The 144,179-nt window shown below is 39.0% G+C and overlaps 1 protein-coding gene across 2 annotated transcripts; it reads right to left on the bottom strand.

Moving 5' to 3' along the window:
- Positions 1-13,896: 13,896 nt before the first annotated feature.
- On the bottom strand, positions 13,897-96,039 carry spon1b (spondin 1b). 2 transcript variants are annotated; one of them, XM_026311897.2, is made up of 16 exons: positions 95,478-96,039; positions 94,317-94,423; positions 81,918-82,051; positions 66,454-66,527; positions 65,335-65,457; positions 64,299-64,447; positions 34,882-34,946; positions 32,168-32,369; positions 27,583-27,723; positions 26,814-26,889; positions 24,597-24,779; positions 18,609-18,779; positions 17,996-18,163; positions 17,716-17,874; positions 16,130-16,363; positions 13,897-16,015 (listed from the first exon to the last, which is right to left on the bottom strand). In XM_026311897.2, exons 1-16 carry the CDS (start codon positions 95,695-95,697, stop codon positions 15,852-15,854), a joined length of 2,370 nt encoding a protein of 789 aa, XP_026167682.1. In that variant the 5' UTR covers positions 95,698-96,039; the 3' UTR covers positions 13,897-15,851. The 2 variants fall into 2 exon arrangements, with proteins under 2 accessions (XP_026167682.1, XP_026167681.1); XM_026311896.2 differs by having other exon boundaries at positions 16,091-16,363.
- Between the last annotated feature and the right edge of the window lie 48,140 nt (positions 96,040-144,179).

Consider the following 144,179-nt stretch of genomic DNA (forward strand, 5'->3'; position numbering starts at 1 on the left):
CGTGTATGGAGCGGGCTTGGATACTGGTTACACCCAATAAAGCAGTTTCATTCTTTCTTCTTTTCCCGGCTGTTTCTTCTGGGCAATGCCTCCTTCTCTAGCTTCCCTGTACAAAGCAATGTTTCCATTTATGAGTATAGCTTGAAGAGAGAATGATTTGTGTTCTGTGCTTTGGTTAAGTACAGAGGATTACGTCTACTGTTTACCTGCTGGTTAACCAACAGGTGAGCTATTGGGTGAAGCTTCCAGGTGGAAGCTGCCCCGAATGATGGGAGTTTGTTGTGGAAGGTTGAGTTCATATGGACTAGAAGCCCAGCAGCTGTTGTATAATTATCACAATAGAACATATAAGAAAAAGTAATGACATTTAACTAAAGCAGGAAATCTTATTTACAGGAGTTTACACATATACCACTGCCTGAACAGAGGGGATTAAGCCATTTGGCATGAACCACTATCCTTTGGTTGGTAATGTTGTCTTAACAGGAAGACACTATCTTTCTGTTGTTGTTTAATGTGATCTCGACATGTTCATTGCCTGACAGTGTTTTTGAAATTACAGATGTCAATGCAACAAAGTTAAATTGGAGAGGTACTAAATCTAAGGTATTTGCCAGTTTAAGGTCAGATGTTTTCAGAGGCAATGGAAGCTTTGGCCATGTTTTTGCTTTAATTTAATTTAATTTAATTATGTCCTTAAGTGTAAAAACTGCATGATACAATAGCCAAGAATCATCTGTTGTGATGGTGACTTTATTAAAGTGCCCTTGACTTGACTTCAGATAAGTAGGAAAAGGAGGAGGCGGCAACTTCATGAATGATCTTGCTGCCATTTCCAAAATCTCTAGTCACCTTCAGAAGACCCATTGCCACAGTTTGTGCACTGACTGGTTAGTGTATGGCAGCTCATCTGTGCTTCTACTCTTGAGAGTCGATACTGGTATCAATAAAATCTTATCAATTCCCATTTCTAACCATTAGAGACATAGGCTTACCCATAAAGCCCTTTGCTACATAGGTATGCATTAACACCATTTCCTGATGTGAACAGTTTAGCTTTTGCAATATTATCATGGCCATGTAAGCTTCCAGTGCCTCATGGAGTTCTGGTGAGAAGAAGTTTGATTTCCTAATCCTTTTGCAGGGCACTTACAGTTTTACATCCAGAGAAGACATGCAGACATGACATTTTTCCTCGCCAAGATGGGTATGTAGATGGTTAACATCAGTAATCATCAGTAGTGTTTGTGGAAGTACAAATGACCATCAGTGTGGCTGCAGAATGCAAGTGCAGCACAAACACATGGGTGTCTGGGCTTTTGATTACCAAGTGACAGCTGCATGCCTGCATGTATTTGGCTGCATGAGATACATGCCACACTAGTTGATTTGACAAGCTCATTCTGCTTGTCTGCCTCACTCAGATTTTCTGATCCTTTCTTTTCTGTAAGTGTTGTGTACAAAATGAAGCTCTGTTGATTTGGTTGGCTTAGCCAAGATAATTAATATCCTCAGTACATGGTCAGCATGTAGTCCAAATGTTTGCTGTGACTTTTTAAGTCTTGCCTTTAGTGAGTGAGTCTTGTATGTTGCAATGTTAACACCCTTCCTTTCGTGTACAGTGTCTTTAAAAAGCATAGTCACCTTTGACAGCTGAAGCATCTCCCTTCTCTTCAATCACTTTTCACTGAAACATTGGACCCATTTTCATATAAGTTGTGTCCTGGTTCTGGGTTTCTAGGTTGCTTTAATTATCATAAAAGCTGGTTTGATTTTTGTTTATGGACAGTCTTTATGGACATTCTCTGAAACTGGTGAAATGGTATTGTGCTTCATTGGCCACCAAGGCACTATCTCGAATATGTAGAAGCAGACATTTATCTTTTCTCCGTTCACCTACAAGGAGAAATGTCCCTGCAGTGAATGTTCAGTGTGAGTGTCTGTCACATTTGTGTCCATCCGTCTTTCAACACTTCATTTTCAGTGCTTCAAAGTTTGTTTCTCTTACTTGCCGTAGACCTGCTTGGTTGTCTATCAGACTGTTCTCACCCCTAATGGATACTCCTGAATACATTCATGCTCTCACCTGATCGTAACAATTGGATAAGATGCAGGAACAAACAGACCCACAAAGCTCTGCTGTGCTGGCAATGGTGTGTAAAAAATCAGGAATAATTTGCTTCAGACAGATACAGCAGAGAACAGTCAGGGTTACCCTGTAGGTGAGCTTTAACCTTCAGCTTGTGATAAAAAAAACAAAGACTTGGCCCCTCATTTACTGAGCCAGGTGCAAACCAGGTAGATTTTAAAAATATAAATATATGTTTGAACATCCAGTTTTTGAGTCATCTATGTGCATACTTGGTTGAAAGTAAAGGAAGCAAAAAAGAACTTCTCAGGTCTTGCAATAAAAACTCTTTATACGTGTGATCAGATACTTCTAAAAAAAACCTACTGACATATTCACGTCAGTTATTTGTATCTTTACCACAAAAACTTTTTCTTATACTGAACAAGTTGTTTAGTTGCTAAGATATCTGCAGTATAACAAAGTAAGCCACGATGCAAGTTTAATAAAGACAGGTGGCAGATACACTGCTGCTCAGCAAACCACAGATTCCAGAAAAGGTTATGCTAATGTTGCAGACAGAGGAGTGCAGGAACATAGTGTATACAGGCAGGTCTTAATTGTGCTATGAAGTAAATTATTATGACACAATCCCAAATGTGTTTGTTATGTGTCTTCACAATTTTGTTAGTGTAAAATAAAGTTCAGAGAGGAAAAAAAAGGATTTTCTCTTCACACCCAGAAAAAGCCGTGTTTAAAAGGCACTTTGCTGACTTGTAAATACCCTTCTTATTTTGCCTCTATGGAAAACCATTGTAAAATCGTTGAACCAAAATAAGAGGTAAATGCTCTAAAAATATATGAAGCCATTCAACAAGGTTTCCCATATTGTCTTCTGGTTGAAAGTATGACATTGTAGCGAGGACAGGGACAAGACTATCTGGGCGGGAGATAGCAGGGCCAACAGTGAGCAGTGATGTGGAGCCTGAGTGATGTTTAGGATAATATTCTGTCTGAAGCTTTTTGTGTTACAAATACAATTGCATGACACTTCAATTTCACAGTGTACAAAGGCACCATGGAGACTGAAAAGCACTTCCATGATGAGATTGCTACAGATAAAGCCATTAACATTATCAGTCATCACAGTTCGAAGCCACAGATCACTGAGAATTCCGGGTCCTATTTAAAGAATTAAGGGCCGTTAGTGAAGATAAAGTGCATCTTGGATGTAATTCAACTTATCAGCTGGCACTAGAAATGATCCAACATAGAGGCATCTTCAAGCTGTGTATGGTGCAAATTTCTCCACTTCTTTTTCAGAGGAGCCACAGTATTAAGTGTTTCATGCAGAGAAGTTACAGCACTGTTAACCAGATAATCAACTTGGTAGGGAGTGAGGTTGAGGCAGCTGCCCTCCACTGTGTTGGCACATGGCATTATTTTGGAATTATGGAATTATTTTCTTAAATTTAGTAACAGCATTGTCAGACAAACATCTGCTGTAGTGGAATGTTATCCTGCATGAGCCATTATCTTAAATTCAAAAGTTATTAAAAAACTGGTCAGACAAAAGAGGATTTTGGGGAAATACTGCTAAATGTTCAATTTCAATGCCATATGTCAGATTCATTTAGACTGACATATTCATCCTGCTGCAACCAGATTTCAGTGAGATAGGAAGTCAATTTGGTGATCAGTTATCATTTACTAACAGAGATTTAGACCAATATTGATATTTAATAATGCACATCTGACTGTTCTGCTTTTCTGTTCAGTAAGAGAAGTAGTTTTATTTTTTAAGAGGTTTCTATGAGGTTTCTTGAATTAACTTCTGATTTATATGATTAAGATGTTCCAGGAGCAGCAGACACAGCCCCTATGGGGTTTGGGGGGTAACAGCTCTAGGAAACTGCAGAGACATGTTTAAAACTGAGTCCCTGTATCTTGGTCCCCACTCTGAATTGTCAAACCTTAGGCTGGCTAATGAACTCCACCAAATTACTCAAATCATCCAAAGCAGGATGGATGCCATCCCTCGCTATCAGACCAGGTTTTCCCTAGAAAGTTGTCCAGTTGTCTATGAAGCCCACATCGTTTGCTGGACACCACCTAGACAGTGAGCAACGGAATAATGACGTCATCGCTGGTCGGACTGGGGAAGGGTCCAGAGAGAACGATGGAGTCCGACATTGGCATCTCCTTTGTTTTAGAGGCGTTGAGTTGGAGGGAGTTTTTGTGAATCCAGCCACTGAAGGCTTTTTATCAGGCCTCTGTACTCCTCTTCCTGTCCATTCCTGAAACATGCAATAATAGCAGTACCATCAGAATACCTCTGAATGTGGAAACACTCAGATGTGTACATGAAGTCTGCTGTATTAATAATGCAAAATATCTCCAAAACTGTTTGAACACTTTTTCTTCCACATGGTGAGAAGAAGTACAGAAGAAGTAAATATTACGGTGTGCCTACAACACTATCAGTGGGGGTAAATTTTAATGTGTGAACAATCTGTAGTGAAAATAACAGGAGGTTTGCCTTTCCTCACCGTTCTGCTAACTGCACTAATGCAGCATTACTCTATTCAGCATGGTTGAACCAAGATAGCCAACCTGGTAAACATTACCACTGCACATGCTGCTGTTAGCATTTAACCAGCATTTATGTCTTCTCTCGCTTGGTTGCTTGCTCTGCAAAACAATCAACCTTTTCTCTATACGGTGATATTCGAAACTCCAAGAAGAACTATATTTAAAACATAAATTCCAAAATGTATTTAGTCTGATTTAAGTAGGGGGGCTGCAGAGAAGTATTGCCCATTTAAACGTTGTCATTTACGGTTAGGCTTGTTGTTAATTCTGTTTATGCAGACATGTAGGTGTTCAGCTACAGCTTCATTTGAATACACTCCCACACACTGTTGCTTTGTGCTGTTTATCTCCTCATTCCCATTTTAACCGATCACTAAGGATACCACATTCACCCAGCAAGAGGCCTCTTTCATTCATTTGGTAAAACATTTTCTGTTGGGTCAAAGCAACATGTGATGAAACCCTTTAATTGCCCATGCAGGAGACTCTTTAACTCCTTTCTTTGAATAGACATACCAATTGACAGAATGCAATTACTGATTTTCAATGGGTTCTTGAATTTTTCTAGTCCGTGTCTATTGTAGTCATAATCTATGTTTATGTGTATATGTGTGTGGAATTCTTTTTCAATTGTTCCCCAGTTTACTGCTCACTCAGTGTTCTGGTTCATTGGCCATGAGGTGCTGTTTCTAGAACCTTGGTGATTTTAGGTCACTGAGTGAAAATATGCTTCTGTCCATCATTTGAAGGCAGTGCTGGTTCTGCTGGAGTGTCTGCTGTGAAATTTAAGTGGACTTTCCATGTGTACTTTTCAAGAGCGCATGAATGAATGACTGGATCAATGAATGAATAAAAAAAAAGAACACCATATGTTCTTTACAGAACTCATCACAGGGGAGGAGAAGTGCTGTCCCATTTTCACCATCTCATCTAAATGGAGACACTACTCCCTCTGTGTTTGTGGGTGTGTTTGATCTCAAAAGAACAAGGAGAATAGAGAGAAATGGGGTTGGGGAGGTAGTACTGAGATCATCCCACTAGTAAGAAGCACTTTGTTGAAAGAGTAGCAAATGAGGTCATTTAGTCTGCAACCACACCACCGATGGGATTCCAGCGAACATCAACTAACATTCATACACACACACACACACACACACACACACACATATGCACCCACACACACACTCACAGACACATTGCAATTATCCAGGCATGCTAATGGTGGTTTTATGCTCGTCTTCCTGACACTTAGTGGTGACTTAGTGAGCTGTTTGTGATCTGCGTGTGAAAAAAATGCATAAACATGAGTTGACTGCACTAAAATAATATGCCAATAAAATTGTTGTTACTGAACATAAACTCGTGGAATCTTGAACATTGGGCATATGTGAATGGTATGTTGACAGCAGTGTTCATCTAAATATTTCATTATTAGATCTAATTTTTTCAAGCAGTTTTTAGCACATAAAAGCCACACAGATGCATGTATGTGTATTTTTAGAACATGGCAGGAGAAGTGTTGAGAGTAGACTGACTTATGTAAATGAGATCATGAATATTTCACACCTACTGGCAAATTCAAGTGCTCCCAGTCAGCTTTCAGCTGTCCACCAGAGTTTAACTTAACTAGATAAAGATGAACTTATAGGAGTCTGACTGATGATAGATAGCATGCTGGAAAAAAAAAACCTGACTAAAACAGGAACTTCAAGAAATCCCACTTTATAAACTTTCTCATTTTATAAATTGTGTGATTTTCATGTTACAGTACACAAAAATGTAGACATGAGCTACAAGGTTTGATAGCAGTCTACTGATACAAATAGTCTGAAACAACTCTGGAAACCTCAGTGCACTGAATTCATTTTTATTAGATGTACTAGCAGCATGGTTCTAGTGATGGCTGATCCAAACTTCCATGGTCCCCAAAGACTGATTTCTACTGGCTTTAGCACCACTTGACTTTTGTGATGTTTAGTGAAATGTCTCAACAGCTATTATATGGATTGATTAAGGTCATGCTGATAATCAATCCATGCTGCTAATCAACCAACCAGAGTCATTTTGGTCAATCCATTAAAAAAACAGTATTGGTGTTGATACAGATGTGGCCTCTTTGATTTATGCATCTCTACTAAAATCTAATTTCACTGTTAAGGCCAGTGTTTGATATGCCAACAGTAAAATTTGACCAACTCACCTCATGAGTAATATAGACTCATAAACAGCGACACCCATCAGTAAAATATGAATTATTCTTTGCACAAAACAACCATAATTTCTGAGTGGGTGTGTTAAAAGAGCTTCATCAGCTTGCATATCCTCAAATGTTTACATTCTATTTTTAAGCTTGTGTTTTATTTTTTATTGCTGCATCATCTTTTGATGTTGTGATGTCCCAATTTCCCCACAGGGACTACACAAGTCTAAAGCACACTAACACAGAAGACAATTAAAGCAGGGGATGAGTAAGGTTGTGAGGTGTTCCATTTGTCCATTGATCTTTCATCTCTTACCTCTTGCCATTCCCTTTGGTCATGCCCAGTGCAACAGGAATGAAGCAGAAGTGGGAGGAGAAGGTAAAGGAAACAAAAAGCAAATGGAAATGTAGTAGTTGACAATGAGGTGAGGGTATTTTGGTGAAAACTGGCTCTTTGATGCTCCTACAATCTGTATGAACTGTGACTCTTCTATACTACATCCACTCTATACTCTTATCTCAGTGTGACCTGTTCAGTATTGTGTGTGTTTCTATATGAATGGGCTGCTACAGCACCTTTTATCCTCACACAATGGAGGATGGGGGTAATTTTGACACCAATCTCTGTCGCACACCTGTGCAGAAACAAGGCTCTGCATGCTGATTGCACACCTACATAGTTTTTTTTCACTTATTTTGTCTGATTAGAGGCCTTACTAGGACTGAACACCAGTGGAAAGTCTGCATCTGTCATTTCAAACCTAAATTCAGTGATTTGTGCAGCACCACATTCTACCTTACACTCTCCACATAAGAAAGCAATTTTGCATTATAAGTGCAGTATAAGAAAATAATTTTAATTGTGTAAATAATTTGCATAAAATATTTATAATTTAATGATCATCAGTGTCAGGCCACGAAAATGACTGGGCTACATGTAGCCAACCGGCACAGCTTTCTGTGCACAATGCACAGATGATCATATTTAGTACATATGATTATATATTGCCTCTGATGAAGGCGGAAGCTGAAACATTGGGCTTTTAATTCAATATGCTGTTTGAATAAAGAAGAATAAGTTGGAAGTGATCAGTCGGTCTCCTTTTTGCATTGGTTTATATTCAAATATAATACATGAATTTAGATGGTGCTATGGATAAATAAAGATCTCTTGCCTGCTGACTGCACAGTTAGTATGTTCTATACAGTGGAACATGATAAGGCACTATTGTAGTAAAGTTAAATTGGTGAAGACAGATTTAAAGGAAAATCTGAATTTTTTTTCTGCCTGTGTCTAAAGCTCCATTCAGACTAGATTTACATTAGCTTGAGAAAGTATTCACTTTTTCCACACCGTATTGTGTTGAAGATTTAATTTTAAATGGATAAAGTCATATTTGCCATAACTAACTCTTAAAATGTTTTTAGAAATATACTGAAAATCAAAAACTGAGGTTTCTCTGTGTTCAGATTCTTAACACAGCATGTTGGTGAAGCCCCTTTGGGCTAAGAGATGCTTTTAAGGTCCATCAAACTAAATGGGAAGTGTCTGAACTGCCATCTCCAGGTCTCTCCACAGCTGTCTTCTGAACTTTAAAAGACAAAGCCAATTACTTTTTTTTTCATATTTCTGTTGTAGCCTATGTTTGTTCCCATACAGAGACTAAAAGCCTTTAAGGCTTTTACACACCAAGTGATTATAAATATAATTTTGTCTTGAACCAATAACTTGTCAATAGACCATTTCACAGTTATGTTGTGGTGGTGTGTGCTGAAGAGATGAGTGAAGGAGAGGCATAGGACCCAAGTGCAGGACAAGAAAGTATATTTTATTCCACCTGGGGATACCAGGGCACAGGAAAAATACAAACTAAAATACTCTAGCATCCACAACAACTGTTAACTAGTATCATCAGTTACTAGTATCGATGCACCTATAGGCCTAAACATAAAAGAAAGAGGGAAGTATTTATAGGGAGCAAACAAAAGGCAAAGTAAGAACAGGTGAAAATAATTAAGGTAAATTAACGTAAAGCTGCTGAGAACCAGTACAGGGAAAACAAGAACTTATAACAAAATAAAGGTCCCTAAAAGGGAATCATGACATTCACATAATGGAATTATGTGAATTATGTTATCGATTTGTTTTTTTTGCCCCCGGTCGATTTTACCAACTTTTCACCAGTGACAGAAGAAGTGACCTTTTGACCAATCACAGTGCTGCTTGTTGGAACGTCACTGGCGGACTGTCTTATTAGTTTTGTTTCAGCTAATAGAGTTCTTAATGATAAAAAGGACAAAAATTACAAAGAGAACAAGTACAAGGGAAATGTATGGACAAAGATAGTTGAAGGGCTTTGTTATGACAGCAGTCATAAATAGCATATAATAATGAGCAACGTAAAACATAATGTTACAGTTTACCATTTATCTGTGAAACATGACAGAATATGGACAGTGTGTGTGTGTGTGTGTGTGTGTGTGGGTGGGAGTGTGTTCAGGGTGTGGTTACAGGAGCTGTCCAATGTCCTGTGCAGAGTGTTACAAGACGTCCCTGCCTCCTCATCAAGAGCAGCTGGATGTTTGCAGTCATGTCTCATTGTGCTATAAAACCCTCCTCTGTGTTGGATTTGGTGGGGCTGTGAATTAACCTGTGCAATCCGCCGTGACATTTGTTGTGCCTTACAGGCCCAATTGTTTGGTGGATGAGCTGTTTTGTGAACCATTGTAATTGTTTAGATGGGGGTTACTCTGCTAGTTTTATGGGCTTGCTTCTGATGGTATTTTGCCCACTTCTCTGAGTATAGCTGTTCTCCTTACTTGTTTTTTTTATGATGACTTGTAGTTTTGTTGTTATCGGAGGTGCTGATTAGACCTGTGATTGGAGTTTTTCGTCATGTCTGGATTGTCTTTAGTTGTACTCTTGGTTAGATGACTTTGTTTATTGTGTGCATTATTTTGTTTCATAGTTGGCCTTGTTTGGCCCTGTCATCATTAAAATTGGTTTTGTAAATTTCCCCAGGCTTTCTCCACTATCTCTTCTGTTCCTAACCTGACAAGCACATGTTTGTCTGCGCTTCAGCCTCCCATAGCTGTACAAAAATGATTAAAACCACAGCAGTGAGCCACACACCGTGTGACTTTGACTGGGCCACTGAAGCACAGTCAGAGACCTGTCCTGAAGACAGTCCAGTGTTGTCTTGCTGTTTGGTTCAGGTCATGTAGATGTAGATTAACTGTCCAGTCTCAGGTTATTTCAGTCTAAAACAGGTTTTCTTCCAGGACCTCCCTGTATTTGGCTGCATTCAGTTCTGACCAGTGTCCCTGTCCCTGCTGCTGAGAAGCACCTTCATAGCTGACACCACCACACTTCACTGCTGGGATGGTGTTAGTCAGACATAGTGTTTTAAGTTCTGCCTCTACAGTTCAGTAATGCTTTCATATGCCTTTCACTCAAAGTGGCTTCTGTTTTATGAATCTCTACAACAGAGGTGGCAAATGCCAAGTTAGCATGACCCAAGATGGAAAGAGCCAGTTTGACCTTAAAAATTGTGTGCGGCACGTTTATGCATGTCTTATACCTCCCTCTCCTGGTCTCTTCACACATACCAATAGGTTTCTGCCATCTCGTACACCTTCTCAGCTCATCGGCCAGGACTGGTGATCCTAGGGGTTATGTTGCTTCATACTACCCTTTGTAAATCCAGGAAAAGTACTGGAAACGCAGTTTAGTATGCACAGGAAGCACTGCATTAGCTTCAGGGAATAATGGTAATAAAGGACACAGAGACAAATTCTGAAGAACACTGAAAGAAATATACCAAGAGGGACCCAAGTATAGTGAATCTTCTTGTTCGTAGATATTGGATTGGACTGCAACAAACAGGCCAGGGATTCATGTTCTAGGTGATGCCCTTGTCTTTAGTCTAGCGCCACCAGGACAGAAGTCGACAAGCACAACATTTTGTGCTTACACATGATGATCCAACACTAAAAATATAGTTCCTTCACATTATTCTATGAATAATGGTAGTCCCAGGTGGATTATCTATTTCACACTGATTTTTAAGTTGTTTGATTTTTAAAAAAAACAGCTGCGTTTATATGGCTGAACTCAGTAACTTGGTTGGCTGGTTTTGTGACTTTTGGTCAGAGCCAGGTTATCAGCTTTTGGACCTGGATTCCCCACCCTTTAGGATGTCCCAGCAGTCTTCCACCACCTGAGCGCTGAACAGGATCAATCATTTCAAACAACTGGATATGTGGCAATAAAAAACATTAAAAATCATCTATTAAAATGTCCTTTGTGCATCTCTGCATGCTGCCTCAGAGACCAACATCTGTTACTGAAAAGTACTTCTTTTTCGTTGCATTAAAGGAAAACTATGTAAATGGTCCTCAAGAGAGCATATCAACCATTCAGATTTGAAGTTGTGATTTGTTTCTGAGCTGCAGACTTGGATGAGTAATTGAAATGAAAAAATCCCTTTTTAATGGATTATTAACATTTTAACTGCAAATTGGCTCATTATAAACACACAAGGCTTTATTAATGAGTTGCTCATATTCTAATAAGCTTTCAGTTGGATTGTTTGTGTAGTTTGGTTGAGAAACACACACACAACCTGGCAACCCAAAATCTGTCCTTATTAATGTCTTATTACTAATGTAAAAAGCTCTAATAGATGATTGAACCATGAAGATGCAACAAAGTGAAAAAAGGCCAGGGTAGTTATTTACCTGTTTAGTTTCTTGCTGAGTGTTACAGTAGACAAGAAGCTGGATGCCATTCTTACGTCTGTATTGTGAATAATGCTACAATCAGCAGCCACTTCACTTAGCCTAATGACTGGAAACACTGGGGGAGAAGTAGTTTGGCTTTGTAACAAAATCTCTCTTCTATACCAGGCAAAAGCTAGAGAGATTGATTTTTTTTAACCTTTGGACACAACCAAGCTGTCTCCTTCAGTTTCCAATCTATCCTGAGTCAAGCTAACTGTCACCTGCCAGTATCATATTAATGAAGGCATTATTCAGCACTCTTTCCTTTCCTTGATCACTTATGTAATCTGCTTTAGAGTACATTGTCTGCAATTGCATAGTGCATGTACTCTCGATCTTAAAATAAGGTTTATGCATGAGTCTTGGGGGTTAAAGAGCTTCAATCACTGCTGTTTTAGTTCTAAATCCTGCACTACATATCATCTTAAACATGTCAGACTGCAGTTGTTCTCCTGGGAACTGTGCTTGAGCCTATTTGGAGCTAAAAGCATGTCTAATTGTTGCCCACACCCAACTGCTGCAAAACATCATTCAGTATTGATCATAGATAAATTCATGTGCATCCATTACTCATAATATGTGGGCTGACTTCTTATTGCACAGTTCACTTAAACAGGCAGCATCAGAATCAAGTTCACTTTTACAAAATATAATCATGATGGAACTGTAAATGCAGTTTTGTCATAATCATTTTTAGATTATTAAAGAGGCACTCCACTTCACAATTTAAAGAGTCTTTACTGGTGGGGAAAACTAAAACTAAACTCGTAAAAAAGAATTGTAAAATGTCTCCTGTGGCTCTCTCAAGTCTGAGAAAGTAAGATCAGGTTTGTACCATTCAGTAAGAGCCAGTGATCCCAAATGGCTAGCTGCTGCTGTTTACTGTTTTTAAGTTCATCCTATCTTATTTTAATTCCAACTACTGTTTAGTTGTTTAGTTTTTATTGATGGTTTGCCCCACACCTGTCAAAGTACTTTGTAAATCCCTGTTTTTAAAGGTGCTATATAAATCAAGTTATTGTTATGATGATGTTGAAGTTAAACAGAAACTGTGGGTTAGAGGTTAAAAGACATTCACTAGGCAATTCCAGTGTGCTTGAGCTTCACACTTCTTGGTTTTGCACATAAGAACCAATGGATCAGAAAGGTCTCTCACTCAGGTTCTTCTGAGACCTGCTAGTATGAGTCTTTAGTTGTTTTAAAGTGCAGGACAAAAACATTTCTTGAGGCGATATTTTCTTTGTTTTATGCACCGACCCACTGGCGTATCCTTCCCAACAACCTGAGAGCACCTGCAACTGCTGTGATCCATAAACATACTTTCTAAACCTGCCACTTTAACCTGGCTTTTTTATTACACTGTGGTTGGAACTCTGAATATTTAGTTGTTTCTTAATTGTATTCCTACGTTTTTATGTTTGTTGTCTTTTAAAAAAAAATGTATTAGTTTCTTTAAATTTTATTTTCAATTTTATGTGCCTCAGAACATCTAAAGCACTTTGAATTGTAATGACCCATTAGAAAGGCACTATAAAAATCAACTTTCATTGAACATTGCCTGACACATATTAATGTTGCCGCTTTGCTGATACTGACTGTTCATTTTAAATTTGGCTTTCACAGTTGTTAGTTTACTAAACTGCAACACTAATGCAAATGACCCTTCAAAATCACCTTATGTTGTACTTTATCCTTTATGTTGTTTTTTCTGTGTGTTTATGTTGGAAAAAATATTAATTCAGAGCAACATATCATAGGAAATAATGGTCTGTACATCCAGTGTAAAACCTGATGGAAAACTATACTTTCCTTACAATAATATGTGACTCCAAATTAAAACTGTAACTTATTTGCATTGTTAAAATACAAGAACACAGCATTTATGCCTTTTCTTGATCACAAGACCCATCTGAGTTAGTGATTTTACATTCCTCTATCGCCATCTAGTGGAGTGAAATTATCAGACATGAGCCCTTAGAACTACAGGGCTGAATGTAAATGAATTGTGGGTAGACTGTTTTTCTCCAAACAGTGCAGTTTTCCCCTGTGTTATTAGTATTAACACCTGTCTCTCTCTGTCCTAACCTTCAGCACTGTGTTTTGTTGCCATTGGTTTTAATATCTCATTGTTTGGAATTCACAGGCTTTTACATCAAAACCTAATATGTAAGAGTTGTGAACTCGTAACCCATCCAGGAGCTCCAGGACCCCAAACAAAACATTAGGTCAAATCAAATTCAGTTCAGGGACATCATGAATTTCACATTTACATTTTTTATTGTAAAGGTGGTTTCTTAGAAAATTGTTACATGATATAGAGGCAAAGAAATAAAATAACCAGAAAACAAAACAAAATGAAGCCAAGAAAATCAGTGTCAAGCTCTACAGAAAGCAAACCTTTGGTACTGACATTAAAACTGCAACATAAGCTGCGAAATTGTAATAATGAAAAAGGTTTTATAGATCATTCACAGATGAAAAGCACAACTAAACAATACATAGAAATAAAGTGTGTTTTTAACCAAGGCCCCTGTAACAGTCTACTGTATGCTGAGCTGTCCTACAGATTTTAAAGCTGTAGAAACCACTGTATCACTTTTCACACAATTCCTTTTGCAAGCAGATCCCTTGCAGCACGGCACGTGTTTGTGTTTTCATTAACCAGCAAAGGCAACTACATTCATATAGCTATCTGTTTAAAGACAACATCTACAGCTGACGAAGCATAACATCCAACCAAAATCATCATTTTTACACATGCTAAAATAAGATCTTCTGACAGTGAGAGCTATCGCAGGTTTAATGCTACATCAGATAAACAGATAAACAGCAGTACAGTTTATAAAGACTAATTTTAACAGTATAAAACATCTCCATGTAAATGTGTCTATTAGGGAAAGTGTTTTTCTTAGTAATTATATAGTAGTGTCCTTTATAAGAGATGGTTAGATAGTAGATACAGTACATCCATAAGTGTTTAGAGACTTCCTGCATGAGCTTCTATGTCTTGCAAAAAAAAGCTTGTCTAGGAAGGATTTCTTGGCCATTAATTAGGTTTGATTTTAAAAACAGAACTGCTAAGAATCAAATGAATCATGTTTAAAAACTTTTACATGTAATAATGTAACTTTATGTTGCAGTACTGCCTCATGTCTTTCTGGATGTTATCGGTTTCCTCATTGCTACAGTTTTTCACTTTTAAAAACATGCCTTGGTGTGTTTGCACTTTGTTTCTTAGTGGTGTTTTAAATAAGATTAAGAGATTTCTTATAGTCCCAGGTTATGGAGCAATAGTAAGGGACATTTGTTCCCTACAGGTTGACCTTAAGACCTTGTGTCTCCCTCTATGCTATTTTTACGTGGATTTGTGGTAAATCTTGCTGCACAGAGACGGGTATATGATGTATACTACTGCACCTCTAAAAGCCTCCATCCTACACATCTCATTAAGATCTGCATAGTTTTCATTTACACACTACTCTGCTTCTTTTGCATTTAATCTACAATTATTTAACCACATGGCTATCCTTTTAGAACACATCAGAATTAGAAGAAAATGCTAAAACTAATACATTGATACAGTTACATTACTGTAATAATAGCATTTCAATGGCAGACTATAACTATGACACTAGCATGGTATCATTAAAGGTGTTTATTTTGTATTAGGTGCTATAAACAAAGAAACAGAGACATGCTAAAAATCATTAAAGCTCCCATGGGAATTTGCCCCCAGAAAACAAGTGAGTATTCCCATGGAAAAATAAGGATTCAACACTATTTCCTGCCCCAGAGTAAAAAACTAAATGTTTGTGTAAATAAGAAAGCTACCAGTTATTTTTCTCAAATTACGGAAAAGCTTTTTTTGCATGACACAGAGACTAATACTTCCATTGCAGTCTAAAAAACAAAAACAAAACAAAACAAAACAAAAAAAAATCAGCCCTGTTAACTAAATCTCTACAATGGCTTCACTAAACAGCACATCATCATCTTATCTGTTGTTTTTCCCATTCTTTCGTTTTCCACCCACTTACTCAGGCCATTCTCCTTCCTTAATATCAAACCCATCATCTCACCTACACCCAACCTCCCTGCACAAAAAAATTTAATCTCCCTCATCATCTTTACCAAATGAACCCATGTTCTCATACCTCTTCCATTTAACCCTCAGCTCCCTCCCCCTCCCCTGTAGCTCAGTAGTGCCCCCTAACAGGGATAAATATTACAGGCACGGACCTCCCTCTGGTTGTTACAGTTGGCCACAGTAGAACTCTTTGCTCCTTTCTTTACCATCCTAGACCGCTCCTGGATCCCTCCTGCACACGGTTTGGTACAGTCTGTCCAGTTGCTCCATGGCTGCAACTTGCAACCTGTTAGAATGAAAGACAATAACACCTCATAAAGCAGCTTTAATAATGGCAATCTAACCAATTATGACCACCAACCTGACTGCTGCTCTAGAGCTGACTCTCTACTGTGTTTACCCCGCTTCTTCCTCCTTCCTCCACCTCCTCCGCCTCCTCCTCTTCCTCTCTCCTCAGTCTGTCTCGTCCGGCACTTCCTGATTTTGCACTTTTTCCTCTGGATAGTCTCAGGACAAGCACTGCCTCCAAACTGCGGCTCAAGTTTGACCATACGGGTCCGAATGGTGTGTCCTTTGCCACAGGTCTTGTTGCACTCAGACCACACTGACCACTCGGAGACCATGCAGTCAACAGCTGGATGAAGGAAGGGAAGGAAGGTAGAACAGAGGAAAAAGAGAAGAACAGGTTGACTTGTCAGAAACGGATGAACCAATGAAAGACCTGGTGCTTTTTGTACTGGCTGATAAACTTGCAGTGTATTACACACATCAGTCTGGGTGAAGTAATGTGTTCTAGAAGTCATTTGACAAGTCCATGCTGACGTTTCCTTTCATTCTAAGTGGTTTTCCATTTAAACTTCTGGGCAATTGACCATTCAAGGACAAAGGGAAAATGTGCAAAATGATATAGACACATCAAATATAAAACTCAATGTAATATTTTGTTTTTTCTGCTGCACAAAGTGCAGTGGAAGTTCAGGTAAGCGTGACAAACCAAAATATTGTATGGTTTTAAAAATATTTTTAACATAACTGCTGCAATTTATTCTTTTCTCTTCATATTTACAGTTCTCAGTAATGAGACTTGCTCAAAGGTTAGTGTTTACTACCTTCAATCCATAGCTCCTTTCAGATCTCTCTCAGACCTCTGGAAGTTACCAGTACCATGCCATGATATATGACTCTATATATTAGCAAAGTCTGAGGAGAAGCGAAGAGGGCATGTTAAATATTTACTGAAATGCACTGCAGATATGCAGACTAAATCTTGTCCTTTGGCAGAAAAAATGGGAAAGACTTAGGCCCTCATGACTTATGGGGATAAATGTGACATGACTGTTTTTAGTCCTAGCAGATGTTTTTTTTTTTTTAATTTTGGCCATCATTACAGCATTGTTTTCAGAATAGCTGTAGAGATCAGAGATTCTATTAGATTAGATTAGATAGCCTATTAGCCTATTAATAGCCATACAGTATGTTGGCCACTCATGCCCATTCACAAAAGAGAAAAAAGAACTAGTCATGAAGTAAAAAAATAGTACTTAATATATCAATGAATGAATTTTAAAACAATCTGACCAGTGTTGCACCTGAAAATCAAAGCAATGAAAGAGAGACAATAAATATTAAATGGGACCCTAAAACAATACGAATAAAACATTCCCCTACAAATCGTGTCAAAAACTTGCCATGTCTCAGACAACAACCATGACAGACAGTGTTAGTCAACTTAGTCCACTTTCATTTCAAAAGGTAAAATGGGGAACTAAACTGTCTGTCTGACCTCCTACTTACCACATACTGATCTTTACATGCCTACTTGAATCCACCACATACTCAATCAACAAGTTTCAACAAGTTGGTGAGAAAAATGTTACTGAAAGGGTTACGGATGACTACCGGATGACTAGAAAACTACTAACTGTCTTCAACAAAGGAGACAGACAGTTAAGAAATAAAAAACAGTTTTGTTCTTCAGTCACTTACGGCACTCAGGCAGCATGCACTTCTCCGTCTGCTCCAGCTCCTCGGTGCACTCTGCAGGATCAGACTTCAACATCCTCTGACGTGTTCGTACACCTCGGCCACATGTCACACTACACTCACTCCACTCCGACCATGGAGACAGCATGCATGGGATGGTATCTGCAGATATACACAAGCACAAGTTTCAAATGAGTCAAATATCAATAACTATTTAGCTAACCTAATATGAATATGTAATAATACAATACCTGAGAAATTAAATCAATCAAATTAAACTCACGACATTCTGGCATCATGCATTTCTCAACTTCCGCCACCTCAGTTTTACACATGGATCCATCTATGGGAGGCATCTTCACCATGCGCTCACGTCTTTTCATGCCCATCCCACAGGTGACGCTACAGGGGTCCCACTCCCCCCACTCAGTTACTACACAGCTGCTGGGTGCTACGAGAAGGACAAAATAAGATTGTAAAAGTCTCTGTGGACCACTGTGGAATGTAAAAGTAAAATACATTTCTTATGTTTTTTTACTGTGTCACATTTAGTAAAATTTCTATCCACTATATTACTATATATAATAAAACAGTAGACTGTGCCATTGGGTTTGTATATCTTGGACTTTCTAACTCAATCCCGTTTGGAATTGTTTATTGTCATCTTGTCTTCTTGTCATTATGTAATTGTTTATTTTGTGTCTGTATTTTAGCTTGGGTGTAGTAGTTTAGAAAAAACTAAAATCCCCTCAGTGCATACACCTGTAGAGGTATAGTACAGAAGTAAAACTCACGACACTGTTCTGTATGTGTTAAGATGTTACACACTAAATTTATGTTCTTAACAAGAAAACAAACATGATGCACGTAACACAACAGAATTAAGAAGGACTCACAGCATTCATCATTGACAACACACTTCTCTGTCTCCTCAGTGTTGAGCTGGCAGAGTGAACCGTCCTCAGGATACTGTTTGACATATCGCTCTCTAGATCTCATCCCCATCCCACAGGACACGCTGCAGGCCGACCAGCTGATCCACTCCGACATCATGCATGTGGATGGCTCTGTCAGCCAGGAGAGGGGAAAAAAAGAACAAGGTCTACACACCAGTACACGCTATTTAGTAGGACATCTTGACATTTTAAATCTTGTTTTTGCATTTCCCTTTACCTGGTTATTATTGGGAAATTCTCTGCATTTGTACTTGTGCTTTTAAAAAATAGCTCATTTGTCATAATTTGCGGGCACAGTAACCTTGTTGCAATTTCTCATTACAACCAATAAAAAATATGTCTTGACCATTTACGTCAATGAGTAGAACCAACGGGCTAGTTTGGGTCAAATATTTTTGTTTGCCACTGCAAAAAAATCTCTTTCAGGTTCTGTGTAATAAAACAACAAATATACCAGGACTCATTATGTTCTCAGCAGGTGTATTTTAGGACAAATCTTTCAGAAGGTTCTGTGTAATTTAGACATTTCCAGTCACACTAACTGATAAACAAGCTGTTGAACAGTGGACAGCAGGTAGTACATAATATTTTGGATTTAGTTTGGTTATAGTTGGGCCCAACTAGATTGAAGCTAACCCTAACCCCCCTGCCCCCAATTACTTATATTTTGTCACATGTTGGGTCAAACTTTCTTATCTAATAAAATATACTCCATTTTAACCTGTGACCAATACAAATAAAACATTTGTTTAGCATTTTATCCAAATATCACCAAAACACAGCTACAATGGTTTGCTATGTGAAATTACACAGAGCTGTAGTTACTGGACTAAGCTTATTTTAATTATGGCAAAGCAAAGCACTTTGTTCAGATTGTCACAAAGCAATGCTGGGAAGACCACAATGAAACTCTCTGAGGCGAGTTAAATAGTTTTGTCTGGTAGCTGTGTGTATTTAAATCTGAAAACTAGCTGTAAGCTGCAGTGTTGCTGTTAAGCCATTTTATAGATATGTGTATGTGGGGGAGCTACACGTTTATGGTCAGGAGCAGTGCATGGTTGAGATGGTGTGGGATCTTTTTTTCATGGTTGTTTCTTACAGTGCCAGCAATACTGTGGCTTGTAATAAATGAGGAAAATTATAAGTATGATCGTAATGGTGTTGGTTTGGCTCCTTTCACATGATGGAAGAGACCTACCTTATTTTTTGTAGGCGCAGCCACACTATAATTTCTGGCTCCGCTAGTGGTTGGCCATATTATTTGACAAACATTGGGCATGTTCCATCCATCCATCCATCCATCCATTATCTATACCCACTTATTCCCTAACCAGGGTCACAGGGATCTGCTGGAGCCTATCCCAGCTCTCTTTGGGTGAAAGGCAGGGGTACACCCTGGACAGGTCCCCAGTCCATCACAGGGCCACATAGAGACAAACAACCTCACACACTCACACTCACTCCTATGGGCAATTTAGAGTCACCAATCAACCTGACATACATGTTTTTGGACTGTGGGAGGAAACCAGAGTACCTGGAGAAAACCCACACAAGCACAGGGAGAACATGCAAACTCCACACAGAAAGGCCCCTGCTGGGTTGTGAACCCAGGACATTTTTGCTGTGAGGCAACGGTGCTAACTATCTGACCACTTTCTTCATAATGAAACATATTTTTAAAAGGGCTCAGATTGTCCCAGTGTTATGTAAATTTATGAGCAAAACTACACAACATGCGTTGCCTCGGCAGTCTTTTCAGAAATATATCATAACATAGCTTTTTCAAACATAACCTCAGAAGTGGTATACATATACACTATGTATATATACATTATGTTCATTGTGAGTGTTGTTTCCAAAGTTTATCCAAAGATTTTCTTCCCTTTAGGACTAAGCATTGATGGAGCTTTGCAGGGTGCTTGTGCCATTAGTCCTGTGTTCCTAACACATGAAGACAAACTAGTGAGTTCAATTTTAATTTGTTGAGCTGCTGTTTATCTGTTTAACTTTAGGGAGAAGTTTTGAGTAGTCCAGGCAGCGGCTGTCGTTTTAACATTCTTACTGTGGTCGACTGTGAGTGCACAGGTTTATGAATTGTGTTTATGAGAGTGTGTGAACATCCTGAGAATTTAGATGTCTGATGTTTTGCTGAGGAAGACTTCAACATGACAGGAGCCACTAAACAATCCATTATTGTCTGGTTCACACTACCATTTTCACAACAGTATGGAAAACAAGAATGACTATTTTATCAAAGAATGAATGAATGTATACATAAAAACTAAAATAATGAAATATTTCATTCAGTAGATTAAAGAAATTTTGCACAAACACATGCTGGTTTAAATTCCCAAATAATTTCTAATCAAATAGATGAATCTTCAAAGGTTCATAATTCACTGGGACATAAATCACATCTTTAATTTACTGTATTTGTGCATTTGTATTCATCTGCAGGTAATTATTTCTGTTACCTAATTCCTTCATTTATTTAGTTTAATTTTATAAGGCCGATGGGACTGACTTCATTCTAAAGGATTGTTTCACAGGAGTTGATAGACTATCACCTTTGCATTGCTTTAGTCCAGTGGATCTCTGCAGGTCCACTTCATTAATATACAGACACGAAAATAGAGAAATGAATAAGAACAGAAACGTGGAACTAGAAAAAGACATGTAGATGTATAACAAACTTATAGATGTATTTGGTTATATTGCAATGAATTGCTAATGCATTTAATTATGTATATGGCAGCTTACTTACAGTACATCAGTTTTTCAATTGTTTGTGAAAGTGTATTAGTATTTTCCTAACATGAGGCGCTTTCAGACTGGGGGAACCTTTTCATATTTCTTAAGACCTTTGAAGGAACAGAAAAAAGACCCTGAAGGTCTGTAGTTCTTGAGTCTGTTCCTCGGTGGGGTAGTTCCTAGAACTGAGTCCCTAGAACTGTTTGATCGAAAAGCACCTATGCATACACTGTATACTTAGTAGGGGAGGAATTCCACGTAAAGATTGGAAGGAAAACATTTCAATTCACATAGGAATACGCTAATTAGCCTCAACGGCTATAGCTTCAACATTAAAGAGCTAACTGGTTCAGGATGCATGCTGCCAAACCGGTAGCCATTAGATTTACACACTAAAACTCTCCAAACTAAGCTATTTCAGTTTGAGTGTCTTGGTCAAAAGCAATTCAGCACATGCAGGACACTTGAAAGTAACATCTGAACCTAAGTCCTGCAGTTATAGGACACTCTCTACACACTAAACTAGAATTCTCTCTAACAGCTGTTTTGTATTTCAGTCTGCTCAGACATCTGAAAGTTGAAGGTGTCATTTCTCTGCTTCAGCTGTCTTAATGAGGCACATTGCCTTAGGGACAGTCCTATTGACAGCACAGGCTTAAGGGAATGAAAGTCAATATGTGTGACCCCTGCTTATATCGGCTGAAAAGTGAGCTGCAGCATCTCAGGCTTAACAAGGCTCCACACTGTTGTATTTCATCACTATTAGCCAGCACAGTGCTTTGAGATCTCCCTATTCTTCACTAACAGAGTCACTGTTCGGGTCTAACTGCCTGTTACTGCCATCTTCTTTAAACACGTCTTCTGAGCACAGTGCCCTGCTGCAAAATGTATATTAAAAGTTAGAAAAACAGATTCTGTCAAGAAGACATGATTATGGTAAAACAGACCTTAGAAATTGTATTTTTTTTTTCTGGATGAACTTTAAACAAGGATATTTTTTCTTTGATTCTTGATCTCTTATAAACGCCACCTTCCAACAAATGGGAGAAGAGCATTGCTTACTAGCTGTGACATAATAAAGTAAAACTAAGTGAATCATTAATAAAAGATACAGGTATCTCCAGGTTGGATGAAGCCTCCAGAGAACCACAGCATTTCTCAGGAATATTAATCACCCTCAGTGTTGGCCTGCAACCAACAACAGCATGAAACCCACAGTTATCAATCTCCTACCACATGCCGCATGTTGCACTAAATGAAAACAAAGGAGAGGTGCTCTGGAACGAAAAGCTATCCATGTTACTGTCTCATAATCGATAAGGAACATAGAAGGGTGGAGGGTGGTGTGTGTCTGAAAAGCTCTTTCAGCCTTGAACAGCCTGAGCGTCACTCGTCGGATGACTGGTAGGCATCCTGGGAGTGTGGGAAGGCGAGAAAGGGGGGAAGACAGATGCTCACTGTGCTGCCTCTCAACATTTGTTACAAACTGACAACTTCACTGGAAATTGGACAAAAGCTAACTCCTGGGGTGTACTTAGTGTGTTTGTTGCAGGACCAGGGGGTTGTTACTTGTAATAAAAGAGCATCAAACTGACGACTTTGACAGAAATCAGAGAGAAAACTTTCTCCTTTGACAACATCCGAGAGAAACCGGGAAAAGCTGATATTAATTTTCTTACAACACATCTATCATTAGGTTTCATACTTGTGTTACTGTGAATCACCAAGAACCACTTTGTTAAATATGTTTGTGACTTCTTTATTAAATCCCCCTATTATCTTTAACATAAAAATGAAAGCATAGAGCATTTAGTCAAAGATAACTGCAAACAAATCCTGGTTTAAGCATCGTGGATGCAGGACTCTGCTAAGCATTAATAGCTAATCCACATAAGCTTTTAAGTTTCAGTAATTAGGGTATCCAATCATCAATCTTTATTCAGTATACTTTGAGATTTTGAGTATTTTGTGACATATTATCACATAACAACTCTAGACCCCACATATTTGGGCATTACTGTCTTTTACAGCCAACATCTGCTTTCACCTCCTGGCTATACATTCTTTTCTTTGCCACCTGTTTCCATCTGTTTTACCTAAACACACACACACACACACACACACACACACACACACACACACAAAGTATTGTTCTTCACAAGAATAACCCCAATTGTCATCTAATGGCTGCACAATTACCTTTCTGGATAAAATAACATCACTAGGCTGTGAAATACGAATGAGCCAGCAGCTTGTCGTTTTCACCACAAATTCTATGAGATTAGGTTAAAACAAACAATCCACAGTCACCGAACCTGTGTTAGGATAAGATGAATATCTAAGCTTTAATCTGCTTATTTTTTTAGGGTTTTCAGTATCCACTTTTGTTGATAGGAAATGAATGCCCCAAACTCTGAAAGGATTAGAGCACAAGAAATGAAATCTTTGTTTTTTTTTAAGCTTCTTTGTGTAATGAACTACTGCTGTAGATCATGTTATCAGTGGGGTTATATTTCTGCAATAAAAGTACATTTGTGACTACTTTGAGGGGTTAAAAGAATCAGTTTGAACACTATAAACAAATAGCATAACATGTAATTAAAGAGGGAACTGGTATGTTTAGAAATGTGCACACTAACACGAATACCTGCACAAGATGCTGTGTGTGTGTGTATCCCAAACCTATTAAGAAATGGAAGGACATTTAGGGAGCCCTCTGCAAATTACTGTCAAGGGTGAACCATTTAGCAGCACTGATATTCTTTAATGCAGCCACGTATCTACTAAGAAACTGATTTGATTGAGTCCAGTTTTAGTTCATCTGATTTGCATAAGGTGTAATTGAATATTTGATAACCAGTCTGATGCATGCAGATCTAAAATGCAAGGAGTGCTTTCTGCTGCTGAACCCTGCATAAAGGTTGAGGAATAATCGCTTTTATAAATGCAACCACTGAGATGTGTTTGTTACCCTGTCTGTGACCCAACACTTACCTATAAACACCTTTGCTACATAGGTATGCATTGATGCCTATGTATAATTACAGAGAATACAAAGGAACCTAATAATGTTGTCCTGCAAAAAAGGTGAGAATGTTTAATTTCTGTTCATTTCTCTAGTTCACATACTTTCAGGAGACCATTGTACTTTATATCTATGTCTTTACATGTGTTTACCCTCCATACTGCATCCTGGACCCATGCAGGGCTGGAAGTCTTGAGTGTGGGGACATGGCACACTGAGGTCCAGCTGTGCTTTCAGCATCCTCTGCCTCATCCTTCGGCCTTTTTCACACGTAGCACTGCTGCAAGCTGACCAGGGAGACCAGCCTGAGTAGATACAAGTTTCTGGTGTGTCGTCTAAGAGACAAACACAGGGGGATAGGGAGTGGTTAAAGGAGAAGACTAATTTCAATACACTTTTCTGCAAATTCAGTGCCTGATTTGGATCACACAGTCAGCGTTAGTTAGTTAAATTTGCTTTTACAATACATAACTAACTTTTCTGCATCATCCCTGTAAAGCACTTGAACTCAGACAGAGGAGGGGCGAGGGACATGGGACAGAGTTGATTATTTAACATTGTATCAGAAGATGATTACCAGAGGTAGTGGACCATAAAAGCCACAGAGTGACATCTGGGGGAGAAAGGAGGGAGCAGAGAGACAAGTTCTAGAAAATAAGAAGAGTGTGATTTGTGAATGTCTTGTCCAATTATCAGTGGTAGCAGAACTACAAGAAGTAACAGGGCTACTGGCTTCAATTAATAATGCTCTCTTGGGGCTTTAGAGAGGCAGAGAAAATGAGACGCAAGGAGAGAGAGAATATACTGTCAGGCCTCAGGGACAAACCTGAGTGGGTCCAATTCTCAGGGACAACACGTAATGACAGAGGAGGGGAATGAAGGAAGAAAGAAGCTGGAGAAAGAGAAGAAAGTTAAGAGGAGAGAGGCTGATGTGTAAGTGAGAGCGCTGATGCTCTGGGTGGGCCAGGGGGACCAGCTTGAACACAGAGAAGAGAAAAAAAGCAGAAAGTAACAGAGAAGAAAAGAAGGAGGCAAAAAAAAAGGTTCATGACTGACTGAGGAAGACATTTATTAGATAACAAGAGATCCTTGTTAGAATCCTACTCTGTGGGTATATCCTGCACACTACTGAAGGCCACTTACATTAAAAATAGGTACAAAGCACCTGTGTACAACACAACCTCTATCATGCACTTTAGCTTGCCTGTGAGTTAACAAGGATGTAAACAACGTATGTTTATGCTAGAAAAGAAGCAGTTTGTGTGACATGTTGTCTTACCACATGGGAAACCAAAATTGTTTATACCTGATCAACCATCCTCAAACACCAACATAGAGAAACCTGAACATCAACATATACAGGAGCCCCTCATAGACAGATCTGTTTTGATTCTCAACACCTGTCATCAATACCACAGGTATATCTGACAAAAGTACAAAAGTACAAGAAGTGACACACCACTTGCTCTATACATCGCTCACCAGCCACTTACAATGCACTTATAAGCAAGTCCAGCTGCCAACTTTTAGAACTGCTTAGCTGTCCATCATTGAGAGGGGGAGACATGACAATTGCACACGTTTTTAGAGAGTGTCTCCAGGACTGAAGAATGGAAAATCGATAGCTTTGATAAGATGTTCAAACCCTGTCTCCTTCCTCACCTCCCTTCACAGCTGGCCAACAAACATATTCATACTCATTCCAAATGTGGCACCCTTTATCTGTGCATAAGTTATAAAAACAAGGTTTAGGTGAAGTTTGGGGCGGTCGGCTCACTCTGTCTCATGTCATATATATTAAGCACACAGTCTTTCTTTAACCTAAAAGTTATTTTCTACATTACAGAAAGAGCTGGCAGTAACACACAAGGTAGTGGCCACATTTCATGTGCAGCTCTGCTGAAACTTCATTGTCCAGACAGACAGGATCTGTGATGCATCACAGAATATAAAGTCTGTCTGATGAGGACAGAACTTTACTCTGGACAAAGTTGTGTTGCTCTGCAGCAGTGAGGCACCCACAGCACAGAGATAAGACCCTGCCAGATGTGTATCCTAACCTCCCAGCTGACATTTAACTTAAAACAGTTGCGTCTATAATGAGCTATGTGTGTGTCCTTGAGAACCACACTGAATCCCTACAGCATCTGCTCAGTCTGCCAGCTACATGACTTGCTAGTTAACAAACACAATGAATTGAGAAACTGATTTAAGCTCAAAGCACAAAGGAATGCAATATCATTTAATGACAGGGTTTAAAAAAAATCGAATAAACACTCCATCAAGCTCTATTGAAGGGACCATAATTAGGGAAGTGTGTGTTTGTGTGTGTGTGTCTCTGTATGATAGTACATGTACATGTACAGTACCTTCCTCCTTCTCCTCCTGTCCAATATCAGCTACGATGTCATCAATGGTATCTGGAACCACATTGCATTGTTCTCCCTACACACACACACACACACACACACACATGGTTCTTACAAGGCAAAGCAATCTTTAAGCATGAAGCTTAAAAGATCATTTCAAGCTCCTTCTTTTCCTGGAACTTCTAAACAAATCTCAAAAATAAAGTTTTCTCATTTGTCATGAAGATGGCTCAGTTGTCACCATATAATGTATGGAACGAATGGTATAACGGAAAGACTCTCGAGACGACGGTCACAGGCTTGTAGAGGCAGCCCTGACTCCAGAAAGATAATTTGCAAATATTGTAGTGTTATCTTACATTAATCACCACTGGCTGTGTTTTTGATGAGTTTTCAGAAAATGTGTGAACCTAAATATACTAAACTAAGGCTGAACAATTTGAGAAAAATATAAGTACAATTTTTCTCACCAATATTTTTATTGCACATTAAATTGCAATTATTTTCAAAAATTAACCACCAGCTTTAACAAGTTATGTAATTATAAGAAAAGAGAATTTTCCTGAACTGCTACTTGATTAAAAAGTCTTTCATATGAGCACTGCTTTGCAGGTATAAATGGTTGTGCTGTATTTGTTTGAAAGCTCCAGAAAATGTTTAAGCAAACCTTGAGTTAAAAAATATTTTGTGGTTTTAAAAAAATGTTCTGACCACAGTTAATAACCACACAAATGCTCGCACACAAACACTTTTTCAAACTGCATTGTACCTTTCTAGCGATACGTTCCACCACCACCCTAGCCACAGGTGTAATTGCCCCTCCCTCGGGGTCATAGAATGGGCTCTGGGGGTGGTCCAAACTGGTCAGGGGTCGGATCTTTTCCTGAGGGATGGTGGGCTTGTTTGGTGACTGAAAGACAGGACAATTGAAGGATATCTGAGCAAGACAAGATCAAATGATGATTTGTATTGTGAAAGGACTGATCTGTAGTGATGAACTCACAGAAAATTATCACCAGACTGCAGGAAAACTTATAGGATCTTTCAGCTGGTTGTTTTTGGTTTTACAGGCTTGGAGTGTTACTATTTTGGTTTAACCTTGCTGCTCTGAGCAGTGTCAGTTTCCAATTGCACACATTTAAACAAACTTTACACTACTGTTCCTGCCCAGCACCACACAGGACTTGGTGAAGGAACTGGTGGAGCCCAAAACAAGGCTAAAGTGAAGTAAACAGAGTGAATATTGGATTTATATTCATCAAGTGGAGACAAATTTAATGAATGCTTTGGTGAGTAGAGTTACTGCTACCGCTAACATATTAGACGGATGAATTTAAATATGTCAGTGTTGTGTATAAAGTTATTTTCATTGCCCTAAAAAAGACCACTAATGCATCTTTAAATATTTTATATACAGAAACCTTCCTGGAAATAAATAAAAATTCATTAAGTAATATGCCCACTAGAAGGAACCCCTACTAATCATCACATCAGGAATACTTTAGCACTACAAAGGCCTTTCAGTTTTTTCTAACTTTTCAATGTGACTCTAAAGGTGAATTAGCTCTGATGGATCTTTAATGACCAGGGGAAAATGGACGTGCGCAAATAAGATGCTATGGGTGAAGATCAGGTCATGATTTCAAGGGGAACTATTCCCAGCCTACTACATTAGCATTGTGCAAATCATGAACTGTGTGGTGAATTGCCTAGTCCTAGAGGAAAACATCTGCTCTTGTGTATGGGGTATTGAATATGCCTGAGGGGAGAGAGTCTTCCACTGTGGAATAGTTAGAGTAATCAAAGTTAAACAGCCAAAATTCAGGGCATGGGAATTATTTGTGAGACAAGAATACTAATCCATATAGTGCATGCATGTCTGTGAAACAGGCTTTTAAAAAGAGAACAACATAATTTTTCCTGAGGGAACAGTTCAAAGTAGAATTAATAAAAAATTAATAATATGACAATAGTTGAATTCATTTTATAATCCTTTCTGAACAGAAATGGACAGAAGTGTAGCTGTCAAGGCCCTAAAATAATCACCTACAGTGGCTGTTTCTCCATCAGTCATCTGGTCCAGAGACTCTTTTGTGTTTGATCTCAGTATACATCATTTATACCCATTTAAACACCCCTTTAATAAGAGATTCATGCATTGTATTGTTAGAGCTTAAAAACTCCAGAGAGAGGAAATCCAAAAACGTGACGAAATGAATCATTCTCTTTGTTCTTTCAGGTTGACTCAACTTTGCTGTTTCAAGTTTCAGCACCAACCTTTGATTTAATATATGCAGCAGTTCTGAATAAGTCAAAAGGAAGACATCCTCAGCACAGAGGGAGTATTAGAGGGGATATGCAGTTACATCCTCAGCGACAGCGCTGTAACAAGAACGTCAACATTTTTCTTTCTAGTTTGCAAGTTTTGTTCTCTGACCTTTTGGTTGAAATAATGTCACATGAGATTAAATACAAGACATGTTTCACTTAAAGGAGACTATTACCAACTACAACTTTGTCTGAAAACAGAAAGAATCACTTAACTTTTTTTTTCAAGTAAGCGTCTGGAAGACATGTAATTTCAGGTCTCTGCCTGTAGGTGGCACTCATTTAATGTCTGCTATTTAGTACAATTAATGCATTATTTGAGGGAAAACTATACATTGTGTTTTAGGTGAACTCTTCCTAGAGTAATAGTAGTGGATTAATATAATGAGCTTGGAAAGAGTAATTTCCAGGACCAATGTCACTGCAGTGCAGGGCTACACTGCGTTACTGTCCAAACTGATTCAATATAGTACAATACACATCTCTCACAGTCAAACACAGCAGTCTGGAGGAAAAATAAATACCACTATCTAATCTGTGTTTAATTCGAACGGGCTGAATACAATACTAACTGCCTTAACTATCCTCCCATAAATATAATTTATAACACACACACCCAGACTTCACAAAATGTAAATAAAATGAATGCAAGTGTGGGTCAAAGAATTAAAGAAACCAAATAAAGAATCTGTTTGATCTAAGGTTAAAAACAGGCCGAGAACAGCCACTTCCACATTAAAAAAAGATAAAGAGATGCTGAATCGAAAGAGGTTTGGGTAGATTTTACATCTCCTCCTCAGAAGGATAAGCTCCTTGCTATTCAGCCGCATGTAAACAATAATTAAATCGCTTCAGTATCCAAACAGTGTGTGAATATAAATGAGCATCTTTCATTCAAAGCCAGCAGCTAGTGCGCTATAAACTATATAATAATATACAATTAGCTTTAACTGTCAGCTGTCACTAAAGGAACAGATCTATTTCATTTCCACTATATCACTGCAGCTTTAAATGAGGCATGGTTCCAAGTGTCTCTTACACATTCTTTTCTCTACAAACACATAACCTTATCTACTGTACCATTAACTAAAGCTGCTGCATTTGATAAACGTATTTATTTTATTTGTTGTTTGGAAACACCAAATGAATAACTGCTTGTGTGCACCAGGTGTATTTTGTATATCTCAAGAATTCTGAGTAATACCTAATTGGGTGTTACACACTTCAGTCTGCAAGAGTGCTGGGCACACTAGCATGATTTGCCTCTGTCAAGTGGAAGTAAAATAATTTTGTTGTCATTATCCTCCTAAAATACATGCTGCATTGAGCTGTAACTATCACACAAAGCTGTGTTTGTTGCACCAAAAAGTGTTTTCACCTAACCTACTGTGATAAGTAACTAGGTGTGCATTTCTCCTGCACAAAACTCCTACAATACATCTGTTGTACAAGGTACTGAGTCAGAACTCATTAAAATCTTAAAACACAAACATGAAACACTTATTTTGTTATCTTTCAATATGACTTACACATCAACGTTATTATTTCAAATAAATCTGCTCGACATTAAAAAACTCACTTTGAAATTTGCATGAAAACTATCAGCCTTTTAAATTAACCTAGTGAAAGGTGATTATAAACTGACATATATCTATATATCTATAAAACTACCTATATCTATATCTATCTATCTATCTATCTATCTATCTATCTATCTATCTATCTATCTATCTATCTATCTATCTATCTATATATTTATCTCTATATATATATATCTTCCCCAGCAGCTGAGTTGGGTCAAGTAAATGCTTTTATATGGGTTTGTTTTACTGAACACTCTCAGCAGCAAGCACACACAGCTACAGTAAGCCCAGCGGGTAAAATATTCTTTATTCTTCAGTCACCACCTGCACTGCTTAAGGCAAGCTCAGCTTTGTCATCAAATATTTAAGTGGGTTTGTAACACAATTTAAGGTTGTAATGCTTTCATTTATACTGTATGTCTGGTAGCTGATAAAAGGTGAGGCTGTGTGAGAAGATGAAAGCTTTCGTCAGTGTTGAAATGCAGCTAATTCCTGGTGGTTGTACAAACCTGTGTGGAATCAAATAATAAAAAATAAAAAAAACAACCAAAAATGATTCAGCACTTCATTTTCTGGCCAAATCTAGTCTGCAGCCAACCCCAGCCTAAACTGGATAAGAGAAAGGGTAAATCTTGAAAAGATTTCCCAGAAAGTTTTTATATTTACATTTTCCAATATTTCTTGACTCCTTCTGACTGGATAAAAGATGTAACAACAATGTTACTCCATTGCCAAGTGCAATTAGCAGTACAGGAAGATCATTTTTAACAGCACATTAACACGCTAATGTTTAATGTTATGATTTTTAATCTTTACTAAAGACTGTGGATAAAGTTACAGTATATCTACTTCATAATACGTCAACATGTCACTTGACTTTCACCCACTATGATTTTTTGCTTTTAATTATACAAGTTTTTTTTACACAGAAGACACTATTACTCTCTCTCAGAGTGTGAAGGAGTCATATTAACCATAAATGCAATGGCCTAATTGTTTATATATCTTGGTGGCAGAAAAAGAAATGTCACAGCTGACATGCAGGGTCAATACTCTCACTGGTTTGCAGACCTGGTGGTTGAAATTTGGACACTGAGTCATCCATATCAAATGTTTAATGGAACAGTCATCCTAATCATACAGCTGTCTACACTTTGGACACTTTCAGAGATGGCATTGCTGCCAATCTGCTGCTTTAGTTACACATGCTGTGTTAGAGCTAATGAAAAGGCAGAGCCAAAGTGATACACACAATTATTACTTTTTTTAGGGTGGGGTTCCCTCATAGTTTATTTTACCAAAATTTCTTTATTGTCCACATTGATGACAACAATTTTAGAAAAATGTAATAATGTAATATAGTTAAACTCCCTTAGATGCTGTTCCACTAGCAGAAAATATTTGAACTAATGAGTCTATGAGAGAAAAATTAGGAGAGACTACCTCATATGTAACACCACTATCAGTGCCTGCATCCCAGGGAATGAGGTCTGTCACAAGCCTCTGCACCCAGCCACACTCCTTGGTACAGAGATCCTCTCCTGACAGCCCCACGTTCCAGTCTGGACTGGGCCCAAGCATGGTGAGGAAGGACATCAGGTGACGGGTCTGGTCCACAGAAAACTCTGCTGATGGAGCTGCTCGCCTGGTAATGGTGGTGGAGAGGATGATGAAAAAAGAGCAACCAAGTAAATTTGTTTATAATGGGACATCCATAATAACATAATAATTTCCGGAAGAACATTTTCCTGTATCCCAGCACTCTGCAATTGTAATTCTAAACTAACTGTGTGCAAATTAGCCAGTTATGATGTCACGACCTCTGACCTGAGTCACACTCCGCTAATTGCTGGATAACTGAAGCCCTAAAATATCCAATTAATGGCAGAAAGCAGCTCATTTGGACACATTAATTGAACCTAATAAGGCATCCGGAACATAATAATAAGGTAATTTGAAGTTTCTTTGAGATAAACTGTCTTTGGTGTTTTTAATTATTACATCTTCGCCAAGACATAAGTGCAAACACAACAACCTGACAGCTTCTAATGCAAAACTGAACAAAATGAGCTAATATTTCACAGTTGAAGTATCGGTGTGTGGGTTTGTGTGCAAATGTGTGAATGTTCTCATTAGTAAAAAACTAATAGTGGAACAATATATCGCAAACGACAGACAACGCTAGGAGGGGTAATTAAACAGATGTTTGGTGAAAGATACAGTGCATTAATGCGTGCCTGTGTTCATGCAGTCTGCGCAGTGCTGAGGGCTCGAATTGTGATAAGTTTCTAATTGCTCTTGAACTAATTCCAAAGAGTGCACAGGATGCCAGAGTGTGCAACTATTCAGACAAGGCAGCCTGGCTTTTAAGAGGCGTACAAAGGAAGTAATAAAAACAACTATTTGGAGTAACTTTATTAAATTTAATACAATACTATCAGAATTTTAATTATAATTTCCAATTTATTTGCTGGTTAGAAGTGAAACTGAATCCAAAATTTGGGTATTTGATAATTTGACACTGCATGTAATGTATTGAGTCATGCAAAGGCTATCAAAGAAATACAATATCTATTAAAAAATATTAAATAAATCATCTAAGTTTGATGCTGCTGATAATGTCCTAAATGTAAATGTAGTATTTGTATTATATTAGAATAAATAGATTACTAAACAAAACTTTGTTTTTCTTCTTTTTCTGTTAAGCTTTGGAGAAAAATACAGAATACTGTTAGCTTGCAAGAGTGTTCAGACAGCCTAAGAGAGAAATAAATGGCAGATTGGTTTGTGAGCCACCAATACATTAGCATGTATGAATCACCTTCTTTGATTTCTTTTCTTAAGCTGGAAAGAACTCTCTGTTTTTTCACAAAGTAATTTACTGTAGATTTTATTCACAATATTTTATAGCTGCTTTTAATGCTCCCTTGCATCCATCCTCTATTTGTGTTATTTCAATCAGTCACATTCTATGACACCCTGACATTACATACATCTGTAGTCTGTGTTCGGGCTGCAGGTGCTAGGTGTTATTGTCACTCGTATTTCTACACATCTCACAGCTGTGATTCTGTGTGTCATGAATAGTTGCTGTCTCTGTAAATTGACACTGGTGGGAGCGAGGATGTCCTTTTAGGAAAATACAAGCCCTTCATCCTTGTGTCTCTTCCTCACATCTTCCCTGCATCCCTGCTGGGAGAATCTAGAGAACAGATGCAAGTGATGGAAGGAGGGAGTCATGCTAATCAAATGGAAAGAACCCAAACTGTTATTCTCTTTTTTCCACATTGTTAGCTATGTATCTGATTTAAGCTGTCTGTCCCATTACTACACTGAACACTTTGGATCACCCATTGTGCTGTTAAGTTTGTGCTTGGAAAGCTAGTTAGCCAAGCTTGCTGATATTACCACTTTTCCTTCATGACGTTTAAACAGCAGAAGGTCTACCTAGAGTTAGTTGTGACCTTGTCACTATTTACAAAATTGACTCCCAGAGCAGTTAACTATATACAGAAACTGGAATTTAAGCCAGTCAAAAAATTAATACAGTACATACTCAAAATTATTCACAAACCCTTGGACTATACTCATGTTTGACACATTATCATGGTAGAAAAATAAAATTTCTTAATTGGTAATTACAGTTTCAACCATATATCCATCCATCCATTATCTATACCTGCTTATTCTTAACCAGGGTCACAGGGATCTGCTGGAGCCTATCCCAGCTCTCTCTGGGTGAAAGGCAGGGGTACACCCTGGACAGGTCACCAGTCCATCACAGGGCCACATAGAGACACATAGAGACAAACAACCTCACACACTCACACTCACTCCTATGGGCAATTTAGAGTCACCAATCAACCTGACATACATGTTTTTGGACTGTGGGAGGAAACCAGAGTACCTGGAGAAAACCCACACGAGCACAGGGAGAACATGCAAACTCCACACAGAAAGGCCCCTGATGGGTTTCTAACCAGGAACCACAATTTCAGCAAAATTAATACAAAACTATAACCAATATCAATATAAATTTCTTTATTTTAATTTGATTCTAAAGCTGCTGCTTCATCTACCTTTTTAATTTTAATTGCAGTGCTATCTTTCACAGCAGGGCCTTATTCCTTTTGAAACTGACACTAAGCGATACTTACAGGTTGAGCGGCTGCCAGGCCGGCCACTGAGCCTTAGCTTTAATGACAGTCAGGACTTCATCTCCCTGTGGAAAGAAAGAGACGGAGAGAGAGAAAGGAAGAGAGAGAGGGAGAGACACAGGAAGCAATTTGTCACTAAACACATGAATATAAAGAATAAAATAAGAAGCACCGTGAGAGAAAGGCCAACATTGACAAATTGACATGACTGAGGGTGAGTAGTCTCATCCAAGGACAACAAGTATATTATACTTTTCAAAGGCTTAAGAGTCTGGACAAAGTGCGTCTCCTATTAGGACAAAATGGCCCTGTGCTGCTTTACAGCCATCTGTCATTCCAGTGGGAGATCTCACTCTGCACTCTGCACAGTACCCACTACTCTCTATAGTGTCTCTGTAGCATTATGTCCACTTCATGGACTGCACAACACGTTATGTGTTGTAATGCATCTGATGTAATTATTCAACCAAAGGCAGGAAAGACAGATGATGAATTTATTGGCACAGCAGTTGATTAGACTCGAAATAGAAAGTCCAAATGTGCCCTTTCTAGTTTAATAAGATCCTTTATTATGCTTTCTCCACTTCTCCATCTTTTTGTCTCTTTCTCTTTTAAACACACACATACACACATATTCACACACAACAAACAGCCACAGTTTGGGATATGCCAACAGCATCCTTTTTCTGGTTGACTGAAGGTTCCACAGTCGCCTTGAAAGCATCCTCGCTTCCCTGGGGTGGTGTGCAGAAAGTGTGTGTGAGAAAACAGATGTGTTGGTGAATGGATGGGTTGGTGTCTGCATGCATACGTGTGTGTGGATAAAAACAAGTTTAAAAGTCAGTGTCCGTCTTCTCTTCACAGTAACCTGGGATTCTGCTACTTCTCTGTCCTTAGACCTCACTCCATCCTCTCTCAAACACAAACAAACCAACACACACACACAGACACATGGAGAAACACAGGTGGACACACACCTGTGCATGTCTATGAACGTAGGAAGCCAAAGGGACAGAAACACAAACTGCCATTTGTTGCATTGTGAGACATCACATCACACAACACTCTCAAAACTGAGTAACTGTGGTATGCTTGTCAGAACACACAGCCTAATTACTAAAGTACTGTGGATTTTTTTCCATTATGCAACATGAAAGCACTATATACTTGAATCATAGTTAGACTAGACATTTTACCGGTCATTCATGTTTTTACAACCTTAGTAGCTCATAATGGAGGGGAGGAAGTAAGAAAAGACACATTTCCCACTTTCTAGATAAATATATTAAAGATAATTTTTTAAATATCATTCTTCATTCCATCCATTCTCCAGCCATTTCCCAAAACTCTCAGTGATTTTGTTCAAAAAAAGTACCATTTTCTTGTGAAACAGTAATAGTTTAAGTCAGCCCTGAGCCAGTGCTGGATAATGCAAAATTCTTCATGGAGGCAAGAAGGAGATTCTGATCTTCCTGTAATGGATAATCTTGTTTGTTTATGGTAATTATCCTAATGGTACAAAATGACTGTGATTTACCAATGTTTAACTGTGTATTACATTTTCATGAATATTTTTAAGGCAAAGAGAAAGAACAGAGAAGGAGGAGAGTGTAGTTTGAAAAGCTGCAGATAATGACAGAAATGAGAAAGAGAAAACTATGAAGCAGAGAACGAAGAGGAACAATGAATATGGGTACACGAAGTGAGACGAGGATGAACAGAAGAATGGGTAATACAGGGAAAGTGACATATCTGAAAAGTTGGAGGACAGCAAGAAAAGATTAACGCAGGATGAGTAAGGCAAAAAAAAAAGTTCAAATAAAGGCAGAGGAGGGGGACTGAAGACTGGAGCCAAGTGACATGAAGAGCCACAACTGAGAGGGACAGAGGAAAAAAAATGAAAGAAATGCACTTAATGGAAGGTGAGAAATGAGACATTAAAAAGGAAAATGAACAGACACACACACACACACAGTTATCCAGTTAAAAGAACCTTACATTAATTTTATCCAGGTCATACTCCATGATAATGCTTCCTCCCTTTCCCTTTCCATATACAACCTTCTTTGTCTTGCACTCTTTCTTCATTCCTGCCTTATTATGGAGCCAGAACAGTGACAGTTTCTTTTGGCACTGAAAAATAAACCTTGGCAATGAAAACATAATCAGAACTGAAAAATAAAACATTGGCATTGAAACATTTGTGCTGAAAAGAAAAACATTGGCATTGAAACAAGTATTAATACTGAAAATAATCACAATCCTCTGCGTGTTTAATATAAGTTTTTTTTTCCAATGACAATCTTCTGATATGTTAGAAGATTTTCAGTCGATGTCTGTCTTTAAGGCTTTACTGTCACTGTTGGCGTGGAGGGGATGGCTCTGAGAAGAACGTGATTACAGCATATTCAGCAGCATCTGCACAGCAACAAGAGGGTGTCTGGCTCCATACTCTGACAGCTCTCTCATGACCATGGTCGTCCAGTAAATGGCTTCCATGAGCTCAGGTGGAGCTCCCAAACCACAGGTAAGTCTGTCTCTGTCCTGTTGTGTTTTTCCTCACACAGAATTGAGCTGGTTTGAAGTTAGTTATAACTAACTACGCTATTAGCTGAATGACGATACATGGGTTTGGCAGAGGTCCGCAGGGCGAAGTGTTAAAGTTATATATCTTAACACTAGGCCTTAGCCAGGTAGTTAGTTAACTAACCTGTGGGCTCTGGTCCTTCAGTGACTTTTTTTGCTTCAGTCCAGAGGCCAGTGTGACTGCTGCTGCACAAGGTCTCATAAATGTGCTAACACAAAATATGTGGCAGCCTCAACACCAGAGTTAATGCTCAGGGTTTGTACTTCTCTATCCTGCTCCACATGCAGTGGTGGACTTTCTCCAGCAGACCCATATTTCTTTTTTTTTTCAGCACAAAGGTTTTAATGCCAATGTTTTATTTTTCAATTCAATTTTGTTTTTAACACAAATTGTTATTTTTCACTGCCACTCTTTCACTGCATACATTATTTCCTTCTAGTTTGCTATTATTTTCTTTCTCATAATTTGTATATCCTGATATTATTTTCCTCAGCATTTCATTTTATCATCATTTTTATTTCACTGAGCCCATCAACTGCATAAAACCAGCAGGAACATAGCTGATCTTTGGACAGAACCAGATACTGTAGTTGCTTCTTTCCGTATCCAGTTTTTAAAATGATGGTACTGATCTTCTCATCTGATTTTTGGACAGAAATCAGCAGCGTGTTTTCCTCCCAAACTATTCTGTTAATCTATTTTTAAAACAGCAAAAGACAAGACTACACCTATGCTAGAAATTCTAATTCTTAACCATAAATGGAAACAAAATTTGTTGTTGCCATTCTTCCTTATCCTAACAAAGTTACAGTTCAACAAATATACATACTGAAAATCATTAAAAACACTCGCAGGCCAATTGTATTATCTTCTAACAAAGGCAACTGTCAGTTGGTGGGTTACATTAGGCAGCTGCAGACCAGTCAGTTGATATGTTAGAAACTGGGAAAATGAGAGGCGTACAGATCTGAGTGACTTTGATAAGAGCCAAACTCATGGTAGACTGGGTCAGAGCATCTCCAAAAGAACATGTCTTATGGGGTGTTCCTACTGGCTAGTCCACACCAAATGTGGTCCAAGGAAGGACAACCAGCACATGCAGACCAGATACGACCCCATCTGGTCTATTACTGTACCACAAGCTGCTAAGTGGCCGTGCTGAGCCCTGTCTACTGCACATACAAGGGCTCCTACACTATATTAGGCAGGTGGTCTTAATGTTGTGACTGATCAATGTATCTCCTAGAACCTTGAGTCATCAGTAATCCACACACAAGCACATTTATTTCCTGCTGAATGTGTTTAAATTCATGTAACAATGACACCAACATGACATGAGATCTGGTGCCATGAAAGCCTTGGACATATCTCATAACGAAATTACAAAGATTAAGTGACAATCCTCTCCAACAGTCAGATACATGGTGCAGAGGTGAAGGCCTGTGTAAAAAAGCACCATGACTCACTGCTGTCCTTGCAGCATCTGAGGCATGACAGCAAATATAAAATGTATATCTAGACCATCAGGCTGATGGATAGGAAGATGGTGAGGTTAAAAGAGTGAGCAAGAGAGGGAGAGAGAAAGAGGGATGCACTCTGTGTGGGTGGCACAAACAAAATGAATATATGTAAATATAAATGCAGAGACAGAAACAGTAGCTATGGTTTAATTTATCTTTCAACTACTCCCAATTGGGGGTCACCACAGCAGATCAATTGATCCCCAGGATTTGTTTGGCACATTTTTGACACCAGGTGCCCTTCCTGATGCAACCCACACCTGTGGGCAATTTAGACTGTTTTTGGACTGTGGGAGGAAACCAGAGTACCCAGAGAAAACCCACACAAGCACAGGGAGAACATGCAAACTCCACACAGAAAGGCCCCTGCCAGGTTTCGAACCAGAAAATGTATTGCTGTGAGGCAATAGTGCTAACCACCAATCCACTGTGCTGCCCAGGTACTGTATTATTTAAATGGTGAATTTCAATTTCAGTAATTGCATCCATGTTTCCTTTGCTTGCATCTTTATCTTGCTTCTTAGTCCCATCCGTGTAAGATGTAAGACAAAGAGGTAATGACAGAGAAGTCAGGAAATGTGTTCTAATAGATATCAAACATTCTTTCCTCTGATCCTTAATGTGTAAATATTTTAATCTTCTGATAGAAACATGAACTTTGACTAGCAGGACGCGTTATTTGCATGATGGAAGCATTTCCAGTATTTCTACAACTTAGAGGACAACTTCTTAACAGCTGGGTAGAAGCATACAGTACTTGTGTGAACAGGACACACAGCCATCCTGCACCATTCCTTTCCAAATCCCCTCTATGGTCTCGGTTCTGCCTACTTATCACTCACTCAGTTTGGAATTTAGTTCTGCCTGGAGGGACTCACCCAATGACGTGAGGCTCTGTATTGTCTTTCCAGACTCAGTCTAATAAAGGAAAATGAGCCTGGGGACTTTGGGGAAAGGTGTCTAATAAAAAATCAACACTGCACTAATGCAGTTACAATTTCACAGGGGCTGTGAAACAGTTGGATGGCCAATATGTTGTAACTCAGTTGGATAAAATTCACAGCTTCAGTCAAAATGCAGAAACACAAACATATCAACAAACCCACTCACTCAAAAGAATTTATTTAGATTCATCACACAAATGTGCATGGTCTTATCTGAAGCAAAGTGCACTATGAAACAATCTGTCTTTGTGGAAATAAATACTTTTTCACCTTGTCAAGCAAGATGTCATTGATCATTTGTCATTTTTTTTGTTCACAGTGTCACACACACACACACGCACACACATATAACTATAGCTCAGTGGCTTATTTACCAACCACCTATGACATGGATATGGAGCCAAGAGCCATGCTGTATCATCTGCCAAATTACAGTGTAATTTATTTGTCCCTCAAGGTAACTGCTGTAATTGTACAATCCAAAATAACAACCTGTGTTTCTGTATAACGACACCATAAACAAATCTGAAGTAAATATCCCATATCTTCTTTACCCTGGCTCACTAGTTGCAAATCACATTTTAATATTCTGTCATTTAATATTTGTGCTTTTTTATTATGTTGAGTCATCTGTTTAATTCTGAAGTGAAAAGCCTGGTGTTTGAAATATTCCTAATTCCAGCTATAAAATCATAATTTTATGCTGTGGCCCCTGGAGATATGAGTGTATTCATTCCTGTCTCAGTATAACCCATGACAGCTCATATTCCTGTAATTGGTGTTAAATTTTAATACTTCACATTAAACACACTCTTGGAGCTCCAGTGTTGAAAACAATGTAAAACAGCAGCCCACAACAGAAAGAGTTTTTATGACTTTGACAACTGTGTTTCAAATTGTAATGGAAAACAAAGTAATATCAGGATATAAAAACAAAACTTTTACTGAATGTAACTAATTAAAGTACTGGTATTTGTGTGGAAGAATAATTACCAGTTGGTTAAGGATTTATAAATATTATATTTGACTCTCACTGTTTTGACTCATTAATGCCGTCTTAAATCTTTAGTTCATGAAGTACTGATGGGTCAGGACCGGGAGTAAGTGGCTGAATCACAGCTTCAGGACGGTGGGCTGGTCTAATTTTCCTGGGCCTGAGGAGAGGTGCTACCAGTTCAAACACGGCTTGAGGAAGTACGTGCCAGTAAGATGATGGGACAGTGTAAATAGACCATGTGGACCTCATTGGAGCAAACCATCAACCACAAGATTGGCTGCAAGATTACTTGGTTAGAGCTGAGCCACTCTGGATTACATTTCTGATCCAGTTGGTTTATGACATCCTCCATAGCTCATCTAATCTTTTTGATGGGTCCTGGCAGAAACACTGGTGTGCTCATGGAGTCAGTCGCAGGAATGCATGGAGCCTATATCCCAACTTAGTATTCAAAGGCCCTAGGGAAGGGGAGTCCATCAGGTGCTGAGGACAATGGCAGATGATAGCTACACAGAGACTGTCAGCAGCCAATAAGTGTACCCAAGCATGAAAGTGAAGCATTCAAAATCAAGTGGGGTTGTTGCCACCACTTGCGAGAGGCAGATGAAGGTTGACCTATCAGGCAGCCCAAGTTCCCGGACACCATCGTACAGACAAAACTCAGGATAAAGATGGTCTGATGTCCACAGCAAGGCAGCTGGCTTTGCTAAAATAAAATATCCCTTATGAGGACCAGAGAGAGGAGCCAAGTATTCAAACCCAACAACTGGGGGCAGAGAGTGCCAGGATGGAGGCTACAGTATTTTTGCCAGTCAGTCTTTATGCAGGGCCCTCAAACTCTTTGGCATCACAGGGCTGCACAGAAGAGACCCATCAGGACCACCACTGGTGTCACGGAAAAGGTCAAGAGAGGTCACTCATGGACCACAGACCTACAAGCTGGGGCTTGATTAAACCTGGCTGGGTCTCCTAGGTGAGGGTGCTAGATTTAGTTTCCGGTTACATCAACAATAACAAACCATAACAACATAGAGAAATCATGTGAAATAACAAAAACTGTTTTAACTTTGGCAGAAAATGTGTTGCCATAGGACTATTATGAATCTACATGTCAAAGTAGGTTTGTAAGGCTTTGTTTAGGTTTGTACATGTGATGACACACATTACTTAAGCATTTTGTTAGAGTAGCTGTGAGTTTTGTGTCAAAGCTGCTACCACGATACTGTACATGCTGTACATGCACCATTTTCATGAGTGTGTGTGTGTGTGTGTTTGTGTAACTGTGTGTATTTCCTCCAAGATATTATAACCTGAGGGCCTGGTAATCCATCACACTCATGTCAGGTGTAATACATGACACCTTCACCTGAGGAAACACTGTCACATTAGTCAGCATGGATCACTGCTGCGCTTTGTCTTAGCAAACCTCTCTGTTTGTTACAAAGATCCAAACAACTGCCAAATAATAATGGCTGAAGAATGAGGCAGAGTTAGTACATTTTTGTACCATGTGTACATCTGGCACAGAGCTACATGGCACAGCCCTGTAAATGAATGAGAGTTTATAACAACGTAGATCATTTATACCTCTTGCTGGCAGAATTTGCTGATTTGTTTATCTTTTTGCCGAGCCATTTAACTTTGAGGTACTCTGGGAAAATCAATGACTCCGCTGATTGAAAAAAGAAATCATCAGTATTGTGGTGTAAAAAAAAAAAGAGGAAAAATATGTTATGACAGATGAGAATAAACAAGAAAAACCATTCAAGCTGAGATCAAAATTAGACGTTGTCATTACAATGAAAGCAAGTAAACTGGCATCAAAGTGCTTTTGAAAACTGACATTTTGCAATAGAAGAAATATGGAGGCAGAAAGTCTTTTGAATTTGCGTTTGAAGTAGATGTGAAAATGAAGTTGCTGTTTCAAAGACTGGTATCAAGCAGACTGCAACTACTAATACAAGACACCTCAAAGGCTCAAACTCAGGTTTAACTCATTATCACTGAGATCTTCAGAAAGGTGCAAGTGGAGAGGAGGAGACAGGTGGATAATTTTGGTTTATTATTTTGGGTAATTTTTTGTCTTTTCTTGGGTAATGTCAGCCTTGTACCATTAGGGGGATCATTGTCGTGTCTGTTCAAATCTCTGTCCTGCTGTGTAATTCGGGTCAGGTGACTGCCATTTCTTACCATATTTTTGCAATCACTTGGGGCCTGTAATCCTTAACTGATTGCCTGTGAATGTGTGAACAGAAGGGTTCTGGTCTTTTTCCCAGGTTATGAATGTAGCCCTTTGTGGAGCAGGCTACACATAATTGATCAAAAAGGCAGCCTCAACCCTTTCTGCAGTTGTAATTTGGGAAGAAAGCAGAGGTCATTATGTGCTCAGCTGAGAACTGGTTCTTTCCTTCTGGCAGCTAAGGTGATGATTTTGAAATTGCCTGTGGCAGTTTCATTTTGTGTCGTATTGTACTAGGTAGGCTGACCTAAGAAAACCTCTGTGTGAAACAATACAAACCAAAGAAACAGATCTGATGATTTGATGTTAAAATGGCATTGTAAGGGGAAGGGAAATGTTGGTTGGTCAGTCTGTCAATGAGTCAGAGGGAAATTTCTCAGCAACTGACAGATGGGTTGTCATAAAATTTTGTACTTAGAATCGTAGTTCCCGTAGGATGAATCACCATGGACTTTCATTTCATCTCACCTTTAGCAATGGGCTATATTTTGGGATTTTACTGAATACCAACTGAATGGATTGCCAGTAAAATTTATAGACATTCATGCTGCCCAGAAGATATCCCCTCGTGACTTTGGTGATCCCATGATTTTTGTCTGACACCACCATCACCTGCACCCGCAATTTTCCTGCACTAAAGATTCTCTTTAAAAGTCTTTATGTAACGTGTATTTATCACTGCAGTAATGATTGCCTTACCTTAAATGTATTTAAGATTATGTTTAGGATGAAATAGCAATTAGCACAGCTCTGACACTGTGATTTCATTAGTAAACTCAAAAAGTAAAACTCATTTTAGTTTTCAAATTTAATTTTAATTTTAGTCTACAACTATTCACACTTGTTGAAGTAGTAAAATCATGTTTATTCTAAACTTTAGTGCCTATGTAAAGGCCTATAAACACAACCAGTTTTCATGGTTTTTATGTGTAAAGTATTCTCTAGTACAAAAACATGTTTTTTCACCTGAGAGATTGGAAACAGGGCACAGGTCAAAACACAAGTCCAAACCACCTGGATGAAGGCGATATGGTGTGCCCAATGATCTTTTTACTTCATGTGACTGGCACGTTAGTGTAAACAGGTGCAAGGTGAAGGAGAGGTGGAATACATTATTACAGGGAGGAAGGCATTATCAACAGCTGGAGTTTGGATGAGTTTTCAGCAATGGCCAATAAAGAAGGTGAACAACTGAGCTGGTTACTTTCACACAGTGGGGCGGTGCAGGGGCCAAAAATATGTAGATAATAAAGCTTTGAAGCAATTAGACAAAACAATGCTAATGACCAGTAGGATTAATGTTTACCTGGAAGATTTTTTTCTACATCAGAGGCCACATGGCGACACTCCTGACCACTGATGTCTCTGGAGAGGTGAAGCTGTGGTTGCACTCTTCCTCAGACATACAGCAGCAAAAAACTCTCTCCCTGTATGACCATCAGTTATGTACTCTATTGCAAAGTTGTGAGGAGAAAATATTTAGTGTATAAATATTAATATTTATTTAGTAGTGTGCTAATTTGACTTACCAGCAATAGGCTCTGCAATCAACAGCATTTATATTTTCCTCATGATGCATGCCATTAATATCAATAAAAACATACTGAGTATTTCATTTATTTAATATACATGTTTATACATATAGTGTACATAACATTGCACTTTTGTGAGAAGAGTTCAGGTAGGTACAGTAAGTTGTGTAATTTGAGTATTTACTATATTTCAGGTTTGTGTGTCCCTTGAGATAAATTTGGATTCCAGATCACCTGAGCCAAATGTAATATAGGAAAAGAAGATGAGTGTGTATAATTATGCCAATAACACAAGTGCCTTTATAATGTCTCATGCAAGACATACCACAATGGGGGTGACAAGGTAAAGCCGTGGGTCATGTTTGATCATGTGAGTTTCTGTGAGATCGTGTGTCCATGGAATCACCACTGTGAAATCATTATTACAAATGGCAGGTGTGTGGTCTCGCATCCTGGACAAAACGTTTAACGTGTGCATTTGGAGGATTATAATGTTAAAAATTGGTTAAAATTGCCCTCATGTCCGTTGTCTCTCATGTTTTTAAATCAATTAAGCTTTGTATGTAGCCAACCTTAGAAAAATTAAAGTCTGCAACAAACGAGGGTCTAACCAGGTTTTATTGCAAATGCTATTTCAAGTCCAAAATGAGCACTAAAATTGCACTGCACCACCTAATCAGCATAAACACAATGCAAATACACATGGGCCTCAGGAAAACTGCATAAAACCTGTAGGATAACAAGGCCCAATATCACATATGTCAGTGCACCAATGAGAGTTTAGCAACAGTTTTAGTGGGTGTTATCTCCTGACTGGTAACAGCGTAATTCCAGCAATAACTGCAGCCTGGCAAAACAAGATGAGGCAAGGAGGACATGAAAATGTACTTGAACAGATTTACAATGTGCTTTGTCGCAGCGGGTTTTGGGAGAGTATATTTTGGCCGTACAAGAGAAAGGACTTTGAGAATGAGGACAAGTGAACTTTCACACCTCCTATAAAGAACAGCACACAGGGCCAGCACATCTGACATCTTAGAAAAATGCAGAGCGTTGTCACTGACAACAATATATTTGCAATTTGCATTTTTTTTTTCTTGGAGGTGGTCTGCTTCATACAGCACTGTACATCACTGTTGACTAAATAATGTTGTGGATTATTTTGTAGTCATCCCTTCCATAAACGTACAGTGTATTCCTATCTAAGTGCTGCACCTTTGACAAATTTATTTGTGCACAAGTGATGTACCATAAGTACTGGCATTAAAGTAGCTGTGTTAAGCTTCTCTCATATTGTACCCGCCTATTAAATAATCATTGCAGTGAGATCTAACAACTTGAGGTTAGCAGGTTAACCGGTCAGGATCATACAAATTCATGCAATCATACAAATTCAACCTCAGTTCCTGGTCAAACAACACTTTACATTTTGATGATAATCACTAGTCATGTGTAGAGATAATCAGAGCTGCAGACTCTCCTTGTAGCCACCAATGAGTCTGCAAGATGAAGCACCTTGAAATCCTCAACTGCAGTGGTCTCCAATCAAACCAGACTGCTGGTGTCTATCTGAGACATCAAATCAGGGACTGATTTAAACTCAGGACATCAAACTGCTGCTGCTGACTCACGGGTGGGACTGAAAACTAGCAGACAAGGTCATAACTATGACTTTTAAGCAACTTTATCTAGTTCAAAGAATGTTATACATTACAAGATAAAAATTATTTTTAAAACCTTTGTCAAGTACAAAGATATTGTGAAGGGAGGAAGAAAATAAGGTAAGATCACAAAGAGGGTAAAAAAAAGAGCAGCAAAAAAAAAAAAAAAAAAAACTCAAGCAGGCATGGTAGTCACAGAGAAAGGCCACACAGACTGGTGACAGAAAAGGAAGCAGGGTGACATGGGGGAGTAAGAGAAGTAGAGTTTTGTGGGGTGAAGAGCAGGAAAAAGCAGAAGAAGGAGGTCAGAGTGGGAGTGAAAGACCAGCAATTGCTTTGACCTTGAGCTAAGCTGAGGTATAAGTCATTCAAAGTGAGTGATGAACTCCATGCCCTCTGCCCTGTCGCGGGAATCACCACTCGCAATGTTTATGACCATTTGGAAAAAACATGGAGGAAGGACAAAAGATTGGCTAAAGGAGAGTTTGAGGAGGGCTAGTTTCACAGCCACCCAGGGAAACTTAAACGGTAAAGGTGGACTGGAGGGATGGCTTAAAGGCCAGAGAAACTGCAGTGGAAATCACTGTAACACAGCTGGGGCAGAAGGATCACAGTGTCTGTGATTCATCAGATGGATGATGTTTACGACCACTGATACACTGAACTAGGAGCTGCACAGAGACACAACCACACTGCTCCTCTTTGTCTTCTCTGTTAAATTGCAACAGCTCTGGAATTTTCCAGCAAAGAATACATTAACAGGTTTTTCCTGCTCATTAAACTTTCATAAGGCTTATAGCAGCTACAGGGAAAAAATGTCATATTCTGAAATGGCTTGCACCATGTAATATATGAAAAATGATCTTTTATGAGCCTTGGATTTTTTTATGCTGTTTTTCAGGCACCCAAACATGTCACAGATTTCAGTATTAGAGAAAGTGTTAGCTTAAAAGTTGAGATGATCTTGGTTTAGATCCCAGCTGTGATGTGAGCACTACCACAGTGATGTGATTTGATCAAAGGATAACAATAGGATTAGCGAGGTCATAGTACTTCCTGCTGCTTGATAAGTGCGTTGCTAACACAACACCTACAGGACGAATGACATGTAGCTTCCACTTAACAAATCTCCCAAATGCTGAATTTTATATAGGGCCAGATTGCTAAAAACAAGCCTGTCAACAAAAAATAATACTTGTTTTTTGTTTTGTTTTTGTTAATTTGTTTTTCATTCGGTGTTTTAGATAAGACCACTGAAACACAGTGTTATTTTCTTTTTTCTATGCCTACAAAAACAACAGAATTGGGCCCCTTGGTTACTTGTGCCCGGGGGGGGGGCAGGTTCAATCTGACATTGACTGGAGTTGTGTAGAGTATTTGTGTTACATACTCAAGTAAGGTACAAGTACATATTAGTCTGATTATTTATTAGCACTCTCGAGAAGCTTATGAGCAGTCCTGCAGGTTGTTAAGCACTCCACAATGTCTGCACTCACCCCCACTTAAACATTTCCCCCAATGCATTTCTAAAAACAGAAACAGGAAAGCCCTGATAGTGCTGATGGAAATAGACTTAATACTGTAGGGGTCTTGAGTTCTGTGGTCCTTCCCACTACACATCTCCCTTGAGAATCTATGGTAATTATCTTGTCACAGGGCTAGATTGGTGTGTTGAACACAACTGATTACACCAAGGTTGATTGGCGCAAAATATAACTGGCTCCAGCATCTCTAATGAAGAGGGATGTGAACTGGTGTCAAGCTACTGTCACACAGTAAATGCCAACCCACATGTCAGTGCTGACACAGGCACTGAGGTTGAGATGGGGGCCTTGATTGTGCCTTATCATCCAATATCCGTCTGATAAGTGTTAAACAAAAGTGGAGTGACAAGAATAATTTGGAGCGGAGGAATCCGAGGATGCAATAAAAGAAGGAAGAAAGCAGGGATAAAAGTCTGCATGCAGACAGAATAATAATACGTGAGTGTGAAGGAGAAGAAAAAGATGAGCACTGAACTGAATTGTGTGTTGACTGAACACAGTGCATTTAAGCAAACACCACAATGTCAACCCCCAGTCAAAATTATGGGGCTTGCAACAGTAATAACTAGTAAACTGTAGTCACTAAAAAGATGTCATCATAGATAGAGGTAGCTGAAAATAGATTATTTTTCAGGATGGCAGGGCTCAGTAAATAGCTTAGGGAGGCTCAGTGTACAGTCACTGCTCTTTGCACTGACAGGAGCCAATTAAGGCATCTCCAAGTATCCAACCAGTAGAAGACCCTTGGGTACACTAAGAGGAGACTACCTATCTTATCTGGTCGTGGAACATCTTGGGATCCCCCCAGAAGAAGCTGGAAAACTGGTGAGAGGGACATCTGGACTACCTTGCTGAAACTGCTTCTAGTGCGACCCGACTGTGGATAAGAGGCTGAAAATGGATGGATGGCACTGCTGTGCCTCACACAGCACTGAGCATAACTGTAGACTCTTACTATAGACTTACAATAAAAAACTGCAACTATGTGATATGACTTTCAATAATTTTGCAACAGAAATCTGCATCTATTTAACTTCTGATTTACTAAGACAGCTGCTCATTATGCAGTCGGTTTCTGAAATATGCCTGGACACATTCTGCCAGAGAGCTCACAGGCACAAGTCAGTATTAGAAACTGTGTAAGAAGCGCTGAAAAAAAGACAACATAGTGCAAAAACACTTATTATTCATGCATTTTAATGCTGTTACTTCAAATATTACCCATAATAGCATAAAATTATCATCTTTACACAATACCTAGTTTTAATGTAATGTAATGTATGGCATTAAGCAAGTCAAACACTGATATAAAACTACTCATTGCAGATGCACAGGCCACTAAGGGATTGGTGAAGAGAGAAAGAGTTGGAGAATGGATGAGCAGGTTTGGCAACTCAGAGTGGTGTATGCACATAATGTTTATATCTAATCAAAAGAAATAAAGGCTAACCTTTAGTGTTGTCACAATTCATTGACACAAGTTATAATCAATGTACACAAACACTGATTAATTCTAATCTTCATTAATATCCATTGATCCAGTGATTTACAATTAAAACTGAATAAATGCTAAAAGCAAAATGATTTAAATGAAATAATAGCATATGTGTTTAGAGCTGGTTTTGAGAAGTAGGGAATTTTCCCTGCAAAACTCACAAATTCTGTGATCATCTCATTTAAATGTGTATGCACTAAGGCAAGAGACACACACCAGATAAACACTCGCGCAAATGACACACAAACAGCAGCTCCAGTCTGGCGGGCCTGTTTGATAACAAGCGTGTGCTGTATTTACCCCGTACATCTGCGTCTAAAAAACAGGTGCAGAAGTCTTAGTACATCTGCCCCTAAGTCTTGTTAGCTGGAGAGTTACACACAACTGACAAGCTTACGAAAAGAAGGGACAAAACACATTTACACTACATCTTGTACAATTCTGAAAGGAAAGCAAACTGATCATAGGTGAGGCTGCACACGGGGGCAATGTACGAGGCTGTGAGAACACTTTGACAAGTTCAGCTGAGCGGCCCACACACACAGCAGCAATCGAAGCCAAATGCAGCTCTTCACACACGTAATTTGCAGTTTATCTCAGAAGCAAGGAAAGAATGAGCATAAAACTTTTAAATAATGACAATGGCAAGGTTAGTTAGAAACAAGATTGAAGATTGTGGAAATAAGGAAAAAAGTGACAGCAAAAAAGAGGGGCTGAAAGAAAGGTGTGGGTAGTAGGTAAGGATGAAAGACAGTAGCAAATGGATTCATTTGAGAGGAAAATAAAATAATAAAAATTAAATGTGGCAAAGACCGAACTTGTGTATGTGACAAACAATGCAAGACACACTGTTGATGTGTTGGGGATTAAAGCTTTGGTCCACATGAAAGAATCTGTCTCATTATAAAGCTTCCAGCATATTGCTACCTGTAGGCATGTGAAGCTAATAAGCTGCTGTACTTCCTCTATTTGCTGTCAGTCATCTGTGTCTATTTTTACCTAAGTATCTTACCATATGTGTCTCTTGTGCATGCACAAGTCCACATGCCCAAACACACCCCTTTTGATCAAAACTTAATCTTTCCTCTTCACTCTAATGAGATACAATAGAAAAAAAATAATTAGGATGAAAATCTATGGCAGGAAGCTTTAAAAGATCTTTTCATTATTTTGAACCTGGAAGATGGGCTTGGATCCGGCCCAAGGACAGCAGCTTGGGAGATAATTGGGGATTCATGATGTGATTGTGATTATTGATGAGAGAGGAGAGGGGGTGGTTGGCTGCTGTTAATCCTGACCCGCCTCCAACAGAGCTGCCGCCGACAGAAACAAGAGGTGTGGACTTGCATCTTAGTGTTCATCCAGGGCTTTTAATGAATACAAACTCTCAATTATGAGAGGATGGAAGCACAGACACACACTTGTACACGCAGACAGACACAGATGCAGACATATAAAGTGGCAGCTGGAGAAGTGCAATAGCGTTCCCTGTGGAATAGAATCACTGAGCGATGTGCTGGATTAACAAAAGGGGAGTGAGTGCATGAAATCATTTCTCTGCACCTTCCCATAGGATCAATATTGATGAAAATTACTTGTTCACTCAAGGGATTAGATTTGATTTCATAAGTATACACATTTTGAATGCTGAAATTGAATGTTTATTCCTGACCTTGGAAACAGATACTTCATAGAACAATCTAACAACAAGATGTAGCTGTTCATAGTTATATGATATGTTCATATTATGTAGCAAAATTCACAGAAGGCACCTAATGTCGTCCTACATTTAATAAGCTAGCTAATCCTTGGTGAAGCACCTACTGACAACACACTACAGCTACGTATGGCTACAAGCCTTCTCCAACTTCAGAAAACACACGTCGCCTGGAAGGGCAAACTTCCATATCCACAGCATGGGTACACAGCTGCTCCCCTGTTCTATCACTAAGACTGGATGAATCTGGTCTGACAATCTGCCAGGGTCTCCTTTCCAACACCCTGGCAAAAGCTTTAACAAGGGGGCTGAGCAGTTTTATACCTCATTACCAATACCAATGATAGAAGAGTATAGTGTGAACACACTTTCATACTGAGTAACTCAAGGAGAGCTAGATGAATAGTTCAATGTTTTATAAACTTCTCACATTTAGATTATGACAGTGTAAATAGAGACAGAAGATAGTTTGGAGATCAAGCAGTAAATCAAGCAGAATTTGTAAAAATTGTAGAGACAAAATAAAATCTAAAGCTTTAAACTGTGTGAGGGATATGTGAAGGAAAATGATGTCCCTGTGTCCAGTCAGCCTAAGTGCCTTTTTGGTCATTACGAGAAGGCTCTACTTTAGGTTTATACCACTGCCACTCATGACACTGACAACTTTTCCAACATTTGGTGTCCTTTGCTCTCCAACTCTTTCCTTTTCAGTCAGGCTTACATAAAAATCCCCTTTTCCATTTTCCTCTCCAAAAAAGGGAAAGGAAAACCTGTGGAACAAAATGGCCAAACAAAATAAAACAAAGTAAGACATGCCAAGGACAAGATGGACCCTACGGTGCCAGGCAGCCTAACAAACTGTCTCGCTACAGCCTCAATCTCCTCCATTGATTTGCTGACAGGGGATCTTTAGCCTCGAGTAAAAATCATCCATTCTGGTCACCACTTTCTGTCAGTGCTGTGCATTGCGAAAAACCTTATTAAACATTTATGACTGGGCAAGAGTTATTATAACCACAATACTCTAATTCAACACTTATCCTTCACTGGTTTATCCAATTTGCTCTGCTGTCACATTATCCTTACACATGGAATTTCATCATGGCCTTTAAAAAACACCCATTTATAACATCAGTAGGACCACATCTATTCAACAAAGAGCACTATGATATATAATATATGACAGCAGATCTAAATGATCTACTGCAGAGAGCAGTTGTTGGGTGAGGCATGAAATAATTAAATAACATGGCATAAAAGCCACTTTTATGGCAAACAGTCATTACCATAATGAAAAGGACATGATACAACAGTGAACTGTGAAATGTATCTTAGCATTTAACCTAAATGAAGTCCTGCTGCAAAATGATGCATTAAAGCCCAAAATGACATGAAAAACAGAGGCATAAGAAGCACTATAAAGAATGTCATCATCCTGCCTAACACCAGAGCGTAATTGAGTTGTAAATCCTCCAATGCTAACATTACCCAAAATCCTATTTGGATTACGAAGTAATTTGTCTTAACAATAAATGTAGTACAGCTTTACTGACACCTTTTCATGTTGGAAGCTCTATATTGCAGTAAGGAAAAGCATAATTACTGTACCAAGTCTGGATTTCAATATCCCAAACCCTGAACGTTGAATTCAATCAACTTTCTATGACTGTGTGCCAATCTTGCTAATGTGTGTTGCTTTCTGAAGGTCAGAAAGCAAAGGTCAGAAAAAAAGGTGAGAAAGGAAAGCTCTTATGGTATCTAGATGTCTCTGAGGTGCTGCTTACTGCTGTTTACAAGAGTTTACATTTTAATTTCAAGTCTGGATTTGGAGAAAAAGAGTCTACAGGCATACTAAGCTCTCAGTACCTGAGCTACAGTAAATAACAATGTCAGGATGCTAACTTGCTTACAGCAATGCTATGATGCTGATGTTTAACAGGTAAAAGTTACATCATCACCATCCTTGTTCTTTGAGATGCTAGCCAGGTCTCTCTCCTGGCATATAAGAGCTTTTGTCTTTTCAATGACCCACACAGCACCAAGGATGTACACTACGTACACCCTATTTACCCTCAAACCAAGCCAACACAAAATCACCACCAACCTCTGCTCTCTTTTTATAGGTTTACAAACCAATCTAGTTTAATTTGTTCAAACCAACCGATATTTGGAATTTGTGTCAGCGTTCCTGTCAGTGATATCTGCCATGAAAAATAAGAAAAACCTTACTGGTGGCAGTCCGTTTTGGCAACCGTACTGCTGGTCCGGGCATTACCTGTAGTTGATTAACCATCGGTTGATGTATGCCCATACAGAGCTAACGGACAATGTCAGTGCCTGACTGTGGAGATGGTGGAAGTGATTTTGGGGGCTGGAGAACGTTTTATATCAAGGAATGGTGTGGATAGATACTAGCATGGAGGAACTGGCGTGGAATAGCTGTCTGCAGAAGTGGAAGTTGTGAAGCTCATTGTGAAGCTGCTGGCAGTGAGTACTGCATGTGGGATTAACATTCTCACTTCTGATCTTACTGCATGAGCGTTTGCTCTAGATATGCTTTATATAATATGGTCATGTTTTTTTCACTTCTATGCATCATCCACTATTACTCCCTTGACTACCAAACAGAATGACATCCATATAGACCTGTGTTTGTTTCTTGCACCAACCGGCAACGAATCAGTGCTCACCAGCTGTCTTTCGTGTTGGGGAGACAGAGATTAAGACAGCGACTTGGGGTCTGTGTGCATTCTTCCTGGAAGATTTTATGAAGCTTATTGCGCTGCTCTGTGTTCAGTTCCTCAGCTGATGGGTAACAGGGCTTGAGCTGAGCAACATGGATGACTCGCATGTCTTCCCCAGTGTTTCTTCCATAACTATCTTATAGTTTAGATGACAAATTTTCCTTTTCACCCAGTACGGGCCCCTTCATCCTTTAAGGGTCTGAGAGAGGTTGAGCTCAGTGGGGGTAACACCACTGAACACCTGAATTGGAATTCAGGTAAGTATTTGTCCCAGATTTTGTGTTCTTCCTTCACCTAGGCGAGCTTGGTTGTGTTCTAGGTTCAACTGAGGGCAGGAAGAGGGTGCATGGCTGCCCTTGCAATGCCAGCAATAGATCTATGGAGGACGGTGACTGGTTGGCTACAGCCGGGAGACAGTTTCCCCTGCTTTCTGAGGCTAGAACTGGGACAGCAGGCTCCGAGGTGGTAAGTCTGGATTTTTTTTTTCTGAGTCTTTTGTCTGCTCATACTGATGTTGATTCTCTCTATCCCTCTCCAGCTGCTGACCAAGATAAACCAGACCATAAACTGAGGTAACCTGACTAGCTGACTGGCAAGGTGTGGATTGATGATCTTCAAGATTAACTTTATGATTTCTTCTTTTATTTGTGGCCTTCATCATTTGCAGAATGACTGGTACATATATACAAAGTGTCCGATGCTTTCTCCCTGCCCCTGCACATGGCTGCGTACTCTCTCAGCTAACTCATCTTCATAATCTTCAGACAGAAAAACTGCTTGAAACTGAACATTAAATGTTCCATGCAGCACATTCCGCAGAGTTCATCATTTGAGAGAGGGTTAAGGGCCAGGTAATCTTCACACCTTTCTAGGACGGGTCCCCCCAGTTAGGAAATTGTAGCTTCACTGGCCTCTTTCCCATATAATCCTGCTACTTGACTCCCCAGGCAAGGTGGAACCACCTGATGTTCTAGGTTGAAAATCTGGCATCCCATGCTGCATAGTGGACTCCAGCCTGGGGTGGCTTGAGACTGTCAGTGGATATTTTCCTGTAAGGTTGTGATACATGGTGGGCATGGTATGGTCGAAGGTGGTTGCCTGGACCTTAGCAATCACTTCTTCTGTCAGCGTTTTCATGACATCTTTGTAATGAGAGAGCTCCTCCTGCAGATGAGCCACAGTAGAGGAGACTGGGATGAGTAAGGTGTTGAACTCCTTTACTAGTTCTGTGTGATGATGCTTTAGTGTCCAGCCCAATGTAGCCTCAACCTGGGTGTGTAGATATTCATCTAGGACAACCATATGCTTATACACTTCCTTTTTTTGTTCTTTAATGAGCTCAGTCAGTGTTGTTTTCATTTTCTCCATTTCACATTTGAATTTATGAGTTATTTCCTCTGTTTTGTTTTTTAGGACCTGCCCCTGGGTTAACTGAGACCCAGTCATGGCCTGCAGCTGTGGTCCACTACTACTCTCCTGACTACCAAACAGAGTGACAACCACAGAGACCCACATTTGTTTCTCGCACCAATCAGTGACGAATCAGTGCTCACTGTGCTTCTTGGTGGCGAGGCAGTAACGAATGCGTGACTCGGGGTGTATGTGCATGGGGGTTTGCCCTGGTTGTCACAGTTAGCATATTAATATTTGTTCATTAGCAATAAGCTCAAAGTAAGGGTGATTTATTTTTTCTCTTTTTTTGTTTGCTAATTTCTGGATTCTCTGAGTTGCCTTGGTTCTGGTTAATTTCTGGATTCTTCTCGCAGGGTATGCTTTGGTTTTGAATTCTTTTTTCCTTTGTTCCCAGGACACTCTTAGTTTTATGTATTTATTCATACAAGATGGCAGATAAGGAGGAACAACGTAAAAATATGTCATTATATCGTGCAGTAAATATTCCAGGGAAAAGGTAGATATTATTTCCCAGTTGCAGGAATTAGGATTACATACACAAAGCTCTTTCATTCTGTGTGCACAAATTTCACATTTGTGCTTGCAAGCTTCACATTTGTGTTCACAAGTGGTATATTTGTGCTTGCAAATTGTTAAAACATATTTATCACCCTGTGGTTTTGCACACTCTAGTTTTGACATTGTTGTAACGGCATACCAGCGTCATTACAGTTCATCCCCTGGGAACCAATTATGTATCAAATTTGATTGCAATCTGTTTCATAGGCACATTTTAAGGGGATGCAGCACAATAGACAAAGATCCTTTCAAAAAGGTGTCATTCTAGGCATTCATTTAACATTTCCAAGTCACTGACACCACAATTTATGTATCACCCCACAAGCACACCCTTGAGTGCTCCTACTCCAATAGAATGTCATTTGCTGCAGAACTATTTTACCCCTTCTGTTGGACAACTTGACAGGCTTTAACTGCTCAGAGAATCTTCCACACCTGTTTCCACTCTGACTTAACAAGCTGATGATCTGGATTGCAGACAGAACAATAAAAACTCATCAGACATCACCACAGTACCATGTAATAAACATTCTCCACACTTGTAATTTATTTTAGTGATGGGACAGGATGTAATTAGCATGTAGAATATAGGAGACACTTCTAGGGCTGCAACAACTAATCGATAAAATCGATACAAATCATTAGTTAAAATAGTTGGCAACAAACATATTTGGCTGTAATATCATCATAAATTATTAAATAAATATTTTTAAAGGGATCACAACCATGTGGAGCACAAATAAAACTATACAACCTGGACAAGCTGAAACAATGGATTAAAATGAATGATTTAACACATCTGCCACTGGTGGGAAACAAAGTCTGGAACAGTAAGGGACAGACAAAGACAAGAGAGACAAATGTCTGTTTAGCTCATTTTGTGATACTGATCCCAGAAACATATGAATGCCCATCTACTTGCATCTTATGCAGTTGTGCTCCCTTAAGAATCACAATGACACCTCCATCAGGCCTTGACACCACTATAATATCTTAATCTTACAAAGGGGTAACATGATACCAGAGATGGAGTCATTAATTGGTACTAGAAAGCTAAGGTATGAGGGAGAGAACAATCTTTAGAACTGGTAGGAATGTATCTCAGCTGTCACTTTATCCTTTGCTACATTTATCCAGTTGTTTCCCTCCTGAAACTCTCAACCAATTAGAGTCAGTTGTGAAATGCTGTCCATCTGTCAGTTGCCAAAATCTTTCCAAAAATCCCCTAGGACCCAGTGAGCGTGATGCGTGTATCTGTGTGTGTGCGTGTGTGAGGGTGTGTGTGTGTGTGTGTATGTGTGTGGATGTGGACACACGTCCCATTGTCATCAATTGCTCCCTGACTTAACTACTTCTCACAGCGAGAACTCAAGATAACGCTACATAATATTACTCCCACATCTGCACAAATCACCATGATACACACAGAGAAAAAGACACACACAAACTCAGTCACACACACAGACACACACTCTCACAAAGCCAGCACAAGGATGAGCTGTCTCTCATTTTCCTCCCACCTCTCCCTCTCGGAGACAAGTCCAAATATAGTGTGGCTGACAACACCCTTCATAGCAACCTGCTGTATGACCAGCTTGACAAACACAGTCAAATCACTTCAAGGCCCAATAAAGCGTAGGCCTGCATATAGGACAGACATGCATTAGTGTGAAATGCATGAAAGGCTTGACAAGGTGCCTATCAAGTCCTGTTTCCCACAGGGACAGCATGACAGAGACACTGTGTACTCACAAGTAATTACATCCACCTAAGAGTGCTTTGATGGTAGAGATTTATATTACTTTGTTTCACTGCAGTTTGTCACCCACCCCACAAGTTCACTTAGGACTGCCAAGCACCTTTGTTTGCAGTTAATATGACAAAAAATATTCACTGAAGGCCTGTTTTCCATGATTAATATCAGAATAAACTGTATTCAATATAGGCATAAAACTATAACATACATGAAAATGGTCATTAAAACAAATAACAATATGAACTAAACAGTTTTTTAAAAATGGACAAATGTACAAAGGAATGAATAATTGTTTCAGTGCAAAGTCTTATTAAAGAGAAATAGCCGAAGTTCAACTGGTAATCCTGGAACTACATAAACATAATTCAAGATCTAACTGACATTGCTAATGCTAAGTCTTTTTTAATGATGTGTTGGCTTGCCTTATATATTCATATTATTCATAATTTCATACAGTTACTTATTCAATATGTATGTTTTTAGTGGCTTTTAACTTTCACATGCTCAATGTCACAGCTCAACAGGGGAGGACAGTGGTTAGTTGTATTGTGGTGCCCACACTGGCATAGTGTGCCGTTTTTCCAATTACTTTTAGTAATTATGTTTAAAATCACAGAGGTTTAGATATTTTGTAATAATTGCTCTAATAGATGATGATTTGTGTGATAATTCTCTAACTAAACCCCAGATACATGTTTCATTTTTAGCAATGGTGCTAACCACTCAGCCACCACGTTGCCCATGGTTGAATATCCTCATGTCAAATACATTTTTTATTGGTTATTTTATATATTTTATATATATTAATGTGTTGCACACATTTTGCAAGGTAAAAAATAAAACTGTGAAAGGTTCCTGAAACTGCAGAAGAAAGTGTATCTTTATTGCCAGAGGGAGAGAATAAACTGTGGAGCTAACTCCTTCACTGCACGTTGAACAGCTATTTTGGCTAACTATTAAACTGACGGAGAAGAAATTTCCCCGCTGAGGCATTTTGAGCAGCTCCGCAAAAACACTTCTCTTGGTAGATGCTGTGATGGTTTGACAAAACACCTCAGAAAGCAGCGATGGTTTGTGAACGTGTACACAGAGATATACTCTCAGGGAAAGAGATAAGTACAACACTTATCATTACTTCTTGCGCTCTTAATATGACAGGTGCCAACCATGAGAAACAAATGGGAGGGAGACTTTGGGACATTTTCCCCTGTGTTTTCTTTCTCTATTCAGTGGTGCAATCTGGATTTCTACGAGACGCAATAAAGATAGAGGGAGTGGTTTGTGTGTGTGTGTGTGTGTGTTTGCATGTATGCCTTTATGTCTATCTGTGGAAAGTCTGCAGCAATTTCCTGTGAAGTGTTTTGAGTAGAAAGATGAAAGTGAAGGATAGTCCTCATGGTCTGCGTCTTGCACCCTGCCATCTCTCCTTTGTTTTTCACCCTCCACCCTTCACTGACAATCTGTCTGAAACAAGACCTTTCAAAACAGAGGCAAAATAAGAAGAAGAAAGAAGGAGAGAGTAGGGTGGGAAGAAAAATGAGACAGGATGAGGAAAAAGAAGATGTGCCTGACGGTATATCTTTCAGTACTCTGGTGAAGTGAAAACGGAGAAAATGCAGGAGAAGAGGAAGAATGGATGGAAGAAAAAGAATGATGCAAATATAGAAGAAATACAGATTGAAGGGTGAAAACAGGAATTAGCAAAAGTTTCCGGTAGCTAACGTATCAGGTTCTTGGAAGTAAGAATGCAACAGATATATGGATTTATTTTATTAATTTATATTTACACTTTCTCAACGAGAAGAAGGAAAGGTAAAGAAAGAGAATGAATTGACTAAAATGACTATAATAGCATCTTTGGAGAAAATCTAAGCGTAAGTGAAGCAGCCTCAGACCAACAGTAGCGACTGGAAATATACCTCCTGTCATGGCCCATCTCTCCAGGCACAAGAAGGTCACCACGACATATTTCACAAGTCTAACTTTTTGTCAAACTAAAACTTTGTAATGGAAAGAAGTGTTGCTTTGTAGAGAGGAAATATCAGCCGTGGCATTCCCCAGAGAGACCTGATAGGTACTAGCCCAGGGCAATATATGGCCAGGCCCACGGTTCAGGGCAATGTTTGAAGACAAAATGTGTGGCTGTGCGTCCACCTGTCTGTCCTCCTGCCTCCTTGGGCCCCTGGGTTGATAAGGAAAAGGTGAGCTACTGCTCGGTCTCAACAGTGCTCAAGGCTAAGGCAGCACACGTTAAGCTTCCACACAAAAGAATCACGTCAAATGGCTTTTTACAACAGCTGTAGTCATGACAGGCAATGCCCCGAAGTGCCTGCTGAGTGATGCATGCAGAAAAAAGAAGGACCCAATTGACATATCCTTTTAAAGGTGAGCAGGAGTGCACTGTGGTTCGAGCCAGCTGCTGTAGACTCTGGGACTTCAAATATGGAAATCACTATGGAGGCAGAGAATTGCATTAACTTCATTAAAATTAAATTGACTGGGCCTGCGATCACCTCTTTAAAGCTGATATAAATGGGTTGTTGGCCAACAGCTCTTGACATTTTGCTGCCTGATCCTGGTGTGATTACACTGAGTGAAAGCACGTGGCTTTTCAGCATGAGTAATAATTAGGTCGTTACAGATCTGTTCCCGTGTCAGAGCAGTGTGGCATTAAAAGGGCTGAAGATTAAATCCTTGGCCAGCAGCTCTTCACATTTCACAGCCTCCACTTGTGTGATCATTATACCATCTACATGTGACATGTGACATTTCCAAGTAATCAATAATTAGATGTGCTGTGTAAAAAAAAAACAGATTAATTGAGATTTACAATATAAATGTAAAGTATTTCTGAAGCCTTCAACTTGCTAGAGTGTTGATAGGCAGCACAGTGGCTGAGTGGTTAGCATTGTTGCCTCACAGCAAGAAGGTTCTGGGTTTGCAACCCATCAGGGGCCTTTCTGTGTGGAGTTTGCATGTTCTCCCTGTGCTTGTGTGGGTTTTCTCCAGGTACACTGGTTTCCTCCCACAGTCCAAAAACATGTATGGGAGGTTGGGATAGGCTCCAGAAGATCCCTGTGACCCTGGATAGGAATATGCGGATATAGATAATGGATGGGTGGATGGAAATTAACATTATAATAATATCAAAGAAAAACACAGATAAAGTAATGGAGGAATCGTTGGAAAATACACTTTTCTGTCATATTGTTCTCATGTCCGCACACTAAACGTGGAGAAAACCACTAACTCGTTAGCTGAGCCTAGCATAAAGACTGGAAACATGAGGAATGAGATGAGATAAACTTTACTAAACTCCAAAGGCAAATTCAGGTGTTGGGAAATTGTTAGCTTCAAATGACAGTTAGGTTATTCATAAAATAATTCACCAAAAATAAGTTAAAGAGTGATTTGTGCAGCCTCCTACGAGCAAATGAGAAACGTAAAATGGCGTGTTAGGTGTATTTGTATCAAGTAGTCGTCACCATGCAGCTCTTTAAACGATGTGCACTGACAGTTTCAGTGAACTGGCAAAAGCACTTATGGATCTTGGCACATTTCAACCTGTGGCTGATGGGTGTTAAGTCAATTGTGTCAACATTTAGAGAGATCTGTTTTCAGAAAGTAGCCTGAGCTCTAACTCTCAGCTGGTGTGTGGCAGTGTGTTGAGTCTGCTGTGGTATGAGCCAATGTGTGCCTGAAGCTTTTCAAATACACATATTTTCCACAGGCTCATGCATGTCAGGCCCAGTTCAGGGGGTTTTTGTGCTCACATGCTTAGCAGGAAGAATATGATGGACGACATGGTGGCCAAGTTCAAGCTGAAAAAACAAGCAGGAGATGATAGATTTAGGTCATGGCTTTGCAATCTAATGTAACCAGCAGCAATTCAGAAGTCACTGAACTTTGACTGTGGCTCCTGCTAGGTTTACACTGGTAAGATGGAACAGACTGATGTGTCAACATCTATTCCGCATCTAAATATTTGCTTGCAGTACAGACTTGTGTGTGATATCTGTTTGGTTTAATAAATGCTTCATGACTTTCTGAAAAAATGCTGCAGTGCACAAGTTTTAGGAAGCGCCGCTCTGACAGCGATGTTCTGGCGTGTACTCACATCATCACAGTATGAGTTCTCAGGTCATGTCCTTCCTGCCTGTCTGTCTGAGTTGCTGCCTGCCAGTCTGCCTGTCTTGTATCAGGCTTATGCCTGTGTTGGTTATGGGAGCACAGTTTGGCACCGGGCTGCAAAGGTGGGTCTTAGGGCTTTGTCCACACATCACCACAGCTGATTGCTCCTCTGGATGGTTGGGATTCTCAACTAAGACAGGGATTACTGACCCATGTCGGCTTCCCACCTTTACAGCAACCATTTCAGTGTTCACCCAGTCTGAACTTCGATGCCCCAGAGAATTAAAAAGATGTGCAAACACTTTGAATAGCTTTCACAGATTCTAAAGTAAACTGTTTTATGCACAAGGTAAAGTGTGTAGGTGCATGAGGACACTCACAAGCACTGAACTTGAAAGGAAATATCGTGTTATTGTGTGGAGGTTGATGAACACACACAAAGTTGCTTTCAGTGATTACAGCTCATTAGCACAACACAAGAATTCAAGTATGTCCTCTGGTACAAAAATGATCTATTTCAGTGTATCAGTTTTGTCAAAGTGTCATACTAACAGTAGTTAGAACAATAGTAGTAAAAACATTTGTTCTAGCAGTTTATATTTATTTTATATTTTAGGTATACTATATACATACTGTATATACTATTAATTTCCCAGACAATGTAGACTATAAAAAATTATATATTATATTATAATTATATATTATATATATATATATTATAAATTCATTAATTTTATTTGAATCATATTTTTTCAGTTCATGTACAGTACATACACATACATATATATATACCTAACAACTCAATTTTTACACAAAAAAATCAAGTCTCAACCTCGATGGTCAAGGTTATATTAAATTAATCTCTAAAAATCCCTGTCACCAAGGAAAAGCAATCAGGCCTGACAGGAATCGATCCGATCTATGGTTGATATAATTCAAGAATCAAATACTTCCATGCCCGGGAGGCCTTGAGAGAATCACTGCTCTGACCTTTTCTCTTGAGTAACTGATAATACCGATGAAAACCCTCTCAGAAAACCACTCTTTATGCCTACTGTGTCTACTGTTTTGTAATAAAAAAACTTTAATTTTATTATACACGTTTTTATTTCCATTTTTTTCATTTTTAGACTCATGGACCTCTTCTTATTTCAAAAATAACCTGGCAGTCCACTGTACTGAAAACACAGTTCTGCTGAAAAATGAGACACTAAACATTGTGTGGAATCTATTTTTGGCATGTAAATATGACATAGAGCAGGCCACAAAACCTTTTTTTGAAATTTAAAAAAAGTTTTAAGGCTCTCTGTTACAAAGTCCAACAACTCAACAGCTAACATTCCAGTGTGCAGTGTACAATCGAGCTGTTTCATTCTACGGCTCAATAGCTGACATTCCAGTTTACAGTACACAATCAAGCCACCTCATTCTACAAAACAGGCTGAAGTTTCCTTTGTGTCAGGGTAGTTATTAGCTCCAGAGACAGATAGAGCCAGCCAAGAGAGAAGTTAGGGCTGTCCGTCAGCCTCTAATGTCTCCCAAATCTAAAGTGACAGGCACACACTACACTGTCAGCCCACTAACAACACATTATTGTTCCCTTGCAAATGGCCAGGACACACCTTTCAGTGGCCACGGAAGGCAGAAAGAGCACACATGTCATATACTGTAGGTCTTAGCCAAACCAGCGCAGTACAGCCAGTCCACACACACACATCCACACACACATACACATACACTCAAGTGTGCTCAAGCACATCTGTCAGCAGTGCCACTCTTCTCAGGCTTTGCTGTGTCTCAGTTAGTTTCCACATAGTGTTGAGGAGCTGATGCTGCGTGAGTGACTTCTAAAAACATCTGATTCCTTTGGGCACATCCATTCATTATCTATACCAGCTTAGTAAGGTCACAGGGATCTGCTGGGGCCAAACCCAGCTCTCTTTGGGTGAAAGGCAGGGGTACACCCTGGACAGGTCACCAGTCCATCACAGGGCCACATAGAGACAAACAACCTCACACACTCACGCTCACTCCTATGGGCAATTTAGAGTCACCGTGGACTGCGGGAGGAAACCAGAGTACCTGGAAAGAACCCACGCAAGCACGGGAAGAACATGCAAACTTCACGCAGAAAGGTCCCTGATGAGTTGCGAACCTGGGCCCTTCTTGCTGTGAGGCTTAATGTTCAGATAAATGACAGGTTAAGCATAGGACGTCTATTCCTACATGCTTCTTCGGGTGTGGCATTATGATGTATTGCACATGCATCAACTGTTATTCTGACAGAAGAAAATTGGTGTGCTTGTTTGTGTGTGAGTGTGTTATTTCATATTGCCTCCCTATCATTAACCTCACAGTATGCTGTAATGGTCCCTGAAAAATGGCAGGGAACAGCAGAAAACACTGTATAATGATGTTCATACTAGCCCCATCCTCTATATACACTGATGAGTGCTGCAGTTTGAGTGTAATTGGATTTTTGTAACCTATGCAAGAACATGGATTCAGTGCTGTTACATCAGAAATGGAGTGACAGGACACACACAGAGGCCACATTTGACGTCGACGCTAGACTGTACCTTCTGTCGAATCTCTTCTTCCATCTTAATGGGAGAGCCGAGCTCAGCGACCTGACGGACTCCCTCACTGGCATACCCTCCATACTCCCACAACACGTAGCCCCTGGAGTGGGATGCACCAATCAGAGCTGACCAGTGGTTGGCCCGTCCTGGAAGACAGGAGCCGGAAAAAGAGTTTGAGTAGAGTAAATTGTAATGTTTGGGTCAGGAAGGAAGTCAATATTAACTGCTCGAATGAGTAGCTAGCTGGCTGCCTGACTTTATGAGTGTTATGGATGACAAACTGTATTTTTCCCTTGAACAGTTTGCTTTTTTCTATGATTTTTATAGTTTTCTATGATTTGCTTAACTCTATAACACCTTATACACAGAGCACTATGTAATTAGTTAATACACTGAAGCAATTAGTCAGATAATTAGACTCATTTGCCATTTTGTTTGATTTTATTCATTCATCCTGACACTGTGTTCATGTTGGCCCATATCTTGCTACTACCAGCGGTTGCTAGGGGCAATTAGGCTGTGGTTTTACTGGAAGCTGTCTCTGGGATTATTGGATGGGTGGATGCAGGAACCTCTCATTACCAGTAGGCTTCCAGGAAGCCAATGAAGCCTCAATGTCACTGCTCCTGGCTAATTCCAGACCATCACCCACAGTAATATCATAATTAGTTTTTACACGTTTTATACAAATTCAGAGAGATACAATAGTTTATTAATCAGTCTTGGATAGAGCTCAACAAGCTTTTTTTTTTTTTCCTTGTTTCCAGTTTTTGTGGTGAGCTTGGCTAACTGGGTGATGACTGCAGTTTCATATGTATCTGTTATTTAGAGGTATCTTACTCAACAAGAAAAAAAAAAAACATTTATCCCAAGTGTCACTAATTTCTGTCAACATTTGTTTTAGTTTCTGACAAAATACTTTGTAATATAACTTTTATCCCTCTGAATGGTTGTGAGTTGTGCAGACGTAAATACATCCTCTGTGTATATGGTTAATGTGAGCAGTCTACACGCATGCATGCTTTGAACTTACTTGGATAGTCTTTGGGGTGCACTTTCTCCGACCAGTTGCCAAAGAAGGTGAGTCTGTACTTAGCTGTTCCACAGGCACAGCATTCGATGGCAGGAACTCCTGTAGCTTCACCGAACTCACGCTCTGCAGGGAGACAAGATGTGATCTCACATCATACACAGGCTCACACCATATGTACAAATCTGAGGGTAAACAAAATACACAAAGCTAATAAATAATGGAATTATGGGATTTAACAGCCATAAATTAGGAGGTGCATGAGCTTTGACACACCTGCAGAAATCACCAGATGATAAGTTACTATATGGAACTAGTGAGAAAGTTGCATCCCTGGAATAAACTAGCATTTAAATGACATTAGCCTTGATGAACACTCATAAATATTCAAATATTGGCCTGGACTACATTTTTTTTTAAAGATAGGTCAAGGGGAATACTTGAATATTTATGAGAAACCAAATTATTCAGAAAAAATCCTCACTTGACATCTAAGTTATAGCAGGAAGAGTCAAACATCGAAGTCGCCTAACTTATGTCAGCAAATTGAAACACTGTGGCTTGATTGGCTTGCATAATAGCCTGGAAAATTAGATTTTGGTGAGGAGAGGAAGATTTTATGAAAATTAAATCCCCCCGAGATGAAGTTTGAGAAACCGTTTGTCTGGACTCTGGTTTTTATTGTACAATGAATGTGTGCATCAGAGCTAAGAGACTCATGGCGCCCCACTGTCTGACAAGGGTGCAGAGTTTATTTGGGAGCAACGGCTTTCCAAAACTGGTGTGGCCTTTTCCTCAGCGGTGAAATCACAGTTAACATAAATGCTGTGCTGCTCCTCTGTGGTGAAATACAAAAAAAATATTTAAATTCCACGCAGACTCCCATGAGATCCATAAATTGCTGTCGACAGTTTTCCCTTCTGCCACTGCTGGCTTCATATCTTTTTTTAACATGGTATAAAAGACCGAGCTGTTCTGCTCGGGTAAAAAAAGAGGGGTGGGGGTGAGGGTGGGTGCAACAGATAGAACAAGAGATAATGGCATCATAATGAGTGGCTGAGAGGATGAGAGGATGAAAAGTGCATCGAGGAAAAAGAAAAGATGATGGGCAGCTGTCATTACCTTTCTCACAGAGCCGAACGGTGAGAGAGCCTTCATCCTGGAAATAAATGATCCTCTTTTGGACAATACTGGCCCTGGAGACACAAAGAGAAAGGGGACAGAAAAGAAAATTTGAGAAATTATAAGAGAAAGAAAAGGGAGCAACCATTGGAGTGTAAAAGGGGTGAAAAAAGGCAATCAGACAGATAATACTGTAGTGTTTTTTCTCCAATATCTGATCCATGTAATCCTGGGTGATATGGTGAAGGTAATGGGCTCCCTGAGGTTTCATAATGGACAGGGAACACACATGTTATCACAAAACCAGGGCCAAAATCTCCAAACCTCATGACATAGTCACACCACTGCAGTATGAAATGCAACAGAGCAATCATAAAATAAAAAAAATAAAATAAAATAAAACAAACTGTAGATCTTTACACAGTGAACAACACCTGATTCTAACTTGAAACTTGATGAGCGAATTTTGGCTGAAATACTGCACAAGAAGCTGGTTGATAAGTCTGGTAACTGTTTTTCTCAAAAGCACAGGTTCTTAAATTATATTCATCTGGGGACTTTTAGTATGCCCCTGAGGCTCGCGCTCATGAATACCCATTTTGTATTACGTTTAGAAATACTCATCAGACGCATGGCTGTTTGTTAGGCAGGCCTAGCTAAAACTAATACAATCCAACTGTACTCCCTTCACAAACTGCATTTTCCCAAAATGATCATAGAGACCAATAAATACTCTGAAGCCATCTGAACTACTACTAAATAATCTAGACTTCATAATGGTAGGACTGTGTGACTGTTAATAATAGACTGCATTCGTTTTGCTTTGCAAATGTCAGACTGACTGTACTCCAGACTGACCACCATAGAAAGAAATCTTTGTCTCCACTGGAGAAAACACCACCTTACTCTCTTTCCCACTCTCATTTAGTGTTTTCTGCTCTGCCATCATACTGTGGGTTCTTTGAGGTCCTGTCAGTTTCCTGTTTTTAATGCCCCGTTTATTTCAATAAATCTGTCAAACTATATTAAAGGTGTCATTTATATTAACACCGTTAACCACATAAGCTTACATCTATGTAAGGGATATGTAAGGCTAATTAGTGTGACTGCTGTCAAAATCTTCTTTTTAAGCTGTCAAATGTTCATTTGGTGATGTGGTGGTCAAAAGACATAAAAACCAGAATAAATTTAGTTTTTAAGAGAAGGTGTGCATAATTTTTGGAACCTTAACCATTATTAATCATAAACTGATTCATTACATTATTGTTGCTCATAGATATGTCATCAGAACATATGATGGCAAAATTAGACCATGTCAATTATCCTGGTTGATTTATTTTATAGTATTTCAGGTAACAGAAGCTGTACTTTTTACAACTTATTGGATTGTACCTGGTAGTAAAGCCATTTTAATGTAGTTAAACGGGGACCTTTAGACCTGTAGTCAAAGCTCACGCACCTCCTAACGGGGAAATGGGCTTTACAAACTGAAAATATCACCCCAGTAATAATAATTCAACCTATTCATGTAACAAAAATACCGGTAATGAAAAACCAGCATGATAAATCGACTCAACAGTGCTTGGTTTTGATACATGAAGAAATATGGTTCAGTGCTGCAAGTATGAAGCTTCAGTCAAGTGATGCAATCGACTTCTCAACTGTTCATTCAGTCAGGAGGTAAAGGGGATGCATAGAGGATGATGTAGTATGTATTTATGTACTATATATGTATACATGTGATAATCAGGTATGTTTCATAAGTGTCTTAAAATTGTAATTTATTGTCCTGTGGACAGTTGCTTAATATAAGGCTCAGTTCCAGATGGCCTGGATGTGGCTAACACTGACAGTGCACAAATAAATGTCACTCAGACAGGTGATTAACAAGGATAAATAAAAATGACAAATAAAAACAACAAATAGTCGCCAGTATAAGCTGATGTTCATGGGAGGGAGGATCACTACATTAGTGAGAACTGAAATGAAATGAAAAAAATGTACTAGTTTGGGGGTTTTCAAAATATCACACTCCTTTCAGCTGCTCCCATTCGGGATTGCCACAGAGGATCAACTGATCCGCATGATTAATCTGGCACGTTTTACGCCGGATGCCCTTCCTGACGCAACCCACTGGTGTTCCAAGGTGGTCTCCCATCCAAGTATGACTGTGCTTAGCTTCCGAGACCAAACGGGGTCGGGCACTCCGGGTGTGGCCATGCCACTTTGTACTATGTACATAAGAGGCACTAAAGCTATTTAACTGTCTCCATGTGTCAGCTGCTGCTGCTGCTGCTAAGATGCAGCCCAGTCAGTGGGCCAAGTCAAAATAACTTCTTGTTTTAAGAACACCTGCATGGACCTGCATTTTTACTCTAACTGCCTCCACACTTGCTCTTCAGCTATCTTCTGACTGTGTGGACTCACTGTATCGTACAGTGGTAATATTGAAATCAAATTAATTCTATTCCATGTATCACATTTAAATCACATATCAGAGATACTAACTGTCTGCTGCAAATTTGTTATAAGTAACAGAAATATAATACGATTGCATAACTACTGTTTTTTGTACTGATGTTTGTACTTCACAGCAGCAAGTCTTCAGTGTCTCCGCCACAGACAGAGGCACATAAAACCGAGATATGAAAGTGAGCTGAACAACACTGAATGTGGAAAAAGAGGAGGGACTGGCAACATTAGGTAGGAGTTATCAGTTATATTGCTCCTATAAATCTTCTGGTGCAATATACCCTGCAACATGGGTTGACTGCTTGGGCATGAAATTGAAAAACAAAAGTGAAATATATAGACAATCATTCAGCTGTCCTTGATAGTTTTTAAGTAAATTCACTAATAGTTCAAATCCTGATGGTCAGTTGGTTTATTCAATTTAATAAAATCTTCTCACTGGATCTCAGTAAAAAATATTTATACCTACAGAACAGTTACGTTTACTGCTGACCTTCCTTTAAGATAGCCCCTTCTCTAACTGTATTTCCCCCTCTCTGATTTGAAAGCTCGTCAAATACAAGCCTCTGCGTGTCAGAGAAGCCAGACTGTACTCGAGACATGTGTAGGAGGAAACAGCTTCTAACACTGTTGCTGCATTTCCCTGTGGTCCTAAAGAGGTCACAGAGTGCACAATATAGTATTTCCAGAAGTGCACAAATGAAGCCTTATTCTAAAGTGGAATGCAAGTTCAAGCAGCTAGAATCATGAAAAATTATTTACAGCATGTTTACCATGAAATTCTGCAGCTAGTGTTCCTAACTCACATCATAACAACTTCCACTCAGGTAATCTTTTTAACTATAACCAAAACAATAACTGCTCCACATGTCTAAACCTGTCAAATATCAGGAATAAGCAGTATAGATAACGGATCAATGGATATCTGATGAGCGTACCATTCTTACTAGAAATGTGGTTGATAACTTTAGGACTCCAATACACCTACTATATATTATTTTATTCATAGCTTATTCATGCTATCCAGGTTAGCAGGGGGCTGCAGCCAATCCCAGCTGACACTGCAGGCTAACCACTGTACCACTGTCAACAAATTCCAAGCAAAGCATAGAGGATTTGTGTATACATTGTGGATTTCTTGTGAAGCAACAGCTTCCACACTTTCCATGACAGCGACTATTAAAATGATGCTTTTAATACGACTGAATTGATCATAATAATGGTTCCGCCATAACTGAGAAATTTGATCCGAACCACTTACCCCCTCAGTATTCAAAGTGTTTTACAAATTAGAACTCTGACTTCTTTCCAAAAACTTATTTTGCAACTTGTGAATCGGACTTTGCTGTGTCCTCACTCCTTCTGAAAGGGCACATTTAAACTTGTGTTATCAGGTTTCTTGTATTCAAACACAGACCCATGTTTGACTTTACCTGACTCAACCCACCCTTCAAAATCCCTTCGAGCCTCAGCATGTAGGTCTTCCACACAGTCATTCCAACCCTGCTTTTAATACAGCACACATTAGAGATAGAGTCCACGATAGAGTCAATTATATAATTTGGAACTGCAAAATTATCTGATTGTTAACAGCAAAATATTGATTAGTGCAGCCTTATACTAAAGGGTACATGTGCTGTATATACTGTAGATTCAAATCAAAGCAGCCTCACACAGTAGGTTTGGGGTTCAGTGTTCTGCACAACTTGAACCACAAAACCTATTAAGACAAGCTGCAATGCTTGTGTCCCTCCTTTTGTCTCTTACCACATCCTGATTTTGCTCATATGATACTTCTGATGTCCATACAGTGTTCAATCAAAAGCACATTTGGGTTTAGCTTAACCAAATTTGTTGATTCCATGACAGAAAGCATCATCTGGTCCACGGTGTTTACCCTGACCTACCCTAAAATAGTGAGATTTGATCAGTGCTCTTTCTTTTGCTGTGTCTCCCATGGTTGTGGGATTCATCAGACAGCTTCTCCCTTTAAACCTGGACTTTCACGCTGGGTAATCACATCCAGTGCAGCTTCTCTCTGGAGACATCCTCTTTGACTGTGCTCTCAAATAGCACACCCACTGAGCTGTAAAGGCTTTGAGCCTCTGATGCTTATTCATATACTGTAGGTGCTTACAGCAAAATGTAAATGATTTTAAGGTTTAAAAATGGGAAAAAAACTAATGTCACAATGTCACTTTTGCCTATACTACAAAAAAGCATATTAATGCTTATGAATCTCTACTGGTTTTTACAAGACCATAGTGCCAATGACTGGTTTCTTATTAATCACACACTCAATGGCATCTCTTGCCCCATACATTAAATATGTCCATCTCAGCGACATGGCTGCAGATTCGTCTTATTTGCACCCTGGAGGCTTGGATAGCACTCTCTGCTGAATCTTCAGCATGCTGTTTGGGTTCATGTCAAAAGCTCCCCAGAGCTTCAACACATCCTCTTCATACTATGTTTTCACTCCATGACAAGTGCTACATGACAAGTGCTGCAATAATATACTGTGCTAGAGTAGCTTTACAGCCACTAAAACACACCCTTTTAACACTCACATTGCTGCAGGACCTGCCCACATCCCCTGCCTGATTATCTGCTGCATTAAAGTTGATGAGCAGCTCATATATCATATCAAGGGGAAAATCTAGATTGGAGAATTCGAAGGGACCTCAAGATGCTAAGAAAGTGTCCAACCCATGCTGGACTATGTTCAAATCAAAGTGAAAAACTAAAATCACAGGCTTATCAAAGCTGCGTCAGTTTCATCAGGGCAACTTATAATGTCACTAAGAAGTGTCTGTGTGCACTCCCAACAATGTCTGGGCACGCTCCGAATGAGTCAGCAGATGGTGACCTGGAAGATGTCCTGCCAGCCCTGGATCAGGGTAGGGAGCTTCTGGACAGTCTGTGGTGGTACTTAGTGGCATAGGGAATGTGAGGGCCAGTCAATGGCGTCAGTGCCTTCATCATCCAGCAACTGTCAACACACTCTGCACTCTGGCCACATGAGGCTGGGCATTGTCCTGCACCAGGAGGAACCCAGGGCCCACCGCACCAGCGTAAGGTCTGAAAATCTCTCAGAGGATTTCATCCTGGTACCTCACAGCAGTCAGGGCACCGCTGACTACGACATGGAGGTTTGTGTGGCCCTTCAAAGATATGCCTTTCCAGACCATCAGTGACCCACCACCAAGCCAGTCATACTCTATGACAATGATTCACAATCACTTGTACTAGCCAATCACACTTTATCCCTGGTCTGTTAAAAATGAACACAAAATAAATGTAAAGAAGCAAGTAGACACTGAGGCAAATACACACACACACGCACACACACACGCACACACACACGCACACACACACACACACACACACACACACTTTTTATTGAAATGTACAGGTATGGTATAGTAGGTAATCTGAATATGCTGTCTAGCAAGGATAAATGAGACTATCCTGTTCGAAGTCCATCATTTATGCCAGCATTTTGTTATGAGTAGCATGTTATAGTTAGGCAACATCTAACAACCATAGTAATTATGATACAAGCATAGTTAAAGTCTCCATTAAGATGAATTTGGGTGGTTAAATGAGTAGAATACCCAGGACACTTCCAAACTGGTGTTCAGTTACAATATGCTTTTTATTCAAGACTTAACCACACATTTATTATTGTAATCTTGACAGCTATGTTCATTTAAACCCAAACCAAAATATTTTTCTTATCCAGACAGTGTCTGTTATCAAATCTAATGAAATGATGACAGTTCCATAAATGTCAGTGTTTGTTAATGAATTGTTTCCATGATGACAAAGGTCTGGTAAGCGTGCTGCTGGAAGGGTTCTGAGCTCACATCCAAGCAACATATAGGCCAAACATACTGGTGGATAACTAGAATCACCATCAAAGGCTGTTGTAGTCAGAACATTAAACTGTAGCTCAATACAGATCAATGTCAGCATGGAAATTTAGTAGGTATGCTTGTTTTCCATCCATAAATGTCAACCTTGTGGTGGTAGTATAGGAAAAGTCAGTGGGTCATCGTAGTCTTCAGAATCCATCCATCCATCATCTATACCCGCTTATTCCTTAACCAGGGTCACAGGGATCTGCTGGAGCCTATCCCAGCTCTCTTTGGGTGAAAGGCAGGGGTACACCCTGGACAGGTCACCAGTCCATCACAGGGCCACATAGAGACAAACAACCTCACACACTCACACTCACTCCTATGGGCAATTTAGAGTCACCAATCAACCTGACATACATGTTTTTGGACTGTGGGAGGAAACCAGAGTACCTGGAGAAAACCCACACAAGCACAGGGAGAACATGCAAACTCCACATAGAAAGGCCCTTGATGGATTTCAAACCAGGAACCTTGCTGTGAGGCAACAATGCTAACCAGTAATCCACTGTGCTGCCCACTTCCCAACCCATTCTCCAGAAAACACCTGATGCCTGAACCAAATTTAGCCTTTCACTAAAATGTCAGCTTAATGATACTGCAAGATAAAAAGTCATTTTTTATAGCTGCTTCTGAAACATATTTTTGCCTAGTATAGACAGTGGACAGAGTCTAATGGTCACATTTCATCACTGCTTGATGGTGATGCTAGACAATAGGTCAGGGGGTCTTAAAAGTCATTAGCTAAAACAGTGTCTGAGAACATGAATCTCCATAAAAATTTTATATTAGTCTGGCCACTAGTTATCAAGGAATCAGTGTCAGAGTGAAAATCTCACTGACAGGCCAGTACCTTTAGGCCCCACTGCCATGAAGAAATACAAAGAGAATCAGTTTTATTGAACTGAATTGAATTTATTTTTATATCTAAAATTTGTGGGACTATAACACCAAACTGTACCTAATACCCAAGCAGCAGTGGTTTCTGACAGCTGAACATACTTGACATAATCTTATCCTGCAATAGTACAACAGGCATTTCTCTGTCTGTAGGTCCAGCTGTCAAAGCTTCAGAGTCCTTGCATTTAGACTCGTTTTGTCACTTGGCGAGCAGACAACTGGTGACCTCTTCCTCCTCCTGCAGTCATCCCAGTCACAACAGCAGAATACTTATGGGAGGAGGTCGATGTGAGGTGAAAATGTGATGAAGAGACAGCCGGAGGGCAGTGATGGAGTGAGAGGGGAAATGTAAGAGTAAACTTGATAACGAGATGAGGAGTAATCAACAAGACAGAAAAGCCTAGATTGGAAAACAGTCTGCCTCATCCTGATCCTACTATTTTTTTCCTCTCATCTCTCTCTCTCTTTTAGCTCTGGGTGGAAATGTTTTCAGACACTGAACGACTTTTCTGAAGTTTCTGGAGATTAAAAAACTAGATTTGGGCTGAGCTCATCAAAACTACTAGAAGGACCTTGGTGACCTGAGGTGGATAAAAACACAAACACACAATCTCTCACAGTGACACACACACACACAAACCTCCCATGTATGCACACACCCTGTTGCAGCCCGAGGAGCTCTCATATACAAGCGCCTCACGTTTGTGAAAGATAAAAGTCAAAACAGGTAAATAATATAAAATTCTTTATGCTGAATCCTCTGCATTACATGGAACAGTGGAAACTGAATGATGCTATGAAGATGGAGGATTGAGGCAAACTGTGTGGGCGAACCATATTATTAAAGCAATCTGGAGCGATTTGACAAATTTTCCCTTAAAACAAATGTAATTGTAATATTTTTAGAACTGCAAATGTTCTCAATATATAAACCAGAGGTTGCCAACATCTAGAGAGCTTGTAAAACCTCAAGTTGGAAGGTTATTTCAAAAGCCTGTGTTGCTCTAAAATTGTCAAAAAAAGAGGGTTGATCATCACTAAAAGTAAAAGTAATTAAACCAAAGCTAAAGAAAAGTATTTCCCACTGGCTGATGTCAACCTCAAAAATACACAGTAGTTTCTACAGATTTTGAAAACCTAACCACATATTGTTAGCTTTTCAGCAAATGTTGTGTTATTGCAGTACATTACTAAATTACCAGTTTAATCTCATTAGTAGCTGCTTACATTTTGGGTACAGTTCCCAAAACACCCAAATTCATTAAGTGTTCATTTGACGTTAACAAAACTTTTATCAAACCTCCTCAAAGACCAATGAAAAAAATATTAGGATAACATTTTTGCCGGTTGAGTTATCATAATTGGTACCCAGCTGTATCAGCAAATTTCCTAAAATTACAGAACATTAATTCCATGGGAAACTTAACAACAGGTCAAAATTAAACTTTTGACTACTGTCTCCCAAAGATCATTTGAGAGGGGAAAGAAACTCTGCAATACCTCCCTACAACCATAACCATAACTACATAACTACAACCATCTATTTAAACATCTAAACTCAAATTTCCATTACTTGGATCAAGTGCAGTGAAAATAAGGTTTAACACATCTCCTAAATCTGTTGTTTGTGTCTGTTATACATAATCAACACTGCCTATCTTCTGCCATAGTTTCTGTCTTTATCTATAGGTGATTAGACTGAATGTGAATATTTTAGTTAAAATTACTGATAAATTTAGTTATGTCAAAAACATCATTGGATTCTAGAAAGAATTTGATTGGATAAGTTGATTTAATACTAAATACTTACTGGTAAAATAGATCAGTAAGTAATAGTCTAACTGACTCCTTTCTAAAAATACTAAGTTGAACCCAGCTTCTGTTTTTGCCTAAGGTGAATGTATGTAGTTAAAACTCAATAAAGCCCTCAGACAAACTGATATGCTGCCTTCACCTTGTATTCAAGACACAATGTCGTGAATTATCACTTACATAAGAACACATAACATGTACATGATTAGTCTGTGATCATGTGCAATCATGCTGAATTTCTTGCCTTCCAATTTTTAGGTAACAAGAACAGCAAGAATGAAAGCAAACGGCATCAAAAATAAATACAGCAAAGCTAAATATGTGTTGAAAAAGCTAAAACAATACCAGCTGGGGCTTGCTCAGTGCCTGTAGAGGCTTGACAGTTGCTGTTTCCCTCAGCCTCAGGCTACATGTTGTTTCTGCAGGGTGAATGACAGAAGTTGGGCCGAAAACTTGACCAATTGAGGAGGAGGAATGCCTTATAGCACACCTCCTGCCTCAAGGAGAAAAATTGCACATTATATCTTGAATTTGTTGTTAGTTCCAGTGCCAGTAACAGCTGGGATGAGCAGAGACAGCACATGATAGAGAGTGCTATTTAAAAGCTGCTGCCATGTTCGGATTGCCAAGGAGCTGATGTCTTTAACAAGTGGCTTCTTTCAGGCATTCTCACATAATTTCACTGTATGAACTTCAGTGGAAAAAATAACTGTAAGTCCCTAAGTGGAGTTTTATACTGTGTGATCAAGAAAGAGTGGAGTCTTGAATACATGGCTGTGATAGTTCATTACCAGTTAATCTGCATATTAATGACTGGTCTAGAAAATGTCAGAAAATAAGCAAAATGCCTATAATGGCTATTCTTCTTCTTCTTATAAATATTATCATTCTTTAACAGCCAGAAGGGAGCAACACTGCATTTTGTTCATTTACAAAGGACTTCTTGATAGACTTCCAGAATATCTCACATTCTTGCTGAAATATAACTCAAACACCCTTATCACAAGATCACATGACTTTTTAGTTTTGAAAACTGGACACATCAGAACTGAAATTGGAAAAGAGGCATTTTGCTTTTATGGCCCCCATAAATGGAATAACATTCAAAAACCTCTTAAAGTGGACAAACTGGTGCCTTTCACACACTTCAAACCCCTGGTAGCTGATGTACACCAACATGAATGTACTTGTTTTGGATAACTTATGTATGTATACATTGTTTTTATTATTACTGTAATTGCAATGTAATGTGTTTTGTATAAACACTGGGTGCCTATGAAAAAGAGAATCCAGTAGTCTCATGGGGCCTCCCTGTATACATAGAGATAATGTATGAATTATGATGATGATGATGACGATGATGATGACTATTATTATGATTATTATTTGTTAATTTATGGGCTCCTTTCAGTTTAATATTTTGGTCCTCAATCTGTTTTTGCGTATGACATGTTAATACTGTCACACTTACTTGCAGAAGCTCTCCGACAGGGGCAGACTCAAACAATAATTCAGATCTTTATGTTAAGCTAAGCTAGCCAACCGCTGTCTGTATCTTGATACTTATCAGTTGGTATCATGGTACCAACATTTTATTAGAGCTCAAGAAAGTCAGTAAGAATAATTCCGAAAATGATGTGACAATACTCCTTGGCAGAGTATTAACAAATATAGAAATAAAAGTCTGAATGTCTAGTTAATCTTGTAATAAAAACTAGACTCTGTTTAAGCGTTACAGCTGCCACTAACAGCTTCGTCCCCATTCCTCTAAAAAAGTAATTACACTGATTTTGATATAGCAGGTGCTGAAGTTGGCTTGAAATAAAAACAGCAATCCCAGAGGCCTTCTCCACTCCTCCAAAGAGAAGAGTACTGGAACACTCTCAGCTTTAAGCAGTTATATTTGAAGCCTCTTGGAATGAGCTGAGAGACATGTGTTTGACGTCCTGTACTACCAACACGTAGTCTAAAACAGAGTGCTGGGGAGTAGAGACAAACAGACTGCACGATAAAGAGGAAGAACAATAGTATCCCCATGGTGTGGGATGATGATGTTGGATGTGAGTGAAAATCTGCAGCTTTGGTGTGAAGATTCATATTTAAAGTTAAAGAGACACGATTCACTGGAGATAGTTACTAATGCTGTCCACCAAAGTGGTGTTTTCTATAGCACATAGCTGCTGTGAAGTTTCTGCTCCTTCCTGAAATGAGTTTGCTTCTGAAGAATATGCCAATGGTACCATGGGAAACACAGGCTGAGCAAAAAGTAAACGACAAGCAAGTTACAACAGCAAAGAGTGGACAGTTAAGGAAGGGCAGAGAGACATAAAGGTGTATATATGAGGCATTAGATGAAGTAATGGTAAATCTCTATCTCACCACTGACAGACAAAAGTGACAGTAATACGAGGTGAATTTGCATAGCAGATGTTTTGCTACGCAGAACTAGATTCATTGGACCAGCAAACACTGGAATGGCTACATGCCATCTGTGATAGAGCAGCAGCAGATAAATTAAAAGTAACAGCTGTGAGTATACCGTGGAGGTACTCAGAGGCGAAAGAGATGCACGTCAGGGACGTTATTCCCTTTGGGAAGACGGATGACGCAATGGAAAATGGGGCAAGAGGCAAAAAGCTGAACTGTGGAGAAAAAAGGTGAGAGGCAGAGAGAGGGAGAAACATTTTCAGAGGTGTGTTCACTCCCAGTTATCGGCTGCTTATCATTTGTATTCCCCTCAAAAAAAAAAAAAAAAAATAGCTGCCAGCTACACATTGCCATAAATCACGGTACCTGTATGAGCCCACACAAGATTTGTCTGTGCTTGCACAGGTGGCATAAAATTACACTGCATGTATTAAAAGCTGTTTGTCATCACACAATATTACATTTGTAGAACCAGAAATCAGAGTCAATTGCTAAAAAAAAGCCAGGTTTTTGTCTTCTTGCTCTTTTTGACTTTCTCCTTAGGAATTTTCTCATAATTCCACAGCCTGTTACTGCTGTGATTAAGTTTGAATGTGCTCATCATGGCATGAGAGTCAAAGTGTAATAAGTCCATGTCCAGAGGTCCGAAGTCCAGAGCTAAACATACAGCTCTGTGCATTCCCCAAATTCAGACTCAAGACTCAGAGTCAAACCAGGGTGATGGTATAAGCACAAAAAAGAAATATCTAACACTGGATGTAGTTAGAATGGCTGAATAACACACAAAGTCTGCTAGTGGTGTGGCAGCATGGACGAATTATCAGACAATGGGCCCATGGGCAGAGATGGGCTAAAGGCCCCCCACCCTCCTACACAGGACCCCCAGACCAATGGTGTCATGTCATCTCTAGTCATTTTCTGTGTTGATTTTTGCCTGTTTTTAAGATAATTTCTCATATATTTGAAGTACCTTTGTGTTTTTTATGGTTATTTTTCATGACTTTATTTTTCAGTACATTTTTTCTTTTCTGAAGGGTCATGTTTTTCATCTCTAAAATCATCCATTCATCCATCCATTATCTATACTCGCTTATTCCTAACCAGGGTCACGGGAATCAGCTGGAGCCTAGCCCAGCTCTCTTTGGGTGAAAGGCAGGGGTACACCCTGGACAGGTCATCTCTAAAATCAGTTTATGTCTTTTTATGTCCAGTTTAAGTCCAGTCTTTTAAAAGTAATTAAAGTGTATCTTCATAGTAATTTTTCATCTCTTTGAAATACGTTTGTGTTTTTTATGGTATATTTCCCATGTCTCAAAAATTCTGTCTTTGATGGTCATTTTTTAAACTTTTTTTTGGAGTACTGTCTATTTTATGGTAATTTTCATCTCTTTGCTGTGTCTTTTTATTAGTGTCTTTTAACTAAGCTCTATGACTTTCAAACTAGAATATGTCACTGCGTGTGTGACAGCACAAAGAACTTTTAATCATGGTTTATTGTGAAAGTGCCTTGTGATTAAGAGTGCAAAAAAAGAGCTGTCTGTGGCAGAGAAAAAGAACAAAGGTTTTTTTCTTGTTTAAAGTTTTGTTTCTGCAGGGATATTAAACTTTTCAAAGCTTTCTATCTGTGAGGGTGGTTAGAGATGAAGCAAAACATCATTAAAGTCATCAGATAATGATGAGTCTTGTATTTTATAGAAGAGGTAATTTGTGTATCAGGCTATCATTGGAATTCGTTTTTATCTCTGGGCTTAATGTGTGGCATCTATTATTACTGTATATGTCAAATATGTGTCTGCCCGATTTAATTGTGTAAAAGAAATGTTTTAAATTTATCTTGCAGTAAGTGAATATAAAAAAAAATGAATTGGTGAATATAAATTAAATTCATGACTTCATTTTAAGACAATGACTAGAATACCAACCAAATGTGGAGCAATCTTTGAGGATGTGGAAAACATGATGGAATTTATATTTATTTCTTTGTTTAATTTGAGGAAGGATCCAGTGTCCTTATCAGTCTGCACAGATCTGATGTTTTTATCTGTTGCAATTTTTTGTCCATCTCCACTGCGAAGCGGAAACCTATGTGGAAATTTAAACTTTTAGGATTTCTTTGTTTCCAACCTTTCTAGTGGAGCCAAAATATAAATTTCCTTTTGCAGTATTACAACTTCTTTTTTGAAAAATCAAATGTTTCCTGCATAAACCTGCATAAAAACAGAAAAGCAGTAATTTCATCCCGAGAGCTAATCAATATTTCATACTAACAAGGGATCGAATGTAAAAGTGTAACGTGATAGATGTTACTGATCTCTCTAGTTTGCTGTTTGCTCTACAGAGCACTTTGGCATCTTTCAGTTCACTGACTTGGTTTCAGTCCCACAGCTTCACTGTCTTGCTTCCACTGACCACGTTTTCAGTTCTTCTTGAAGAAACCTCCGATAAACCCACTGTATAACACTTATATTAATATTAAGAACTATGTAGCAACTATGGTGAATAATGTATGGATTATAAATTCCACAGAAAAATTACTTAAAATGAATGATAATGTTGTTCTATGTCTACAGAATATGTAAACAAGCAACTGCTTGGTAACACATTACTCATGCTTATAGTATAAGGTCTGTTTACAATGTGCTGCAGGGTGTCAAAAATAAATTAATGCTGTTTTAAAAATATGACTGCATATTAAACAATGCTTAAAATAAAGACTTTTTGGTAATGTCTTCTGCTAAACTGAACATTTAACATTTAAAAAATTGAACTTGTAAGTTCAAATGACTTCACACATCTGAATTTATATACTGCTTAATAATATTGTTTGGACGATAAGCGAATAAGATACTGGTATATCTGAATTTGGCTAATATCTGTTGATATATTGGCCTGACAGAATTATAAGTAGGGCTATATATTTGACCACCTACTGTAAATCAATCCTTCTAATCATTAATATTCATAGCATACACACTGCCTCAGTTATCACTCCACTGCCCAGCATCCTTTTTTTTATAAGGCTTTATAACACTTAACTCACTGAAAAAACAAGCTTTCTCACTGCCTCTTTATGGAACCCTTAAAATGATTAAATAGACACAACACTGAGCATTTAATGCTCTTCTAATGTGTTTTTAGGCGAAACAATACCAGCAGGATGATCAGTCAGAAAAGTGGGCGTTTTTTTTGGAATTCGAAGTGTCAGGGTATTCCTGCTCTGGAGGTTTTGTTGCCCTTTTACACAGTCACATAAAACCAGGTGTCACTCAGACACAGAAACACACAGCACCCTTGTTCCACTGTTGAAAAAAAACAGTTTAGAGTCACACCTGCTTCAAACCACATATTGCTCCTAATAATCATCGTCCGTCCCTTTGTTGTCAAACAATCCCTTTAAAAAAGCCTCAGTGTGTGTTGTAGCTTGTGAAGAAACACCTGGCATTGCATTAATTTATAGGGTACATCAACTTTACTTCTTTAATTCATCACAATGAACATAATGTCACCTTTATCATTTTGGAAAAGCACCATCAGTAAACAGGAACTAATTTGAACTCTGTGGCTGCCTGCTGAATCGCAGCCTATAAGTGCAAACAAAGCAAAACACAAAACAATGAAATTCACATTATTTGCTTATTTGGTTACTTTTGGTTCACACCGTCCACAAGCTTAATGTCAGATAATATAAGCATTTTTACTGAGTGACTTTAAAACCTTGAATGTTATTGCCTTTGAAATTTCAAAACATGGTCAAGCTTACAAATGCACTACCATGTGAGGTGACACCAGTCTTTGATGTGTTGAATGAACTATCTGAAATTTGAAATGCTAATACTGATACTGTAGTTTTTGCCCAATGGCAGTGGCTTTTATTAAAATCTTGCAAAATGTCTAATTTTATTGAAAGTATGAACATAATCAGATGACACTCACTTCATTATAACACAGCCAGTCCCAGCGGGCGGTGCTGTCCAGAACACCTGTATCCTGGTGCGCCTGCGAGGTGTGCTCTCAGTCACTGCAGGAGGACAGTTGGTCATGAACTGCGTCTCATCCTCATCAATGATCTACAAACAGAATAATTTATTTTTTTAGGAAAATGTCACCAAAATAGGTCTTCAGTTTTTCCCTGAAACTGAGCTTCTAAATTATACTGCTGCATTTCAAAAACTTTTTTGACCAAGGCTCAATATTATTTGCTAAAGAAGGCGAGGTAACTTTAGGTAGAATATGAAATACATGTCTGATATTTGTCTTCTTCACTTAATTTCGAAACTGGACACACATGAAGGTCCTTCAGGAAATAGACAGATTCTTTATTAAAATGCAATATGCCATGCACTTGATCTATTCCCCATCTAAATAAATGCAGTGGTCTGTGTTCAGAGAACAAGAGAAGTGAAATGTTTTATATACTGAGCTATGATGAGAGCTGTGGAGTACAGAGTCCAGTTTCAATAAGCTCAATATGCTATCATGAAAAATAGCTTAAGTCATAAAATCAAATGTGTTTAATAATGAGATTCCCAGTAACAATTATGACTCATTTTTTTTATTCTGATTTGATTATTTTGCTGTCACCACCTTGAGCCAAAAGCAAAGTTGTGTGAAAGTAAGCAAAGAGTCCCTGAGGCATTCGATAATAACAGCCTTGCGTATTCAAGACGTGTCTAGCTCAGTCCCCTTGGTAGTTGGACCTTGTCAGACATTTTAAAGACTCAACACACACAGAGACAAACACACAGATGCACACACAACCTATGACCTTGTAGCCAGTGTTTTCCAGCTGCCTCAGCTCAACAATAACAATGACCTAACACTTGTTCCCAAACTTCTGATAGGACATTAACAAGGGGACAAAAGTCACAGACAGCTCCTTTTTCCTTTTTGTTTTTAATGTTCTTGAAATCCTTTCTCTATTTCTGTATTGACTTCCCCATGCCTCCTTATTCACAGTTTACTCTGTGTCAACAAAACTGAAGTTCTGTCAGTCAAAGCAGACCCAAACAACTGGGTAAAAAGCTTAGGAAAAGAGAGACAGAGAGCGGGGAGAAACATAAAAGAGATGAGGGAAGAAAAGGAGACAAAAACATAAAAGAGGAAAGCAAAGACATGAGGAAAAACAGACAGTTTTGTGAGAGGGGAATATGGAGATAGATTAGGGCTAACGAGATAAATTGAAACAGAAACTGCACTAGAATAATACTTAATAGCTACTGAGCTACTGTCTAGACAGGGCAGAAATGCATTTTCTGTAGTGATGCTGTCAGATCAGATGTATACTGTATAGGGCTGCAACAACTAATCGATAAGATCATTAGAAATTGGTTATAAAAATACTTAATTAACAAATATAATTATCGATTAGTTAGGTTTGTGACGTAGCTGTTTGCCAGGGCACAGAATGACACTGAGCAGTGGCACAGCCACAGAAGAGGAGAACAGTGAAAGTCACGTGACAATTTTAACAGTGTTATGTGGATAGTGGTCGTGCCTTCTTGTTCTAGAGTTTCTGTTATGTGATCAGATAATCAGTCATCCAGTAAAATGTTTACAGTTCTCATGTTAATTGACATGAACCTGTGAATCTCACTGAGCAAGCAGACTTCTGTTTTATCTGATGTCAGTCCTAACTGACTCTAAGACATGGCATGAGACCCCTGATACCGTTCTGGGTTTTTTAGGCTTCATGTCAATATTTCCTCTGGTGCGTTAAGTGAATTTCTAAAGACAGCTATAGCCTGTATAGGACTTTTTTTTTTTTATTAGTCGCTGTCTCTTTGACCTGTTGACAGCGAAAATACCATACACACACAATGTTGTTGTGATGACTCTGAACACAGGTTGGTGTGGATTCTGTTTCTATTTTTTACATATAAACTCCTGACAATGTCATGAGAATCACATCCAGAGACAGAGTTATCGTTTTAACACATGCAGCACAGAGCGGGAGATTGTCTGGGGAGGAATCCACCCTAGTTCACTCTGTATATTGCTGGACAGGCAGATGGACGTTTGCGATGCACTATGGTTGCTATGTACTATGGTGGCTATGCACTATGGTTGCTATGTACTATGGTGGCTATGCACTATGGTTGCTATGTACTATGGTGGCTATGCAATATGGTTGCTAAGAACTATGGTGGCTATGCACTATGGTTGCTATGTGCATTGCTCAGAGATGGTTTTTGTTACCGTGGTGAAAGCGAAAGTCGTATTTGATGCGAGGATTCTGTCCATCAACTTATCCTGGTGCTATGTTACATAAGCACCTGTGAGTACCTGAACTCTTGTGTCACCTGATCAATGGCAGTTTATTTTCTGCCTGTTCAAATGTGCCTCCTGTGTCTCATAGGAAGTACCTCAGACCTGATCTTTACTTCCAATCCACTACCTGTCAGGCTATGGGCCTGATGTGACACTTGCCACTGCTCTCAGACCTAGAGCAGTTTTGCCCTTTCATCACTCCAAACAATAAAACCTTTCACTCTCAAGCAATATTTCAAGTCAAAATGATCAAAGCCAGGTCAAAGCAGGGCCCAAATAATAAGACATATACTAATTAAATTTGTCAACCCAAATGTCAGGACAAATTCAATTCCCAAATCAACAAGTCAGGTTTCAGACCAAGGTCTGTGGTCTCCCATGTTTTCATTTTAAAATTGTCTACATTTGCCAGCTTATGATGTTCAACTATCAAATCTAGACAGTCAAGTGCTATGAGAATAAAGGTCGGGCATAAACCCAAACAAGTCATGAGCAAACCCAAACAAGTCTTTTTTTGTTTTCTTAATGTAAAGTGTTTTAAGATGGTTGTATTGTGATTTGGTGCAATACAAATAAACTGAACTGAATTGAATTGAACAGATGATGATGAAAAGTCCCATATAAAGACAGTCATGTTTGAAATCAAAACTGTCAAGTGTAGACAGATATGTTCAAAGTACAAAAACTAGCCAAGTCCAATCTAAAGACAGGCAAGCCCTCACTTAAGACTTCTTTTGAAATTATTAAATTTGGAACCAGGTTAGGCACATTGAAGATTAAAGCCATATCTGGCTTTACAGTATCTGTGAAAGATTTAATGACAGGTAGAAAGAAAGACAGAGAGGGAGAGGAAGAGTGTGGGAAGACTGGCAAAGAAACATTTGTTTTCACTGCAGAGGCTGGTATGTCTCTGTGTGTCCATGGTTTGTCTATCTCAGTCTCCCTTGTTCAGTCTCCTGCTCTCTGTTGAGACAGTAAACACAGATGCTTCAGAGTGCCTGCACAAGCAAAGGCAGAGCCCTGTTCAAACACACACACCATCATTGTCACACACACAAAGAGACAGAGCCAGAGACAGACAAGCCAAACCCAGGCTTGAACAGACACACAGGATCCCTGAAGAAAACTGACAATAAGAGTCACATTGGTGTGCATGTGTGTGTGTGTGTGTGTGTGTGAGGGTGTGTGTGTGTGTGTGTGTGTGTGTGTGTGTGTGTGTGTTTGCTGGTCGCTCTGTACACACACATTGCAGGTTTGTAATTAAATGCAAATCAGTTACAAAGGACTGAATACAGTTAAAACCTTTGGGACTTGAGTGCGGAGATGAAACTTTTCGTAGGAAAAACACAGGCAGACAGACGGATAGATTGAAATGTCACGTCAACACTTGAAGATGAGCTTATTTCGAAAAGTAACAAAGTTCTCTTGTCTTGATGAAGACCTCAGAGGCACCAACATTTTGCCTTGAGCGTTCCATCAATCAAAGCCATACTATTACTGCAGAATACCGCTGAGATCTTGGGGCTATCACCAGTATTGCATCATATTACATTTTGTGTCTGAGCCACCCAACCAAGGCAGCAGTGTCACATATCCAAACAGCTATTCTGTGAAAAACCTAACTCTATGTGTGTGTGTGTTTATTTCCTAGAAAATTGAGCCAGTTCTGTGGCTTTTGGCAGTCAATTACACAAAACAGCACTGGAGAAGAGGAAGAGCATTGTTCACTGTGTGTATTTAATGTAAAAATGGCCCCAAAGTTCTTTTTAAACCCAATTTTTACAGTTATATCCACATTTTAATACTATAATGCTTTGTAAAGGTCAGTATGGGAGAAAATTAAAAACGCTGTTTTGCTGTCATAGGTTTCAAACATGAGTATATGTGTTTGTATTTTGTGTTCAGACAGACTAAGTACACACATACTGTATTTTGTAACAAAAGATAAAATGATTTCTTCCCTGCTCTTCTTTAAGTCTGACATGTCCTGCTCTCATTTCTGTTTCCTTTGTGCAAAAGCCCTGACATTACTGGGGGTAAGGTGTGAAAAGCTCTGACAACAACAGCCAAGAGACAGACGAAGTGACACATGGAGATATACAAATGCAGTGTGGGCAAGTGAAAGACTTTCTATGACACAGGTTAACCATTTACAAGCACAACATTCAGCTTTTGACATGAAGTGTGTTTTTACCCAAACTGTTTCTGAACCCAAATACTGTAGTAAACATTGAATTTACTGATAAAGATGTGATTTACTAAAACACCCATTATTTTAATCTGCTAGAAGCAAAATCATTTTATACATTCAGTTATTGACTCATAATATAAGACCAATATTCTTCTGACTGGCCATTGTGTATGTTTTTCCCTGTGCATGTACATATGGTTGACTTTGTGTGTGCATGTTTGTATGTGTCCACTATGTCAATATTCTTGTGCCTATTTGTCTGACTTTGCCTTGTTCAGTCTATAGTCAATGAGAAACAACATGAATAAATGAGACATATTCAGGCTCAGACCAAGGCCAAATCACAGATATTTAGACTAAAGCAGTCGTCCTCACCACCTTTGGCTTCCGAACAATAAAAACCAAGTGGTGACATTTTCTATAAAACCAAACAGCGGTAGTTTTTTTTTTAGCAAATAGTTTTGCTTGGCCTATTATTCTAATAGAGCATTTTATGCAATATTTTTACAGCATAATTAAGCACATATTTGACAAATGAATTATGTTTGCAAGACAGAAAACTTAATCATCTAATCACTGTTGCTAAATCAAAAGTGCATCTTGTACAAGATTGGATATTATCATGGAAAACAAAATATAGTGACTGGGAACATTTTACTCATATGTTCTGTATCAAAACATTTCTAATGAAGGAAATATCTAAATCCTCATCATGTTATACGGATTATCCTCTAACTTGATCGTGCTTATATGGTGAATCAAACAGTATTTGTCAGTGGGAAGCCAGTGAGGGATCATGTCCTTCTTATTGCACAAAATAGAATTTTTGTGTATGCTTCCAGTTTCTGGTAGTGAGTTTATGTTCTGAAAAAAAAATCACGTCTATGGGTGCAAAGCCAATGAGGGATCAGGCCCTGCTGCTAAATTTTGCTGTTGTTAAATTAAGGTGACTACATCTGAACCTGTTTCTGAAGTTTGTTCAGTAATGGAGGCCTATGCTAACAAAGTAGCCAATTATATTTAAAAAATGAAACAGAAAGTTTGCAGCTTTTTGAAAATTAAAACTATTTCCAGTGCACCTAAAAAAAAACAACTACACAACAATTATGTTAAATCACAATAATAAGCGTGTATTTATAAGAAGATGTTTTCGATGCCTGTAAAAATCTGCTCACATTTTTTCCATCCATTCAAAGTACTCCAAAAAATGATTTGTCACCTTCCTGTGAAAACTCATTTTCTCAGACACTTGAAGAGCCGCAACTGAATCCCTAGAGAATCATAGAACAAAAGAAATAGTGCCCTCACACTCATTGTCCTGATGCATTATGCATTTAATAAGCCATAATCAGCGCAGGGTACAAGAATATTTATGCAAACCTCAAGCATCTGAATTAACTAGCTTGTCAAACATAATAAATAAAAGTTGTGTAAACTATTCTCTGGTAGTACGGGAAGTTCTTTTAGGTAAACAAACACACTGTTGTCCTTGTAAACTCAAAAACAGGGAGGGGTGTACTTAGAGTGGAAATAATTACTTTAGGATCACATTTGTGTGTAACTATGCAACATATCAGGTCAACATGATTCCAACCATGCACACATCCTGCATGCCATTTTCTTTAAAGCTCTCAAAGCTCTGCTTAGCTTATATAATTGCCTCAATCAGAGGCCGATGAGTTAGCTGTGGCACATTTAAACTGCTTGGGTTTGTTTGTCCCTGGCTACATTCAGAACCCTAGACAATCTTAGCAGAAAAAAAGATCTAATCTCATCTCATGTCTGCTCATCTCTCCCTTATCCAAACAAGCTCCGTTTGTTTCCCAGAGCAATAACACATTGCTGGCCTAGATAAATTTGACCCACGCCCCACACTAACGAAAGGAGGGCTGGGAAAAACACACACGCAGACCCACACGTATATCCACATGCCCATTTGGTGTATATATAAGCACACTATAAGCCCTCATTTCAGCCAGGAGACAGACTGCAGACTCTTTGGGACACCAAGTCTCTCACTCTCACTCAGTGGCGCCCTCACACATATACTCTAAGGTCGACACATTAAGACATAGGTCCTTTATTGGTAGTAGCAGGGACAAAGAGGTGATTATTGCTTAAGGAAAAAACAATGAGCATTACTCTCCATTGTGGTGTTTCAGTGTATCAGCAGGCAGGCACATTCCAGGATAGCTGCCAGAAACAATCGAGTATCAGAGAGTGAGGGGATAGAACAGTCGTATGGGGAACCACAACTGGGTTCATTTGGCTCCTCTTCCAATGCACATTAAAAATCATGACATTGTGAAACTAGCTGCATAATTAACTTGTGGAAAATAAACTGTCAGGAATATAAATCGTTGCATAAACTTCATTTTACGTAAGTATTATTATGTAAACCTCTTAGATAAAGAGAAGCCCGGTTTGATGGATTGAGGTCATTTAGATTAAAAGGCAGACTTACTGTCATGCTGCATCTTCTCTTATCAGCCACTAATATAAGTAGGACACAAAGTATGGTGTATTAAATAAAGAAAATCATTCTAAAACTAATTTTTGATACTAAACAAACCCAAAGTAAAGTTTTAATAGAGATAACAGTGTGCTTACAATGTAACGTCATGCAGGACAGTTTTTTTTGTACAGTAAACTTTTCAGAATTAAATATATTCTTTTAATATTTGATAGTGTTTTGACAGCAGCTTATTTCTAGAGGCCTTAGTCATTTTCCACATGTGGATAAAAGTGTCAATTACAACTGTCAGTTACAGAACAAAAAGTGTCTGATGGATTTGCCAATATGTATTAAACAGATTGCAGAGCTAGATTGTCAAATTTAATTTTGCTCAAGATCAGCCCACACCAGTATCTGCTCTTCTGCCTACTGCCAGGTCCAAGCCTCACTGCAGACTCTACTGAGACTTCGAGGTAGAGCCTTGTTTATGGTGCAGGGTACAGAAATCAAAAAGAGCAGAGTAATGCTGAGAGACAGTACTGAGCATCAGTCCTCCCCATGCTATCACCACTGCATTAGTTGGCAGAACTATTAATTATTATTTTCTTATTCCAATAAATATACATATTACAACATACAATCATATGATTACAAGTTAGCTTAGCACAGCACAAAACTTTTTCTGCAGGGCCACTATTTTTTAGATACTCGCATACTTGGGAACCACTGGCTTAGCATGTAGTGTAACGCTATAATGTAGTCATTGACACATCAGTGTGAACATAAATTGTGTGGATCAAATGCTTTTTCTTAATTCAGAATATGGCACCTATTGTATCTCTCTCTCTTTTTTTTTTTTACAAGTTATTTACTAATTCCCCAGTTAAACCTCAGTAGCCACTTACAGTAATACTTTCTTAACTTTAAAGGAACAATTTACTGCTACATAAATGATCATTTAATAGAACTTTATGTGGTCAAACAGCAAAACAAACAAACAAAAAAAAACCTGTTAATGCTCTATGAATGGAGCAAACAGTGAAAAAGATATCTTATTCCTTAAAAGTTCTCAAGGCAAAAACTCTTCCAACACCCAGGATGCATTGCGCATGATGCATCCCAATATCACTGTTGTTACATTTAACTTCCACTTGGTGAGAGATGAGCTGTAATTTACGAGCACTGAATTTTTCTTTTTCCGATTACTGCCAAACGTCTGTCATTGTGGTGTCCAGGTCGGAGTTCCACTTAAAGAGCATATGACAGTTTGGAGTGCTCATTTCATCACCTCTGGACAGCCAAGAATAAGAAACAATGGGCGCAGGGGAGAAATCGAGCTGAGGTGTCTGGAGAATGAGTGGAAAACAGGGCAGGTATCCTAGTGAGTTAGGCTATAGCTAATATTGCTCAGTCCATATTCTCTATTGTCTCAGTTTATATTCATTAATACATTAATATAAACAACCAATGTTTGTAATTTAGGAATCCGGTTGAAAATCAGTGAAGTCTCCCTTTAAGTGGGGGTCAAACAGGGTGAGTAATGTTAGAAACAGAGTAATAGACTACGCCCTAAGAACTCTGTATCATCACTTTGCTTGAATTAAAACAAAAAAGGTAATCAGGTATTAATGGAGTGTTTGGTGACTCATCAGTATCACTTTACTCCCCACTGCACAAAAAGAGTGATGTTTGAGCGATCAGTAATGCATGAGTTGTTACTGTTTTTTGTCGCGGGATCAGGAACAACTCATGAAGAAAGAGCTCACCATGTCAATTCACAGAAAGTTATAAACTAATTATTACGTCATGAGTCATTAATATTCTAAAATCCCAGTCTGTTCTCTAGTAATTCATCATTATCTACTTCATAGTCCAAGCGACTGAATCTTCAGGAAGTTTCCCTACAACTCATCAGCTATCAGGTCCTTCCTGAACCGCTCAGGATTCGTTTGTAAGAGCATCTTCTATCATCACACTGAGGTCTATGCACCAAACTCCAAGAAAAATAAATACCAGTCAACATTCATCCTGCCTGAAGAGCTCACCTGAACCAACTTTCCAAAAAAACAATCTTTGCACAATTAGATTTAATCGCAGGTGTTTATTATCCTATGTCATTGTCGTTAATTGATGCCTCTTTTTTTAGTCTTTATCCTGTGGCTATTATTTCTTCTATCATTTGTAAAGCAGTGTGTAAAAATGCAAAGAATGTTCATTATACTTTATCGTTGGAAGATCCAAGGGAAGACCCAGAGGCAATGCTGTCTTGAATGAGGTCAAACCACAGCCAGGCGTGTGAGACTTTACATCATGTATGAGGTGAAAAACACTCTAGTAAGAGTAGCAAAAAGAGAGGAAGAAATGCATTAACAAACAAAGATATCATGCACTGTAAAGAAGACATATGTACACATAGCATGAGCGGCACAACAGCAGAGCTTCAGCAGCTCCAGTGCAACATGCATGTCCATACATAAGGTGTTTAGGCAGTGTTGAGTTGTAATGTGAGACAGCCCAGGACACAATCACAGTAGGTATGCATGTGGAACACAAGAGACAGCTGTAGCGTGGGGAAAATTCAAGCCGTTACAGATTTGAAGCTTATCTGTTCTGTCGGACGCAGATGAGACGGAGGACTGGAAAACATGGTTCATGCGCTTTCTGTGTAGACACACCATCAGTGTGAGACTTGACTAGACATACAGGACGAAGGTTAACATTTGGTTACCTGTGTCTTTAGTAGACACTGACATACCTTCTGATAGCCACTATATAGCAGAAGGGCTGACAGAGAATTTAAAATGATCTCACATGCACTCGGACAACCAACACTTCAGCTAAAACTGTCCATTACTCTCTGTTCATGACTTTTTTCACCAAAGAACAAGAACAGTACCTGAGAAAACTGCCGAAACTTCCAAAACAGCTTGTGTTGCAATTATATTGCAATTAAAGAAAAGTCCCATAACGACTCAATCTTCCACCAAATTTTACTGACATCTGGTTCAACTTATGTAAAAAAAAAGCAAGTAACTATCAAATTAATAAACAAGTGCAAGTGAAAACATCTTTGGTGGGAGTCTTTGTGACTTTGTGGTTCTGTTAAATGTTTTTCAGCTAAAACTGGATGCCGCCCACCAGTGTTTTTCATGGTTCGGGCCCTTTTGTTCCAATTTAAGGGAAACTGACATTTTAGACGACAGCAGCTTGAGAAAGATCTTTCCCTGTTTCGGCATCAGAGTGCATCTGTGCACAAAGCCAGTCCTGTAGAGAAATGGCTTTCCCAATTTAATGTGAGAGAACTTGATTGACCTTTGGGATAGAAAGCCTTATCTCCTAAAATCAGTGATTGACTTAACTACTGCTTTACTGAACAATTTAAAGGGAATCCAAAATCTTGTGGAAAGCATTTCCAGAAGAGTAGAGGCTGATGCTAGTAGATTAAAGCCTATTGTTCTAGAGTGAGTGTAATGTTGAGGTGTCCACATACTTTGTTCAGCTGTCCACGTTTTGGATGTACAGTGTCGCAGACTGTCAACAGTTCTGCAATAAATCCTGAATGCATGAAAGTTCTAATGTTCTAGGCAGGTACTGCCTGTAATAACCTTATGACCACTTTTGATGCTCAATGTGATGCTGATGAATTGCATATATGTATTATATTGATAATATAACATGGAAGTTGGTTCATGGAGATTTCTAGATTTCTTGAAAACCAACAAAAGTTGTGTGCAACTCTTAGGTCAAATAATAGTTTTTAGCTTTGCTTTAGTTTTTCTACAGTAGCTGCATGGCTCAACACATACTATCATCTGCCAGTCAAATGGTTATTCCACTACTTTGGTGCATACTGGAAACTCAACCACGCAGTCTTTTCTTAGATAGTCATGGTACCCAGAGGATGAATTGTAATGGCTCCTGGCTTTTATTTAAAAGCCACCATGAAGCAAACATTTAATTCTGAACTTTTTTAATAAATAAAACATGGCAAAAATGTCCATGAAACGCACATCTGGGGTCTCCAGAGGATGAACTGCAAGAACTGTAAAATTTCAGTTTGACCAGTACTTTTATTTATGACCCCCATTCATAAACTCCCATCAGTCTCAGGTGTGCTCTGTGCTTATTGTGTATTAACAAATTTTAGAATACTAACACTAAACTAAGAAGTTAACTGTTGAACATCAGCATGATAGCGTCGTTAGTTAAAGCTTGTTAAGCATGCTTAAGCATGTTTGTGTTATTGTGTATTAGGACTGTCATTTTTTTTCAAAACACAATTCAAACTAACACAGAACTCTTTTACAATTATCTGATCACAACCCATACTGTGCAGGTGATGCAATAGGTCAAGTTGATACTGAATTTTAAGAGTGCCCTCTGGTGGACCACATAGAAAACCACTTCAAATAATGTGTTGCAAATACATGCTAGCTTTAAAAATCCCATAGTGCACTTAGAAGAGTTTTTCCTCATACTGATGCGGAAACAGAGTCAAAATCGTTGACTATGTGATGCTACTTTATCGTTTTATTTATCTAAATTCCAGGAAGTGATTTGGTCATTGTAGTTTTTTTCATCCAACAATGAAAAGCCCTGGGAATATAAAACTTACAATAGCACAAAACCTTTTCAACTGAGGTGCAGAAAGTCCACCAAAAACAGATTTCGTCAGTTAAATGTCTCACACTCCTTGTTCAGCATGTATGTAGGGAAGGCATCATCACTACAAAATATCAGCAAACATTATTATTTGTTTCAAAGTGAAAGGTCTGGTGGAACAAAGAAGGAAAATCTCAGTTCTCTTCAAAATGTTGGCTACATGAAAGCAGTCGCCTGCTCTGTTTGGTAAGTGCCTGGTTAGGATCAGTGCATGGAAACAGCCACAGATGTGTGTTCCTGTTTACACTGAGCGGGAGGTAATTGAGGAAGTCTGGCTCTCTCCTCAGGAGCTCTCTGCAGCTCAGTGGGAGTTGTGTTACTACTGAACTAAACATCTCACATCTACGTCCTGTTTTCTTTCTAACTTTCTGTTTATCTCTTTTCTTCACTGCACGACTCTTCCTTCTCTATCCTCCTTCCCTCTCTCCTGCATTCAGGGAAATATCTGCTACTTAGTTTGAAGGATGCCATGTCTGCCTCATGTAGGACAAGCTGCACCAAAGAGGCAACTACAGCCTCTTTTCTTCTCCACCACGACAGGAGAGCTCAGTTTTCTGGCTCCATCCAGGGGAGCCATGTTTCATCTGTCAGCAACACCTCCTTTAACCTCCATATCAGAAGACAGAGGGGAGCAGTTAAATCAGCTCCCATGTGCATTAAAGCATGAAAATGAGTTCATTTTTTTGTGAACTTTCCCAGAAAGCTGAGAGCACATTCAAGATTCAGAAATTTCCCCTCTACACCTGCTTCTTCTTACCTGGAACTGGCCGGTGTAGTCATCATCTGTGATACCCTCTCTGCCCTCCTTCAACGCGATGAGAGTGAAGCCTCTGAAATAAGCAGGGCTCGTTGCCAGGAGGACCACTGTAAAAGATGAGAGAGTGCGCGTATTAATTCCAGAGAGACACACACAGACTCACACTATGAAACACAGGGTCACCCCAAAGAGAAACACATATGAAAGCTGCCATCCTGTGAGCGTCAGTGTGGTGTAGAAGAGTGAGGGCTATAAGCAGAGGCTTGGCATCATGCACTAGGAGAAAAAAGAGCTTATAAATCTCATGCGAGGAGTTTGGCGCAGGGAACAAACCAGGAACTGGAGCCATATCATGAAACGTGGGTGGGAGGAAGATGTCAATATTTTCAACATTATCCAGTTTTTAAAACTTATTCTCTACTTAAAGCCTGTGAAGGCTTGGACAATAACTTATTTTTTTTCCCTCGGGTGGTGTCCTTCACAGCTCCCTGATAGCTGATTAGCATTTAAACCAAAATCACAAAAATATGTCATCACACACATGATTGCATCGGCTCCCAACATCAAAACAAGGTGACCCTTGAGTTTTAGCCTTGTTTTTTTCTGTATCAAAACTGTAGAATGCCAGGTCTCAATGTTGTAAAACCTTACCTTCTCCCCACTAGATTTATTCAAATGTTTATGAATAAATTGTGGCTTTAAAACAAAGGCAGAGTAAAACAACTGTATTGTTAAAACCTGACCTGCCCACTTCTAAACTCAGCAGTCTGAGCAGGTCAGTCTTTTTTAATCTGGCAGGATAGAGACTTTAAATTTGTATGGGTCAATATCTTTGTGCGTGTGTGTTCACATAAAGAGGAGAGAAAGTGAATATAGGTCAGACCTTATAACACTAAGTAGTTCTATCAAAACACTCTCCCTGCAGGAGCCAGATTGAATAGTTTGAGAATTCCGTCCTCCAGGTTATAATTTTGAATTACTGAGTGTTAATTATAATGTTAGTGGACACATATATGGGCTCAAGATTTAGAAAACAATGATAAATAGAAGAAATTGTAGAATACACGTCCTTTTTCCCAACCTAAATAAACAGATCCCTTGTTTAATCTGGCGCATTTTTACGCACGGACTGCACCAACAGACTCTGAAAACAGACTCTACCTCTGTAGGTTTTGCCAGGGTGGTAGGTTTCTGGGTCTCCCTCCACTCTGAGCCTGAACTCATTGTGCCCATCCCTCCGGGTCCCCTGGGTCTGCGCCCGGAGGATCCGCCCGCAGTAACCATCCGCCCTGCCTCCCCAGGGATCCTCCACGAAGGCGATGGCGTTGCACACAAAACTTAAGACGAAATAGTACTGCAAAAGCAGCAGATGCAAATGCATTTTCCCTTTCAGAACTGCAGCTCGGAGATGACAGTACAGTGGCAGTTGTATCGAAAAAATTTAAAGCGCACAGAAGTGAAAAACTGATTTAGAATCAGATCCTTCCACACGAACTCGCACCAAACTACAGCTGTGGCACAGTCAGTGGGAAAGGTTAAGACAAGGAGACGGAGACAAGTCCATCCTGAACTGGAGAGAGCGGGTCTGGGGCGCACCACAGAGAAGCGGAGAGAGTAGCTGCTGCTGCTGCTGCTCCTGGATCAGCCTGTAGTGTCGATAAAGAGCTTGAAGCAGCGCGGGTTCAGACAGCTGTCTTCTTGACTTGAAGCGAGGGAAGGTCTAAACTGGAGCTCTGCACTTTAATAAGCGCCAGCCCACCCCTAATACACAGTCGCACACGCACAGAGTACACAGGCTGTCTGTGTGTCGATCCACATGAGGACAAATACAAATGTTCTGCCTGCTGTTCGAATATGCAGGTCAAATTAAAACTCTGCATATAGACAGCCGCTACACGGGAGTTGAAAGACATTATCAAGATATGGAGATCACAAACTCAAAAGTGAGGAACATAGTTGCATTAAAAGTAAACGTGGATCGAGGTTATTGATTCTCTGCCATGCGCATTTACACATTCTTTTCCCTCCAAGATTACGAGAAATGCCATTAGCAAAGACCATAATTAGATTTTCTTCTCCGCCACATGGGAATTAAAGGATATTAAGATATGAAGTTAGATACGGTCATTATAAACTCTACAAGGACCGAGATAGCGCCTCTCAGTTTTTATTTGGCGCTGTCTTGTGCGTATTTAATGCATTTTCTTTTGTTTAAGAAAAAAAAGCAATCACTCAAAGACAAGCACAGAGAAATGTCTGTTTTACGCAACATATTGAAGGAGACCTGAACAGAGGTGCCACAACACAGTCTGTACTGCCTTTGCTTCTGATAATGGCAACAAGCAGAATTAAACATTGAATAATTGAACAGTAAAATGACAGAGCATTTCCATTTAAATAACTTTGTACAGGGTAGAGTGTTTGCGTCCCATTATAACCTTTAATTTTATTTGGCAGAGCTGAATGGACATGTGAAACACACCTTCACACACAAACTACATCCCCTCGTACATTTTTCAAGACAGAAATCCACAGGGTGTCTGGGCCAGCAGGGGTCGCCAGAGTATCTACACACCTTGAGATCTTCTATGCTACTTAGTAAATTTGTCACTCTCTTCATCACTGCACCCCTTTACTTTCCCATCTCCTCAAGTTTTATTATGGTATTGAGAAAAGTATGAGGGGATTATGGAAATGTGGAGGTTTAAGGTCTCATACTAAACATGCAGTTTGGAATCCACTGAAGCAATAAGTTGAAGTCAGATGATATTTAGATCCATTTTCATTTATTTAAATTTTAACTTAAATATGCTTTTATTCTGGCTGTCATAAAAAGAAAAATGAAGAACTTTGGCCTTGGCTTTCTTTGTTGAAAAACACTATAATTATGATCAATCACTGCTTTCAGTTTGAAAAGTGTGTGTGCGTGTATGTGTGTGTCATGCATTAGTCACATTGTGGTGACTCCAGAGTGATGATTTGGTTTAAATTTAGTCTTGGGTTAAGAAAAGGGTGAGGGTTTAGCAAGTAGTGGTTATGGTTTAGGTTAGAGTACGTCTCCATGAAATCAATGTACGTCAATCCAAAGTCCCCAGAGGAATGAAACTAATATATGCATGGATGTCAATAATAAACCTTCACAGGGGTGAGCTGAATAAACTTTCACCAAAGTGATTTCCTGGAGTTTTTGTGGCTTTGCAATTACATTACAAATGTGTGTATGTGTGTATGTGTGTGTGTGTGTGTGTGTGCGTGTGTGTGTGTGTGTGTGTGTGTGCCTAAATGTGGGGACTATTACTTAACTGAAAACACTTCTCTGACCTGGAGATGCTTAAAGTAAACAGCATCAGCCTGGCTGTCTCTGTGAGATGATTCCCATCTGGAGTGACTCTGCACTATAAACTGGATGGTTGGTTGGATGATGGATGGTTGACATCTGGCATGTACCGTTGACCAAGACGTGAAGTCAAAAACAACCCACTGACCTTTTAGAATGGAAACAAACTGTTTGCACACTGGCCAGTAACATTCCTGCATTCAAACAATCAATTTTATTCTTCAGTGTGAGAAAATCAGAAGTGTAGTGGTGTGACATCTTGAAGTTGTTGTTGTTTGTTTTGTCTCATTAATCTAAACTCCACACCCCATAATTACAAAGTGAAAACATAATTTTAGGAATTATGTTAATGTATTAAAACTGAAATATCACATTTATAGTATTTAGACCCTTTACAACATGTGGAAATTAGCACCATTTCTCCTGATCATTGCTGAGATGTTTCTACACCTTGACTTGAATCCACCTGTGGTAAATTAAATTGATTGGACATGATTTGGAGAAGCACACACGTCTATAGAAGGCCTCACAGCTGATAATGCATATCAGAGCAAAAACCAAGCCATGAGGTCAAAGGAGCTGCCTGCAGAGCTCAGAGACAGGATTGTTGATAGACACAGAGAGCCTACAAAAATTTCTGCTGCACCGAAGGTTCCCAGGAGCACAATGGCCTCCATAATACTTCATAAATTTGGCACAACCAGGACTCTTCCAAAAGCTGGTCGCTGGGCCAAAATCAGCAGCTGTGGGAAAATGGCCTTAGTAAGAGTGGTGACCAAGAACTCATGGTCAGTCTGATTCCAGAGATCCTGTGTGAAGATGGGACACAGTTCCAGAAGGACAACCATCACTGCAGCCCTCTACCAATCTGGGCTTTGTGGCAAAGCGGCTAGACGGAAGCCTCTCCTCTGTGCAAAACACATGAAAGCTGCTTGGAGTTTGTAAAAAAGCACCTGAAGAACTCTCAGACTGTGAGGAATAACATTCTCTGGTCTGATAAAACCAAGATTGAACTGTTTGGGCTCAATTTTAAACGTTGTGTCAGGAGGAAACTAGGCACCTCTCATCAGCTACTCAATACCATCCCAACAGTGAAGCATGGTGGTGGCAGCAGCATGCTGTGAGGGTGTTTTTCAGTGGCAGGGACTGGGACACTAGTCAGGGTTGAAGGAAAGCTGAATGGAGCAAAGTACAGAGATATCCTCAATGAAACCCTGTTCCCCAGCCCTCAGGTCCTCAAACTGGGCTAAAGGTTCACCTTCCAACATGACAATGACCCTAAGTACACAGCCAAGACAAGAAGTTGCCTTAAGAACAACTCTGTGAATGTTCTAGAGTGGCCCAGCCAGAGCCCTGACTTGAACCCTGTCGTCCAACATCTCAGGTGTGCAGCTTGTTTGTTGTGTTATCCCCAGAAAGATTCAGGGCTGTAATTCCTAAAGCATTCCTAAAATTCAGTTTTCACTTTGTCTATGTGGCACTGAATGTAGGTTTATGAGAAAAAATGAATTTTAAACAATTGTAGCATCAGGCTGCTGAATACATTCTGAATGCACTGTAAGTATGAAAAACAATTTCTTTGCATAAAATGTCTGCTTTTTTTAAAGTTCCACAGCCGTGCTAATAATCTATGTATTTGTCTTTAGTCAATTTTCCTGCTTAAATAAGACTTTCACAAAAGTAATAAGCTTCTGATGCAGGAAGTACAGGCCAAAAGGGTGTATTAAATATGAAAATTGCAATGATCTTAGCGTGTGGAAGTCATTTCCTCTAATGGACTATAAGGGTTCTAAAAAAGCTCTTCATATTGTGCTCAAGTGTGTAATAGAATTTCTAATCATTTTTCAAAAGTTTTTTTATTCTTCTCATATGAGGCATTTGTTTCATTTCAGTCCTTGTTTCTATATTAAGTAATGAAGATGGATTGAATGTATAGAATTCTAGCTGCTAAATGGTCATTGTCAAAAATACACGTTCCTTGTTTTGTCTTGTATTCCTATAATTGACAAAAGTGACATCATTGTGATGCATATTCATTTTAAAGCAAACATGCCTGTATGGACCATAAACGAGAGCAGATCATTTCCTGAACAGTTAACTACTTTACGTCCAGTTGGTTACTTGTGTGAGAAGGTGGCTGCTGCAAAAGTCCAGTCATGCCTTGTGTTCAATGTGTCCCATGCTCACTCTTTAGTGAGTAGAGAAAGGGTTTACAACTTTGCATTTAGTACGTATACATACGTCACAGTCCTTCACATTTGGTGAATCAGGGAAGAGGTGTTAGTAGGTTTTATCTTGGCATAGGGGCTCTAGATGATATTTATGCACTGGCTACCTGGGTAGCTCACCTTCTGGGATCCATCCTGTTCAATCACTGAGGCTAACATCAGGTTCATGGTGTTCAGTTAAACCACACCATTTTCACTTCTATGTTGCTTTTGCTGTTGCGTAATTTTCAAATTATAATGCTGTAGCTTAGTCAGTGAGGAACAAATAATTAGTAATTAATAACATTTTCAACAACTTGCCCAGCAGGCATTAGAGATTACTTAGAGGGATCAAGCAGCTCGCACAACCCTTCTTTTCAGGCTCATGTCACAACTTCTCTTCATTTCAAATTATACTTAGTAAAAGTAAAAAAGTAAATTACCACTCTCATCCCATCATCCTCTGGTAAATATAGCAATGTAGCAATAGGCCTAACTGTACACAATTAACACTGTCCAAGGATTAACACTAACTGCCCACAGTAAGAATCTAAACACAAAAAACTGTCATTTTGGCAGCAATGAGGCTGGATGGTAGTTGATTTTAATCACAAACATCTGAATGGGTTTGGCAAAAAAAAAAAAAAAAAAAAATGAATGCAGTTTACCTTCAAGATATCAAGCATAACAGACTATTCCCACAGCAGATATTCTCATTTGTTAAACACACATAACTAATAACCTAAACAAGGGATGCATACTGTTAAAGTGTGTTGGTGCTGCTGCTATTTCCCATACTGGCTCACTGACAGGCCTCGCTGGCACATCTGAATGTAAAAAGAACTGAACACCTGTGCTATTCCCACCACAACAATTTCAAATGTATGTTGTGGGAAACCATCTCTTATGTGTTCACAGATAATGAATAGAAGGCAACTGCTTAAAATTGTTAAATCAAAGCCAAAATGTGTTTGGTTCCAAACACAGTCATATAACACACACTTTGTAATAAAGTGTAAATATGCTTTTTAAACTTCATTTTCACAGAATAATGACTTTCCCTACTGTGCTGTGCTATGTTATCCATTTACTGTAGCAGTGGAGGACTTGGAGCCTGATAGCCATCAGGGACAAACTTGATGAAATCCACTGTATCTAATACTGACAGCAAATTGGCAAAGTTGAATTAGGAAGAGAAAAAAACTGAATGCTGAGAAAGGTGTAAGTATATTGGCTCTCTTGTTTAAAGTGAAATATAATTTGTTACCCTTTGGCCTCAAGGCCGAGCTAGCTCTGTTATCTCCATTCTCACCAGACATGTCATCATGTCTTTGGCACGCACACACATGCACAGTAGATGGCTATTCATTTGGATTAAACCACTAAGTGTAATGTGAAAGATGCGGTTCATAGTGATGAATCTCTGTTACTTAACTATACTGCAGCTCTACAGAGTTTTAACTTTTTTTTTTTAACTCACTGTTTTCCAGTTTTATATTTCATTACTAAAGAGCCAAACATTTTAAAGGGGATTTAGTGGAAACCAAAATATATGCAAGGAGAAAACACCCAATAGGCAACTGTCATGTTGCCTCATACACACGGCCTTGCTTGTTGCTGGCATATTTATTAATTCCCAATGTTTCAGAAAGATTTTCTTTGTTTTTCTTTGACACATCTGTGCAGACTCAGTTTTTGGAGGACATACAGCACATTTTCTGGAAAGAATAACCAGTGTTCAGAAGCTAAAACTATCTCTGTGAAGTTGGTCAAAACCGACTAATTTACAATAAACCTAACTTGACCCATTTTTGAAGCTAGGTCTACAATCATAATTTAACAGAAACAAAATCCAATGAAAATAGCTGGAAGCACACTGATGGTATGAAAGCAAACAAAATCAAAATCTTAACACGCATATGGAATCGTGGATGATGATGACATGTTGTATTCAACCAAAAAGGCAAGCTGCACACAGTCCAGAGCTTCTTTTCAATTGGCTGTCTCTTCCTACTGGAGTGCAGCTCTGGTCTAATGGAAATCACCACCCTTAAAAGCCTGATGGCCATGCAACAGTGTGTCTGCCAACAAATTATAGGGACCGAACATCTATTACAAAGCGTCACTCAGCTACAGTTTTTCAAAATTATTTGAAAGTATGAAGCATAATTTGCATGCGCTCATACCGACATGAACCTAAATGCGTCATTCATAACAAATTGGTGAAGATATCAACAGCATGGCTATCCACATAAAAGTATGTGGATATTACTTTCATGCAGTCCCCATGCATGGACATCTCTGTTCCATTTCTAAACCCTTGCTGCCCTGACACTCACCACAAATATCTGATTCTGTCAATCAAATTTAACAAGCTATAGAAGGGGGGAGGGAGGTTGAGGATTCTGCGTTAGTGGCAGCCCTCAAAACGAGACAGGAAAGAAGTGAAAGTAAAGAGATTTAGTTTCAGAAGAGTGACAGGGTAGTGAATAAAGTAACCACAGGTAGAACAGTATAATGACCCCAGTTGTGTATTTATAGAGCCAAGTTCAAGTTGTCCAAGCCTTTGGCTGACCAATTAAGGGTGCAATAATTGACCTGCGGAAATAAGAAAACCTCATTAAAACCCCACTGATATCTGTAACTACACTAATAACTAAAAATTCAACATGGGCAAAGTCTTTCATGTCGAGATAAGCGGGAAAGTTTTTTGAAAAATATCTAACATTGTTTAATCAACATTTAGATTTTTAGCAAAGTCCGGAAGGCGAAAGAGGTTTTCCTGTCTGACTGGCTCAGTTATGTTTCTGCAGAAATTGCATCATTATTATTATCTTCTCAACTGTGTCACTTTCACGAGGGCAGAGTATCACCGATCTTATTGCTGTTGAATTCTAAATAGAGCACAGCTGTGTCTGGAGCACTTTTTTCACCAGCCATAGTAAGATTTAACATCATAACAGAAAGGCAGGGAGATGAATCGGAGCCCATGAAAATGTTCTTCTATTCCCTTTGATCCTTTTTTTCTTACTTGTTCTGCAATTTGCTTTCTCATCTTCTTCTTTTTCGCAGCCTGTATTCCCTTCGTTTTCTCTCCGTTCATACTCTTGGGTAGAAAATACACAGAAGGGCATGAAGCAAAACATCCTGTTACAAGTGGAAGTGAATTGAAAAGCTAAATTAGCAGCTTTATGAATAAAACGTTCATTAAAAAGTCTTGTCTTTAAAATGTTTCAAAGATTTTATACACTATAATATACAGAATTAATTGAATTGATATAATTTAGCAAATCCTTGTCAAAAATACCAAAGAAAATAGTTCCACTCATAACTGTTCACTGCAGAACACTACTTCTGCAGGCAGGAATTGCAGCGACAGGTAGTTAAAAATCTTGACAAATATAACCAGAATTATGTGTGTGGGTTAGGGTGAAACCATATCTTTCTTGGTGAACTTAGAATAATGTACTATTGATTATTGATGGACTGTTGTCTTTACTGTTCTATTTATATGTTTTTTTAACATATTCTCAAGGACAAATTGTTAATATTTCAGCAGAAAGAATAGTCAGTGTAAATATAGTATGCCATACAGGACCCTTCAACTCTCTGCAGAAATACTATTCATATAGGTGTGTTTGCATATCAAGCAACACTATGATGGGTTTTAAAATTCTTTCCTTTATATGGTGGTGCTTACTGCTTGTACAATATTCTGTCATGAGTAGCATGCTTCAGAGGTTTGTCGATGAAAATACTTGATAATGAGTCAGTCTGTCCTTGCACCTATTCTGTGAAAAAAACATGATGAAGTCCTTGTACTGAAAAAACACTGCTTGAAAGGTTTAGTGAGTGAACAGTACCCAGTTATCTTTCTTATTTCAGAATAAAATATTTAAAAGTATATCTCTAAATACCCATAATAATGGCAGAATAGCAAAAACTGTGTTTAAACCTCGGTACTGTTAATGAACCTGTTCTCAGTGATTATTACTTGTCTTTATATTGGATATACTGGGTGCTTGATAATATAATATATTTGCATCTTTACTATATAAAGCAACATGCTTCACTGTTTTTGGTGTTCAATTCTAGTGTCCTTTTAAGAGGATATAAACTGCAAATAAAAATATGAGGCCAAAAAGTGGGCAATTGGCTGTAACTTTTATCCGTGCCTTGAGTGTCTGCCAGCATTTCTTGCAGATAGCCCTAACAAATGTTTCCATAAAGGTAGTGCAGAGAGTCTGAGAGAAACTGCACCATGGTGGCTGAACAGTGAACAATTTCTGCTTGAAAATCAAACTCAAACTGTAAAAGTAAGGGAGACACAAACAGGATTTTGAAAAGTGAGGGTGGGGCACACCCTCACCGTCTCCAGTGAAAATTCTGCCCACACAAAATCTCAGTTAACTCAACAACAACAACCAAAACATTAGGAGGATGTTGTGGTGAGGGGTTCTGTGGAAGCAGTTTTCATGATGATGTTAAATAAAATTTGCTGTTTGACCGTTATGACCTTTGTAGATGTACTTATCACCAGGATACGTCAGGATAGTTCCTGGACTTTTGATCTTTGAAATAATACCATGAATGACTGAAAACAGTCAGAGGTGAAATGAAGCTGTTTAGCACATGTCTCGGGAGTTCTCTTCACTGTAGGTTTCTCTATGAGCTCACCCAGAGAGACCTGACATGAATACAAAAACTGAAGGTTCAACACACCATATTCTTTAGTCCAGAAAAACGTGATGTGCATCTGATCAGCAGGTGTGTACTGTACATAGCCGACACACACATCCACGTCCAGAACAAGTCATGTGGATGGACCCACACACACACATTTTTTCTCACATGCACACTAGCACACATACACACCCACATTTAGATTTACAAGTCCTGTTCCACATCTCCCCTAAAAACTGGGTGCCAGGTTGCATTCTTTCTGCTCAGTCATGAGCTTTATAATCTACATTTCCTGCAAGAGCAAATATAAAGCTTTTGCCACTAACAGCACATAATTCGTTTATGAGACTCAAGGTAATGTTTGTCGCAGTTCGGGGAAAGATTTCACAACCCATTGTTGCACAAATGGCTAAAATGTCCTTAACCTGGCTAGGATCATTGCATGATGAATTGAGGAGAAAATTAACTCTTGAAAAAATAAAACGAAGCAACAACAAAAATTATTGGATGTGTCTTAAAAACACAGTGCAAATAAATACGCTGCAGGTATATTTTGTACTAAAAGTGTGGGATAAACTAAAATGTGATTCTGTTATACGTTTGTAAGCCAATGGTTTGGCACTGTACTTTAAGTTCTGAAACAAACTTTTCTTGTCTCTGTGGCTTATTATTGCTTATTGACAATAGGCTTATACAGATGTTTCCTCTAATATTTCGTGATTTGTTAGCCAGGCTAAGCCTCTTTATCAGACTAATGTTGCAGCAGCCTCACGCCAGGGGGAACAGATTCTTGAAAGTGATGCTTGGAAATAATTTGGAAAAAGACTGGGTCAGCAAACCATAAGAAGCAAAGTGGCCTGAGGTAGGTTTCTCCCTCAGCCCCTGTTAGAGGAAAAACACAAACTGGAAAATGGCAGTAAGAGGTACAGTAGCTGACAGGTTAATACATTATAGTGACTGGTTTGTAAAATACATTGACACTGGATTATTACTGCTCTATCACTATACATCTACATTATAATATATATTAGTTTGTAACTATAACTCAAAATAATAATTTCAAAGTTACATGCAGTTACAAACATCTTGTGATCAGAAAAATTCTGCCCTTGAAATTCCTATAAATTTCATTTATATTGAACATTTCTGCACCTCACAATTTAAGGTTGATCAAATAACAGTAGTCAGTATTAGGGTAAGAGCAGTGTAGCAAATCAGAAAGAAACATCAGGATACTGTATTTAATACAGTATCCTGCCGCTCTGTTGTACATCTGTGGTTAAGGTTTGCTTTATTAATAACTAGAAACATAATATTACCCAAGCTTTAACCACACTGTAATCGCCTGCAGATATATTTTACAAGTGAGACTTTAGAAAACATTAGCATTTGATGTGAAAATCATATAGAAATGTTTTCAGTGGATGTAATCTCAGGTTTTGCAGCTGTGTTGAACATCAGCACTCTTGTCTGGCAGTTGTGTTGAAAGCAGAGCTGGTAGTAAGTAGTGAGGTTTGAGCCTGTCTCAGTCTTCCACCAGCTGTTGCACCTCTTGCTGCTGGCGATTATAGTCTCACAAGGCTGTTAATTGCCGGTCCTTCACCTTGATTAAAGGACAACTGTTCGCCACTGACAGCGCAGAACTGCCTACAGGTAATGTGCTTGTGGTGTCAGCAGATGGTTCCATGTGTGGGCTTTGCTCCTGTTGTCTTTGCTAATGAATTGGGTGGGTCTGCTTATTGTAAACATAAACCACATGTGCATTACCGCACGAATCAATTCCACTACAAGCCTAGTATAAATCTCCTTTTGTTATTATTACCAGATTGTAGCCACTTTGCTTTTCTAAAAACATTCTTACTGATGAATTGACAAATCTAGGAGCCAAGTCATCTGTAATGAAAAAATTTTGTTTAAAAAAATCATCCAATGCCTGATGAAATGTTTGTACATCTTCAAATGTAAAAGTTGTGGCTTTAGATTATTTGGATTTTTTTTTAAATTAATCTGAAGTCATTGCAGCCCCAGGGAAGGCAACATCATTTGGTCACTTTGCTACCTACAACCAAACTAACATCTATTAAATTATTATCTATCAGGTTTTGCTTCACATATCTGTGCTGCCCAATGGACGAATCCTGGTAACTTTAGCAATCCGACATTATCATCTTGTGCCACTTTTGGGTCAAATTTTTTTGAAACCTCTATAAATCTACTTAATTGTTTACCATCAATTTCAACTACTCTGGAGACAGACAACGGTGGATTTACACAAGTCAGAAGTTTGTGTGTAACAGTAACTGTGTAAAACCAGGTGAGACTGAAAAGAGAGTGAAAGACTCTGATCAATCATGATTCACTAACTACAGACAAATGTTGAATATAACCTTCAGCAGCTATTCCCACTTCACCACACATAGTTGTTGCTGTATTAAAAAGAGCATTAATCTTAAAGATGCACCATAGGCCCAGTCTGGTTTCGTGCTTGTTTAATTTCAAGCCAGTTTTCTAACACTTGTAAGCACTTATCAGGGGAGGTCAGCTTTTAGCATAGCCTTGAACAATGCCTTTCCTGGAGCACATACTGGCTGTCCTTTATTACCTCTGTAAAGGCCCTAAGTCCTTCCAGGCTTTCAGCAGTTACAATAGCTGTGCGGCCCTAAATTGCCTGGTGCCCTCCCTAAGCAAACTCATCTGTTTTGCTGCATGAATTATCATATTTTTAAATTCACCTGACACTGTGGGAACTGATTGACCGCTTTCTGTGTAAATGAAACATAAAGGACAAACAAAGACCCCCTCATTTAATACATTTTTATATATTTTTTTACACTAATATTCAGCCACACAAATATTCACACACTAAAGCCTTATGCAGTTTAAAACTCACATCTCTCAAATTCTTTAGTGAGCGGATTCCTTCATATATATGTTAATGAATCACTGTTTCAGAAAAAAAAAAAAAAAAACAACCTCAGCAGCAAGGGAGTGTAAAGACCAGAGGCAGTGAATGAGCTTCATTGTCCCTAGAGAGATTCCCCTTCCAAAACATCACCCCTCTCTGTATCACTCTGGTGGTTTTTGCCTGAGGCAACTTGTGGCTGTTTTATAGTGACTGTGTGTGAATGGATGCAGATTATCATATGATTGTTGGACTGTGATTTTTGTCTACAGTGTGACCGACAACTGACACTGTGAGCGGCAGATTGTGCATAACGCTGGCTAAGCATACTGTGATCTTATTCAGTAAAGAGAGGTTTGAGGGAAGCTTGTTACTGGCAGAAATAAAGCTTTGCCTTTGCCATTTCACACATTTTAATGGATGCAGACAATAATACATTATGTGACTAATTTTGTTTCTGCCACTTAATGCTGTTATTAAAAAAAGCTCTTTTAAACCAGAAAACAGACATAATTAACAACTAGCTGGTGAACATAGAGGAGCTGTTAGTAGCTAGAGCCACATACAGTAATTCACTCAGGAGCTGGAGTGAAGAGTAGAGTCAATATTAGACTTACTGTTCCCCAGGTGACCAGTATTGTGAATCTAAATGTTACAATCGCTCTCTCTGTTGATTCTGATAACAAGACTGCCATATCAACTTAAATCAAAATGATTTTTAAAACAAAACTGCAAAGATTTTGACCAATAAAATAAAAGCAAATTGTAAAAAGGATGCAGATAAATGGCCTTCGTTTGAAGTTGTTTATGGCTCTAATGTCAAATGAAGTAAATCACCTGACAGGCTGGCTGTTTCCTGACCACATAGCAGTGGGATCAAGATGTTACTAGATATCAATTTTTTGTGGGCCAAAACTATCAATATATTGTCCAGATCCATGACATGAACAGCTAATTCTTGTATATGGAATATTTGATTATGTAGTAAAGGAATGGGTAGTTCGGGGCATTTAGTTTTAAAAGCATAAGATTCATGCCACTGATGGTTTTTCTTTAAATTGATGACAAATACAGCAGGAAAAGGGAACACTAAAGAGAGGGCAAGAAAAAGAAGCATGAGGCAGGAAATTAATTTGGCTTGATTAAGTGATTGTTTACAAGGGACCAGAACCATTAAGAAGAATGTTAATTTCCCCACGTTGCCTATTAAATAGCCCTTGTCTTTACACTTTGCTTCATATCCTGCCACACAGCTGTTGTTTGTCACACTGATTCAAACGCTTCAGATTAAGCAAGTGTGTGTGTGACTAAGATTTGAATATCCTTTACTGCAAATGGATGTCTTTGGCTATCCACTCTATCTGCAGTCAGAAGGCTTGACAAAACACAGCAATGCTTTCTTATGATACTTGCGTTTTCCTTGTAGGTGACTGCTTGACACAATCATCATTCAATAGAGGGAAACAATATCATGATGTGTGTAAGAGGTAGTTAAAAACAAGCTAGGACTATTCTCTGGCTATTTGGTCACTATGGCCATTAGTGTTTTGTTCACAAAGAAAATAAATGTAAAGTGGGGGAAATGATTTCAATACTGTATGAAGAGAATATAGTGGGCAGATGTGTTTTTGAGCACAGGAATATCTCATGTTACATGTGTAATATTGCAGGGAGCACTTTTATAACCTGACTCAAATGATGGGCATGTGTTGTCAGAAAGACAGGGTCCCATGGTGTTTGCTGTAACCATGAGGTGGAGGTAAGCCTGGTTTGTCAATAATAAAGAGACCCTCAGGGTTCTGAGGTGAAAGTGATGGATGTTACTTATGTAGTTCAGCCAATACCTTGACTCTTGTCTGTAAACAACTGCAGGGCAAAACTCAGTTACACCAAGGGAAAAAACAGTGGCGATATGAAGAGGGGGGTTTGATCACTGAGTTGGTACAAACCATTTATACTCACTAATAATAAACAATACTTACTAATAAAGATTTGAATATTAACAATGGATCCATACCTAAGTGTGATGTATAAAGAGTTACTTTTGCTTCTAATTACCACTTATCACTCAAAAGTACAGTTCCCATCAGCACTACTGAGCTTTTTGTGTCCTTTATGTTCATTACATTGGTCACATGTGGCATCAGTCTTTTCCCCAGAGGCAGCAGGAGGCTGTTTTCATCTAAAAATAGTACTGAAAAGATCGAGTGCTGTGTTGCCTTCATATACCTCGTATACCAAGATCCAGCCCTTTAAATATAAAGTTTTTTTTTCCCTTTAGGGGAAAGGGGGGGGGGGCAGTTAAGATTTAAGATGTTGCAAAGCATTTAACAAAAGCAATAAAAGTTGACTCACAAAGTTGCAGTAGCACGTCATGCAAAACGCTGCTTACAGCCAGGAGAGTCTATCCTGTAAAAAATGACTGGATGTTGGTCGTACCAGGAAGATAATATAACCAACAGTTATGTGTTAGAGCTGGGTGACCTAATTGTGGCAGTAGTAAAGGAGTCATGTTCATTAATGTAACTGTAACAAGAAAGCAGTTTTAACTAAAAGCTTTCTAAACCTAACCAAGTTATTCTAGCTCCTAAACATAACCCAGTACTATCTGGAACTAAACCAAACAAATTAGTTAGTGTGCCAAAGGCAATGAATTCGTGACAGCTCCATAATTATAATAGTATCTTTACGCCAGTTTCCATGATGACAAAAGCCTGTTATGCTTGCCATTGTAACCATGTAGTTATGTCTGTTTCCATGACAACAAAAGTCTAGTAAGGTTGGCATGGCATTGTGTTGTCGTGAATGTTAGAGTTGCTGCAACGCCGCCTGCCACCATAGGAGCGTTGTTCAGGAGACACTCCTATGGGTCATATCAGAGGGTGGGGACAAACGAAGAGAAATGGTATGCACAGCGTAACAGGCTACAAGTGAATTCAATTATTGCAGAAAAACAGCTTTTGTGTGCATCCTCTCATTACTGTGTATTTGGCACATTGCTCTGTGTGAATGTTGAAGAAGAAATCTAAAATTTATTGTACTTTGGCATGAGCTGCACAGACTGCTTCACTGTTGACCACTGCTTGAACTGTAGATGGACCAAAACTATTTGGCCTTCATGTGTCTTTGAAATGTACATTAGCATTATACTGCTAGCAACATTTGCATTACAGCTAAGGCAACGTTGTTTAATGCGACACTGGGAGACTCAGAGTGAGAAATGCACCAACCAACAGGAAACCTGCAGCACAGCACCTTTTCCATTGTAACGTGAATAAGCCTGAGAACAGAGTCTGCTGATTTGTACATGAACAAATTTTGAGAAGCCCAGAAGCCTCCAAGAGGTACTGTAGGCAGTCCTCAGCATATGGACTGCAGTCCAACATGTCTGGAGGGTGCTGAAGGCAGCAGCCAAGCCACCCAGGTCAGATCAAATACACAAGTTAACAAGCTCAACTTTGTTACACATGGTAACGCTTACATTTTCACTGCTGGGCAGGTGGGACAGAGTAAGAATGCCTTTGTTCAAATGCCTAAAATCTGGTCTGTGGTGGCTGAATGAGGCTGCAAGCGTTTTCAAGGATATAACACCTCATCATGCCCTACCATCATTGTGCTTTCACTGTTTAATGTTGTTAGGCACATGAAGCAGTTACTGTAATTCAACATAATACCTTTTCCTTGAAGTAAATAGTTTATAACATTTTGCATATCCAGAGCAACAATTCCTTAAACCGACAGATGAAAAACATCGCTTTCTTCACTGGAATAAATTGAATTGTATCCAATCCAAGAACTCATTCATTTTGATGTTTAAAGTGTTTTGTAAAGCATTTTGAATGCTATATGGTGTAAGCCCACTCACTCATACATGCTTCATTCATAGGAGAGAAAGCGATAAAATTACTGAATATGGGATAGCACATTCACTCTTAAGTGTTTCTGACCTGAGACATTTTTTCACATGCATTAAAGTGACTGAGGCTTTTTAAAAGAGATTTTTGAGAAGAGGGCACAAATGGAAAGTAGTTGTGCTGCAAGATGTAGCCTCTCAGCATATCTGAGTGGAATTAGAGGAATTATTAGCATCAAACCACTCCATCAGACACTGGACATGACAGAAAAAGTTGGAGAACCACTGCATTATGCTAACATTACATGACAGCAACATAGCCATATGACCGCTTTTTACTCCTGTGATTCTATTCTATATATATATATCCATCCATCCATCCATCTTCTATACCCGCTTTTCCTGGTTCAGGGTCACGGGGATCTGCTGGAGCCTATCCCAGCTCTCTCTCGGGTGGAAGGCAGGGGTACACCCTGGACAGGTCACCAGTCTGTCGCAGGGCCACATATAGACACACAAAGACAGACAACCTCACACACTCACACTCACTCCTACGGGCAATTTTAGAGTCACCAATCAACCTGACATGCATGTTTTTTGGACTGTGGGAGGAAACCGGAGTACCCGGAGTAAACCCACGCAAGCACAGGGAGAACATGCAAACTCCACACAGAAAGGCCGGGATGCGAACCCACGACCTTCTTGCTGTGAGGCAACAGTTATATATATATATATTATATAATATACATAATATTATTTTTGTACCTATTGGATATGTAACAAAATAACATACGATGTTCCCATAACTGCATTAAGTGGATGAGGGCTGTGAGTTTTCAGGTTCTAAAATGATAACGTAAAGCAGAATTTAAAGGAACGTTATCTTTCACATAAAATCATAAAAGTTCTAATGAGTAACGAGTGAAAAGCAAGTCCATACTTAATGACAAGGACAAACAGTTTGTGTCACTTCATCTTTCTCAGAGGCCAGGGAAATGATATTTCACTGTGGATGATTCACCATTATTGCAGTGACAAAAGCACACAAAGGTACACAGAGGAGAAAAGTGAGGCTTATAACCCTCATTGTGTCAGTTTTTTATATTGCTTTACCTTAAATGATCTGAAAAGTCATGTCTTTAATTAGTCCCATTGCCATCAAGTAAGTGAATAATGCCATTTAGCTACATGTATGGAAGTCACACTGGGTCACTCTAATTACCTCAATGTGAAGAAAAGGCTGCCACAGTGACAAGGTGTTTGCTTATCCTCAGCACCTGACATTTGACGGTGAAATGTGTGTGCTTTAAGTCTGGATGTGTGTGATTAAGTGAATAAATTAGATGATGTGGTTACCCTAAAATACCTAATATAAGGAGCTACTATGAAAATCTTAATTACCTTTCTCTCAAATGTATGTATTTATTCATCATTGTTAATATTTTCCTTCTCTAGAACACACGTAGAGGGTGGGGGTATGAAAGAGCATGCAACAGATAACAACTTGAAAAAAACCTTCATTAGATAAAATTTACTCAGATAATATTCCACAGATTTGACAAATGCATTAAGTAAAGCAAGAAATTAGGTTGTTACTGTAGAAAACATATTCATTGTTGTTATTGTATCATACCTGACCCATATTGTGTATTTCTATCTAAGTAAAACAAAAACCAATTACAATTGCAATTATTTTTGTTTCTCATCATTGTTTCTGAACACACTGAGGAAACCAACATCAACCTAATCCCCAGACTGTCACTGGATTAATAGGACAAACTGACACATAGTACACGCCTCCCCCCTCCAGGGTTATTTTTGCCTTTCTGTAATGATGCTTCTTAGGGTGTAGCAGAAACACAATGTAAAGGCTGAAAGCAATTTGGCTTGGCTTGTTAATCCAGTGTAATTATGTTAGGAAGAGGCAGTGTTTTATTGCCTTCTTTTAAAAATGGCCTACTATATAAAGTATACAACAAAACTGAGTACACTATTGTGCAATATCATTATATCATTCAAACTGAATATAAGTCTGGTGTATATTGGTAGACTATTCTTTGGCCAGATGCAACTAAAATAAATTAGCCTGGATCAGATGGGATCCAGCATGATTAGCGAGGATCTGGGCTGGACAACCATGAGATTCTATGCTTGTACAGTACATTGTGTGGATTGCTATATGTTTCTTCTTTTTTTTTTTAAATCAGGAGGCCTCTCTGTGGCAGTGGGTTATGTTAGTGAAGCTGTTGTCAAACTGGTCACCTGACCCATGAATATGTACTTGTCACAAATCGTGACTGTCTACTGGAGAGTGTGATAAAATCAGCTATCATCCAGCTCTTTTCAGTTCTAGTCCTGTTGAAGCTCTTGCAAAAACTCAAACAGACATTTGGCAAAGTTTCAAAGCCCTCCACGATTCTTGTTGAACAGCATTCGATCAAGCGAGGTGTTGCTAGGTTACAGCACTGGGATGCTGGGAGAAAAGTGGACATCCAGCGGTCACTTACTCTAAAGGTTCTGTCACATCGAAATCCTCTAACTGTTGAAATATGCTAATAGGGCAGGCAAATATGTGGGAAAAGATCTCCAGTACATCAACATGGTTGCTGTAATTACTGCAGGCTAAAAAGGAGACCACTCATTAGTAAATATCATTCTGCAACTGGTGCAAGTGACAAGTGTAGATTTCTACATTCAATGTTGTAACAAGCCAACTACCACAACGGGTTTTTCTCTGAAGTTTTTTCTTTGCATTTGTTAGTCTGTGCTTAACTGCCCTCTCACTTCATAGCGCAATAGTTTCTCATTCAGTTTATTTAAACCTGACATTACACACCTCACTGTTTGGATATCATTAGCTCAGGTAGCCTGCAGTATGCGCAACTATTATTTCACCACAAAGGATTGCAAATAATTTACCTTCTGTCAAGCAACAGCAACAAACTGACTCCTGAGCCTATAATTGTGAAAGAAATGAGATGATATTTAGGTGTCTGTAAACACTGTATTAGATCTACATCTATAATAATGACAATGCAAACATGTAATTCAATGAAATTACTCAAAATAACCATAGACTACTAAATGGAAGTTGTTATTTTGGATTTCTTTTGTGCCGACTAATATTTAGTCCTTAATCCCTGTGTAAAATGAAAAGCAAATCCTCATGTAGTGTTAATAAAATAGCATCTGAACAGGAATATGCAGGTTCAACCATATAATATATTGGCATTACTTTGGGGAATTGTGACCTTTACTTACCTTTACATATATATATATATATATTTTTTTTTTTTTTAATGTTTCTTACATACACTTGTTTTGACTGAGAATTCTCTCCAGAATGGCCAGCACTTCTGTCTAAAAATTATATTTCACTTACTATAATAAAAACTATATATATCATATATCCATCCATCCATCCATTTTCTATACCCGCTTTTTCCTGAAAGCCAGGGTCACGGGGATCTGCTGGAGCCTATCCCAGCTCTCTCTCGGGTGAAAGGCAGAGGTACACCCTGGACAGGTCATCAGTCCATCGCAGGGCCATGTAGAGACACACAAAGACAATATATCATATATATTAAGTATATATATATATATATTGGCTGCGTCATTAGGATCTAAACAGTATGTACAGAGAATGTCTCACTGGCTGCCAGGTATTCACTGAGGACATCTCAGCTTTCAGCTTATCTGTGGACTCTTACCAGTAAAACACAACTAAGCTGCATTAACTGATTTTTTTATGGTAAGTTATAAGTATAGCATACCCCTGAGAGTCAGAAAGAGCAGGGGTGGAAGATGACTGACAGGTAGGACAACCAGCTATTGGCCTTATCTGCTGGAGAAGATAAACACTAACCTAAAGTTGGCTAGGATGATGAAGCCAGAAAAAAATCAAGAAATGCTTCATTTTTAATGGCTGTGTTGAAAAAAAATGTTTAATATAGACGCTGAGGCAGTTTTAACAGTGGGAACCAGGTAAAATGTGGCATTAAGAGCACAGAGACTGTACCTTCCATTTAAAATGTATAGAACCATAATACATAATACAGAATTAGAAAGTGGCTGTGAGCCCCATGTTGCCTGAGCAGCACAGGCATCCCTTATCCGTGTACGGACTGTGGAGCTCACTGTAATGAAATTCGGGATACAGCAGTGCAGAGTACAGCTCCAACAGTCTCAGCAGGGAGGAAGTGAAACTGGAGGGAGGCAGATTTACAGACTCAGGAAGTACTTAAGAAAGGTTCCGAGCAGACAGGGTGGTTTTGGTCTAAGCACATTACAGCTTACTCAGAACAAAGCAACAGGAGTTGACAGGAGAAAAAACTGTTGTAGACCAGATTCAGAGGAATGACGAGTCTGCTGGATGTGGAGGAGCAATCTGTCAGCAATGCAGGGCCAGTGGACGAGGCGAGAAAGGTGCAAAACTGAAATAAGGTGGGCTTTTGCCTGTTTGTGAGAGTGAAAAAGACAGCAAGCAAGCAGTTTTGAATAGACCTGATGCAGGGCAGCTAAAGGCAAGGAGGGACTGGCAAATGAGAGTAGATTGGGGGAAACAGTTCACAGTCCCTGAGGAGAGAGCTAGCAGTAATCTAAGAGCAGTTCTTGTGTTGTGGTCAGAAGCACAGCAGCCTATGTATTTTGTGGAGCCATGGGAGGATGCAGGAGAAATGGTCTATGAGAGGAAAATGATTAGATATAGAGGCTTGGCAGCAGAGGCAGAGCTCCGTGGTTGGAAACCTCAGGTCTGCCCAGTGGAGGTTAGCTGTAGGGCTTTTGTTGATATATCAGTCTTTTCCCTGTTAGGTGAACAGGGTATAAGAGGGCTGCGCCTAAAGCAGGCAGTGATTAAAACATAGGTTTTTCAGCGAATGGTTGTAGGTTACAATGAAGGTTAGTGACTAGGGCAAAGATAAATTCATAACATTGTAATGTAAACTCAGAATGCTTTAAACAAAAGTGTATGGTCCATCACTCACTTTGATGAGGAAGTAAACTATTACAAAAATAGGATGAATTTTCCATCCACTCATCAGATACATTAGTTATCCTGTATAGAGCTGTTGGAGTGTCACAGCTGACACTGGGTGTGAGGTGGGGTATACCCAGGACAGCTCACCAGGGTGTACCCAGGGCTGACACATAGTGACAGACACTCACATTCACATCTACAAGTAATTTAGAGTCAACAATGAACCTAACGTGCATGTTTGGACTGTGGGAGAAAACCCAGACATACAAACTCCACACAGAAAGACCCCAGGTTTGAGCGGGGTTTGAACACCCTTGCACCTGCAAAAGTAAAATAAAACCCTGAAGTTGTGGCGTAACAAATCTAACAGTGAGCTGAAAAATCCCTTTGACATATAATTTTTACATTGGAATATAAATTTAAATTTATTTGTCTGAAGCATCCCTCTGACATTACAATCTTGTTTGATATGTTACTAGTTAAATGTGTTTTGACACATTAATTAAATGTGCCAAAAAGGTGAATAAGCATTACTGTGGAACTGCAGCATTTATATTAAATGCCATTTTGGCCTATAGTTTATGGGTCATTCTCTATCCCTAATCCATAATACATTTTAAAGCGACTTAATACAGAAACAAAGAATAAATATAAAATAATTCCCAGCTTGAATCAGCATTGAATGCCAGCAGTTTCATCTGACCACTTCAGTAGACCAGCTGTTATCCCTACTTCTCTAGCTCCACAGGTCCTATTTAATTTCCAAAAATTACCTCTTTCCAACTCCACTTTTTGTCTTTGAATATTGTCTGTTCAGGTTAATCAAAAGTGGCAGGGCAACTGGTTCGTTAGGCAACTTCCTTGGAAAGACAAGCCCATTCATGTGTTTCACATTATTTCAACCTGCATGTTGAATTGTGGTTGAGATTTTTGCAAATTTGTGTCCACTTTCATTAGTAATCAGTACAATAGGACTGAAAAAGCACTGTTTTAAAAGTTTTTTTCATTCTAGCTTATTAAATTACATTTTTATACCTTGTTACAATCTTTGCTAACAATTTCTTTTTGTTTTGGCTCCATCTCCACATTCTTCTGGGCCTCATGTAGTGTATCTGTCCTGCTTCATCCACATTAATGAGTTCCTCTGATTCACACAGCATGTTTCTTAGAGCTGAGGCAGCATAATTCTTGCCCATCTCCACCATTTCTGCCCAATAAAACAAGAATAACACTACAAATATTCATCCCAACAGTATTTTATTCATTATGGAAAAAGAGGGAGAGAGAGAAAGAAAGAGGATGGGAGCAGGACAGTGAAAGAGAGATAAATGGGAAGGTTCATTATCCATTATGAATGACTACCTCAGTGCTCCCCTCTATTCATAGTGATTGTTATAGCATCACAGAACGCTGACGCAGTAAAAACGTATTGTGTGCCTTGAATAATCGGAATGATCAGGGCTACTCTTGAAGTGGTAATGTCTTTTGTGTATGTGCTGTAAGCCCTCGAAGCAGGAGTTTCCATTAGATACTGCGGAGAAAAGAGCAAGAAACAGGAGAGGCATTCAAAGACAACTTCTTTTTAGCAGTTAACAGGTCTGAACGAGAGGTATAATGAATCAATCAATCAATACTGAAGACCTGCTGTTCACACATAGGCACAAAAACATTTGTGATAATACATGTACACTTATCTGCTGAGGTGGCAACCTATACAGTAACCACAAGGAGACAAATGACGATCCTTCAACATAATGAGCCATGTGTGACAGTAGCCAGAGGCCTCAATGGAAATACTGTCACTGCGTGTATGTGTCTTTACTTACGAATATTTCCTTAACGACCGCCCTTCACTCATGTTTTTTTTTTTTTTTTTTTTTTTTTTTTATACTGACTGGTGTATGTGCTTAGTACTACTGCTGCTAACAAGGTGTCTTCACATTTCTCTGCTGAAGGGGGTGGATACTGGTTTGGTTCCCTGAAATCTGAGGTTCAAACAAAAACAGGCAAACAAAAATTACGATGCCAACAAATCTGAAAGCCAATCATAGTTCACCATGTAAACACTGTGTAATGATGCAGATTTCAACATTACATCTGTGCATATTCCTATTAGGCAAAATCTCAAACCTCTGGTATCAGAGCAGCCAGGACTAACTTTTCAGCAATAAAAAATATATGAAGAGCTTCTGAAATATGGTACATTTTCACAGATTAACTGATTTTTGAAGTGATTTTCATAATTACAAAAAGAAATCTGTTAGCCAAACAAGGGCTCTGGATATTTGTGATCCACAGTTCACAATATTTTCACAGTGAATGAAGAAAATCATCAGCAGATTCATCCATGAAGAAAGGTGTTCATTAATTGTAGGCCTTGTAGTGCCACTTGTGTTAAGTCCATCATTTGTTACACTGGCCCCGTCCTTCTAGGTGGGGGCACTGGTATCTTGGTAGGTGGGTGTACTGTGGCTTTGGCTGTCAACACTTCCTCTTCCACTGAGGAAACAACATAATATTCCAGTGCCTGTAACACCTTTGACCAACATAACTTTTGTCTCATCATCTCTTTCAGGAGGTACGTTTTTGTTTATCCCTGATACTTTTCAGACATCAATCTTCAGCTATACTTCTACCCAGAAAGGGCATGTCAGATTGACTGACACTCTAATTTAGGGTGTGTTTTCTTTAGCATAAGGAAAAGAAAAAAAAACTGGCTGTGACTGGCCAGTTTATTACCGGTAATGTGCCAATCAGTGTAGACAAGTTTAAGGAGAGCTGTGTGCACGTGGCAGCTCTTTCCCCTACTGATTACAAGATCTTTACCAAATGACTGATGAAAGTAAAAATTTAGCATCAGACATGAGGAGTCTGCTACACTGGAGGTAGTTATTTGCATTTTGTTGAGGAAGGACAATCTTATTTCACAGGAAACAGTGGTGATGCATGTTAATGCCAGGGTTAAATCACACATGGGTGATGCCTGTCTGGAATAAATCTGGGAACAGGAATCAGTCCTTCATAAACCCTTCAGTCTTTTTCTGTATTCTTATCATGATGTTGCTTCAGTCAGAGAGAATTGGCATATTGTACACCCACACACATCCAAAATCACATAGACATTGGAAACTTCAGTCATGTATCTTACATTCTGCCAGCAGGCTGTCATTCTCACCTATCCTGGCTACTGCTCATATGCTAAAAACCACCAACTTTGCACAATCATGATTGCTGCAGGAACTTTGATGGACTCATTAAATAAAGTTCTGGCATCAGTGTGGATTTACAATTCCTCATGGTAACCTAACCTTACCCGCAGAGATGGTAGAATTGAAAACAATCTTGCGTGCTTTGTCACAGTGTTTTGCAAGTCACAGACAAAACGCTTTTGTCCAAAAATGATTGAAAACATGTTCTGTTACACTGCGTGATGTGTTTCTTCAGTGCAAAAACATGGGCGCAGTATGTTACTCAGATACAGCTCCACAACAACAACAATAACAGTGATGACTTTCACTGTTTTGGGAAAGGAGATCCTGAAAGGCAGAGGCCACAGCGACAGAACTCTGTGGCACAGAGGAATACACCAGTACGATGCTTGTTGGGTCATTGTTGTTTTAGTCTTTCATGAGACAATAAGAGCAGTACGGAGAAAACACCATCCATATTCTCTGATATTTTCAAAATGGAAGCATTAAATGACTTCTGAACTTACTATGCTTTTGAATTTCAGACGAATTAGGGAAGATAAATGGACCAGTGAATGTAAGACATTTACTGACTTTGCAAAAACACAATATCAGAAAAACATATCAAATGCAGTCACTGATTGCATTTATATGCTAATTGACATCTCAGTTAAAATTAGGTTGTTACAGAGCTCTATTTTTGTCAAGACACACTTAACACTTGAAAAAAAATAACAAACAAACTGTTTTATGAATAAATAATAAAGTAGGCCAGGTGCATCCCACATTTAAACAGGGGCAGCAAAAAAACAAAAGGTCTCCACTATCAGAAACCTGGAAACCTTGAAACTGTTATAGTTTTGTAAGATGAAGGCAGCGTTTTAATTTTCATAAAAACATGAGGCAAGAAAACTTGTTTTGTTTGTGCCTCACTTTGCTAAGAACAGGTGGTGAGGGGGTGATTTGTTACATTTGCAATGTGTTTATTCAGTTAGCATGGTGCAATATGGAGGCACATAAATGTAATTAGTTAAAAATTGTTGCTGAAGATGAAAATACCCAACGCAGGTGCTGTTGTTGTCAGAGAGAAGGCAGATGTTAGTTGAGATCACTGTGTTTTTTCTATTTGATTGAGAAATGTATTTATAGAGCCTGTCATCAGTGTTTTTGGAGTTTATGTTGCTTGAAAGGACTAGACCACTATATATATATATATATATATATATATATATATATATATATATGTCTAGAATCATTATGTTTGTGTGTTGTTTCAAGCCAGACACTATTGGCAGCTCATTTGTTCACAGGAAAAATCATTTCCAGCACATTTCTTTTTCCTTTTTCATAGCTTGATTTTCTACCATTTTGGCCCTCTTTGCTGTGGACTAATACTTGGACTAGTGGACTAGTTACCCATTCATTCTGATCCAAAAGCCCTGAACTTATTCTACAACACATCACACTCAGAGAGGCATTATGAAAATACCAGCTGCTTCTGGCCTAACATAACATCTGTTTTAATCGGGTTTGCATATTAACAGCTGATTTATCATCGCCAGCGAGCCATCAAGGTGTTATGATGGTGGTTATACACGTTAGGTGACAGATTCCCCCAAAATACCCCTTGATTACAAAGATTTAAAGCAAGAAGATTAATTTACTGAAACACAACACAGATGTAGATGCAATATGTTTGTTATGGCTGGCAACAGTAATTGTACCCATGATTGATTGTATTAATTAAAATAACATTCTCCTGTTTTTATAAAGAGAGGACTAGAATACTGATTTTTTTTTTTGTTTTTTGTTTTTTTTGCAGACTGGCAGACAAAGAGCAGTAGATGGGATTGTGAGGGTTGTTTTGGGTCAAAATTCAGTAACATGAAAAAAGTTATTTCAGTCAATAAGAGAATTTGAGAGACAGCTGATTATAGTGACAATGTTTCTGACAGGCTGGAGTTTAAGTCTATTCCCAATTATGGGAAAAGGCTACTTCATTCTGTAATGTCTCTGGCACTAGTACAGCAAATATAAGTGTTATGAGAACTCGATTTGCATGCCACTTTTATTTTCAAGAAAATTTGTACGTGTTACGCATTACTGTATAGTGAAAAGACAGTTTGCTTTATATGTTCAACTAATCCCAGACAGTAGGCTTAGGAACCAACAGGCCAATTAAGCACCTCTAAATCAAATGCTTTTCTCTGAGATCAGGAGCAATGGCATGAACAATCCCTAGGTTCAAAGCAAGTCACATCCTGTTTAAACAAATCCTGTTGGCTCTGTGTGTACCAGAGGATTTGTTTAAACACCCCCACACACACACTAACCACACTCTGAGACTCCTGGAGAAAAATGGGTCTAGGCCTGAACTGATAATGACTATCATGCTACTAGGATGTAAGAAGTCAGAGATTTGGTATCAGTTGACAGAACATGTCCTGATCCTAATCCGTCAATCAACTGTCTTCCTTTGATTTCCCCACAGAGCACAAGCTGACTGAACTAAATCTCTTACACCTTCAAACTTCTTCACTGAACCACTTTCAATCACTTTCTTCTATTTCTCTAACCACTTGCCTGACTTTTCACAAGCATGCACTTAATACACTCATAAATGAATCTTGTACTACAATATCATTCTAGTAGCTCTTATTCCTCTCCCTTATGCCACATAAAAGTCTCAGATGATGTACAATGCTTCCTTAAAGACCCATCAGCTATGGAGACTTGAAACCAAAGAAACCAAGCTCATTAAGTAATCTTTACTCTTTTTTTTACTCCTTTTGAAAATACACAAAAAGGCTTAAAAAGGCATCTTCAGGTAAAACTGTGATCAAGACAAATATGAGAAGAATTCCTCTGGGCTGAGCTCAGGAAGTCTCATTAAACAGACCTCAGTATTTTATCTGACAGGTGCAAGTAAAAAGTTGAGGTGCACTGCTTGCAACCGTGGTACTCTGTTGAGATATGAGGACAGGAAAGTGGAGTTAGAGTTTATTGGGTGAATAAATACATTAATTTCCTTTAAGTTAGAATCCTTAAAACTGTGCTGACCAGTGATTTTACAATGGATCTAATTACAGTGTGTAATGTGGAAGGGGGTGGCTCATAATGACAAACCCACACAGAATTTAAGACCTAACTCTTTGTAGAGCCTCAGCTCTTTGCTGTTGATTTTTTTTTTTTTTTTTTTTTGGGGGGGGGGGGTTGATAGCACATCATATGCAAAAACACCAGCATCATTAAATGTAATCAGAAGTGGCCCCACCTGTAGTTGAAGAGCAGCTGCACCTGAGCAGCTCCCACCCACAGTTAGCACAGTTGGGTTTGGGTTTGTCCTTAGCAACAGGTCACTGCCCTGGAGGATGCACCACATGCTACTCCTGCTTCCTCTGCACCACTGAAGCATAATGCCTTTAGTTGTTCTGCCTCGCCACTTAGGGCAAAAATATCTCAATGCTGGACATTTAAACATGATTTTGACAATACCAACACTACCCCAAACACTGCACATAAGCTATTGTACACAAACAAATGCATAGCAGTTGTGTTACTCATTTCCATGTAGGAAATGACCTATTGTGTTCTTTACCCCTGATAATAAACAAGAGGAACTTGTATTTACAGTGGGGAAAATAATTATTTGATGCCCTGTTGATTTTGTAACTTAGCCCAGTTACAAAGCAATGGACGGTCTATGGTTTTTACAGTGGGAATAACAGTCAGAGGTAGAAAAAAAAAAAACCAGATCAACACATTATAAAAAAAGTTATGCACTGATTTCCTTTTCAGCGAGTGAAATAAGTATTAGATCCCCAAGCAAAACATGACTTGGTACCTGGTGGAGAAACCCTTGTCGGCAAGAACAGATGTAAGATGTTTCTTCCTGGTCATCAGGTTAGCCCACATTTTGGCCCACTCCTCACTAAATCCTTAAGGTTTCTTGGCTGTTGCTTTACAACTTATAATTTCAACTACCTCCACAGATTTTCTATAGTATTAATGTCTATAAGACCGGCTTTCTCTGAAGCTTTTCCTGAATCTTTTACATGTTCACTCAGAGACTTCAGATGGGCCTGTACATGTGCCTTCTTGAGCAGGGGGACCTTGCAGGTGCTGCAGGATTTCAATCAATTGCAGTGTTGTGTATTACCAATGGTTTGCTTGGTAACCTTGGTCCCACCTGCCTTGACATCATTAACAAGTTCCTCCCGTGCTCTGGGCTGAATGAGTCTCTAATCTTTTATATAATGTGTTTTTCTGTTTTTTGTTTATATTCTAGCTCTTTCTGTTAAAATAAGCCTACAATAAAAACTATAGACCATTAATTTCTTTGTAAGTGGGCAATCTTACAAAATCAGCAGATCAAATAATTATTTTAGCCCCTGGAGAGCCCCTCCAGGGTCAGGAACTCACCCCCAGAGAAGGGGGAGCACAGTGGATGCAGAAGCAAAAGAAAAAGTGACCATGGATGCACAACCACAACCTCCAGACAAAAGCCTCTATTTTTTTTATCATGCCTCCACCTGACACAACACAAGGCAAAGGCTGCAAAACTGGCCAGTTTTATTGGTGTGTGGTTCAAGTCACATTACGTTGCACTTGCTGTCATCAAACGAAATTCCAGATGGAGCAGATAGCTGTATTGACTGAAAAGCTCTGTCCAGCACCAAACAACAGACAAAAAGAAATTCAGCATTAAGCACATAAAGAATCACATATGTTTCCACAGGAGTTGGTCTAGGTCAAAAAAGAGCCATACATTTTTCACATGGTCTCCAGATTAATGTTTGCTAAGACAGAGCTGGGATAGGCTCCAGCAGATCCCCGTGACCCTGGTTATGAATAAGCGGATATAGATGGATGGATGGCTAGATGGATGGATGGATGGATGGATGGATGGATGGATGGATGGATGGATGGATGGATGGATGGATGGATGGATGGATGGAAACTATAATTACCTGCTGAAATCTACAAAATGTACTGTAGGTCTATAGGCACAGCAGACAATTTGATGCAATTAAGGGCAGTTTTAATATTTGACTTGACCTCTTGAATGGCATATTCATTTGAGTGAGCAAAACCATGCTGATTGGCCAATGATGAAACCAAAGCACCAACTGAGGCCGAGGGATTTATGTTGTCACAAACCAAGCGGAGCAACATCAGCTTTACAATCTCCCTGACAGCCTCTTTTCACCACACTCATGTTCAAGTGGACCCCTTCCAGAAGCTTGCTACCAGCACTACTGGTACCGTAGTGTGATTTATTCACAAGGATTACAGATTATATCATATAGGTTGCTAGCACTGTGGTTTTTGGAGGGGGGTGGGTAATTTAATGCTATGTGGTTTGTGTTCAAATTAATTCAAACAAATTACATGTCAATTTAAACATGCTTCGACTATGATTTATGGACAAAGTGGCAGCCCCGAGGTCCAGAATGACATATGTATTGACCCCCATGGGCAGTAAACTCGCCTTGATAGGCTGCTTTGCCAGAAATGTGAAAGAAGAATAGTAACTTCCATTGTGTAACTGTAACCCTCTCCTGATGGGTAGATCCCAGTTCTGCTAATTGCATCCACATTTGCCTCAACTGTATTTTCCTTGCATATTAGTCCTGTCTTCCATGAAGGATGCGTATGTGCATCCCCAGTTAAAGCTCCTCCAGACAGTCTCTTTGCTCCTTGGTCCAGTCCCCACGCCACAGAGCTGAAATAAGAGTTTTGTGAGGTCCATCATCACATGCAGAATGACTTCTGGGTCGGCCAAGGAGAAATAAAATAAAAGAACTGAGATTCAGCCTCTGTGTACCTGATGCAATCAGGAACCTCTATAAACCCCCTGGGACTGTGCATTGTGTTTCTGATGTGTGTGAGGGGTTGTGTGGAAAGAAGGAAGTACAGCAGTATTATGGATCATGGTTGAGACCTTGGTTATCTCTGCTGCTGTACATCACAGTGGCTGCTGGCACAACAAATAACACTTTGAAAAACACGGTGTCCTTCATAAAACTCATTTCAAAACTACAATGTCCTGCTGAAATCTCTGAAGAATACAGAGCACAATAAGTGGGTTATTTAGGTTGCTGCCTTACATTACAGCACAGCCAAACAAACTGAAGGCTGGTTTAATTTATCACATCTTGTAGCTTAAATAATGCTTTTAATATAAATTACATTAATAGTTTCTCATGTATCAATTAACTTCATTTAAAGTGCAGTAAAGGGAACAAAACCTAAATCTAATAAGTATTTTCAGCCAGACCCATTGCTCCATCCAAATTGAAAGCCAAGCACAATTTGCTATTGATTATTATAACCTAATAACATTGGTGAACAATGGTTTCTAACACGAATGTTCATAGCCTACAGGCATATTGCAACTTTAAACATTTTTACATCAGTGTTGCTTCATGAACATTTTTTGTTAATTTTATATTACAGTTGCAATATAAAATTATTTTAAAATGTCAAGAAAGTATATGGTCATATACTGTATCCATGAATGGACGGGCCCAGCAACCTGATGCTCGCCTATAACGACAGGTATGTTTGCAGAACTCCCCTTTGCCCTTGAACCAGCATCAGTTATCTTTGGTTTGACCTGTACACAGCTTCTCCTTGTGCTTTGCAGCCGCTTGGAGAAGCTGCAGTTCTTCTGTATATTCAGGCACCTACTGTACTGCATTCAGCAATCGGCTCTGACTCCTGGTTCTTCTTGCCTTTGAACATAGTTCTTCATGAACTCTAGTGGGTTTTTTATGGTGTTATTGACCTGCACAATAAACCTGGGATCAATTAGACACCCGATGGTGTTGGGTGATAAGAATCTAAAACATCTAAAAGTGCCTAAAACTTCTAGACAGTGCTATACATTTTGAGTTAAAAATGATGGAAAAAATATAAGGGATCATAATACTCAAAGCAGTCCATTTAATCCTGTTCAACACTGGCAAACTGCTGTGGCAAAAGCAACTGCATTCTCATTGGAGCAGATCAATACAAATTATGGAGCAAGGTTTTGCCTTCTAATAGTTCTTTTTAATGACCAAATTAATTGGGTAAAGTACTGTGAGGTGCTCACAGGAAGCAGCCTGCATAGTTATAGGGCTGATTTCTTGTTCAGCATGCATCTATGACATTATTTTTTAATGGCAGACATTATTTTCCATTTCAACCTGGTACACAGGTCAATACTGTGGTTGATGTTATTGCTGAATGTATCTGATACTACACGTATATACTATATGCATGTACATAGACATACAATGACAAACATAGACCCTACGCACACACATGCACGCACACACACACACACACACGCACTTTGGGGTCAATTTATAATCTCCTAGATGACTTTCCCATAGTCCAGTGCTCTGGTTATTGCCCTTCCAAGTAATTTTATTTCAGGGAAATTAAAAACTGATTGCACTTTGATTTTGATCCTGTCTACTGATGCTCCAACGCATAAAAAAGAACAGGCACACCCACATGAACATGGTGAAATGTCATCATTCTGAAGGTGATATGAACATACACTTCTGTTCCCATCGCATGAGTTGATGATGCCTGTTGCAGATTAAAAGCTGTCCATGTCATGTTTGATCATTTCGGGGGGGGGGGGGGGTTATATGGAAGAAAACAAATTCTTCTACATGTCATTACATTAATGTCCATGAATCTCAAACTGCTGCTTTTATAGCTGATGTGCAGCTGTTGAACTTAACTGATTTCAAATGGGACAAATTACTATGAGAAAATTAATGAAATATGAATGTTAACCCATATCTGAATAAAATTGAATAACTATTAGACAAAAAACAAATTTGTTTACTGTGCTCAGATAACAGTCATAGTCAATCCTTCCATCTAAGCAGATGTGCTACTGATTTCATAAGCCTAAAAAAGCTGTGTGTGTGTGTGTGTGTGTGTGTATGTATGTTTTAATGTATTATGCCACATGTGTGCATTGTATTTACTGTAGAAGTGAAACTAAAAGAAATCTGTATCATAAATTATTCATGTAGCAAAGAACTTGTTGATTCTCTTCCCTGAGCTGCCAGTATATTATCTTTCCAGACAATTAATGCTCATCTGTTCAAAACCTTTTTGGGAGCTGTTAAATTAAAATGAATAATTTCTCAATTATGAATTTTCCATGCCACATTAAAATGAAATCACATCTGAAAATAAAGGAAAAACTGCATCTCTGTGTTGTCCAACAGAGAACAACATACTGTAGATCCATTGTGCAACCCTGCACAAAAGTCTCTGTGAAGTCTTTATACTCCCTTCTCTCCACCTATGATTCTGTCTGGCTCTGATATTTTTGACTGGTATTCTGTCGTGAAAAGCTTGGTTGTTGTATCTGACTGAATGCCCGCATCAGATAAAATCTTCCTGATGTTCCAAATGAAAACAGTGATGGCGATAAATGTCAGCCATTTCTGATCAGGGATTTTGTTTGTTTACCTCCCTGACCACACTTAATAATGGGGAATCTTATCTTTCTGCTGCAGCCTCAGAAGAAAGGTCACATAATGAAGAGATCACATCTGTTGGCTTGAAGAAATGCAAGTTTCTTTCTATGAGATGTTATTTTGTCTATAACTTTAGTATAGGTGGCCACAGGAGCGTCACACTTCTGTACACATTATAAGACTTTATTCCAAAAGTTAATCATCTAATGGTAAAGTGCAGCTAGCACAGGTTGAACACACTGTGATTTAAATTCCTCCACATTGTATAGACACAATGTAATCAGCAGAACGGAAAGCGCCAGTGTTGAATGAGGACATCAGGATGTGTGAGGAGCTCCAGCTTCAGTTTCACTCTTGATGGTGTTGCTTTGTGTGACCACAACACTACACTGTAATTAAATCTGGCAAAGCTCCTATTTCCTCAACGGGAAAGCTAGTACAAAATGAATGGACTATCCAAGGCTGCAAGCATGGAGCATAATTGTGATGTTGGACCCTGTGGTTTAGGATTTTTTGAGTAATGAAATGCACCGATGCTTTGATTAAAGCATTTATTTATTTATTTATTGCAAAACAATATCTCCACTGTGTATGAGAAGATGTACAAATCACATTTTTAAAGCCCATGAAAATAAAATTGTTAGTCATTGTGCCCAGATCACATAATTGTTCTGACAATGCACTGAGGCCAGACTACAATAAGGAAGAGTCCAATTTAGTCTTCAAAAGTTGGCCTGGATCCAAATATTATAAGAAACATCTGTGCTGCTAGGGAAGGTATTTTTGACATTTAATGTGATCACTACTTAATGATATTCCTTTCTTTGAAAGCTCAGTAGTGTTGTGTGCAGTTTTGCTGGCTAGCTGGTTAAACATACCACTGTGTTGATATAGTGAATGTCCAGTAAACACAGAGCAACCCTGGCATCTGCACACTGAGTTTACCACTGTCGTTATTGTAGCAATCTACCTGCCTGCAAGCACAAATGTAACATGAGAGCTGCAGACTGGCATCAGTGATCAACAAACACCACATCCAAGATATTTTTCATCTTTACTGGCAACTTCATTCATGCAAATTTAAAGACTGTTTTGCCAAAACACAAAGAATGTAAATGCACCTTTCACCATTCCCACTGTCACATCTGTCCCAACATACAGAGAAAAAAGGAAACAGAATAACATCTAGCTAGAGGGGGCTGTCTCACCCTCCAGTATCGTTTCAAAACACTGATGGAAATATGGTCAGAGGTAGCGTCCTATATGGGCTGCATTGATTTGGAAGAATGCATATTTTGTATTGATATCACAGTCACAAAACCAATCACAAGATACAGCAGGAAGAAAGTAGCCCTCTCAGCACCAAGAAACACACTGTCACATGGAAAGATGACCACTTTTCTTTATAGAAGAGTGAAACAGCCCTTGTGGAAAAACATCCAGGTCATCCTGAACGATAAAGTCCCAGCACAGACTTGGTGATGCCTGCCTCGCAAATGCCGTAAACAGCTTCTAGTAGCAGGATCAGCAACAAAGCGGCAGGACCAGACAGAATCTTGGGTCTTGCCATCAGTGTGTGTGCTGGGTAATGTCATTCAAGCAGTCATTCCCAAATGCTTCATGCAATGTTTTTTTTATTTTTATTTTTATTTTTTTTATCCACAGCCAATTTTAAAAGATTTGTTGGTGATGGCTAGCTTAGGTGACACATACTTCTAACTAAAAGCAGTGATAATGCTCACAAAAACAGCATTAGTGAGATGGTAGATAGTGCGAAATTAGCTGTAAAAATGTCTCAGGGCTAAAAACCATGAAAATCCCTCTGTCAAAAGTAACATCGGCACCCCCCACATCAACCACCATTAAATTTAACATCTTTTTTGCGCTTTTAGCCTGTGCTGACCATTGATGGTTTAGGACAGTCACAGTGCATTAAAAACACTTTAAAATGTCGCATTAGCATGAAATTCCTACTGTTAGACTGCTGCATAATTTAACACCAGACACTCATTTGAGTTATTATATTCGTAACATTAACATGAAAACCCTGCTGTTTCCTTAAAGTAGACCAGACACTGGATAGAACATTACTGTCATAGTGTATAGATGACTGTGGTGTATACAGGAACAGCTTCATTTATACATAAATATGCATTTAAAGAATGTATGGTTTATCAGCAACACAGACGGAGAGGCTGTGCACCTGCTCTACTGTATTTCTTCCTATGAAAAATTATAAGCAGAACAAGTCAATACATTTTCTATCCATGTTTTTTCCATCGGAGTTGGCCTTTTGTTTATTCTATTGCTCTCTGACATGTCATGGCAGGGTTTGCTGGTGCTAGAGCCTGTAAAGCAAATCCAGTTTATGTTATATTATACTGTGGCCAGACCACATTACTTAAAACATGGAGCAGAGGGCTTGTGAAGTGATTTACTGCAAAGCAGAATTTGCATATTTAAGATCAGTAAGTGTTTTAGAGTGGCATAAGACCTTTCAGTCTGCAAGCTTAGTGGGAAGAGAGAGAGAGACAGAAACCCTTCTACAATCACTACTGTTCACTTTATGTATTTATATTTCCTAAAGGTTAATATCGAAGCTATCTTCCAAATATAGGCCTAATAAATTGCTTTTCTTCCTCTATGTATCACTATTTTACATTATTCATACATTACAGGTGTGGTCATACAAAATATATCATATGCAGGCCTACACAGTTTCTTTTGTTAAGTCTCCTCAGATGTTTCACATTTCATGACTATGATTGAATGGATGAGACTGTATGTACCTGAATTGGTTACCAGCCGACTCAAATATTCACATTTTTTTAAAAAAGCAGCTTCATTTCATTTTGCACCATCATTTCCAGTTTCTCTCTGTATATTCTAAAATCTGGCCTCTGTCTTATTTTTAGCTAATAGCCCAAGCCCAGCAGGTCTGATCACAGCTCCAGCTGGGACATTACAATGGGCTGTCCAGCTGGAATTAATCGGTTTCACATCCCACAAGCATAGCAGACCTTTCTCGCTGCGCATATTTTGACATGTCATGGCAGCAAAAGCACATCTGTAAACACTAACACACTGATGATGGCTCGGTTCCAGTCAGGTGTGCTAGTGATCCAGCCTGCAATAGCAAGGCCCTGGCACACAGAGCACCTAAATGGATTTCAGCCACATTTATGTTACTGGTCACACCTGTGTTTGAAAAGCCACAAATATGTTCTGTGGAAAAAAGGTCTGCAGCTTAGACATGTTTTAGCACAGAAATGCCACTGACGTCCACCATCAATGTACAAAACAAAGGCACAGCTGTTGCAACATCTAGGACATGAATCAAATTAGAAACATAGGTTAGAGACTGATAAGGCCATAGGAAGAGGTCTCCAGTAGTATACTCACACACCCATACACATGAGCCTCACTTATTTGCTAAACTGCAGTCCTGTTTTTAAACCTTACTGTGGAATGTAGAGGAGAGGATTATACTTTAACATACAGGTGGAACTGCAACATACAGCATCTTAGAAAACAGGCTATGGCAATGCAACTTTTCACTGCAGCCAACAATTTGTGTTCAGATGCCTTTTCTGCAATGATTAGTTTAAATTAAGTGTAAATAAACACCATACAATGGATTATATATTGCATTTTAGCAAACAAAAAAAAAAAGCCACCGTCTTCTTTAGCATTGCCACATTCTTGCCATTTTTCTTTAACTCTTCCATAAACCAGCAACCAAAAAAATAGTTTGTTTATTAAATAAATCTGCTTGCAAGATGAAAAACCTTCTGGACACAATCTAAGAGACAAAAAGTGCTTCCTAAGCCCTTTAGTGAAAAAGGCAGAACATCTCCAAAACGTAGTCAGCTCCAGTGTGAATCATAGTGGATGTATATAACTCACTTGTGTGAAATAGTGGTACATTTCATATCCTTTCGGGAGACACTGGAACTTCTCCAAAGAGCAGTCATGGTGGAGATGTGTGAATCGCCAGGCACAAAATATAACCTGTGAGCATTAATATACTGCGTGAAAAGAGAATGAGACAGGCAGAGACTGTGGAGAGCAACCCATGAAGGGATGGAGGGACACAGCAGAAAGGAGGTGCAAGATGGAAAGAAGAGACACTAGATGTTTATAGCTGTGCGTTAGAAGGAGCAGGCATCTCTCCAGGGCAGTAGTGTGCACAAGCTGGATTTATTTGGCAATATGACCGTGCTGCCTTCTTGGTTAACAGTGAGGACTGTTTCCTTGCAATGATACATCACATGTTTTGTCAGTTGTAGAGAATTATGCTTCTTTAATTTCATTTTTTAAGCTATCTGTCTTCCATTTCAACCCCTCAAGAGATTCAGAGGCTGTGATTCATTTTTTAGGGCAGGGTTTTACTGGCATCAGACAGAAAAAAGTCCTTGCATAGGAAGCAACTATTCTTTTTTATTTAAAACAGTGTGGATGTTTTGATGTTTACTGCGCAATAATTGATTGTGTAAACAGATGACGCAAACCTTATGTGAGTATGATGTAGATCTATGTGTGTGTGTGTGCATAAGAGATTTGTCATCCTAATCTAATGTTGGGGAAGCCATTTCCACATTGAGGCCTGCACTGAAAAAAGAATGCTGTCACAAACAACTCCTCATAGAAAAACTAGTTTAGGTTTTCGAAAACAATGGTTCAACTATGGTTTGCTGCTGAAATATGTCCAAAGAGGAAAGAAACACAAGCAGTCAGACAATCTTGCAGGTTCTAAACCAGCCAAGAGCTTTGCCAGATTACCCAAACCACTGTATACAGAGGTAACACTGAACATTAAGGTATTATGCAATTATGTCTCATTGCTTAAGGACAATACAACAGGCCAAGGCTGAACCAGGACGTTAATCTTACAACTAGACAGGCGCATAAAATGAGAGGAGGCGTTTTAGACACCCCTGTTCCAAATCTTAAAATCCTGATCATTTTTCCTCAGACAGTGTCACATGACTCACAGCAATGATGAGCAAGGAACACTAAGTTTAGAGATGAACAACTTTGTAGCTGTTTGATAAGGAGGTGTAAAACATAAGGAGGATATTTAGCCACAACCTGAAGGTGCAACATCAAATCACAAGGCTTAAAATGTCAATAAGTCAAAAAATAAACTTCAGTATAGCCACCTTCACAGTTATTTTTGAATGAATTCAGCAACAATAGCTATGATTTATCTACACATATAACTCACACTTCTAACTTCTGTCTACAGCACCATCTCCTGGGGTATGCTACTAGTTATGGTCCATGCCAAAATGACGGAAAGAACAGAAACAAAGCTAAAGTAATTAAAATTGTCATCTTCAATTGTAAATAAAATAAATCGTTGCTCCTTTTATTCTAAATTGATAAACCATGAAAGTTTTGTTTGCAAAACTGTTATGGCTCAACGAGGCAGGGTGAGGCGGAAAAACACTAAGACGTCCAACGTGAGGAAATCAAACCAGAAAGTGAGAAAATAGCTGCCATTTTATAATCAAGAGGCCGATATCATCTGTCAAGAGTGGGCATTTGTTCCTTATTCAGATAGTGGAACAACAGAGAGAGAGAGAGTCACAAAATGAAGATTAGCTCTCAGTTTGAGATTCATGGGATTCAACCACTTGACTATGTCTGGACATGAAAGCACTTCAGTATTTAATCAGTATGCCAGCCCACTGCCTCATCAGCTTTGAATATCTCATCTTGGATCTTAATCTCATCTGTAATTGGGAGAGAAATTGTCTTTCTCTTGCAGCGAGGGCTGCCCTTTTTAAACTTTCGATCTGTAGTGATTCAGATAAAACCCGCTTGGTGGGAGACCGTTATCATCTGCTGACATATTGGCTGCTAGAAAAGACAGACCGATCAAACATGCTTTGAATCAGCATTGGAGGCTCGGAACAAACATTCTGATTAAAATCACATAGCCGTCAACACATGGAAGGGCACACATGCACAAGGGCCGATGTGTTCACTGTCAATGTTGTATGAATTCCAGCTTTTACACATTCTTCATTCTCACTGTACCATTGATCTAACCTTTAAAAGAAATGTGTGGACATTCAGTCTGATATTCTCAGCGTTTACTACCATGGGAAAATAAAGTCAGTTGCTCAGGCTGAGTCAGTCAGCCACGTTATCTGGTCCATATTCATGACTATTTGAAAAAAATATACAACTAACTTCCTTTTAGTCTATCTTAAGGTCATGTTAATAATGCTAAACCATCCAGTATGAAATGAATATCAGTGTCATGGTGAATCAAGCATGACTTCTAATTTGTCACACTTTTTATGTTCAAGGGATCAATATGGCAATCCTGCAGTCTAAAACAGTCCACCCCTTCAGCCCAGATAGAAGCATCTCAGCAATTTAAGTGCAATATTTTGTACAGGATTATACAGAAAGAAATCAGGATTATTTTTTATATTGATTCAATGACTTCTTTTCCTTTTTTTGTTAATAGGACTTATTACAATTTGTGTGTTATACGATTAGTTCCCAACAAATAATCCAGCTTGTTAATCAGAGACCTGCAGCTGCCTCTCCATACGTAGTGTTAATGCCATACAACTGATCAGCTGAGAACACAGATTTGATGATGAGTACAACACATTTTCCATACTGAGGTTACACACTCAGCAGTGAATAAACAACTTACATGATACTCAATTTTATTGTCGCACACTAAACGGGAAAGTATGCCACCACTTGCAAGGGGTTTCTCTCTTTAAAACATTTGTATGCAGAGAAAACAGCCTGTTTTGACTCTTACGTTGTTTAAACAATGTTACTTACTGTTGATAAAGCTTCAGCTGGGAGAATAGCTGGTAACTGGTTGCCACAATTCCAGAAATTGTCAGCGTTTTTTCCCCTGAATTTAGAAACGATTAGGAACACAATAGGAACAGTTCAGCGGAAATAATTCATAATACAGGGCAATACTTTATAATAACACACAGTATATAGCAATCATTTCTAAAAACATTTAACAGAAAGATTTTAACCAGTTTCATTCAACTGGCAAAATATAGAATAAATGTGCTGTTTTTCAGACAAAGAAATAACTATTTTAAATTCAATTCCCATTGACTATACCACTCTCCCTAACATTGCTAATTCGGTTCCTCCCACTTTCCAATGTACAAACTAAGTTTGCAACATTTTCCCCTCCCTTCAAGCATTTTCTTTCAATTGCCTCTAAAGAGGGAGACAGCAAATAGACTCCCAGTTCTGATGAAAAGCACGCAGCCACTGCACTTATCAGCACCCAGCAGAGAGGAGTTCTGCACTGACATGCTTGCACACATCTGCAACTCCAGGCATACCCATACATACCCGGACAAAATGTGACATCCAGAACATACCTAGATGGGCACACACAGCCATCTGATGAGCCATTACAGTGCAGTGGATTATTCACACTGTGAAACTTCTCTGGCTCTGTGCCTGTGTGACGCTTTGTAAAACTCCTACTAGTTGTTACCTGCTGGTGTTAAATAGTCTATTAACACAGGCTGTCACATTTCTTCTGAGCCGAAGGCACAAGTTAAAGTAATTAATCTAATGTTCATACACAGTAGTAAGTACATGGTTTGTATTTGACCAAAGGTATGGTGTTTATGTACACAAAAACATTCTAGAGTAGCATGAATATACCTGACTTGACTCCTTACCATAACCATCTGCTATACTTGCCTAACCAAGTTTGAAGTTTTACATAACCCTAACCAGTTTCATTGATTGGTTAACCTGCACTGAACTGCTAAGTAGCACATATCTACAGGTAGCACAAATAATCAGAACACCATATTCAGGTCAAATGAGTCTCAGCCACCCTCTATGTTTAATGACAGTCGATACTGAATCAGTTTTAACTAACAATACATTGTGTGACAACCCAATATCATACAGAGTGAAAATGGTCATTCCTGTTCCTCACCCTTTTCCTTCGTCATCATCCTGTAGTAAACCTTCAGGAGGTGGTACACCATGAGGTTTAACGCTGCACTCCGCAGGAGGAAAAAATAAAAAAATCTTATTTTTTAGAGTATCAACAGTCTATGTTAAGACTGACCACATAACAGGTTGGACATTTTTTTCTATCAAAAATATCAATTTACAAGAAAAAAGGGAAAATGTCCTCATGGTTCTTTCCAAGAAGGGGCCCAAATTTTTAAAAATACTGCATTAGTAAAGCTTCAAGTGAACCTCCATCAGCACTTATGCTTTGTTACCCAGTCATTATCTGGATGCAATGCAGCAGTCCTCACAACAAAAATCTCTTTCCCTCTCAAGAAAACATCTCTCTCTTGTTATTTTCAAATAGAAGCATCGCTCTCATCCACAGCCCAACCCAAAACTCTAAATGACATGACCAAATTAATTTGTATTGAACCAACCCTGTGGGCCATAAGGACTGGATAAAAGCTGCTTATTTCTCAGCCGATACAAAGGCCACACAGAAAAGAAATAGTCAAAAATCACACTGAGTTAAATGGGTAAACACATCAGCACCCATCCCTGGGGTCAGAAGACTCGTTGCTTCACTTTCTGCAAGTTTTCTCTTTAGCTTTTAAAGAAAACCTGGAATGGAAGATGCTTGTTCAGACTCACAGAAGGAAATGTTATCATAACCACACACCACAACTCATAGAGACACCTGATGGATAAATTGACCCCAGTCTTACTGCCAGGGCAGGACTCTGCTTGGAACTGAACTTGACTGTCAGCACTACGGTTTGTACGGATCAGAGAGTTGATATAAAGTAGACAGTGCAGTAATCACTGTTACACCTCTGGTGGCAAAAAGGAGAACTGCATGCTGTTTTTTTTGTTTTTTTTTCTTGCCTAGTGAAGGATTAATTAAAACCACTGCATTCCTGACACCACACCACAGCATCACAAACATACTGCGGTGAAAAAGTGTCATTTTTGGATTGGATCACCATCTGCATTATCTCAAAAGAGTTTGTGCAGAATGTGATTCATATATTTACAGTTTCAAGACAAAGGACAAGCTCGTAGCTTTTCAGTAATGATTTCTACTGGTACTGCTAAAAACGATAAAAACATCTCTGGTGGAGTTTACTGTTTGTTTCATTCAACACTTTGAAGTAGTTAGCTTGAATAAAAAAGTGCAGCCTTTATGGAAAGTAAGTTTAACACCCAGCAGTGCTATTAGCCAGTTCAATTTTCATTCACTTGTGATAGTCAAATGAGAGTGAGTTTTAAAATTACATGAAACATATACTAAAATTTTTATTTATCACATTATTCTCCATTAAGGATAATGTGCAATTTCATTAAATGTAATGTATTACTCTGGTGAATGAACTAGACCCAATACAAATTATTGCTTGTGTCCCAGCACTGAGTAATATCTGCCATCACCCACTCTGATAGGCACAATTATATCCTGTGCTACGCAGACTGCAGAAACATGACAGCAAGCCACTGATATAATTGCATCTTTACGCGGAGCCATGTCTCCTTTGTTCAAATGCTCTACATCCCCCCTATCCTCCACAATATTCCAAGTGCTATCTTATCTGCATGCAATAACAGCAAGATGAAAAGCAACATCTACAAAAGGAGATAACACATCACTTTTCTTTAGTTTTGACATTATTTTATTGTGTCAGGGCTGCAACATTTTACACACTGTTTACTGTCAATAAAATCAAACTATCAAAAGAAAACTGTGAAAAGTGTCATCTCACAAGGAAATTCACTTCAGAAACTTGTTGGCACATTTGTTTTCCTCAGTGCTTTGTTGGATTTAAAACTTACTAACTTCTTATATTCCAGAAAAATGGGACATACACATGGGACAAACAAATTTCATTTGCTGTGTGATTGTACAATAAATTCCCTTATTTTAATGCAAATATTGCAAATAACTAGCTACATTCCATAGTTCTGTTCAGAGTTGGGTGCTTTTTCATACAGATGTGGGAACTGACTTGACCATGAACACTGACATATGGATACAACCAAGGGTCTTGCTCAAACTACAACATGGTTTTGAGACTGCAGGACTGCTGGCAGAGAAATCGCCATTTCTCCTCCTCTGTGATTGATTTGTCCCTGGTGAGACTATAAACAAGCTGTAAGTCTTTGATTCTGACTCCAAAACCTGACATTTACATCAATGTTTCATGTTTTTCTTTGCCGGTAGCTGTTCAACGTGGGTTATAGTGGATTCTTCCTTAAAGTATTATCAACAACTGAGCAAGATGTCATATTTGAACACAGAAAATCCCCCGTATTTCATCTCTGGACATTAATAACTAATGGAATTGCAAGCTTCTTTTAACCAGTTTTAAAGGAATTCTGATCACACACACGCACACACGCACACACACACTCACTCACCTGGAAGCTGTCCAGTACAACCACAGTCTCATCTATGAGACTATACACAAACAGGTTTGTACAGCAATCTTTGTGAAGACACTTATTGACGTAATACATTCCCTATCCCAATACCTTAGTCTTAGCCAATATACCTACCTTAAACCTAATTCTAACCTGACACATTCAGACAGCCTTTTGAAGGTACCTCAGAAAGTGAGAACTGGCCAAAATGCCCTCACGGTGTATAGCTATCCAAGTATCCAAACACACACCCCAGAAAAAAAGGACCCAGGCAAAAAACAAAGCTATGCTTTGAGATTTATTCATTCAATAACCAGCACAATGCTCATTTTTCTGCATTTGGCTCCATTAGCCCTAAAAGAAAAAAAATGTTAAATTGCTAGTAAATAAGAAATGGTAAATGGAGAAAAAAGGAATACAGCTACATTTTTGACTCTGATGTTTTACCAGCTAATGACATAATTGCATGATGGTAAAAGCTGCAGATGAGAAAACAGACAGGCTAATGGAAATGAGGCAGGAGAAAGGTTTCGTGAAAACTTCTGAGTGAGATGCAGCTGCATTTGTCACCTCACTATATTCAGTTTCTCTCCTTTTATCTATTCTTACTCTTTCTTCACCTCATTTCTCTTACCTCCCCTACCTTTTATCCATCTTTCCCAACTTGATAACTCACATCAATTGCATGTGCTTGTGAAACACATAATTGTATGGGGTTTCTGGGTCTGAGGGGGGAGCAACTGAAACCAGACTTGTAATCCATCATTCAGAATCACTGATTAGGCACTGAAAGGTCTTTACTAAATTATTGTTCCTTTTAAGTGAGAAATAGCAGAGGTCACATTCAGTTGTTAAGAGGTGATAATGAAAATGACTGATTCTTAATGTTGTACAGCATTTCTGGGTTACTCTTTCTTTACTTGTAATGCCTGACTTGTTAAAAAGTAGAATTTGTGGCTTTTCATTATTGTGTGTAATTTCAGATGTATCATGAAAATGGTAGTAGCACTGTGCTCTGTTTTTTCTGGGTGTATTATTATATTAAGGCCCTATTATGCTGAACGTTTTGCACATGGTTTTAGAGACTGACAAGGGCATTGTGGGCCAAATTCAGAATTAACTGACTTTGTAGTAGCAGCAGAAAACATAGTAAACATAAAACTGATATATTATTATTTCGTATTAAATCTGTCTTAGTGACCTTGTTAGAAAATATTTTCCTACCCAGCAAAAGCAGCAACATTATGATTCATTCTCTGTCGTATTTTGTTCACCTGATTAAATCCAACACAGTATACTATATACTCTTCTTTTAGATCTTTTTTGGTCTCCCAAACATTCACCTGCTTCCTTACTTGCTGCATGCTTCTGTCTGTGGTTTTGTTCTGGGCAGGCAGGGTGTGTATGGTGTATTTATGGGAGTTCCCGATTATAGTTCCAGACTATAGAACCAAAACAAAGAGCTGAAAGGTGCTAAAATGCTCTGAAGTGTTGAGAAACTACAGAGTTGGATAACAGTTCTTGGTGGGTTTATCACAACCCATTTCACACATGGAAGGATTACACTTACACACTGATTTATTCATTCAACATTCCTCAAAACTTTGTTTGTTTTACTTTGCACTGTAAAAATATGAGTGAACAATATTTATTTTGCTACTGGGATCATTTATATTTTGAAAACCCAACTGCTCAGTTGCAGAAGGAGGGGGAAACTGACAGTCTAACCTAATGATATATCCCTCTGCGGCTGTTGTTCTCTTTCTTTTACAAATCATCACTGTATTGGAAATGAAGCCATAGTGGAAGTTAATTAGATGACTACATCCTTTCAGTTTTCTCTAGGTGTGTTATTATGTTAAGGCTCTATTATCCTGATAATATATATATATTATTTTTACTTTCTATAGAAATAACTGCCTACTCACAGCTATTAAATGCAGTCATCTTGTCACCTCATTTGTGCATGTTCCTCTGGCCTCCAGCCAACCTCCACCAGCGTCAAGGCTCCGTCATGGAAAAGTAAAGTGAGATTATCCACGCCAAACATGGTCTGCTCTAGTGTAAGCAGGTAGTCAGACAGGGAAAAGTTTCTGAACCATGCTCAAAAAATGTGCTGATCACAAATTTATTAGGCTACTGTAAATAAAGCAGATGTTAAGTGAGTGGACAGTGTTAGAGTCAAAGACAGTGGAAGAAAGTAAATGAAAAGTGAGGAAAATTACATTAAGTAGAGAAGGAAGTGAAGTGTGGAGTCAGTTTGTAAGAAAGTAAATAAATCAATAAGTGACTCAGTATGTGAGTAAATGTACACAGAAAATCAGTGATGGAAGGAAATAATTAGATTAGATGTTAGTGAAACAAAGAATAAGTAAAATTACATTACCGAAGATGTTAAGTACACAATTATATTACACTTAAGCACTTATTTCATACATGCATTATGTAAGTAATAAGAAATAAGTAAATATGCAATTAAGGTCTCAGTGTGGCTATTACGGCAAAACGTAACTTAGTCCTTAACTGATACGTTTGACCGAGCACTGTAACAATTTTCTAAACGTGACATATGACTGGCTTCATCAGAATATGACAGCATTGGCCATTTGTTGCACCTATGTTTACCATACAACCCCTCCTGACTAACAGGGCAACAAATACTCAGGGCCCCTTAGGTGAGCAGGATTGTATGTGGTCTTGACAGTGGTGGCTGAGTCACGGACAGAAACAGGATCATACGTGGTGGAACAGTATACTAGCAACAGGAGAGACGATTGGCAGCATCTTGCGACCCACTGGAGGAACCTGGAAATAAAGGAGTGCTATTGTTGGCGTTCACTGACCCACTGGAACAATCTGAAGCAGGTGGAGTGGTATCGGTGGCATCAGCTGACACACTAGAAAGACCAGGAAATGGGGTGGCATCAATAGCTATTGATACCAGATATTGATGGCTGGCGACCCCCCAACCAGGGTGGGAACTGGAAGTGCAGTGCTGTCCACGATGGTGGCCAACCCACTGGGGAAACCAGGAGTGAGAGCAGCGTCAACAGCTCTGGCCGACCCACTGATAGGAACAGGAACAGGAAGGGCAGGGGCATCAGCAGTGGTGGCTGACCCACTGGGTTAGGAGTTAGGGTGGCGTTGACAGCTCTGGCTGGCAACCCATCAGCTAGGACAGGGCCATGAAGTGCAGTGGTGTCTGCATTTCACTGGAACACAAGGAGTGGTGTTGGCGGCGTCAACTGACCCAACGGGAGGTCCAGCATCAGTGACCACTGACCCATTGAGGAGACCAGGACAAATTATGTTTACGTGTGTTTTTGTTTTTTAGCTCAACTTATTCACAGTAGTGTCACTGCTAGAATAATCCCTGTGCATCTCGAACATATTGTTGGCTGTCAAGCTGCATTATGGGTAATACAGACCAGGTTTTGAAAAGGAAGAATAATTTGTAGAATAAAAATAGAGATCTGGTTTCATCAATTCTGCCCATCATCTGACAAGCACCCCATGCTAAATCGGTGTAGTACAGCTTTAACTGATTAGTTCTGGTTTTAACCAGGATGACTTTAACCACACACTGTAGTCTGTGTACCTATAATCAACACAGACATGAAGGACATAAAGTTTGGAGGACAATCTATTTAGCATGACAGTGCTTCATTAAAACTTCTGATTGACAGCCGTGGGTGCCTTGTTTAGCATTTATGATGTTACTGTACATCATAAATCTGTTTCACTTTATTATAATTAGTGTTTTCCCTTGAAGCAATGCTTAGTTTTTTTCTTTGTTTACTGTATTACCAGCTCTAATTAACTATTGATATAGCAGCTCTCATTTTTTGCCTCCCTCTTTCTCTCTCTCTCTGTGTAATGCTGCTCCACATTCTTTTTCTACCATCTGAAACAGCCACAAACCAATGTGATAATGTCACTGATATTGATGTGCTCTCACCAGGAAAGCTGTGGAGATTAGATAGACAGAGAGGAAGGGACAGGGGCAGAGAAAGTGGTGCAGATGGAGCTAGAAAGTGAATTACCGGCAGCCACCCAGACTGAGAAGCAGGAGAGGCAGAGACAAGAGCAGAAACAGCAGAGGGGAAAGAGAGAGACACAGAGGGGACAGAGTTTGTGGGGTTCAAAGGCGAGCTGTGGTGCTCGAATGTAATTCACTTTATTCTCTCCAGAGGAATCCATTTACCCCCTTCCTGCAATTATGAGGCTGTGTTTCCTCTCTTAATCCAGCTAAATGTTTGTTTGTGTTTGTTGCTGGTGACTATTAGAGCATACACATGCACCACATTCTCCTCTGCAATAAATCCCTCATTGCTGGCAGCAGTTTTTCTTCTTTTTCCTTTCTGCTATGTTCTGGCAGTTGGAGCTGTGTTCACTTGCTCTGCATTATTAGCTTTGTGTTGTAGAAACACAATATGGAGCCCGTCCCACAAGACTAGAACACATGGAAGGAGACAGAAGGGAATTCAGAATATGATTAGGAATACAATGCAACTCTTCCTATCAGTAATAAGTCTGATGCAATAATCAAACAACTGCTACTTAGCTTATATGTTTTTAATGACATGCTGTGTCATGAGTGATTTTATTTTACAAAGCGAGGTCCTGGTGGGAATTTTAGGGACTTGCACAGATGGCAAATCCAGCATTAAATAGTATTCTAGCGAACTAGAACTGTAATTCATTAATTAACATAATGCTACTTCATAAAGAATGGCCTAAATTAAAGCAGCTGAGGCCAAGATATCCTCATTTTAGTCACTATTACAGATAAAGCACAAAACTTAGGTGATCCTACATTTTCCATAATGCAAAAAATAGCATGTTTTTCTTTAAATTTGAGCATAACATGAAACATGTGCATCATTTTACTTCAGTGTTGAATCTTGTAAAGTTCTGGTCATGAAAGTTCACTTCAACGTGCACAAACAGTGCATGCATGAGATGGTTCGCCAGTTTCCTCATGTGAAATCAGTTTATTGTCACGGTCAAAGCAGAGACAGAGCAACTGGTACCTTGTCACCGTGCGACATTCTGTGTGGTCAATAAAATCAATGTGACAAGATGGAATCATCAGATTACATGGTTGAATTATTTCTCTACATATTGACTCATGAGACTAGTTCTGAAGAGATGCTCTACTTCCCCTTTGAGTGACTATATAGAGCTGGTAATGCTTATCCATTTAAAACATATCCAGAATGATAAATGTCAGATTACCTCCTGGCTCTACTGCTGTTGATTTAATGGCAGCATACAAATATAAAGCCTATCATGAGGAAATAAGTTCTTTGCGTGTCGTCCAGCAGTGTGAAGTTGTTTTTGAGATCAAGGACAGCAAGGGACAGAACAGACTAGAGCAGGCTGACTGCTTTGAAGTCTGTAATAGAGCCAGTGAGTTCTGACACTAACATGTCTCCACCAGAGTCAGAAGTTTGATATTCTTTGATATACAGTAATCAGAAAATATAATGAAGAAATTATAATTACATACCAGATGAAAGTAAACATCCAAGCAAGAAGAATATTATTCAGTCACATGCTGGCCAGTCTGCTCTTGTTTTTGTCTGTGGGTACCAAGAATCTTGTCTGACACACTGCAGTATAATCTACAGCTGCTCCAATGATCAACAAGAGACTGCGTAAAATTACACTTTGTACAGAGTTAATGGGAATTATCACCATTACTGAAGTATTTGGCCTCATAGATTTCTTAGCTGACAGTATGACATAACCTAATACTGCGTTTCTCCCTCACTATACATCTGTGCTGATGGTACAGTTTGGTTCATGTTGACATACTT

Source organism: Mastacembelus armatus, chromosome 6, assembly GCF_900324485.2.
Source record: "Mastacembelus armatus chromosome 6, fMasArm1.2, whole genome shotgun sequence".
Classification (NCBI taxonomy): domain Eukaryota; kingdom Metazoa; phylum Chordata; class Actinopteri; order Synbranchiformes; family Mastacembelidae; genus Mastacembelus; species Mastacembelus armatus.

Coding starts and splice junctions, on each gene's coding strand:
- spon1b (XM_026311896.2), bottom strand. CDS start 95,697: ATGCATTTGCATCTGCTGCTTTTGCAGTACTATTTCGTCTTAAGTTTT. Junction 24,780..26,813: donor ACAGGAGGAGAAGGAGGAAG/GTACTGTACATG, acceptor TTTGTCTCTTAG/ACGACACACCAGAAACTTGT. Junction 18,780..24,596: donor TCCAGGATGCAGTATGGAGG/GTAAACACATGT, acceptor CCTGGCTGACAG/AGCCATCCACATGCATGATG.